The sequence below is a fragment of the Sphaeramia orbicularis genome, chromosome 13 (assembly GCF_902148855.1).
Source record: "Sphaeramia orbicularis chromosome 13, fSphaOr1.1, whole genome shotgun sequence".
NCBI lineage: Eukaryota > Metazoa > Chordata > Actinopteri > Kurtiformes > Apogonidae > Sphaeramia > Sphaeramia orbicularis.
The window spans coordinates 32,851,968-32,980,861 of record NC_043969.1 but is presented as its reverse complement, the minus strand read 5'-3'; the positions used below and the strand labels follow the sequence as shown (position 1 = coordinate 32,980,861).

Here is a 128,894-nt window from a genome sequence, read left to right as displayed (position 1 = left end):
TCATTTTTAACTACGTCTTCTCCTTAACTGTCCTTTCAGAAAACAAGAACTGAAAGTGATATTTTCTGATCAGTGCTGACATGTAGCTACAAATACATATGAATTCTTCAAGCATGACTGGCCTATTATAGTTCTCTGTTTTTGACATGACACATGATGCAGATCAGATGTACAAGGCATACTTTACACTGTCTAATTACAGCCTAGCCCAAGTTTTTATATTTGTAATTATAAGTTAATATATGTTTGGACAGCCTCATTCAGAACCATTCATAGCAATAGTTGACAACACAGGTCTCATTTATATTTTGTTTATTAAAGGATCTTCATCCTGTGTCCCAAATAAAACGGAAAGATAAAATAGGTCTGTCTTGCAGTTCCCTGTCTGACAATCACATCTGCAATACCTATGCAACATCATCACTATCTAGACAGTGCTGTAAATACAAAAACAGTACATTGATATATGAGCAGAAAACATTATATGGATGATACATTTTTGTTGTACTAGAGAATGTTGATAGTTTGTGCTTTAAAAAGGACCTGCTACTCAACAGAGTGCTCCATCTAAAAACAACATTATGTTATTTATAGTCTATAACTCCTGTTTCAGGACATCACTGAAGACTGCTGAGCCATGTTTTGTAGGCAATTTGTAACCAGTGTTATAAAAGTGTTCCAAAACCATGTTAAGAAACCAGGAAGTGAATGTGGAAGTTAATATAAACCTCATGAGATCAGCTATTGAAGGACAAAGCAGTCACGTTAACAAAAGTGCCTGTGTGACTTCTTTTTCTGAAAAAAAAAAAAAAAAAAAAAAATTGAGGCGTGTTCTCACTAGCTTCAGCTCAGGAGCACTGCGACTATACTCAATAAAACAATGTGGTAATTATCTTTTCTTTGAGATAATTACAGCTTTTAGTCCGACACATTCAGGAATCCAGCGTCGTGTGCAGCACTGTGTTATTATCATGCACTGTAGCTTGAACTGATAAACTTGCTCCTTCAGCAGTTTTAGGCGGACATCATATTTATTCACAGAAGATAAGCAAAAATGCTTGTATCAGTGTGGTTTCCCTGCGTTGAGCTACCTGTTTCCCTCTGCAGTGACGTCCTCACAGCTCTGAGTCCTCATCAGGGGACACGAAGCCTGCAGGGAGCCTCCATCTACTGCAAAATTTAACCCTCAGCTCAGCTTCACTGTGATTAAAGCATGACCCATGATGTGTCACCACACTATACCCCCTGCTTTTATACCCTTGGGTGGTTTATTTATATCCTCAAAGAACTATAAATCCCCAGGTGAAAGTGCTGCCCTTTTCACCAATCAATCTCTCCTCCAGGGGCACTTTGCATTGGAACAGTAAAGTCCGAGCAATAAGATGTATTTGTGCAATGATAAACGACATCCATTTTCCTTCCACAAAACGTTTAATGTGTTAATTATATTACCAATGTTGGTGAAATAGCCCCAGTTAGGCCTCTATTACACCAGTGGCACCACTTTTGCTGCTGCATAAATGCCCAAACCCCCTCAGCAGTACTAAATAGTTTGTGAGCATTTACAGCCCATGACCTTTGTAATTGTGGTTACCTCATTGAGGGTTTATGCTGCAAAAATACTTTTCTATAAGTGCTATTACATTTTCTTCCAGGCAGGAAAGGCAGCACTGGCACCACCTCCCCTGTGACCATTGGGTGCACATCCACACAGACCGTCTGGGACATTTGGTTTTACAGTCTGTGAAAACAGCCTTTGTTAAACACAACATTCCTCACTAGTCACATTGGTGAGCCAGTACTTGCACACCTCTAACCCTCACTCCCACCCCCACCCCTCTGCAACCACACTCACGGTTCCATCCCCTGCCAGGGCTGGACGATCTAGAGCAGAGAGAGGTCAGCTCACTGCTGACGCTACGTACTTGTGTTTGCAGCTCCACATAGGTGTTTCCCATAATGAGCTGTGTCTGGAATGACCCTCTGCAGTACACACTGACCTTTGTAAACCATACCTGCAGACATTTAAGACAGTGACCTGTTTGCAGATTCACACTCCTAAAGCACATACCATCTACAGTTTTCAGGTTTATCCATAGATTTGCTGGTTCTTATCATCTGCAGTCTAACTATGTCTGTTATTTATGTCTGCTTTAAAATACTGCAATGTCAGACTCACTGCAAGAAGCTCAAGCACAGAAACAAATTCACTGTCTGAGGAATCAAACAAATTCAATTTAATGCACTGTATATTATGAATGTACACAGGCCCAAACTCAATGACTCCAAGTAAATGGTACAATGGCTTTATATTGCCATCTGCTGGAATGATGGCTACAAACATTTAATAACCACAGTCACGGAAAAAATTATTTGACCATCAAAAGTCATCAAAAACAATAATTATGCAATCAAGTACTAACTCCTGTGTGCATCATGTGACTAAAACAGACAGAAAAGAAAACATGGAATGCCTAAAAGCACTGTTTTTGGCAGTACAATGCCATAGCTATTGAACTGAAGTGATTTTGGTTATTATTAAGAAAACCAGAAAGAAATATCCAGATATCAGCTCTGAAATTAAACTCTTATGAGCTATTTTTTGTTGTTATCATTATATTTGTCCAAACAAATGTACTTTTAGTTGTACCAGGCATTAAAATCAACAAGAAATTGAAGAAAACAAGGGTGGTCTAATAATTTTTTCCATGCCTGTACAATAGAATGACTGTGGTTTGCTGACAGAAAACCTACATCATGAATTGGAAAATGTCAATAATTTAAAAAAAAAAAAAAAAAAAGAAAAAAGATTGTAATACAACCTTTAAAGAAGCTGTGATTAACAAGAGAAGAACCTAAACAATGCTTATTTAATTTAATTTCATCAGCTGCAGATCATTTCATAAATGTGTAAAACAGTCTTGTTTTTAGAACAAAACTCCAATAAAACCTGACAGCAGACAGACTGCTTTGTTTTCTGTTGTGTGACAGTGTGGAAAGAGCTGTGTGTGTGTAGATGAGGTGACGACAGCGAGAGTTAAAAACAGCCTAAAAGCTTTGGAGGACAGATTCAGGCCATGGCTAATTTGCTGTGAAGGTAAAGCTGTTGAGTGAAAAAGAGAAATACAAATAAGAAGTGAAGCCACATTAATATGTTGTCAGTGGAATCATTATGAAAGAGACTGAAATTGGGTTAAAGGATATTCACATAACCTGCACTTCATTTTAGTACACAAACATGTTTCTTGTAGCTGATTGATCTTTCATCACACTAATTATCAGCCAGTTCTAGTGGCATTAGATGCATATATACAGTGTAAATGCTTGTTGACTTTGTTGACACTGGGTCTATACATGCATAATATTACTCCACTATTATTGTATTGTCATATTCACAGTTTGACAGGTGTCGTATAAACAGCATATTCCATTTGGATATTATGAATAAAGCCTTTTTTCTGAATGGAGGTTTTTCCAAATTAAACAAGGGATATCCAGATATAATTTCAAATGTATGAGGATTATTTGGACATGGCAATCACAAGATCAGAATAATTTGTAAAATTTATGGCGCAATGTGATAAATGGCATCTCTTTACAAAGATTCTGTCTAGTAGTAGTAGTAGTTTATTTGGTCGTTAATTACTTTAAACAAACAAAAACAACATATCCATTGTTCTATATACAATGTGACCAAAAGGGTTTAGGGTAAAGACTTATTTTGCCTAACCCTATTCACAATTAGAACAATGTTTCCACAAGAAAACAAACATGAAAAAAAAAAAAAAAATCAATGTAATCACTGCTTAATATACGACAGAAGAGAATACATATTTAATTTTTAATTCAGGTAAATCATGTCCTTATCTCAACTACCAATATTGATCCTAGTCTTTTAGACAAGTATTTTCTTTAGTCAATCCTCAGCTCTGTATTTTTGAACAATGGTAAATTTGTACATCTTTTTAAAAGTTTAAATTTTTAAAAGTTAAATTCACCCCTCTAACAGACATACATGTACTTTTTTATTTGTTCTTGCCTTACCATTCTAAAAAATATAGTAGAGATGGATGCTGGTCAGATGAAGAAACACATCAATTGTTAAACATTATGACAAAGGATATTAATAGGTTTATGGATATGAGCAAATATCAGAAAGCTGATGTTTTCTAGAGGGGCTTTAAGGAACAAAAAGAGACTGAGATCACACAGTGGAATGTCTGACAAAAGTAAACACTATTTTTAAAGGGGTAAACAAGAATATCGGTGCAATATTCATTTTCATCAGCCATGTAAATACTAAAATATTAGGAATTGTGTGCATGTAAATGTAGTCATTGTTATCGGGCCACTTTTAAAATAGACATCAGTTAACATCTGCAATTAAGCAAGAGAACAAATCTAACTTTCTATTCTTAAAGATGGTTCAATGTTTTGTAGTTTGATGCAGCATAAAACACATCCTTGCAACATAATACTGAAAAACTAACACTATTCATCTCAGCTATGTTTCTTTTTCTATAAGGCACTGACAATTTTGAGTCTGTATTCAGAGTTTTTCCTTTATTACAATAATTTTAAACAAAACATTACACACAGAATTAAGTGATGCTCCTCATGTCACAATATGAACATAATACAAACTAGAAGCACTCGGAGAGCGCAGACCTCCGCCAAGGCTGATCATTGGCCCCCCCCCGTGGGCCCCCCCACCCCTAATCACCACCAAAATTTAATTATTTCTTCCTTATCCCATTTCCAACAAACCCTGAAAATTTCATCAAAATCTGTCCATAACTTTTTGAGTTATGTTGCACACTAACGGACAAACAAACAAACAGACAGACAGACAGACAGACAGACAGACAAACAAACCCTGGCAAAAACATAACCTCCTTGGCGGAGGTAATAAATGTTACCCTTAACTGCCCAGACAGGGAACAGTGAATTACAGAGGCATTTGTTTTCCTTCCATCCTCTGATTTCATATCTCACCTTTTCACTTTATTTGAGCACATTTAAACACAATGTATTTGTACTCAAACATAACAAATTATAGAGTGAACAATGCTGCAAAGTCTACTTGAGATACTAAAAACTTGCTTATTGCTGATTTGGTTATAGTTATAAACCCCACATTACTTTCATAATGTATAAATTTCCTTTTAGTCCTCTCTTAAGTAAGCCTCAGGCACCTCTTCTTCATCGTTACTGTTCTCCAAAGAGGCAGTGTATTGTGCCATCCTTTCTACCTCCATTACTTTAGTATCAGCTAGCTGTTTATCAGCATCCGCCGCGAGTTTTCGAATCTCCTCCACCTGCGACTGGGCCACCTGAATGTTTGTTTTTGCCGTGATGCATGCCTGCTCAGCTCCTGGGAACACACACATGCACACATACATTTTGTCAAATTGTTAAGGAAAGTTCAAGGGTTTTCATAACACTGCCTTGAGTTCAGACATTAGGTGAGGCCATTAAACAGGTACTGCAGTCCATCATGAACAGTTTATTTCAAACAAAAGTCTCATGAGTGACAGTAAATGATCCGTACAGTGTCTAAAGTGTTAATACTGACAGACGCTGAATAGGACCTGACACAAAAGCTTTGAGACGATGATATAAACATTGATGCTTATTTCTCATAACAAAAGTCCTAAGAAAACCTGCCCGGACACTTCAACCTTCACAGTAATATAAGTCAGGCCCTCACTCCCACATTTTTATCAACATACCTGAAGTGTACGCCGCCTCAGCTGACATTTCACACAGGTTAACTGCACTGACCCAGGTTGACTCAAAACGTTCGCATTCTTCCCGTCTGTCATTAACCTGCAAGGACAAAGACAGAAAAACATAGAAGACTCAAACAGCTCTACAGCTTTGTGGTGCTGTTTACAGGTCTGATGTCATATTTACTGCGTGGTATTTAAAAACAAAGATTTAAAAAACTAATAAGTAGAGGATAGAGAGACTGACCTCAGCACGCTGGCCAATGATCACCTGCCAGACTGAATCCTCTTCTGCTGGAGTCAGTTTTCCCAGTGAAGCTAAATATCGTCTTTGTAGAGCAATGAGTGTGTGCACAGCCTGTTAATAAGAAACCGCAGAACACACAGTCGCATTAATTTAAAATACAGAGGCAGAAGAAGTAACAGATCTTTAATTCTAACCACATAAAACCAGAGCTCTCTGTATAACTATCACCAGAGTAATGCCTTGTGTTTTTTTTCTCATTTTTGTGCAGTAACCCTTTTAGGTAACATAACACATACAGACTCACAACAGTTCTGCTCTGGTTTGTTTATAGAGTCAATAAATGTGTTGGCATTACACTAAATCCCCTCAGATGAGAATAACACTTGAAACTGTTGTCCTGCCCCTTGAATGATTTCTACATAAACTGGTGTAGTTTTCTGCTGTTTCACCTTCTTCAGTATGGCTGAGTATAGACGGTACAGTATATTTTAGCAGTATAAGGAGTTACATTTACTAAAAAGGGATCATGGTTCACATGCATCCTGCAAGAGCTCAAAGCATAGTTGCAAAGTTTTTACATAGTGCATCATTAAAACATCCTTTATTTCCATCTGATGGAGCTTAATCACATGTTACTGGAGGCTCACGCTGCTGTTGCCACTGCAGACAGCTGCGCGAACCTCCCTGCAGCAGCAGCGCGAGCCTCCATTTCCCACAATGCACGCTGCGACAAAAAATTCCGAAGACGTCCGAGTTACCTCCCGGCTCTGAATGTAACATGGCATTTGTTTATGGTGGATGGCACTTCAAAATTGTTCACCGTAATGCAAGAGATTCAGGTGAGTAATCACAGAAAGACTTACAGATTCGTGATACTTAGGCTATGACTGAGGTTTTACAGATTTGATGAAAAATTGGTCATGAAAGTCTCCAGCACCTTTAACTCATCACTGTCATGCACTACATAATACAAAGTTCAATTTGCAATGAAAATTTGAAATCTAACAAAAATCTTCAAAACAACATCAAAAATGTACCTTTGAATACTCTGTGACGGCATCTATAAGGGCCAAGGTGGTCTGAGAGAGAAAAGTGCTTGAACTGTCTGTTACTAAAGCGGCTGCTCTTCTGATTAGGGAGTCATGAGAGAGGTTTTCAACCTGCAGGAGAAAGAAACAAACTTTAACAGTGAGTTTAACAGTGCCACCTCTGTAATTGTTGCATGAGGCTATTTCTGATAACAAACTGACCTGTTTAAAAGGGATGGCACACAGCGTACCGCCCACGGTTAAAGATGTGCACAGAATGTTTGTCCATTTTCCAAATCTCTGGACTGCAGGCCTCCAGCTGCTGAACAAGATATGGGTAGTACTCCTGTGAAAAAGAAACAAGACCTACTTAAATTCAGGGATATTGCATAGCTGGTTGCTTCTGGAGCACTGTCATGTGTGGACTTGTTTGTTTCATGGCTTTATAATGATTAGGTATTGGGCCCGGCCAAGCGAGTAACGGAGTGAGAAAGCAATGTGCAGAACTACTTATCATTCCATCTATTTTTAAAAATTAATTTACCAGCAACCGTAACAGCTCAAATTGTAGGTCTAAGCAAGTACTTTAACATGCCATTAAGGAATAATCACCAAATATTTAATAAAAACATGGATTTATCATCATTGACAAACTTATGGAGTGAGGAAAAATATACAGCAGTTACTCAAGGTTTGGAAAAAATGCCAAAAAGTGCTGTTTCTCGAGGAAAGTAAAAATATTTAAAATACCACACTTTTCTTAATATATGAGAGTACATTATGTCCAAAAATGAAACTGATATCATTTTTATTTCAGTTTTAAAAGACATTATTTCATGGTAATGGAGTGAGAATCCAAAAAGAGTGAGGTGTTTGTTCAGTGTGATGAACCATAATAATATTCAAAAGTTGTATTAAGATATTGATAAAATTATCAGTCTTTGGCGACACATGTTTCATTAATATATTAAATGCACATCTTTCTGCTGTTTTTTTTTTATTAATAAATAACATTCAAAACCATTAAAGTATTTGATTATTATGAAATATAAGGTTAGACACAGGCATACATTTTGAGCATATTTATTTACACATTGCTATTTACATTCTGAATTTATTTATAACTTTTACTATTCTTGATTTACACTGTATTTTCATATATTTTCTCATATATCCAGTTGTAATTCATGTACAAATTAGATAAACTTAGTTTTAGAAACTAGAGATATATGTCTTTCGTGCTGAGCAAACAAAAAATATTGTTTTCACTTTCGCTTGACGAGGCCCTATTAGGCACCGAAGCTACAGTATTAGAATACTAGATCGCACCTGAATCCAAAATATAAATGTATAATCTACAAACTACTCGTATTAGGTTTTGTGCTCTATTTTAGTTGTGAAAAACATTTATGTATACCGCGTACAAACATCTTTACTTAATCGAACACAAATAAATCATTGGTAACTTCCTGTTTGGTTCGTTAGCATTGTTATCACCAAACCATGACCGGTTTTCGCATCAGGAAGTCAAAAACAGGTTTCATTTTTAAATAAACAACCAGACTTAATCATACCGTTTATAATACACTATATAAGTGTCAGTGTAATATTATCATACTGTAAAAGAGTCTACCTGAAGAAACTGAGGTAGGATATCCCCCTCCTCAGCGCGGCCATGTTAGTCCACCACAATAATCTGTCCGTGTCCCTAAACAAGGGTTCCCCTCTGCTGCCATTGACCGTACACTGCTGCCCTCCTGTGGCGAAGATTAGAATAACCAGTTAACTTGGGCAGTGATAACCTGCGGGGTGGGTAATTCCACCTTAAATCACTGGATTTCAGAAAACATTCCTCACTGACCATCTCCCATTTGCTTCATAATTTTAGAAAAAAATATTATTATTTTTAAACACAATGTCAGCCTAATGTCTTTCTGGCTTTGAAAATGGGGTGTGACCATAAAAACAAGATGCTAAGTTTAACTTTTCAACTATTCACAATAGATGTATAAAATCTGAACTGAAGATATGTTTAACTTCTGTAAAAGAAGTTCAACAGTATTTATAGCTTGCTGAAAACTGTAACAAGCAATTTGGTTCAGTGTATCTCCACACTGAAGTGCCTCAGATGTTTACATTTTAATTTCAGGCATTAGTACTGTTGTGGGTTTTATCTATCTATCTATCTATCTATCTATCTATCTATCTATCTATCTATCTATCTATCTATCTATCTATCTATCTATCTATCTATCTATCTATCTATCTATCTATCTATCTATCTATCTATCTATCTATCTATCTATCTATCTATCTATCTATCTATCTATCTATCTATCTATCTATCTATCTATCTATCTATCTATCTATCTATCTATCTATCTATCTATCTATCTATCTATCTATCTATCTATCTATCTATCTATCTATCTATCTATCTATCTATCTATCTATTTATGGAATATTTCATATTGTCTGATTTGATTCTTTTGAAATAAAGAATTGAATTGTTTCACATTTGTATTTCAAAAGCATGTATGACAATGTTTATCAAGAAATTCATCACATTAATGACCAGTTCTGTATTAATATGCACACAAAATATTTAGTTGGTACCTTTCTTAAGTGTGATTTATTAGAACATTAATTCATTAATTAATTGCTACCCACTTGGACATATCTTGAAGACTATTAATGCCCGACTTACCTTAAATGTTAAGTAGTATAAAGTATTTATTTAATCATTTATTCAACCAGGAAGTTCCGTAAGAATAAATCTCTTTTTGAAAGAAGACCTGGCCAAGAAGGTACACCAGTCCACACAAAACTGAAAACTCAAACATGACATAAATGTGTAGAAACTTTAAAATTCCTTCCAATGTTGAAAAGCAAATACACTTTTCACACTTTTCAACTTGACAAGAAGTTCTGCTTTTATTGTTTCTTTGAATTGTAGGACTGCATATTTGATAAAAAAGCTTACCAGGATAAAGAAAAGATGAACATTCATACATAAAATATAAATATGAACTCCCTGATACAGATTTGTGAGGTATCTTCAGTACAATGTTTCTGTATTTTACATTTCCATCTGACAAAACAGCGCAGAATTGATACTCTAATAAATATAGTTTGGTCTTCTCTGCAAATATTACTTTTTTGAGAGATTCCTGTGAGCATAAAGTTATAATAAAATTGAGTCAAAGATGCTGAATATCATACTGTATGCTGCTGGCCTTTTACATGTGTGGCTTGATGTACATGCTTTATCAATGTGGTTTGACAAATTAATATCAATTTTTTGATATGAGAGTTTATCAAGTGTATTACAGGGAACACCAGATAAATAAGTAAAGCAGTGGACCCACCTTATTATTTATTTTAACAAGTGGCCAGCAGCAGTAACATGCACTGGAATTGGAGAGGCCTGATCTGTGTTTAATACGGGCTTTTTTTTTTTTGTTATTGTGGAAGTCTCCCCGTTAACTACTTAAATGTATTACATGTAATCTTGTAATCTAAAGAATAAAATGAACCGAGAACAAATCAATATAAGCATAAGAAAAGGGAATATTGGTTATTTGATAGATTTAATAGATGGTGTTCAAAGAAATCTGTCACTAATCTTTAGGAGGTCCTTTGTCTTAATCTGAAAGAGTCAAAGGTCAAATGTTTTTATCCACAACTGTATCGGATGATGCTTGTAGGCTGCATGGGAAGTGAGGAACAAAGGTTGTAATGTCGAATACTTTCTACACTGTTGCCCTTAAAGCTGAACTAAAATATTTTTGCCTGCTCTCATGAAATGTTTTATGACAATGTGATTTATTCTTGATGGATAAAGTGTGACTGGGACTCAGTATGTAATCATTACACCCCATTCATAGGTGATTACTGATGTGTATTTACAGGAATAAAAAAAAAGGAATGTGTCTGAAAAAATATATATTCCAACTTTATGGACAATTGTGTATATTATTAATTCACTATGTTTTATTTTACCTACATATGTCATAAATCAAATAAATACATCTGAAATGTTTTAATTCTCTTCAGAAATCTGGTAATATCCTTTCCTCACATTACAAACATTAACTGCTCATTGAGTTGACTGCGGCTCATTAACATCATTAAAAAATGTATGTAAAGTATTAAACACTATTAACCAGGGAGCATATTTCAATTTGGATGTTACATGTTTTGTTTCCCTTTCTGGTTTGTGGGTGTTTAGCCACATTCAGTAAGAACAAACATCAACAGAGCAGTGGCTAAATAATTAATGATCCCACTAATGATGACTTTTAATTAGTTTCACTGGACTTTGTCATCACACACAGGAATAGAAATAACTGGATAATTGCCACCATCATTAGGCTAAAGAAAACATCTGATGAAGGAAAACACAACAAAGTTTCAAAGTTTAGAAGTGGACTAAAGGTCATACAGTGGCAGCAAAAATAAAAACAATGACGTTTATTAAATACAACAGACTTTAGTTTTTCTTTTATATAATTGCCAATACACGGAAACTGTTTGATGCTGATATCATAAGCTCAAGTCAGTTGAGTTTAATTAACAGCATATAGCACCTATCATTACTGTATAATTCATGTTTATCTCCTGGCACTTCAAAACTTCATGTCAAGGTCTTTAAAATATCATACAGTACATTATACAAGAGGACACTGGACACAGAGGACAGAAAAATAAAGACAGTTTATGCAGTTCTTTCAGTCACTAGAACCTAAATTCAGTGATGGTGAAGTATTACTATAGAGATCTTGACATTTGACCTTTAGCCACTGAAATGTTATCATTGTAACCATTAGTCTAAGGCTACGTTCACACTGCAGGTAAATGTGGCCCAAATCTGATTTTTGTGCCCATATATGACCTGTATCCGATCTGTTAAAGACAGTTTAAACAGCACAAATCCGATTTTTTCAAGTTTGACCCAGGCCACTTTCATATGTGCATTTGTGCAATGCAACTTCAGTCTGAACAGCCAGATCGCATTTATCCAACCTTTACGTCATTTAAATGCGACAAATGTCACAATTCTGCATCCCAGGAGGAGGAGCGGCCAGAAAAATAGTCAGGACCTTTTTTGTACATATGGGTTATTTCAGGGTCACGTTCAATTCATACTCAAAACTGATAGAAGTTGCATTTAATATCTAATATGAACGAGCAAACAAAAAAATCGGATTTCACCAAAAAATCCGAATAGTGCATTTAGACCTGCTGTCTGAACGTAGCCTAAGTGAATATTTGAGTTTGAGTGAATCTCAAAAGGATTCATCCAAGGTGTTATTGACGTATTACATTCAAGTTCATGTTCAAGAAATCTTTATTATCCTTTATTATTATCCTTTATTACACTCCTTTTCAGGCTCATAATATACAAAAAATTTATTTTACTGTATATATGTATGGTATATGCATGGGTGCGAGTATGCATATGATAGATTATATTTACTTACATTACATTTATGTATGAGTGTAGATCTGTGTATGCAAGATAAGACTTCAGTGATCCCATAGTGGGGAAAATCAAGTGACATAGCAGTATTTACAGTAAAATGAGCTCGCAGAAGAGGAAAGATAGTAATAAAATATGTAGAATATAAAAATCTGAAATAGTAAAGAACAAATCTACATTCATACAGATATTTGCAAACCATATACAGATACTGACTGACTAATGAAGAAAATGTACAGTGAAAACAATGGCACATGACCCTAATTACAACTGAAATAGTGGAAATATTTGCTGAACTGTAGCTCACTGTCGAGATGTGTTATACGGTCTAATGGCTGTGGAGAGGAATGACCTGCAGTAGAATCAGAATCAGAATCAGCATTAGAATCAGAATCAGAATCATCTTTATTCATCAAGTACGTAAACATGTACAAGGAATTCTCAGTCAGTAGATGTTACTTTCCTATTTAAATACAACAAATAATGAAAATCTATGGAAAGTAAAATAATAACAAGTGGTGCCAGGCACAACAAACCCCACCCTTTGCATATATTGTAACTATTTTGGCATCGATCGAGCTGATGTCATCATGTCTATGCATGTGCTGATGTCAGCATATCAATTGCCTCTATATACGTGCCAAGTAAATTGAAATAAAATTGATGTTTTTAATTATATTTGAAATTTTGCCCATTATAAGTAAATGGGGGGGAAAAAAAGAAGATTTTAAAAATTCATAAAAAATTTGAAATTTGATCTACTTTCAAAAATGTAAGCACATCTATTCTGGGTCAGTGGCATATATGAACCAAATTTGGTATGAATTCAACCAGTAGTTTTGGTGCTAAAGTGTCAACAAACAAAGAAAAACTAAGAAACACAGAAATAAACCGAACCAAAAACAATACCCCTTGTCTCCCCTTCATGGGGTGAGGTAATAGAAAAAAAGAAACTCTATACATATATAAAGTCAATATACATAAAGGCAGTGGAGAGTGGTCTGAGAGGACAGAGACCTCTGCATCTGTTCCTTCCCTGTGTTCTCAGGATCTAAAACATCTACCCTGTGGGCAGGTTTTTGCTTAATCACAGGACTCCACAAGACTTCTGAAGCTGTGCTGTGGTATCTGGCACCCAGATGTTAGCAGCAGATGCTATGAGGCCTGCGGCACTGTTAGTCAAATACATCTCACAAATGTTCATTGGGACTGAAATAGGGTTGTCTGTCTGACCCAGTCATCTAATCATCACAATTTGGCCCTTGTCAAAGCCACTCACATCCTTATGCTTGCCTATATTGCTCCTTGTGACACATCTTCAAGAACTAAATGTTCACATTCTGCCTTATATATCCCACCTACTGAAATGTGCCATTGTAACAAGGTATTCAACATTATTACCACTTCATCTGTCAGGGGTCATAATGTTATGGATGTTTGATGATCCTTATAACAGACAGGATAAATGAACAACAACTGGGCAAAAAAACTCTTAAAAGTACTTAGTTGGAAAAACGTCCAAGACACATGAGACATAGGATTTTATGAATGAGCTTCTCCTTTTTCAGTGCAGACAGATCATTATAGATAAAATATGAGGCACAAAATATATACAAGATAAAGTCCTGCATGACAGTGCAATTAACTATTATATATACAAATATGAAGATAAAAAAGGATAAAAATTAAGAATATAAAAAATGTAGAAATGTACAGCACAGGATAGTTGAATATTTACAGAATAATTATAGTGTGCAGTGGGATTAATGCTGACAGATGAATATATATTACTTATGATTATTATTCCCAGAATGACTGTATTGTATTGGAATAATGAATATTGAAGTAGTGTACCCTAATGGATGGATGGATTAATGGATGGATGGATGGATGGATGGATCCACTGTCTGTAGTTACAGTCACGAAATGAGTATTGTCACATACTGGAGTGAAAACAGAAGATCTCCCAGACCTGCCCTCAGACCTCTGGCCCATCGGTCAAGTTTTAACACCAACATTTTTGTTCAGGTTACAACAGGCCAGTGTCATCGATTTGATGTTTTATAGAAATACCTAGTCCTTTCACAGGGAGTGCAGGCATCGAAATGTTGTATCAAGCCAAAAGGATATGCAGGATTACACACCCAGTCAGCTCTGATACTCAGATGAGCACTGAGCTGACATTTTCAAGTGTCTGGGAGGTCGAGACCCCCTTTAAGTATGGGAGGCATAATGTAGATATTGTGAGGCCTGGCCTGTCCATATAAATGAGCTAAACCAACCACTCAGGTTTTTAATAGGCTTGTGTAGGAAATGCACTGAATTATGTGAATTGGAAACTTGGCAGGATCAACACGTTCCATCCAAGATATAACTAAGGTCGTCCATCTCTCTAATATAAATCCAAGGTAATATATTAGAAAAGAGCGATGAAATTTAGGTGCTACTAAAACAAACTGATCAAGCATTTTTAGTTCAGTCTTAGATACTTACTTTTATAGGGGGCTAAATGAAAAAGACGGGTGAGGCAGTGATTCTTGAACGTAGATAACAGGTAAACACACAAAACTGACTTGAGCTGCAGAGTCTTACAGTAAAACAACAGATGGTCTGTATTCTGATTTGACTGGATGAGACTGAAAGTTCAACAATATCTAAAACTCATTATATTCTAGACCGGGTATCAAACTCATTTTTGTTCAGGGGCCACATACTGCCTAATATAATGTAAAGTGGGCTGGACCACTAAAACAATATAAATAATCAGATAAGACCTAATAAATAATGTCAACTCCAAAGTTTTCTCTATGTTTTGAGTGAAAAAAGTAAAACCCCATAATGAAAATGTTTACGTCTACGAACTGTACTTGAACATAACATTCATTCATTCATTTTCTGAACCCGCTTTATCCTCACTAGGGTCACGGGGGTCGCTTGGAGCCTATCCCAGCTACATAGGGGCGAAGGCGGGGTACACCCTGGACATGTTGCCAGTTCATTGCAGGGCTGACATATAGAGACAAACAATCACTCTCACATTCACACCTATGGGCAATTTAGATTAACCAATTAACCTATTAGTGCATGTCTTTGGATGGTGGGAGGAAGCCGGAGTACCCGGAGAGAACCCACGCAGACACAGGGAGAACATGCAAACTCCACACAGAAAGGTCCCACCCCCCGTCGACTGGTGTTGGAATCCAACCCAGGACCTTCTTGCTGTGAGGCATGAGTGCTAACCACTGCACCACTGTGTTGCCCTGAACATAACATAAAAAAAATATAAACAACCTGAAAATTCTAAAGAAAAATAAATGCAGTTTTAACAATGTTACGCCGTAGTTTATCATTTATGCATGTGCATCACAACTTACAGATCACAGCGGATCTACAAATACACAAAACATTTAGTAACAGGCAGATTATCGGTACAATTCCACATATTTCTCATAAGACATTTCAGGTTGTTCATACAGTCGCGGAAAAAAATATTAGACCATCAAAAGTCAGCAAAAACAATGGTTATGCAATTAAGTACTAATTCCTGTGTGTATCATGTGACTAAAATAGACAGAAAAGAAAACATGGAATGCCTAAAAGCACTGTTTTTGGCAGTACAATGCCATAGCTACTGACGTAAGAACTTAAGTGATTTTGGTTATTATCAAGAAAACCATGGAAGATGGCTGGATATCAGCTCTGAAATTAAACTCTTATGAGCTACTTTTGTTGTTATCATTATATTTGTCCAAACAAACGTACCTTTAGTTGTACCAGGTATTGAAATGAACAAGAAATTGAAGAAAACAAGGGGTGGTCTAATAAATTTTTCCACGACTGTATTCACATTTTTCGTAAAAGGCTAGTCTGTAAATGTAAACAATTTTTGTGTAATTTAACTTTTTTTACACTAAAAGAAAGAGGAAAAATTGGCTTTTTTCATTATTTATAGGTTATTATGATAGTATTTAACTGGTCTGACCTAAAACAATTTTAACATCCTTGATTGTTAATATCGTCAGTGTAATTTTTGCATTTCATCCCAGGGACCGTATCTGACCCTTTGGCGGGTCGGTTTGGCCCCCGGGCCACATGTTTGACACCTGTGCTCTTGACATTGGGTATGCCGTCCTTCAAATTAACTTCAATGGAGCTCATTTACTGGAGGAAGTCTGCTGTGGTAGGGGCGTCCATGTTTGATACGGATGACGACATTGTCACAGCTGAGACTATGCTTGATGTTTTTCTCCTTGTGTTTCACTCAGGCCAATAAAAAACCTCTGAAGGTTGTACAGAGCTCAGCAGAGCAGGAGAGCTATATTAAGATACTGTGTGGCACTGTGCAGAAAGGGCTGGGTAAAATACAGAATCTTATGCATTGTGACATATTCATGTGTGTAAAATATTAAATGTGTTTTGCTTGTTAAAGACAGTTCTTCCAGATGCAGCTCATACAAAGTTTCTGATTTTTATGTGTTTTATTTTATTATAAAATAATTTCCTGTAGCAAATTTCACCTCATTTTTACAGGCTAAATGATGTTTATCCTCTTTTTTTTCTTCTGAATAACATAAATTTTAGACCTGCCTGTATTTCTTTACATGATTGCACATTTTAAAATATGACTTATAACAATACACTTGTTACTGGTGGATCCAATCTATCAGGGATAGTTTACCGTATAACTATAGTTCAGGTTTTGGTGGTAATCTTTCTTTCTGTTAATTTTTTGCAGCTCACAACCATTTTTAAGAAGGATTTCTTTTACAGAACCATGCGCTACATCTTATTTGCTAATACATTAATAGCTGATTGTATGACCTTGTTGGTGTCAAATCTCTTGGTAATCCTACTCAATTTTCAGGTAACTATGCAAGTATGGTTGTGTCTTATGTTTTACTTTGAGTTATCTTTGCATAATTTTATCACGCCGGTGACTCTGACAGCCATGACTCTGGAGCGTTATGTGGCCATTTGCATGCCGCTGCGTCATGGTGAGTTGTGTTCCACTCGCAGAGCTCTGCACTCCATCCTCATCATTCATGCCCTTAGCTCTATTCCTTTTATTGTTATTATCTCTGCTCTGTTTTCATCTGTCACAGTAAGGTTTTCTATTGAATATGTTCTGTGTTCTGTGGAGGTAACCGCCTTTTATAACTGGCAGCGATATCTTAGGTCAGTTATCTGCCAGTTTTATTTTTTAATCATGTGCATCATAATTGTATTTTGTTATGTTAAAATAACGAAAGTGGCCAAAGCTGCATCAGGAGAAAGTAAAAAGTCAACTAGTAAAGGCCTCAGAACAGTGGTTCTTCATGCTTTCCAGCTGCTCCTCTGTCTCATCAATCTTTTGTGTCCATTGATAGAAAGTGCTCTTTATCAGATTGATTTCATGTTATTGCATCATGTCAGATACATTAACTTCATCATCTTTGGTCTTGCACCAAGATGTCTAAGTCCTCTCATTTATGGCCTCAGAGATGAAAAGTTTGTTCATGAGCTGAAATACAATGCTTTTTGTGGTTTGCACAGGAAGAGATCAGTGTTAAAACAGAAAATAATAGTGGGATAATTTTTAAAATTTGATTGCTTCAGTCCTTACTAAATGTGATGTTCTGGATATTTTTCAGATGGGCTTCATGTTTCAATAAAAAGCTATTTAAAGCCAATTACTTATGTCCTTTCAGTGTCTTGTACTTTCTTAAGGGCAAAAGTTCAGTGGGTGTACAGCTCAGTGGGTAATGCATTGGACTTTGAAGTGGAAGACCTGGGATCAAGTTCCACCATTGTGCATGTATGTAAAAAACACAGTTAGAGTCAATGGGTTTTGTAAATGCTGAACTAAGATGTCTTTCAGTCACTGAGAATGTAATTCTTTTTTATCCCACATGCTTTGTAAAACTCTTCTGGGAGATGCAGGCTGAATGTTAGCCATGGCTCAACAAAGACTAATGAAACAAATGAAGGTGGAAATCAATGAATGCTCTCATGGATAATTTGTTGGACATGGACTAGGGTATTTGCTTCTGATTGATTTAGTACTAATCAAGTGTAAAAGTAGAAACACATTACATATAGAGTCGCTTAAAATGAGTATTTGTAGAGTCAAGATCATTCTCTAGTGCTCAGGTTATTCACTTCACTCTTAGAATAGGAGGTGAAATATGAACCATTTCACACAAAATTAGATGTTTCTTTGCTGTCTTTACCACAAACTGCATCTTTCTTGGCTTGTGAAATGATCTTTTAAATAGACAAACTTTATATGTGTAAAAGGTGACATATCTCAAATGGGATATGTCTCTCACCACTGACAACTTCAGATTTTTTTCCAAGGTTACCACGAGGTTCATTGGAAGGGGTGGAACTCTGGCTAGGGATGGAAATCGAGAACCTGGGCCCATAATCCTAAAGATTCTGAGAATCCTCTCAGAGACCTCCTAACTTAACCTAAAAATCCCTAGCAAGGAATCTTAGCTTAGGAGTGATTCCAGAACACTCTCAGAGAACTCTGAGCAAGGAATGGACAGAAATTCCTATCTTAGTGAGGAGGTGTGGTCGACCCCATTGCTAGGTATGAGTCATCATTTCAAAAGCTGTGATTGGTTGATCCTAAAAGCTAGAAAAAAATATACTTTTGGTGATAATGGGCAAGGGATGGACCCTCAAATCGATAAATTTAATCATAGAATCTAATCTTATGAAGACTGTATAATTGTAAATAATATTTCACATAAAAGAAAATATCTGTTCAGTGAATAATAAGCTATACTTTAAAATTATCCTACAAAATGTGTGAAACAACTCATGCACAGTATTCAAATAGCGATAGTTATATTTATTTGCTCATATTACTTGGGACACTGTAAAAAAAATCTGTAATTAACCAAATTTTTACTGTTTATTTTACAGATTTTTCCTGTATTTTTAAGATACAGTAAAATATCTATGAAATGACAAAAATAGACTGTGATTTTACATGTCAAATGTAAAACAACACAAAAAAGACTGTGAATAACCGTAAAATTTCCATTTTTTAAAAGATTTTTTTTTCCACAGAAAAATACAGTTAAATTACATTTGCAAATGTATTGTAATTTCACAAATATTTATTTTCTATTCATGAGATTAAACTGTTAATTTAAAGCTTAATACTGTAAAAAAAAAATAAATAAAATGAGATAAAACGCCTCGGGGTCCCCCCGGAAGAGCTGGAGGAGGTATCTGGGGAGAGGGAAGTCTGGGCATTCCTGCTTAGACTGTTAGCCCGGCCCCGGATAAAGTGAAGGATAATGGATGGAGATAAAATTACTGATAATTAACCGTAAAAGAGGTATTTGTTCTGTAAATTTAACAAAACTTGTTTGTTAATTGACAAATATCTTGTGTAATTACGGGAGGTTTCACAACAAATATGTTGAATAAATGTATTTTTGTGAATGTATAACATCTATAAGCACTGATAACCTGTCCAAATACAGTTTTTATCAGTGGATTGTACAACTTAGTCTCCTTGAAAATTATATATATATATATATATATATATATATATATATATATATATATATATATATATATATATATATATATATACACACACACACACACACACACATATATATGTATATATATATATATATATATATATATAGGTAATTTGATTGTTTTAATACATGTAAATATTCTTTATTAAACATTAAAAGTAAAAAAATATGCAAAATCTCATGTAAAGTTGGGGCAAAAAACTGTATTTTAATTGTGGAAAATTACCGTATTTTTATGAGATGGTTATTTTCCGTTATTTAACAGTATTTTTTCGGCCCCCCTGCTGCCAGAATAATACAATTTTTTTTTTACGTTTTTTTTTTTTTACAGTCCAATCTGTAGCGTTTAATTAATTCACTGTCATCCAGTGTTTGGAGAATATCCCTCCTGCCTCTTCCGTCAGCCATTTTGTCCTCTACTTAGAGAACTCCTAAGCCCCTTAAAAGTCCTCTTCCCTGCTCTTAACAGATCTCACCTTAGGAGCTCTCTTAAGGGCTAGGATTCTTTAGGAATAGCTTTTATCTTTGCTAGGATCTACTCTTCATTTTTAGGGGAAATTCTAAGAAAACATCATGATTCTAAGACTTTTCTTAGAATTTGGCCACTAGGAGCAACTCTTTGCACCAAGAATCTTTAGGAATACGGGCCCTGTTCTTTTTGAGAACCAGTTCCCAGTAGCTTAATTCCTTGGAATTGTTTACCTGCCTGCTTAATGATTCTGCTTAATTACCTCCGCCAAGGAGGTTATGTTTTTGCCAGGGTTTGTTTGTCTGTCTGTTTGTCTGTCCGTTAGTGTGCAACATAACTCAAAAAGTTATGGACAGATTCTGATGAAATTTTCAGGGTTTGTTGGAAATGGGATAAGGAAGAAATTATTAACTTTTGGGGGTGATCGGGGGTGGGGGGGCCCACGGGGGGGCCCACTGATCAGCCTTGGCGGAGGTCTGCACTCTCCGAGTGCTTCTAGTTGATTCTGCCTTCGTTGCGCATGCAAGATGACGTCACACATACGCTGCATTGTTTTGGTTTAGAATGTAGCCAATGTGGCGTCAAGGCAGAAACACTCCAAAGTTTGACTATATTTCACCAGGGCCACTTGTAACACTTGCAAACCTTCCATTTCTTCAAAGGAGGGAAATACCTCCAATATGCTAAAACACTTGTCCACACAGCATGCAATTAATTTGCAGGAATGTCACCTGTTTGATATGTTACTTAGCGATGCTTGTGAATCTAGCAGCAGAACAAACACCAGGGCGTCATCCAGGCCTGGTTCCAGGGGGGGCAACAAAAATCCTGCCCCCTCAAATAAAAGTTTCTGAAGGTAGGGAAAAGAAAATGAGGTGCACAACAGCAGGAGATATAGAGGAATTAGTAAAGCATCTTAAGTTTCACTTTTACTTTGTGTGGTCATATGGTGTGCCCCTCCCCCCCGAACCGGGCCCGGTGTCATCTGCTATTATTTGTGGATACTGTATATGTCATTCTTTCTGTGCAGAGATGGAAATACAAAAGACAGTTAATGCAAACAACCCTGTTTATACTCTCTTATTTCCTCACCCAATGAGAATCAATAAGAGGATAAGGATAAGGAATCGGACTGACAAGCAAAATTGATTGTTGAATCGGAATCATTAAATTCTTATCAATTCCCATCCCTTACTCTGGCTCTCTAGACTACCAGCATTTGATTTTTTTTGCAATAGTTTGACCTTACCTTTTGACTTTCATGGGAAAGCAGGAGGGTTAACTTCCTGATCAGGAACAGATTGATCCAGTTGTTTCTGACAGTTTGTGCCAGTAAAAGGAGCTCACAATCACACTGTCCTTTGGAATGTTAACAGGAGGGCCCATGTCCCCACATGTGGATCTCCTGATCTTTAGTAGCTGGTCATGACTGTATTTCCATGGACATGAGGCTTTTTAGCATTTTTTTTTTTTTTTAAATACGAAGTGCTGACAAAAGTGCAAAAAACAGCAGAACAGGTACTTGGAAAAGGCTCATAGCTGCTGTATTAACTCAACCAGGTAACTGTAACAGATATTAAAGTAGTGAAGGCAGAGTGTTGGTCTAGCAGCACCAAATACATTAAACATATCAGACATCTTTAACATGCTCTAATATGACACTGTTGGTGAGCTACACAGAGACAGATTAGGGAGTCCCGTCTATCTATTGCCTCTGAAAGATCGTTGGAAAAAAAGTTTCTTGGTGAAACATCCCTGGTACTGATACATGATGTGACAATACAAGCAAAAATTAGTGCCCCATCAGTGAAACCTCAAGGACTGGAGGAGCCAAGTTTCTACAGTTTATTCCATGATTCACACAGTGACTCCTTCTCTGGGGGAGTGTGATGCAGTTTTAGGAAAGTGTGGTGATATAAAATAAAGTTTATATTACAGGTTTTAATAAAAAATAATGAAATAAAAATATTATGTTGTGCAGTCACAAAAAGAGTAAACTGCTGTGTTACTGGGTACAGCTGTTAACCATGGGCCTGCAATGATAATTTGTAGGCTAATACACTGTATTGTCAACTTAAATGTCCTGTAAAGACAATATTGAACCGAAGATGTGATGAAGTATATGACGTTGATTGTTTACAAGTTTGTGAAAAATGTTAGAAAAGTTAAAGTTGCTTTACACTAAGTCAAACTAATTAAAGAATCTAACACTGATACCTATCAAATTTACTACTTTTGTCTAATTGAGGGTAGTCTGCCACATGAGGGACATCCATGTTCGGAATGAATGATGACATGTGAGACTATGGTTGATGTAATTCTCCTAGTAGTTCACTCAGGCCAATAAAGTTGAACTGAAGTTTGCACAGAGCTCAGCAGAGCAGGAGTGCTGCACTGGGACTATGTGCCACCACAGAGAGGTTTTGGATGGCTTGATTTGGATCTTGTGCATTTTGCCATATGTGTAAAATACTAAATGTGTTTTTCCTGGTTTAAGACAGTTCCATATGCAACTGTTACACAAGATTTTGTCATTTTTATCCCTTATGAGTAATGATGATACACATTATTGTACTGTATTTCACATAACTTGATGCTTAATGATGTTTGATCTGTTTTTGTCTACTCAAGCCTTTGTTATTTAACATTTTAATATATGGCTTATAACTATTCAGACTTAGATGGTGGATTCTCAATACCAAGAGTTGATCATCGGATTACTATAATACAGGTTCTGGTTGTAATCTTTCTTTGCATAAATTTTTTGCAGCTCACAACTTTTTTTATGAAGGATTTCTTTTACAGAACCATGCACTACATCTTATTTGCTAATACATTATTAGCTGATTGCATGACATTAATCATAACAAATATTTTGCTAATCCTAAACACTTTTAGGGTTGCTATACAGATGTGGATGTGTCTCATTGTTTGTGCTATATCATCTTTGTACTTTTATATTACACTGGTGACTCTGACGGCCATGACTCTGGAGCGTTATGTGGCCATTTGCATGCCACTGCGTCATGCAGAGCTGTGTTCCACTCGCAGAGCTCTGTACTCCATCCTCATCATCTATGCCCTTAGCTCTATTCCTTTTATTGTTATTATCTCTGCTGTAATTGCATCTGCTACATTAAGATACGAAGAATACACTGTATGTACTGTGGAGGTGATCATCCATTACAACTGGCGTCTTAGGTTTGGTATAAGTCAGTTTTATTTTTTAATCATGTGCCTCATAATTGTATTTTCCTATGTTAAAATAATGAAAGTAGCCAAAGCTGCATCAGGAGAAAGTAAAACGTCAGTTACCAAAGGCCTCAGAACAGTGGTTCTTCATGCTTTCCAGCTCCTCCTCTGTCTCACCCAGCTTTGGTGTCCATTAATAGAAAATGCTGTCCTTCAGATTGATATTATGTTATTCATTTATATCAGGTACTTTGATTATATAGTATTTATTCTTGCACCAAGATGTCTAAGTCCTCTAATTTATGGCCTCAGAGATGAAAAGTTTGTCCGTGAGCTGAAATACTATGCTCTCTGTCGTTTGTACAGGAAAAATAATAATAGAAAATAATATCGGCATTAATTGTAAATGTGATTGTTTCAGTACTTTCAAACTTAATCAGTGGAGTGTTTTGGATGTTTTTCATGTGCCACATCAATAAAAACCTATTTAAATCTATTTACTAATGCCTTTCCATTGTTTTGCACTTGCTTAAAGACTGAAAACAGGACCCAAATTGAAGAACTGACATGAATAATATTGGGTGTGTGTTGACAGTAGTTTTCTGTATAAATCCTACTTTCTAGTCACATTTAAACTTTTCCACTGTGACGTTGCTGTACAGAGTTAATCTAAAAATAGTCAGAATGTTGTCTAAAAACTGCTATGGATTTATAGATACACAGTTAGGATACAAAACAAAGCACACCTTGGTTGAATATGCTTTCACATATCAGGACATAAATAAAATCATCTAATTCTTACCAGGTTCCGGGTGGAATCTGCTTTGTTGTTTTACACTCTGGCTTAGATTTAGATTGTAGAGCCTGGTAGGGATGAGATGATTTTCCTTATTATATCCTGGTACATAAAACCAGACTTCAAGGAAGGTTTACTTACAGCACTTAAAACATATTTATAAATTTCTATTGTGCATTCTATTTCTACACATAGACAAAATTGATCAAAGACAGAGTTGTTCAGGTGACGTTGGGCAACATAAGCATGAAACACAAATGTTTGGGCTTTTTGAATATTTCAGACATCTTTAACCCTTTCATGCATGAATTATGTGAACCTTAATCAAGATTTTTTTCCTGAGTGTTTTTATTCCTCTTCAGGCATGAAAAAAATACTGTGATTGAATTTTTTTATGAACCTATTTTTCATGGAATTGCAAAAATATCCATTCAGCTGGACACCATGAGTTAAATTTTTGAAGCAAAGAAACATGTATTTACTAATATTGTGTGAAAACTATGAAATACATTTTTTTAATGCTGCTAATCGGACGTTTTGTCACATTTTAACATACTCTAATATTAGGTTATTACTCACTTTATGGAGATAATATGCAAAACAAAAAACCCTTTTTGTTTAAAAAAAAAAAGTTAATTACAGTCTAATAACAATAACAAGGAATTGACTTACACTCAAACATGTTACTGCAGATCAGGTTTATCAAGAACAGCAAAGTTACAGCAATGGTATGTCCATTTTATTTGGTGATATGGAACTAAAACAATAAAATCCATGAATATACAGGGTGACCCAAAAAAACGGGAATTTTTGAAGTGCGTATTGGCAGACATGAGCAAGTGGCAGCACTGCGAGACAGTGACCTTGAGCAAGTAAACACACCCCCATTTTAGTAACCATGGATCAGTGGAACAGTATCCCAGCTGAGATGTTGCAGCGGTCAGTGAGGAATCTCAACAGCAAATTTCAAGTATGCATTCGTACAGGAGGACGCCATCTACAGGAAGTAATTTTTAAAAAATTAAAATTCCATCATTGTTTTTTAAATGGCATGTTTTAAGGTTTCAATTACTATGAATAAAATATTTTTCTTCCATCACTCTTGGTTTTATTGGATTGTTAAAAAGTTCCTGTTTTTTTGTGTCACCCTGTATAAGGTAACAGCTTTGAATAGCTGTCCACTGTAGTGACCACTATGCATGAAAGGGTTAAAATGCTTCACTATGACACAATTAGCATGTTAGCCTGAGCACATAAGCTGAGTAAGTAGTCCCAGGATACAGGCCTGTTCAGATGTCTAAAGAATGTGGACAACCGAGCCTCCAAAATAATTAATCCTCTAGGCCTAACTAGATAAGAATACACCACAGTGGTGGGCCGTCAGGGCCAGCAAGGCCTTCTCTGTTGGCCTAAACATCATCAGAAACACTGACCCACATTTACAACCTAAATTTGAATATCTGATCCATGAAATTGTATTAATTTATTCCCAATAAAATATTCTCTTCATTTCTTATCATTTCTCTTGGCTGCACTGCTGCCAGTACGTGTATGTGGATGTAATATATTTTGTCCAATCGGATTTCAGTGTCTTTGTGTTGCCAGGGTAAATCTAATCTGCCCTGGGCCTTCAAAATCAGTCCATGTAACTTAAACTGTATTGTATCGAGACTGTTTTTTAAACTATTAGATTTCAATTTTACCTCACAGGGCCAGCTAACTGGACCACAATGTCATCAGCATTTATCCTTCCTCTGACTGGATGGTAAGAGCAAAACTATTATTTGATATAGCTTTAACAATATACGTATTGATTCATGCCAATAAAGCTCATTTAATTGAATTGAATTGAACTATTAATACATTTGAGGTACAATTTTTTACGCCCACAATGGCTGATGGAGGAGAGGAAAATGATTTGGTCTCAGACATACTTAGAAATACATTTTCAAGGTGGACTTTTCCAGAAAAGCTGGACATCATGAGGAGAGGTCGCCCAACCCCTGACATTATAGCTAGCTGGTCGAGCAGACATTCTCTGCCCTCAAGAGAATAGAAAATTATGTCAGGAATACGACTGGACAGAGGAGGCTCTCAGCTTTGGCCTCCATGGACATACAAAAGAACTTACTGATGGAGCTGAAATGCACAGATCACCTCTATGACAGAGGCATTAACGTTTTCCTGTGCAAAGACAGGAGGATGAGCATCTTTGGTGAGTAGGATATGGTGCTTTTATTTAAATTTTTAGTGTTTTTGTAAAGTAATTAGCAGTGGTGGCTGGTGAAATTATGTTTTGGTGGGGCGCAGTGTCCAAGTCAGTTTTCAGCTGCACTCTAATCACATATTATCGCTAGGATACACCAAAGTACATGCACCACTAGTTTAAAAAAAAATTTAAATGAAAATAAAAATACACAGTATGTGTTTTCAGTCATGTGTATTTTATATACCTGTCTGTCCTTCAAACATACACATTTATCTATGACTCTATTGTTCAAGTCAGGCATGTCCCTGACAAATGTCTTTTCCACTAATAGTATGGACAATGCATCTAGACCAGGGGTGAAGGTAGTGTGGGTAGACTGCAGGGTGTTAAAGAAATTAAAAATCAGTGTAAGGCCTATAACAAATCAATGATATCACCCGTACTGATAAACAAACCTCTGTCACCCACACTTGTAGTCCATTGTGCTAACCACTGAGCTATTCAGCTGCTCAGTCACAGCTCAGTACTATTACTTATGGACCTTTTTGCCGTTTCCATTTCTGACGATGGTCTTGATTCTTTTCAGAATGTGACGTTTACTCCTGTGTGTGGTGCTTTGGCACAACTTTATGTGTCCCAAGGCTCTCCTGTCTCTTGTATTGAAAGGGGTTTACTGTGCACGCACCATTTAAAACACAACTCGGGCCGTTTCTCAATACCAAGAACGCAGAGTACGGTCTTGTGAACTCAGTGAGTACGGTCTTGGTAAGAACGGTCTCAGAGAACGTACTTCCTAAGAGGGCAAGTCCATCTGTAATTGCAAGTTTGTGAAAAATGTAAGGAAAATTTAGTCAAACCTAATTAAAGAATCTAACACTGATACCTATCAAATTTACACAGTTTGTCTAATTGAGGGTAGTCTGCCACATGAGGGACATCCATGTTCGGAATGAATGATGACACGTGAGACTATGGTTGATGTAATTCTTCTAGTGGTTCACTCAGGCTGATAAATAAGCGCTGAAGTTGGCACAGAGCTCAGCAGAGCAGGAGTGCTGCACTGGGTCTATGTGCCACCACAGAGAGGTTTTGGATGGCTCAGTTTGGATCTTATGCATTTTGCCATATGTGTAAAATACTAAATGTGTTTTTCCTGGTTTAAGACAGTTCCATATGCAACTGTTACACAAGATTTTGTCATTTCTATCCCTTATGAGTAATGATGATACACATTATTGTACTGTATTTCACATAACTTGATGCTTAATGATGTTTGATCTGTTTTTGTCTACTCAAGCCTTTGTTATTTAACATTTTAATATATGGCTTATAACTATTCAGACTTAGATGGTGGATTCTCAATACCAAGAGTTGATCATCGGATTACTATAATACAGGTTCTGGTTGTAATCTTTCTTTGCATAAATTTTTTGCAGCTCACAACTTTTTTTATGAAGGATTTCTTTTACAGAACCATGCGCTACATCTTATTTGCTAATACATTATTAGCTGATTGCATGACATTAATCATAACAAATATTTTGCTAATCCTAAACACTTTTAGGGTTGCTATACAGATGTGGATGTGTCTCATCGTTTGTGCTATATCATCTTTTTACTTTTATATTACACTGGTGACTCTGACGGCCATGACTCTGGAGCGTTATGTGGCCATTTGCATGCCACTGCGTCATGCAGAGCTGTGTTCCACTCGCAGAGCTCTGTACTCCATCCTCATCATCTATGCCCTTAGCTCTGTTCCTTTTATTGTTATTATCTCTGCTGTACTTGCATCTGCTACATCGAGGTACAAAGAATACACTGAATGTAATGTGGACATGATGATTCATTACAGCTGGCAGCGATATCTTAGGTTAGCTGTGAGTCAGTTTTATTTTTTAATCATGTGCCTCATAATTGTATTTTCCTATGTTAAAATAATGAAAGTGGCCAAAGCTGCATCAGGAGAAAGTAAAAAGTCAACTAGCAAAAGCCTCAGAACAGTGGTTCTTCATGCTTTCCAGCTCCTCCTCTGTCTCACCCAGCTTTGGTGTCCATTAATAGAAAATGCTGTCCTTCAGATTGATATTATGTTATTCGTTTATATCAGGTACTTTGATTATATAGTATTTGTTCTTGCACCAAGATGTCTAAGTCCTCTAATTTATGGCCTCAGAGATGAAAAGTTTGTCCATGAGCTGAAATACTATGCTCTCTGTGGTTTGTACAGGAAAAGATTAGTGCTACAATAGAAAATAATATTGGCATTACTTGTCAATGTGATTGTTTCAGTACTTTCAAACTTAATCAGTGGAGTGTTTTGGATGTTTTTCATGTGCCACATCAATAAAAACCTATTTAAATCTATTTACTAATGGCTTTCCGTTGTTTTGTACTTTCTTAAAGACTGAAAACAGGACCCAAATTGAAGAACTGACATGAATAATATTGGGTGTGCGCTGACAGTAGTTTTCTGTATAAATCCTATTTTCTAGTCACATATAAATTTTTCCACTGTGACGTTGCTGTACAGTGTTAATCTAAAAATAGTCCGAATGTTGTCTAAAAACTGCTATGGATTTATAGATACACAGTTAAGATACAAAACAAAGCACACCTTGGTTGAATATGCTTTCACATATCAGGACATAAATAAAATCATCTAATTCTTACCAGGTTCCGGGTGGAATCTGCTTTGTTGTTTTACTCTCTGGCTTAGATTTAGATTTTTGAACCTAGTAGGGATGAGATGATTTTCCTTATTATATCCTGGTACATAAAACCAGACTTCAATGAAGGTTTCCTTACAGCACTTAAAACATATTTATAAATTTCTATTGTACATTCTATTTCTACACATAGCCAAAAATGATCAAAGACAGAGTTGTTCAGGTGATGTTGGGCAACATAAGCATGAAACACCACAAATCTTTGGGCTTTTTGAACATTTCAGACATCTTTAAAATGCTTCACTATGACACAATTAGCATGTTAGCCTGAGCACATAAGCTGAGTAAGTTTTCCCAGGATACAGGCCTGTTCAGATGTCTAAAGAATGTGGACAACCAAGCCTCCAAAATAATTAATCCTCTAGGCCTAACTAGATAAGAATACATCACAGTGGTGGGCCGTCAGGGCTAGCAAGTCCTTCTCTGCTGGTCTAAACACCATCAGATCATTTTAGTGTTTTTGTAAAGTAATTAGCAGTGGTGGCTGGTGAAATTATGTTTTGGTGGGGCGCAGTGTCCAAGTCAGTTTTCAGCTGCACTCTAATCACATATCATCGCTAGGATACACCAAAGTACATGCACCACTAGTTTAAAAAATAATTTAAATGAAAATAAAAATACGCAGTATGTGTCTTCCGTCATGTATATTTTATATACCTGTCTGTCCTTCAAACATACACGTTTATCTATGACTCTATTGTTCAAGTCAGGCATGTCCCTGACAAATGTCTTTTCCACTAATAGTATGGACAATGCATTTAGACCAGGGGTGAAGGTAGTGTGGGTAGATTGCAGGGTGTTAAAGAAATTAAAAATCAGTGTAAAGAGTATAACAAATCAATGATATCACCACTAACGAGAAACAAACCCCTGTCACCCACACTTGTAGTCCATTGTGTTAACCACTGAGCTATTCAGCTGCTCAGTCACAGCTCAGTACTATTACTTATGGACCTTTTTGCCGTTTCCATTTCTGAGGATGGTCTTGATTCTTTTCGGAATGTGACGTTTACTCCGGTGTGTGGTGCTTTGGCACAATTTTATGCACCCCAAGGCTCTCCTGTCTCTTGTATTGAAAGGGGTCTACTGCGCACACACCATTTAAAACAAAACTCGGTCCGTTTCTCGATACCAAGAACGCAGAGTACGGTCTTGTGAACTCAGTGAGTACGGTCTTGGTAAGAACGGTCTCAGAGAACGTACTTCCTAAGAAGGCAAGTCTATCTGTAATTGGAACGGCTGAGTACTTGTGAACTTTCCTTCCTGTCTCTGCTGTATTTGTCATCTGCTCCCTAACGTATTTCTGTCAAATCACCACAATGTCACTCGATTTGATTTCAATACATTTGCACTAGTATTTACATGTCATTTATATATTTTGTGTATTTTTCAAAACTGTAATACATGTCATTGGTTCAGCCGGGCACAGCCAACCGTTCCCGGACGAGGCAGCGGGCTAACAACCGCCTGGCTCCTGCCCAAACCAGTGGTCTCATGGCCGGGCCGGCACCAAGGTTATTATAGTTTTGGATTTTTCATTATAGCTTAGTTTTATTTAACTTTGACTTTTTTTTCTCTAATTCAGTTAATTTTAATGTGGTTTTAGAGCAGGTTTGCTAGTTTTTATTAGTTTTAATGTTTTTTCTCTAAATGCTTAGTTTTAGTTTAGTTTTAGTATTAATTTTAGTTTTGTTGTATCTTTTATCTTTTTCACCGTCGAATTCAAATAAATCCCATACAGGACTCCGCTGATTTCTCCCACCTTTAGTCTCCATGTTTCCTGGTAGAGTTGGGAAGAAAAAAGACGACTCTAAACAACAAGTGACGAGAAGTGACGGACCATGAAGTACCGTATGGTGCCGCTAGCTAAAATTGCTGGGGTGAAATAAATCGCTTTCATATCAATCCGACATTGACAAAGACGAAAACGAAGGAAATTTTATCCATAACTTTTATCTGTTTTAGTTAGTTTTGTAAACACACAATACAGTTTCAGTTAGTTATCATTTTTTTCCTTTTAATTATAGTTTTTATTTATTTCAGTTAACGAAAATGTTTTTACAATTCTAGTTTTCATCATCTTGTTAGTTTTCATTAACGATAATAACCTTGGCTGGCACAAACTGCATCTTGGGAATTATTTCCTAGCCAAGTCTACTCGAGTCACCAACCAGTGCATCCTTGGTTTAAGCTAGCTGACAAAAACAACATCCGAGTATTCCATGTATTCTTGGTTTATGTGAACTTGCAGTTGGAACAGTACTGTGGCCGTGACTGATGTCGTTTCATGAGAATGTGAGAACTGAAGAACAGACAAGAATGCGTATTGAGAAACGGCCTGTATTATGTTAAACAGAGAGCACTGGGCGCAGATTTTTGCACCCCAAACAGGAAACAGGTGACTTGATTGCTCACTAAACGGTCGAAAACATTTTTAAAATTGAATGCAGGTTATACACGGTATTCATGGGTTGTATCATGTACAGCTCGTTTATTTAAATATTAATGTTTTTGTGAAATCATTTTAGGTGATTCTTATCTTCTTTTTTATGTGAGACTGGTGGAGCGGCACCCTAGCATCTTCTATTGACGAGACTCCACTGGTTACTAAATAAATATTGAATCTCTACTACTCTAGATGATGTAAATGGCACAGTTGTGGTTGTAGTGTCAACGTTTGGCGTTGTCCTAACTGAGTTTCTTGCTTTAGTTATAATGTTAGTCACCCTCAGTACAGCAAATGTCTCCCTCTATCTGTAATGCCACACCTTATTCTTTTTTTTGTGTAGTATTTATGTTTCTATAATTGTGACATCATAGTGGTGGTATTACGAGGTGGATTAAGTCGAGTAAGTCCTCACTGAAGGCCCAGGTACCAAATGCACAGTCCAACCTTGCTAAGACCTTAACCCTTTCATGCATAGTGGTCACTACAGTGGACAGCTATTCTACAGCTGTTCTCTTGTATATTCATGGGTTTTGTTATTTTAGTTCCACATCAGCCAACAGAGTGGACGCCTACGCCTCATCCTATACACTGTAACTCATACCATTAGTGTAACTTTGCTGTTCTTGATAAACCTGATCTGCAGTAACACGTTTCAATGTAAATCAACTGTTACTTGTTAGGGGAAAAAAAGTTTTTTGTTTTTTTTTGCATATTATCTCCATGAAAAGAGTAATAATTCGCATTAGAATATGTTAAAATGTGAGATTAAAATGTGAGATGTCAGATTTTATTTCATTGTTTAATATCAATTTCTGATATTGGGTTTTAAACACTTTTACTTCAAAAATTAAATGCATGGACATTTTTGTAACTCCATGAAAAAAAAAACCCAACAACTTGATCACATTGTTTTTTTCATGCCTATGGAGGAATAAAAACCTTCAAGAGAAAAATCTTAACTAAGGTTCTCATAATTAATGCATGAAAGGGTTAAGGTAAAATAAAGTTTACATGGCAGGTTTTGATAAAAATCCCAGTTGAGAAAAACTGTTCAGGGCTTTTTCTTCCATGATGACCTGCTCTTAGATAGCATGAGGATCTCTCTCAGTTGCTTTCTTGAACTTTGATTATGGTTCATTCTCTTATGCATAAACGTGTTCACATATCCACACAAATCACAGATGAACTGCCTTACACGTACAGATACAGAGCTTCATTATTTTGTGTCATCTCCACACCATCCTCTGTACACAGTCTTATAACAGCACATTTGTTTTAAAAGTATTATGTTGTGCAGTCGAAAAAGGAATAAACTGCTGTGTTGCTGGGTACAGCTCTTAAACATTAGCCTGCAATGAAACTTTATCATACAACACACTGTTCTGTCAAATCAAACATCCTGTCAATCAAAGACAAGATTGAATTTATGATGTGATGAAGTCAAGCCCGGATTAACCATATGGGCAACTGGGCAATTGCCCAGGGGCCCGCGACCTCTGAAGGGCCCTGGGTAGCTCAGGCATAACGAAAATATCTGGTTATGTTTTGCTTATAAATGAAACTATCCGCTGCCCGGAGCCATTGCACTGCACAGAAACCCTGCTCCTGCTGTCTGTGACTGTGAGCTGAGACCCTCTCCTCATTGGTCAGTCCAAAAAGCGAATCAGCTGTGACGCAAATCAACGTGCATGCACTGAGCGGGATGTGAGACGTCTGGAACTACGCGACATACGCGACGTACGCGAATCAAAACATTGGAAACATGGAGAAGCAGCTAAGTGGGAGCGCCAAACGAAAATTAAAAAAGGAGAGGGACATTAAAAAAGCTGAAAATTTAAAGAATGTAGTGTAGTGGTTTAATTTTAGATTATACTGATGCTAATGTGTTTTGTTTTCATATCATCATATGCAAGTGAGTGGCCTTGACAAGAGGCTATAGTGGTGCACTTGTAGTTCTACGAGCATTTACACATTTGTACATCAAAATGCATTTGATGATAGTTAGATATTGAAGTATGGGGTATATTTACATATATTCCTGGAACTTATTCTGTATTTTGCCAGATTATAGGGATCCTGGGGTTGTGATGATGGGGCCCTTGAATATTGTTGCCCAGGGTACAATGAAGTGTTAATCTGGCCCTGGATGAAGTATATCATGTTGATTATTTGCAAGTTTATGAAAAATGTAAGGAAAATTTAGTCAAACCTAATTAAAGAATCTAACACTGATACCTGTCACATTTACTACTAAGTCTAATTGAGGGTAGTCTACCACATGAGGGACATCCACGTTTGGAATGGATGATGACATGTGAGACTATGGTTGATGTAATTCTCCTAGTGTTTCACTCAGGCCGATAAATAAGCGCTGAAGTTTGCACAGAGCTCAGCAGAGCTGGAGTGGTGCACTGGGACTATGTGCCACCATGCAGAGAGGTTTTGGATGGCTCAGTTTGGATCTTATGCATTTTGCCATATGTATAAAATACTAAATGTGTGTTTGTGTCATTTTTATCCCTTATGAGCAATTATGATACACATTATTGTACTGTATTTCACATAATTTTATGCTTAATGATGTTTGATCTGTTTTTGTCTACTCAAGTCTTTGATTATTTAACATTTTAATATATGGCTTATAACTATTCAGACTTAGATGGTGAATCCTCAATACTAAAAGGTGATTATCGGATTACTATAATACAGGTTCTGGTTGTAATCTTTCTTTGCATAAATTTTTTGCAGCTCACAACTTTTTTTATGAAGGATTTCTTTTACAGAACCATGCGCTACATCTTATTTGCTAATACATTATTAGCTGATTGCATGACATTAATCATAACAAATATTTTGCTAATCCTAAACACTTTTAGGGTTGCTATACAGATGTGGGTGTGTCTCATTATTTATGCTATATCATCTTTGTACTTTTATATTACACTGGTGACTCTGACGGCCATGACTCTGGAGCGTTATGTGGCCATTTGCATGCCACTGCGTCATGCAGAGCTGTGTTCCACTCGCAGAGCTCTGTACTCCATCCTCATCATCTATGCCCTTAGCTCTGTTCCTTTTATTGTTATGATCTCTGCTCTACTTGCATCTGCTACGTTAAGGTACAAAGAATACACTGTATGTAACGTGGACATGATGATTCATTACAACTGGCAGCGATATCTTAGGTTAGCTGTGAGTCAGTTTTATTTTTTAATCATGTGCTTCATAATTGTATTTTCCTATGTTAAAATAATGAAAGTGGCCAAAGCTGCATCAGGAGAAAGTAAAAAGTCAACTAGCAAAAGCCTCAGAACAGTGGTTCTTCATGCTTTCCAGCTCCTCCTCTGTCTCACCCAGCTTTGGTGTCCATTAATAGAAAATGCTGTCCTTCAGATTGATATTATGTTATTCATTTATATCAGGTACTTTGATTATATAGTATTTGTTCTTGCACCAAGATGTCTAAGTCCTCTAATTTATGGCCTCAGAGATGAAAAGTTTGTCCGTGAGCTGAAATACTATGCTCTCTGTCGTTTGTACAGGAAAACATAAGTGCTACAAAAAAAAAATATTGGTGTTAATTGTAAATGTGATTGTTTCAGTACTTTCAAACTTAATCAATGCAGTGTTTTGGATGTTTTTCATGTGCCACATCAATAAAAACCTACTTAAATGTATTTACTAATATCTTTCCACTGTTTTGTACTTTCTTAAAGACTGAAAAGAGGACCCAAATGGAGAAGCTGACATGAATAATATTGTGTGTGTGTGCGTTGACAGTAGTTTTCTGATGTGTAAACCCTACTTTCTATTCACATGTAAACTTTTCCACTGTGAAGTTGCGGTACAGTGTCAATCTAAGAATAATTTCAGGTGTCATCAGAGAGAGCAAACTGTGTTGGAAACCCCATATTGAGTATATTAAAAGTAAAGTGTCAAAATCTATAGGCATACTGTGTAAAACAAGGGACTTACTAAACAAAAACAGCCTATACATGATATATTGTTCTTTGGTTATGCCCTACTTAGCATATTGTGCAGAAATATGGGGAAATGCAAGAAAAACTAGTATAGATATATTAGTAAAATTACGAAAAAGGAGCTAATAGAATAATTAATAAAGTAGGATATTTTGAAGCAACTCATAATTTATTTACTCAACTTAATACCTTAAAATTGCAGAACATTATATATATTAAAATATTAGAGATGATTTATAAAGTAAAAAATAATAGTGTTCCAAATACCATTCAAGAGTTTTTTTTTAAATTAAGAGAGAGTAACTATAATTTAAGAGGTCTTTATATTTTTAATGTATGAAAGTGAGGACAAATGTGAAATCCAGATGTATTTCGGTTGTGGGTGTGAAATTATGGAATGGACTTGATGATGAATTCACGTTATTCACTTCTCTGACAAAGTTGAAAAAAATGTCTTAAGTATAAGATCATTCAGAAATATTAAGTGGAGATGGTAGATCATTTTTTATTGTTACTGATTCTTTTGTTCTAATGAGAATGCTTGGTGATGTACATGTTTAATTTAACGTAAGCAGTGTGTCAGGTGAGAAGGATAGGCAAAAAATAAGCTTCTGCTTCTGGCCTATTCCTTTTTTTTTTGTTTTTTGTGTTTATTGTGGTTGTACTGTATGTGGTGATTACTGTACAAACCAAAAATAAGCCATTCATTCATTCATTCATAGTCAGAATGTTGTCAGAAAACGGATATATGCCGCTATCAATTTATAGATGATAGATAAAATACACATTGGTTGAATTCTATGCTTTTTGCATATCAGGACAATAATAAAATCATCTAGTTGTTACCTGGTTTCAGGTGGAATCAGCTGTATTGATTTACAGTCTGGTTCAGATTTAGAAAACCTGTTAATTACAAGATAATTTTTCTTATTATGTCCTGGTACATAAAACCAGAGTTTAAAGGTTTACTTACATCATTTACAACATGTTCATACATGTGGACTCTACATTCAGAACAAAAATTCAGCAAAAGCAGAGAGTAGTTCAGGTGATGTCAGGCAACATAAGCATGAAACACATATCTTTTTTTTTTCATTTCAGACATCTTTATAATGCTTTACTATGGCACAGCTGGTATGTTAGCCACAGCCACCGTCTAAAGAATGTGAACAGTCAAACCTCCTAAATAATAAATCCTCTAAGCCTAACCAGAGAGGAATACATCCAGAAGGTGTTCAGATCATGCATTAGAGCTGTTCTCATGTGACAGAGTTTTCCAGGACAGATGTTAACACCTGGTCGGAACAGCACCATAATGACATGATTCTGAATGAAACCAAATATGGTGGTGTGCAGCAGTGCAGTGGCTTCTCAGTTACTGTTAATAAGCGCATTTACTGACTCAGGATAGTGTTGTGGGATAGAAACCAGATGAAATTTACAACTAACTTTTCCCACAGTATCAGTTATTTATTTTATAATTTTAGGTTTTTGGATTGGCTTTTATTATTATTATTGTTATTATTATTATTATTGTTATTATTATTATTATTATTATTATTATTATTATTATTGTTACACATACAGAAATGACGGCCAACTCATTCTGCGCGCAGCATATTTATTTCGTTTGCAAGGGCTGCAAAGTTCTGCTGCAAGTTCTGCTCACATAATGCAATATTATTATTATTTTTGTGTTGTAAATTTTGGCCCTGGGAAACAATATTATGATCTTTTGTGTTTTTAATATGTTGAATAATACAAGAACCAGTGGTGGCTCTATCCTGGAAAAAAGCAAACCATCAAAAGGTGTTTAACTTGAACTAACTCTCAACTGACCCTAGCATGTGGCACTAGCACTAGCATGGCACTTGCATGTGACACTTAGGATGCTAATATGAGCTGACTCAACAGTCGTGACTTTGTTTTTGTTGCAGAGCTTTTGTTGCATGGTCTATATGGTGTAGATTAGGGATGTCAAACATATGGGTCGCAAACCAAAACCGGCCTGCCATAGGGTCCAATCTGGCAAGGAATTTGTCAAATGCAAAAATCAAGATATTAACAATCAATGGTGTCAAAATCATTTTAGTTCAGATTCCACATACAGCTCAATTTGGTCTCAAGTGAGTCGGACCAGTAAAATCATACTAACCTATAAATAATGACAACTCCAGATTTTTCCCTTTGTTTAAGGCAAGGTAAGGCAAGGTAGGTTTATTTATATAAGACATTTCATGTACAAGACAATTCAAAGTGCTTTACATACAACATTTAAAGCATTACAGCAGGGAAGCAATAAAAAGTATAGGCATGAAATAAAAAAAAACAAACAAAAAAAATCCCGATAAATAGATAAAACAGATAAAAACTTCAAGCTTGAAAGAAACAGTGCAGATCTGAACTGATGAATACAAACTATTCAAACGCAGCTGAGAAGAGCTTAATATAAAGACGTAAAATTACATGAAAATGAAAATGAATGAAAATTTTTCCATTTACAAACTATCCTTTCACAAAAAAATGTGAAAAGCCTGAACAAATATGAACAACCCGAAATGTCTTGAGAAAAGTGCAAAAGAATACTCTGCTTGTTACTAAATGTTTTGTGTATTTGTATTTGTAGATCCACTGTAACCTGTTAGTTGTAATGCACAAAATGAGGCCTAATATTGTTCAAACTGTATTTATTTTTCTTCAGAAATTTCAGGTTGTTCATGTTATTCCCATTTTTATTAAGGGTAGTTTGTAGATATGGATATTTTCATAATGTAATTTTACTTTTTTCATACTAAAAGACAGACAAAACCTTGGGGTTGACATTATTTATGTGATATTATGTTATTGTTTTACTGGTCTGGCCTGCTTGGGATCATATTTGGTTGTATGTGGCCCCTAAACTAAAATGAGTTTGACACCCCTGGTTTTGATGGTGCACACAGACTCAGTGTACTGACATCTAAGACATAGAAATTAATTCTTGGACATTTGTATTTAAATGCTCGGATCACTCCACCTGCTTATTTATCACATACCAGTTCTGTTGGGTCTTTTAATAAACTCTTACAAACTTGTATTATTTCAGGTCTATAGTTTGAGAAATACAAAACTTTCACCCTTCATGTGACTATCTGTGTACTTGTGTGTGTTTTAGGCACTGTGTGTGGATATATTTCATCAGTCTTTGCTCATAATACAAATTTAGAGATAGTGGTTTTAATAAATAATGACCCACGTAATCATCAACCTTTGTGAGTTTCAGAGGGGTTCATTACTCTTAGAGGAATGGAAATAATTGGCTTGTTATCATCATCTTTGTGTTTGGTGTCTAAGTCCATAAGGAACTCCTGAGCCAAGGCTGCAAAGTGCCAACATTACTGCAATATTCCCATGATGCCTTTGTGTTGTCAACTGGTTAATGATTGCAGAGCCAAAGCAATGTCAACACCTCTAAACTGAATGCCTGAGCTACTGTGTCATGTTCAGAGAAAAGCAAGAACAAATGTTATACCTTGTCACCATAACTGATAAAAATAATTATAATGAGGAAACAAAATAATCCAAATAATAACAATAACAAATGATAAGCTCTCTACTTTCTGTATGTAGTGAATATACAGTAAATGAACAATTAAGTGCTACTGTGAAGTGCCAGTCAGATATGCTGGTAGACTGAACTGAAATGTCCAATTCTTTAAGAACTCTAACTTTTCATGAATATTTTTTTTTTAATTAAATAAATCCTTTAAAACAGCATCATGAATGATAAAGCATCTGTTATGATGTTATGATGCCATGTTTTTGTTTTTTTTTGTTGTTTTTTTCTTTTTAATAAATTTAAGGCATGTTCTTTGGAGTAAGAACTTAAATTATATTTCAGGATGTAAGCTGCGACTAGAATTACAAGATGTCTAGAATTACAAAAATATATAGATCTAAAATGACCAAGAATCAAGCTACAGTTGTAATACAGTTTTTAAGAGATTCGTCTCAAGCTGATCCTGAAATAGGATTTGCAAGTGTGAGTTTAACCTTTGACCTCTTGGACAGACATTTTTTCCATGATTTTCTCTTTTACATATGTGTGTGAACGTTTGTCATTTTAGTGTAGGAATTGTTATTACTGATGGGTTAACTGGTTAATCTAACTTGCTCACTGAATGTGAGAGTGATTGATTGTTCATCTCCATATGTCGTCCCTGTGATGAACTGGCCACTCGTCCAGGGTGTACCCCACTTTTGTCCATAGGTAGCTGGGATAGGCTCCAACACCCCCCGTGACCCTAGTGAGGATAAAGCAGGTTCAGAAGATGAATGAATGAATGAATGAGGACATTATATCACAAACACTCCTGAAATGAGATAAGTATTGAGATGTCTTTAGGTAACTGAAAGGCATGTTTTGTTTTCTTCCATTCAGTGAGTGTATTTTTCATCAGATCATTCACATGTGTTTCTATATTATAACAATGTCTGAGAAGGGCAGGGTCCCCAGGAGTACAGTGAACATATTTTGTTCAACATCCAACCACCATGTGTGTGAAAGGCCCTGTATGCAAACTACTAGAGGTTTTAATTGGGCAAGCCAAAAGTAGAAGTAATTTAATTAATCCATTATGTATTTGATAAAGGCTTTATTGATTAAAACTAATATATTGAACCTCCATTGTTTAACTTGTGGTTTTTGACCTAGATCCCAAGTTAATGTAACAGGTGCATAATCAGGTATATGTAGTAACTGACTGGATCTCAATATCCAGCATCCTGTGCAGCTCAACTTTAGAGGTGAAAAACCTATCTATTCCAGAGTTGGATGAATGTCTGTGGGAATAGAAAGAGTCATCTGTAGTTCCAGGGAACCTGCTCTTTTAGATGTCAATCAGTTCATGTTCAGATGTTAAGTGTTTCTGTGCTTTGCTAGTTTCAGAGATGGGGGTTTTGGGTATTTTCCATCAGAATCTTTGTGTACTTTGGTTGGAAAGAAATGTAATTGTTTGTGTATTAGGATTGCCATACCTCTCCTTCTACCTGAGGAATGAGATAAGTAGAAAACCCTCTCAGCCCACCATTTTAAACCCTGTCAGCCCATGATTATTTATTTATTTATTTATTTATTTATTTATTTATTTATTTTCATGCTCAGCATCAGACAAGTGAGTCTCCTGTAGGTATATGATTTGGCAGTAGAATTTTCTTAATTGGACAAGGATTTTTTTTTTTCATTTTACTGGGATATGAACATACCTTACCATTATAGCTTATAACTTTAAGGGCATTCATGTTTCAAATCAGCACCAGAGCTGGGATGGCCTGTTTTTTGTAAAGGTGGGTGGGGATGAAGGAGGCAGAGAACCATCAGCGGAGGGGGTGATGTACAAATTGCGTGGGCACATGCAGGTGCATGTGTGTGGACAAGAGAGCGTGAGTGACAGAACAGAAATGCAAAAAATGGTAAAAATGGAGAATATGTTTGTAGAGAGGAATGGTATGGGTTCTGCAATATATGCATGGGGAGTCTCTAAACTAGGTGAAGAACAACAAAAAAGAACACAAAACTTTTTCACTATTGTAGGATCCCTGGGGAACGATGGTATCAACAAATAAAGCAAAGCAACACGTCCAATGAGATGTAAACCTGATCAATAGAAATCTGTGGGGTGTACATTGTCCTGTGTGAGGCCACAAGGCATGTAACTGTGTGAGCAGAGGTAGCAAGAACATGAGTCCAAAACATAAAACATCAGAAGATGCCAATCTGGTTGCTGGTGTAATGCCACGTTTCCACTACGTGGTATCGGTTCGACTTGACTCCACTCGACTCCACTCGGCCTTTTTGCTCTTCCATTCTGAAAAAGGATCTGGAATCTGGTACTAGTTTTTTGGTATCACCTTCACTGAGGTTTCAGGACTGGGGACCAGATACTAAAACATGACGTATAAACACTGCAGACCACTGATTGGTCAGGGAGTCGTCTCTGTGACCCGCTGTTTTACAAAAAACAGATGTGGTAGTTTACAGTAAATATATCAGCAGGTTAATTCACATGATGACAGCCCACAAAACTACACCATGGTTTGTCGAGGAGGTTCAGACGTAAAAATTCAGTATGAGCTTGACGAGACAATACGTAACAAGCGAGTTTATCAGCAACTCTCTGAGGAGACAACACGAAAATAATGTGCTGCATCGCTATGACGTCCAGGTACTGTAAAGTTGGTAGTATCCTGTAATGGAAAGGGTCTCCAGGAATAGGACCTGGTACCCGAGTCAAATCGAGCTGAGCCGAGTTGAGCCAGTTCCACATAGTGGAAACGCGTCATAAGTGAACCGGTTCCCAGCTCTCCTCTGTGTGATTTGGCGGTGATGGCCCTCGGTTTGCCACCAGGATTCATCTGTGTCTGGCTGCGGTGGGAACACTCCACTGTAATGTCCTTATCCATCTGAAAAACTTCTGTGAAAAGTTTGGATATCCATGTCTCTATCACATCAGACCATGTGGACACACCGGCCCCAATAGCCTTCACGTAAGTATTCATGCTAATCATGTTAGTGATATCAGTTTTCACACTCTTTATTTCGGCTCTCAAAAATTCAAAGTCTTCCACCAGGGCTCAGTTTAGTTATTCTGATAATTATGGGGAGGTTTTTTCTCAAAGAGGCAAGAATTTCAGCTTTAAGCAGCTCTGTGTCCATGTTATTCGTGATGATAGGTGAACTTAGCTTTTTGGAGCTCTTGTCCATGGTGGTAGTGACCCTGACCTTTAATGAGCCGTCATACCCGTATATTCGTGAGTTTGATGTTTTTCAACATTATTTGGTGTGCTGCTGAGATTTCTAAAAGACATATGCAAAATTTGAGGAAAAAGCACTGTGTAAAAATTAAATTTTATAGAAAGTTGCAAGAGTTCTGTGGATATACATCCTACTCCATTTACGCTCACTGAAATGAAATGAATTTTTAATAAAAAACATTAACTTAATAGATTCCTGTGAAGAGAGAGTTCTCTAAATAATGGTGACAAATATGTGTTGATCTGCAAATAATGTGTTACAAATTGTTAAAAGTCAAGGTTAAGTCACTTTAGTATGTTACCCATCCTATTACACACAGCACCAATTAGCATTAGCACGAGGCACTTCAGAAGCAGTGAGCGCCTATTGAAAGTGCTGTAGGGACCAACTCCTGATCTTCATCCTTACCTTGGTGACGGGCACCAAAAGGAGAACTAACCCTTTGCTAAGCCCCTCTCTAAAACATCTTGTTTTATCTTAAAGTGTTGTCAGTAATTAATCTGTATTTATCAACTAGCAGAATTATACTTCCATTTTTTTCCACTAAAATAATAATTTAACGAAATATTAGCAAACCCTAACCCTACAGTGTGCCATTAGTGCTGGCGTTTCTGAGAGCAGTTTTTCCAGCGTATTGTCTCCACGACGACAACTAGTAACGCACGTAAAATCCTCATTTAAATAGGGCAGTCTCGAAGACTTTGCACCTGTTGTCATTTACACAGGCAGTCTTAGTAAATCACCCGCAAACCGTGGTTCAACCCCACACACAAAGTTCTAGATTGCACACACAAATTAGTGCATGCAAATTAGGATCTTAGTAGATCCGGCCCTAGGAGCAGTGAGCTGCCATTGAAGATACTCAGAGACCAATTCTGTGAAAGGCTAAGTACAAAGGCTGAACCCAAAAGCAAGACCACAAGTAAATAAGGTTTAGTGTTTTTATTAAACACTTTCACAGAGAACAAGGTACAACACAGAGATAATATAATTTCTGTGGAGCCTCTGGTTCCGGAGATAAACATCTGGGCTGCGGGTGGATACGGCAGACGACCAGCTTGGCCGAGCCGGGAAAACCCCAACGGAAACCCCACTAGGGACAGACAGAGGGTGGTCAAAAAACAAGCCAGGTCATACACGGAAAGACAGTTTAACAAGAAACGGTACATGGGGGACAGGCTGACTCACGGTAGTAATACAGGCGAAGGTCGAAGCACAGGTGATCGTCGGAGGCTGAGGTATTAAAGGGAGAAGGCAGATACAGAGTCGGGAAAACGAACCAGGTCGGGAACAGGCAGGCAGGATAGGAACAGGCTGAATCTGTGGTTGAGGGACGAAAACAGGTCAAACACGGCAGACAAACGAACAGGATCCAAGAAATGCTGGTTAGTGAACACAAACGAGTTGTAGAGCACAAACTGGCAAAGGAACAGGGGAAAACACAGGGTTTAAATACACAAGAGGGCGGGAAGACAATGAGACACAGGTGGAGATAATCAGGGAGGAGTCAGGTAATCAGGTGAAAGGTAAACACAAAAGGAAGTAAAGACACCAGACAAGACACATGAGGGAAAAACTACAAAATAAAACAGGAAGTGACACACAAGACAGACAAAACATACAAGAGTCCAGTACTGATATGACAAATTCCTGATCTTCATCAGCACTATGGTCAAGGTCCACATTTGTAATCAACTGCAGACCTAGATCTTGCATAAAACACACTTATAGGTGGATTAACCGGGAGATGTAGGTACAGCAGAGTGTTTATTGCCATTGTTGGGATATAAAAACCATTCCCTTGTTTCTCTATGCAGCTAAATAAATTGTCACAGATAGAATAAAATAAAATAAAATTAAATTAAAGTTAACAAAACTTTCTGTCAACACACAGTCCTACACACAGATATAACTTCATACAATTCATTGGAGAGTGAACATTCAAAATAGGTCCAATAACCATCACAACACAAAAAAACAGTTGTTGCCAGGAAGTGGTAATGACAACACAGAGGTGTGTAAGGTTGTTTGTGTTATTATCCTCAGATGTCCTCATCATATATTTACAGTTTTCACACACACCCCTCTCTCAGAAAGCTGCACAGAGCTCTCTGACACAGCAAGGAGTGTTTAGTGAATGACTGAACTTCAACAGACAACTTTTGAGAAAAGCTTTCATGTGGGATTTTCTTTTTCTGTAGGTAGAAGAAATCATATGAAAGACAATAACTCATTGGTTGGTTGTCAGTTCCTGATACGGCAGATTACTTATGATTCAATGATTGTGCAGGTATTGGTGTTTGTCTGTATTTGTATTAACTTGTTGCTCATCGTAACCTTTTTTAAAAAGGACTGCTTTCACACAACTGCACGCTATATCTTGTTTGCTCTTACACTTCTGACTGACAGTTTTCTGTTATTAATATCCGATGTTCTGCTTATTATTAACTATTATAGAATTACAATGCAAATGTGGTTATGCATCATTATCACTATTTTTGCACTTTTTTACTTTTTCATTACACCAGTGACTCTGACAGCAATGACACTGGAGCGTTATGTTGCCATTTGCATGCCCCTGCATCATGGAGTGCTGTGCTCCACTCGCAGAACTATGCACTGTATCCTTATCATCCACATCATCAGCTCTTTTCCCTGTATTGTTATTCTCTCTCCCTTTTTTGCATCCATTCCTGATAGTTTCTTCAGAAAATGTGCTTTTTGCTCTGTGGAGACTTTCATGTTACAAAGATGGCACGAGCATCTTAGATCAGGCATAAGTCAGTTTTACTTTTTAATCATGTGTATTGTCATTGTATTCTGCTATGTTAAAATAATGAAAGTGGCCAAAGCTGCATCAGGAGAGAATAAAAAGTCAACTGGTAAAGGCCTCAGAACAGTGGTTCTTCATGCTTTCCAGTTGCTCCTCTGTCTCATCCAGCTGTGGTGTCCTATTATAGAAAATGCTGTCCTTCACATTGATGGCAGACTATTCCAGAAACTCAGATATGTTAACTACATAATCTTTAGTCTTTTTCCAAGATGTCTGAGTCCTTTAGTTTATGGACTCAGAGATGAAACATTTTTTCATGCATTGAAAAGTGTCTTTGGCTTTTATTATCATAAAAATACTAAACAACAAATCAAAATAATTATTTTGCAAAGAAAACGCAGTCATTTGATGCAGTAATTTTAAACATTAAAAGTTATGAAAGTAATCAATGCATTTATTTTAAACACATTTCTCTGGAGAAAAAAAGTCTAAATAATGTTGACAAATATGAGGTGATCATTTTTTATTTTGATGATTATTTGCAAGTGTGGATCAGGTTACATTTGTGATTTTAACAGCTGATCGTATCAAATCTATAAATGCTGTTCTATAAATATATATTAGTGTTGCTCTATAAATGTTTTTGCTAATGTTCCTCACTGTGATCTACTTAAAGTCATGTATTCCCTTCAAAAATCAAAATGTGGGACATTTTCTCAATATGTGGGAGATGATGATGATGATAATTATGATGATGATGATAATGATGATGATGATAGGGGACACTGAGTCCTCCAAGCAATACCTGAAGGTCAGTTTTACCCCTGTAATGTTTGTCAGTATCATGTAAAACAATAAAAATAAATAAAATATGAAATAATGTGCCTTCTGGTTTGAGCTCCTCTCTGCTCTCTAGATTGTTTAGAACAACAGACATGAAGACAGGGAGCAGCTATTGCAAAGTTTGGGCCTTTTGTGGGAGATGAGGTTTTTCTGTTCTGTCTTCTGTTTAAAACAACAGAAGTATCACCAATCAAGATGTACACATTGAAACAAAACACATTCATTTAGGCAAACACACACACACACACACACGCACACACACACACACACACACACACACATATATATATATATATATATATATATATATATATATATTTTTTTTTTTTTTTTTTTTTTGAACAGTGAAACAAAACAATGATTCATATAGTTGAAGTAAGTTTGTTATACAGTTAGTTATATATTATATAAATACATTTACATTTACAAACTACAAGTGTTCCCACAGTAATTTGCCGAGGCCTGTTGACATTAATTTATTGAATACATAACAGGATTTAATAATGATCATTAAAACGTATGAACTAAAGGTCAGACATCATAGGGGGAATATGAAGAAGATACTGCTTTGTTTTCAGACACATTCCTCTTTTTATTTGACTTCTACACTAAAAACAGTAACCAAAAAATGAGGGTATTTATTTTACACAGAAAAAAAAAAAAATTTGATGTAGTAATTTTAATCCATACTGTTGAGGATTTAAAGCGACAGAAAAAATTGCATCTACTGCCATCAATATTGTAAATGAAACTTTGACTGATTGAAGTATTTATTCCGAAAATAAATGTAAAAAATAAAAAAAGATAAATAAATAAACGAACAAAACATTCAAACATAAGACAAAAGACAAAATACATTTTTGAAAAGGAGTGAGAAAAATGATAACTTATAAACTCCCACCCCTTCTCCTTAAATAATTAATAACAATAATGAGCTTTGTAGTCTAAACATATCTATACTCTAATGCCCAGGTCTGCCCCAGGGTCTCCTCCTGGTTGGACATGTCTGAAACACCTCACCAGCGACCACCTCATTATCCTGATGAGATGCCCAAACCACCTCGACTTGCACCCTCTATAATGTGGCAGAGTAGTGACTTTACTCTGAGTTCTTCCGAATGACTAAACTCCAAATCCTATTTCTAAGGGAGTGCCCATCCAACCTGAGGAGGAAACTCATCTGTCAAACTGAAATTTTGCGCTACAGTTGAGGCAGTAGCCAATGCCCAAAAAATATGGTACCTTTTTTTTTTTTACAAATTTAACTTGACACACATTTAAGACTGAATATTTGAAATTATGTCCAGTTACTTTCATTACAGGAATGGTAATGACCTCACTGTCCTGTGTAAAGTTGCACTTGGTATTATCCTGGGATGTTCTCATCTCTTATTTAAACTTGTCACACTCACCACTCTTTCCGCACGAGCTCTCCAATGCAGCAAGGACTGTTTGATAAATGACTGAACTTTAAACAGCACTCAGCTGCTGAGAAAAGCTTCTCTCTTTCCATAGATACTTTGATAAAATACAAAAGGTATAATATGGAAGGTAATAGTACATTGTTTAGTGGTCAGTCCTTGACACGACAAATTAAATACAGAGCAGTTATTGTGCAGATGTTGGTGACAGTGTTTATTTGTATTAATGTGTTGCTCATCATAACCTTTTTTAAAAAGGATTGCTTTCGCACAACTGCACGTTATATCCTATTTGCTCTCATACTTCTGGCTGATAGCTTTCTGTTATTAATGTCTGATGTCTTGTTCATGCTTTCTTATTATGTAATTACAATACATGTATGGTTATGCAGCATTATCACTACTGTTATACTTTTGTACAATTTCATTACACCAGTGACTCTGACAGCTATGACTCTGGAGCGCTACGTAGCCATTTGTATGCCTCTGCATCATGGAGAGCTGTGCTCCACTCGCAGAACAATGCATTGTGTCCTCATCATCCACAGCATCAGTTCTATTCCCTGTGTTGTTGTTATGTTTACCTTTTTTGCATCCGTCTTTGATAGTTTTCACAAAAAACACAGATTGTGTTCTGTGGAGATATTCATTCTCCACACATGGCAGAGTCATCTTAGGTCAGCTATATGTCAGTTTTATTTCTTAATAATGTGCATCATCATTGTATTCTGTTATATTAAAATAATGAAAGTGGCCAAAGCTGCATCAGGAGAGGATAAAAAGTCAACCCACAAAGGTCTGAGAACAGTGGTTCTTCATGCTTTCCAGCTGCTCCTCTGTCTCATCCAGCTGTGGTGTCCATTCATAGAAGCTGCTGTCTTTCAGATTGATTTTACATTATTTGTAAATGTCAGGTATTTTACCTACATAATATTTAGTCTTGCTCCTAGATGTCTAAGTCATCTGGTTTATGGCCTCAGAGATGAAGCATTTTTTCATGCACTGAAAAATGTGTTTAGCTTTTGTATTAAAAACATCAACCGACAAACGAGGGTAGTTATTTTACACAGAAAAATTACTATTTGAAGTATTAATGTTAATCTTCACACTTAAAGATTTAAAGGCAGGCTAGAAATTACACTTACTACCATCAAAATTGTAAATGAAAATGGTAGTCGATCTTTAACTGTTTCCTTTGTTAATAAGAACTTTAATGTTTGCCATGTCATGCTGTGATTGACAGGTGTGTGCGACAGTTCACAGTGAGTGAAGTTTATCTTTTTTTCTTTTCTTTTTACGATCAGCAAGCATAACCCCCCCAAAAAAACAAACAAACAAACGAAACAAAACAAAACATGATACTAACAATAATTCACTTCTGACCCTCTATCAGTGTGAGCTGGTGCATTATAGGCCCTGTTCTCTGCCTGTATTTTCTATTTTCCTCTTATTTTGCTGTTTGCAAAACATCCATGGGGAAGTGAGTTTGTATGTCCAGCCAGTAACAGCATAACACAGTGTGCACGAGCAGAACAGTGTAAAAAAGGCACTTTTCAAAAATAGATATTGCCTCTAGAACATTGCCACAGAGATTTGAAAAGGTATGAGGGTGTTTAATTGTGATTTCTCATACAACTGCTGTGACAGAATCAGGAAATCACATTTTATTTTGCTATTTCATGGCTATTTGCCTCATTGTCAGCAGTCACTCTGGTAATTCCAGTGTATATGCAAGAAGGCAATGCACAAGTTCAGTTCAATTTCTAAGTAACCAAGCCAGGCCAAAATTTTTAAATATAGTCAGTACTCAGTTTTAAAGTATTTTAATCAAAATATTTAATTTTGAATACATTCCTTTGAGAAAAAAATGTAAATGATGACAAGTGTATCTTGATATTTAAAATAAAAAGATTTATCAAGGTGTGACACATTGTGAGTCTGTTGTTTGCAAATTATTTGACAAATGTGGATCAGAATACATTTGTTTTGAGAGTTATAGTGTCAAGTCTAAAAGAGGTAGATTCTTACTGTTGTCACGTGACAGCCATCAAGGCCTTCAGTACAGTGCTCCTGCATTGGTTATTGTCTGACGTAACATGTCTGAGTTCTTCCATGACAAGGGTAGTGTCTGGTTATAATATCAGGATATGATAGTGGTCTTTTGCCCCTGGGCATGATAATGCATACACAGAGGGTGATGATTTAAAAATTAAATAAATAAATATATTTATGTAGGACTTTCTTTTCAGTGTCGCACTTTGAGAATATTATTATGATAATTATGCTTATTATTATCAATAATAATAATAATAATAATAATGAATTGCATTTATAAAGCCCTTTTTATTCAATCTCAAAGCACCAGACCCTTCTGCTTCCCCCTGGAGGTGGTGGACCTACAGGACAACAGGCCTATGCCTCCAGTTTGGTCTGGCCCAGCCAGACCCCATTGGCAAAGGCCTGGCCACCAGGCGCTCGCCCACGGGCCCCAACCCCAGGCCTGGCTCCAGGGCAGAGCCCTGGTCACCTTCCAGACCTGGTAGACATTTCCTTGTTTTTTCTTGTCATGAAAGGTCTTCTGTACTGTTCTTCATGTGGCCCTTCACCTAGAACCAATCTGCCATGGGAGACCCTACCAAGAGCAAACTAGCTCCTAGGGTCATTTGGGCTCTCAAACTCCTCAACCACAGTAAGGTGACAGTTCAAGGAGGAGCCTAATAATGAGGAGGATAATAATGACGTCTGGTTTTAATCCTTTATGAATAGCTGGTGAATCAAACTCTTCTTTGAGCCATTAGACTAGAACTTGGCAATATTTCACCATCAATCAGGTTTTGCTAGTATTGGTGATTGCTGATACATTCAGCTCATAGATCAAGGTCATCAGCAAACTCTAGGGGAGTTACAGTGGCAAGAAAAAGTATGTGAACCCTTTAAGGTGAGGGATCTGCTCTGCATTAATGCTAAGTTCACACTGCAGGTCAAAGTTGCCCAAATCTGTCTTTTTGCCCATATGTTTATGTTTATGCATTTGGCAGACGCTTTGACCCATATATATATATATATATATATATATATATATATATATATATATATGTGTGTGTGTGTGTGTGTGTGTGTGTATATATATATATATATATATATATATATATATATATATGTGTGTGTGTGTGTGTGTGTGTGTGTATATATATATATATATATATATATATATATATATATATATATATATATGTATGTGTGTGTGTGTGACCCATATCTGACATTTTATCATTTTAAACAGCACATATCAGACTTTTTCAAATCAGACCAAGGCCACTTTCATATGTGGGCCTAAATCAGTCACATATCTGATGCTTTGCAATGTGACTTCAGTCTGAAGGGTCATGCTACAGTTCATCCAACTTTTACATCACTGAAATGAGACAGATGTCACAATTCTGTACTGGAGTAGGTGGGATGCGGCAAGATCCACATTTTCTTCTGTAAATGTGTGCTGCATGTAACATCACGTCTTCTTCTTTGCATGTGGGTCACTTCAGGACCATAGATTCACATGAGTCTGATGGCAGTCGCATTTGATTCATAATGTTAACAACCACAAGTAAAAATGGATTTCAAGCAGCTCTGTGAGTGTTTAATAGTTGTGCTCAATATAAATAATGACATATTACAATATTAGGTTTAGCACATTCTGTTTATCTATACTGGTGACATACATGCAGATCAGATCACATTTTATGACCAATTCATGCAGAAAACCAGGACATTTCAAAGGGTTCACATACTTTTAGCCACTGTTTTGTCTTTATTGCTGCTTGGATCAAACCATCTACCTATGACAAGACCCTCAGTGGTGATGATGTCAACTGTCTTAGGACATTACATAACCTTTTACTACACCAGTTGTTGTCTGAAACTTCTCATTGGACCTTCTAGACTCTGCACAAAGTAGAATGGGTTTTTATTTGGGGTGGGCAAGTTAACACATTATTACAGTGTTAACGCATTTATTAAATAACACCGACATTTTTTTTTAATCTCACGTTAATGGCGTTTTATTCTAACTCCTATTCTTCTGCCTCTGCATGTGTGCGTGTAGCGATTAGCTCGGCAGATAGACAACAGGTTTCCCAAGAAAAGCCAGACGCCCAAAACTTCTTTCCAAATCTTTTACTGTAGACTCACTGTAAAACTGCAACATACATACAAAATATGTCTCAGTTATGTTCATTGCCTTAGTACATTTACATGGCATTATACATTTAATTGAATGGGAAAAAGACCGCTAGCTCGATGCTAACTTAAATGGGAAAATCCATAGACACGCTAACGGTTAGCATTTACAGATTTATTGAAGATTTACAACGTCTTTTTATCCAGCAACAAAGGTTCACATCAGAGATATTTTATACTATTCATTCTTACAACAACTGAACATAAAATACTCACAGGCAAACGTTTTTCGGGCCATACAAACAGAGTGAGAGAAACGTGTCTCTTAGTTCCTTGTTATGGCTGAAATGGCTACGGGAACACCACAAGGACAAAACATACGTTAGCGCAACTTATTCCGACCACTAGAGGGCCCCCTTTGCTTGTTTTGAACAACTGACCATCACATATTATTGGGCTTATTAGTATTAGTACTTATTAGTGGGCTTAAGACTCCTGTCAGTCACTCACAGTCGGAAATAAACTGTTGGGGGCATGAACATGGAGAAAAGTACTGGTCTTTTACATGGACATTTTCATTTTAAATGTCTTCAGATGGTGGGGTTGAGAAGGACAAAGTTGTTTGAAAGCACTGCAATGTGGAATTTTTTTTTTTTTTTTTTTTTTTTTTCATCACCGGAGTACTTCGAGTCTGAAATATTACTTAAAGGCAATACACGCTGTACATGTCCCCCCCCCTCCCATAACTATGCGATTAATCGTGATTAATCACAGAAATCTACACGATTAATTGCGATTAAAAAATTTTAATCACTGCCCAGCACTAGTTTTTATACTGTGGCACACCATTACTGAGTACGATGTTCACATCACTTTATGGTTCTTGGTATTGAATGGTTTTGAAAAATTGACAAACATAATTGATGCTCTTTTCTTTGAAACTTTCAACACAGTTATACAACAGGTAGCAAGAATCTGTGGCAATGTTGATTTTTATTAGAAATTTTTTTTTTTTTTTTTTAAAGGATTGGAAAAATACATGGTATCACACAGCTGAGCAGGGTTAAAGGTTCATTCATTCATTCATTCATTCATTCATTCATTCATTTATTCTGTCATTCATTTTCTGAACTCGCTTTATCCTCACTAGGATCACAGGGATTGCTTGGAGCCTATCCCAGCTACTTATGGGTGAAGGCGTGGTTAAAGGTTGACTTGCTTTTTCAGTCTCTGCATTTTACCTATCCTAATAAACACACAGTCTGTAGCGTTAGCGTTAACATTCAAAATTAGCATTTTCATATAGTATACTTTAGGAGCAGTTGGCTGCCATTGAAGATACTCAGAGACCAATTCCTGATTTACATCAGCACCATCATCAAGGTCATCATCAACTGCAGACCTAGATCTTGCAGTTAATATACTTAAAGGTGGATTAGCTAGGAGATGTAGGTACAGCAGAGTGTTTATTGTTGTTGTTCTGACAATTAAACTATTCCCTGCCCAAATTTGTTTCTCTACACAGCTAAATAAACCGATGCAGATACAATAAAATAAAATTAAATAAATAAATATATGGGTGACACGGTGGTGCAGTGGTTAGCTCTCGTGCCTCACAGCAAGAAGGTCCTGGGTTTGATTCCAACACCAATCGACGGGGGGTGGGACCTTTCTGTGTGGAGTTTACATGTTCTCTCCGTGTCTGCGTGGGTTCTCTCCGGGTACTCCGGCTTCCTCCCACCATCCAAAGACATGCACTAATAGGTTAATTGGTTAATCTAAATTGCCCATAGGTGTGAATGTGAGAGTGATTGTCTCTATAAGTCAGCCCTGCGATGAACTGGCGACTTGTCCAGGGTGTACCCCTCCTTCGCCCCTATGTAGCTGGGATAGGCTTCAAGCGACCCCCATGACCCTAGTGAGGATAAAGCGAGTTCAGAAAATGAATGAATGAATGAATGAATGAAATATATAGTTAACAAAACTTTTTGTCAGCACACAGTCCTACGCACAGATTTAACATCATACAATTCATTGGAGACTGAACATTCAAAATAGGTCCAATAACCATCACTACACATGAAAAACAGCTGTTGCCAGGAAGTGGTAATGACAATACAGAGGTGCGTAAGGTTGTTTGTGTTATTATCCTCAGATGTCCTCATCATATATTTACAGTTTTCACACACACCCCTCTCTCAGAAAGTTGCACAGAGCTCTCTGACACAGCAAGGAGTGTTTAGTGAATGACTGAACTTCAACAGACAACTTTTGAGAAAAGCTTTCATGTGGGATTTTCTTTTTCTGTAGGTAGAAGAAATCATATGGAAGACAATAACTCATTGGTTGGTTGTCAGTTCCTGATACGGCAGATTACTTATGATTCAATGATTGTGCAGGTATTGGTGTTTGTCTTTATTTGTATTAACTTGTTGCTCATCGTAACCTTTTTTAAAAAGGACTGCTTTCACACAACTGCACGTTATATCTTGTTTGCTCTTACACTTCTGGCTGACAGTTTTCTGTTATTAATATCCGATGCTCTGCTCATTATGATCTATTATAGAATTGCAATGCAAATGTGGTTATGCATCATTATCACTATATTTACACTTTTTTACTTTTTCGTTACACCAGTGACTCTGACAGCCATGACACTGGAGCGTTATGTTGCCAATTGCATGCCCCTGCATCACGGAGCGCTGTGCTCCACTCGCAGAACTATGCACTGTATCCTCCTCATCCACATCATCAGCTCTTTTCCCTGTATTGTTATTCTCTCTCCCTTTTTTGCATCCATTCCTGACAGTTTCTTCAGAAAATGTGGTTTTTGCTCTGTGGAGACTTTCATGTTACAAAGATGGCACGAGCATCTTAGGTCAGCTATAAGTCAGTTTTACTTTTTAATCATGTGTATTGTCATTGTATTCTGCTATGTTAAAATAATGAAAGTGGCCAAAGCTGCATCAGGAGAGAATAAAAAGTCAACTGGTAAAGGCGTCAGAACAGTGGTTCTTCATGCTTTCCAGATACTCCTCTGTCTCATCCAGCTGTGGTTTCCTATTATAGAAAAGGCTGTCCTTCACATTGATGGCAGACTATTCCAACAACTCAGATATGTTAACTACATAATCTTTAGTCTTTTTCCAAGATGTCTGAGTCCTTTAGTTTATGGACTCAGAGATGAAACATTTCTTCATGCATTGAAAAGTGTCTTTGGCTATTATTATCATAAAAATACTAAACAACAAATCAAAATAATTATTTTGCACAGAAAACGCAGTCATTTGATGCAGTAATTTTAAACATTAGAAGTTATCAACTGTGTTACCAACTGTGATCTACTTAAAGTCATGTATTCCCTTCAAAAATCAAAATGTGGGACATTTTCTCAATACGTAGGAGATGATGATGATGATGATGATGATGATGATGATAGGGGACACTGAGTCCTCCAAGCAATACCTGAAGGTCAGTTTTACCCCTGTAATGTTTGTTGGTATCATGTAAAACAATAAAAATAATTAATATATGAAATAATGTGCCTTCTGGTTTGAGCTCCTCTCTACTCTCTAGATTGTTTAGAACAACAGACTTGAAGACAGGGAGCAGCTATTGCAAAGTTTGGGCCTTTTGTGGGAGATGAGGTTTTTCTGTTCTGTCTTCAGTTTAAAACAACAGAAGTATCACCAATCAAGATGTACACATTGAAACGAAACACATTTATTTACTCAAACATCAGTTCATTTTATTTGTAGTTATTTGAACAGTGAAACAAAACAACAATTCACATAATAGTTAAAGTAAGTTTGTTATACAGTTAGTTATATATTATATAAATACATTTACATTTACAAACTACAACAGTGTTCCCACATTAATTTCCAGAGGCTCATTGACAATAATTAATCAAATAAATAATAGCATTTAAAAATGATTACTGCTGGCACCTTTTTGTGTTTTTAAATATAAACATATGACAAAAACTGATCCTAACAGCTGTGGATGACTACACATCATTCTACTCTCAGAGATGTTTCAACATGTGTGTATTTTCTTAGTCTTCACGGAGATAGGCTTCATGCACTTCGTGTTCCTCACTATCTCCCAGGAAGGCTGTGTATTCTGCCATCCTTTGGATTTCCTCTACTTTAGTCTCTGCCAACTTCTTATCTGCATCTGCTGACAGTTTCCGTGCCTCCTCCACCTGTGACTGAGCCAGCTGAATGTTTGTCCTTATTGTGACAGATGCCTGTTCAGCTCCTGGAAACACAAATACAAAGACACATGTTGTCAAGTTGCTGAATTTTAAGTGTTTCCATAACCTAAAGTTCAGGCGTAACTTTGGAGAATCTGAAGACGATACAGCTGCCTGTTAAACCTATTGTAAACATTATTTAAACATAACCTTTACTAACCTATCATCATACATCTGTAGCACATTGTTGCCCATAAAGCTGGAATAATTTAGTTTTCAGACACATTCCTCTTTTTCTTCGCATGTATACATATCAATAATTAATATTGACCAGACACAATAATTACATATTGAGTCCCAATTGCACTCTATCTATAAAATCACATTGTCACAATAATTTCATGTGAAGAGGTAAAAATATTTTATTTCAACTTTATGGACAACGGTGCAACTAGGGGCTATATTAGGGCTCAGACAATCCACTTGAATCCTAAGTAATAACACATGTCAGATTCAGTTCATCATATTACTTATCACATATTCAGTCACACATTTTACACACCTGAAATATAAGCTGTCTCTGCTGCCATTTTGGACAAGTTGATGGCATTGATCCAGGTCGACTCATAACTTTTACATTCTGCGAGTCTGTCAGCAGCCTGTAAGGATAAAGAAATCATAAATGTATGTCTGTGACAAGTGCAGTATCAGCACAAGAACAGTTAAGATAACGTGTGTTCAGTTCAGCTGACCTCTGCACGTTGGCCGTTGATCAACTGACAGAAGAAATCCTCCTCTGCTGAAGTCAGTTTTCCCAGTGATGCTAAAAACCGCCGTTGAAGAGTAATGCGCCTGTGAACAGCCTGTGAAACAGAGGACAGTCAGTTAAATATGCAAAGGGATGCATTTAATTCATTAAATTTATTTCAGTATTATCATCACATTATTGAAACATAATCAGGGATATCTCTGATAAAATATTTAAACTAAATTAGCAAGTTGCGCTATCAATGCTTACAAATCAGGAGTAAAAGTTAAACTTTTTCTTCAATTTATTACAGGTAACCATGAAAAAATTGCATGACTTTGATAAAGACCTTTATTAATCTCATACAGTAGGTTTAACCCTCAAAAGTCTAGATCAAACATATCTATCGGTGTAAAATAGCTGTGGACATTCAGAGGCCCCATAATAGATATGTTTGACTGTTTGCATTAGTTTAACTGATGATATAGTTCTTTTCGAACATGTGTACATGGTCAGTTAATTAATATAAATAAATCTCTTGAAAATTACCTACAACAATATTAAAATGACAGATCTTAACTTGTTCAATGAAGATTACATGTAGAGAAACATAATCCTGAAGCTAAAAACAGTGACTTTAGTTTCCTTAAAATTATCCATTTTCAGACTAAAAGAGTTAAATCTGGGCTTTAAAAGAACCAGATGAAAGACAACTGATGCAGACTGATAGAAAACAGAATAAATACAGGAAAGGCAGAGGTTTGATATACTGCTCTGGGCTTGTGAGAGTTATTTAAAATGTTTGAAGAAGTACCTGTACCTACCTTTGAATAATCTGTAAGGGCATCGATGAGGGCCGATGTCGCCTGGGAAAGGAAAGTACTTGAACTGTCTGTGACCATTGAGGCTGCTCTTTTAATTATGGAGTCTTGAGAGAGGTTTCCCCCCAGCTAAAAACAGAAAAATACAGAGATTAAAGTCCTGGTCTCACAGTTTAGTACATTGGACTGGTATACATGTATGAGCCTGACCCACCTGTGCAAAAGGCACAGTGTAAAACCCACGGTCGGCACTTGGAGAAGCATTGCTCATGTGCATGGCTTCTGCCCATTCCACCATCTTCTGGACTTCGGGCTGTGCGTTGCTGAGTATGCTGGTCTCAGAACTGCTGTGAAAAAAATATTACAACGGGAGATTAAAACATTTCTACGCTGGTGAACTTACTTGTTGTTTGAATAAACCTAGTGAAGATAAAGTATGCGTTCCTCTAAAACTAGAAAACTTTACATTTAAGTCTAACCCACAGGGCAAAATTGGACACTGTATTTAGACTAAGGCAATATGTTATTGCAAAACTTAATGTCAAGGCCACATGCATTTTAAAGATATTGAATACTTTTGTCCTACAATGCAGTGTAGTGAAAATGGATGATCATGCAATGACTTAATTAAACTGTACCAAAAACACACCTGATTTAAAAGTGACAGGTAAGAATGAATGCAGTGTAATTTAACGTTATGCCTGATTTTCCATGGATGTTAGAGCTTACCTTAGAAAACGGATGCAGGCAGCTTCCTTCCTGATTATACTCTTGTTGGTTGGTCTTTGCAGGCCTCCAACAGCACGGCTGGCACAAACTGAGCAACGAATCGCTTGCATTTTGAAAATAAATAAGTTACACTCAAAATTAATTCCTGAACAAAACTCAAACTAATCTGCTGTTTTACTGTTGAGTTTGAGAACTGCTTGAAGCCTTGCAGTGTACTCCTCTGTTCTGAACTTCCATGCGCTACGGTATTTATAAGGCCCCAGCACCATTGTGTTGCGTAAAATGTATTGATCTGTTGACTCTGCTGGCACATGTGCGTATTTGACCTTATTTGAGGAGGAACAACGAGTCAGATATTACGTGCAGGCTGCATTTTTATCACTTTGTCTATTGTGCATATGGGCATGTATGTGTAAGAGATAAAAACAGTTCTGGAAAGCTTTATGATGATTTCAGCAGACCTGACCCTGAGGGAATGAATGCTCACAACATTTTCAAGAATAAACATGATAGACAACCAAAACACAGAACACACTGAAAGTCTGAGCCATGATGCACCATTTAGACAGCACAGGCATGTAATGACTTGCCCATATTGTTAGCTTTGAAAAGCAGCTGTTGGGTGGTGTTTTCATTGTATGTGTGGCGCTGCTTTCCTATCAACTTTACTTTAGGGTTTTGACACTGGGAGATTTATTTCAGTGACTGACAGATATGAAATGAGGAAAGCATAATTACTCCTTCACATGTCAATTTTGAAACTACATGTGAGGGTTTGGCAAACAGAGTTTTGCAAAGCCTAATGATCAGGTTCAAGAATCTAGTGATAATTTCCTTTCGCATCAGCATGTCACTCATCACACGTTATTTACATTTACACTTCTGTCTGATAGAGTCATGCTGTCAGTAACTGATATGACGTGAACACTGAGACATATTCACTCTTGACATTTTGGTTGTACATTCTGCTCTATTTTATATGATATCCATCCATCCATTTTCTGAACCACTTAGTCCTTGTGAAGGTTGCCAGAGTTACCAACAGGTGAGGGTGGGGTGAACCCAGTTCATCACAGAGTGGACATTTACAGACAAACAACTCTCACATCCAATTTAGTTTGATCAATTAATCTGTTATGGTACATTTGTTTGGATGGTTGAAGGAATCCGATGTACCCAGAGACAACCCAAACAGACACGGGGAGAACACACACTCCACACAATGTGTTAACCAGTGCACCACCCTTATGTCCTGTTTCATTTTGTATATTTACTTTATTGTTACACCAGTTTCGCTGACAGCCAGTACTGTTCTAAAGTACTAGGTGGCATTTTTCATGACCCTGTGTTGCAGGGTTCACTGATCATTCATCTCTATTCCTTGTGTTTTCCCTGTATTCTCTCAACTTTCTTTGCACCATCCGCCCTTTAGCATCTACAAGAAGTCATCATATGTCACCTGCAAGTCAGCTTGACCTCTTGATAACGCGTATTAAAATAAATAAAATAAAAATAAATATATGCTGTATCGTGGGACCTTTCTGTGTAGAGTTTGTATGTTCTCCCCATGTCTGCGTAGGTTCTGTTTGGATACTCCAGCTTCCTCCCACCATCCAAAGACATACACTAATAGGTTAATCTAAATTGCCCATAGGTGTGAATGTGAAAGTGATTTTTTGTCTCTATATGTTCAGCCCTGCGATGAACTGGTGGCATTTCCAGGATATACCCCGGCTTCGTCCATAAGTAGCTGAAATAGGCTCCAGCGACCCCCGTGACCCTAGTGAGGATAAAGCAGGTTCAGAAAATGAATGAATGAATGAATATGCTGTATTGCTGAAATAATGAAAATGACCAAAACTCCAAAACTGCATTAAGATCATAAGTCAACTTCCAAAGGCCTCGGATCAGTGTTTTTTCATGTTTTCCAGCTGCTTTTGTGACTCATCCACCTGTGGTTTCCATTCATTGAAACTGCTGTCCTTCAGATTGATTGAATGTTTTTTGTTCATGTCAGGTACTTTGACTATGTATCCCTTAGACCACTTGCTCCAGGAGGTCTAAGTCCTGTAATTTATGGCCACAAGCATGAAAAGAATTCTATTGTTCTCAAAAAATATGTCCTCATTAGTTCATAAAAATGAAAACATGGGATCATCTTTTTTTTTTTTTTTTTTTTTTTTTTTTAATATTAATGTGACTGTGATTACATCTCTATTACAAAAGAATACCCATCTACTAAATCAAAATCTGATTAAAGTGGAAATGTCCTTGAATTTTATTGGGGCACAACAAAGATTTACATGTTAAAGTTATTAAATATCTGATTTCTCTATGTCCAATATGTTTAGCACTCATATACATTACAAACCATCTCTTGTAGCTTTTAGAAATATACCTTATTTTGTACTAATGAAAGCTTGGGTTTTAATTCATGCCATAATTTTGACAATAAGATTCATAATCAGCATTTATTTAAAACACTATTACTAGCCTGTTAAAAGGCTTTTACCAAAAAAAAAAAAAAATGGTGCAGATTGGAACCACCTACAACTAACGACTGGCTACAAATTGTGAATGGAATATTTGAGATGGAGATTCTGACCCATAGATTGAGGACTAAAGAAGAGCAGTGTAATGATAAATGGGAGAAATGGACAATGTTCATTTCAACATCACATTACTGAAACCAATTGTTAGTCACAAAGGGTTTTTATGGTCAGTGTATCCCAAATGTCCCTTATGTTTATATTGAACAAAATCCAAAACAACAATAAAAACAGAGTAACAAAAAAAAAAAAAAAAAAAAAAAAGATTCATAATCTGCAGTGTTATTTGCGTTGGTGGGAGCCACTGTGAACCAGCAGAAGTTTGTTTGGACAGTGTTTGGTTCAATCCCCTGCAGCCCTGTTTGTTGACAGAGAGCTTGCGTAAAGAACTGACGAGCCCCTAAGCTGCACCATACAGAGTCAACTTGTTTGTCAAACATCTGAAAACTGGAGATTGTGCAATTAGACCCCAGAGCTTTATGTTAATAATCAGCTAGTCTGTTAATTACTAAGCAGGGGATGTAAAGCCAGCTCTGGAGATATCATACAGTTCCTGGCTGGAGTGCTGTTCAAGCAAGACTTTTAACTAATAAACATATCTATTTGGATTACAGACATACTGATGATTGTCTTATAAAATACTTTGACCCTATGGTGGCTGATTTCCAAAATGTGTGACAGAATAGAAAAAATAAATAAAAAAGACGAAGTAGTTTTAAAAGTATGAGTTCACCTGTTTTTTCATCAGATCACTGTTTTTCAAATCTTTTGTTTGGCGTTCAGTAACATTTGACTCCGTGCTCAGTTTCCACACAAGTCCATTTAACCTAACTTAACCTTTGTTCTAACATGAGTCCCTGAATCTTACATGCACAGTAATAAAAGCCAATTTCATTTAGAGCTCCTTAACCTGTAGTGTTAAACGACATTTAAATTCAAGTTTAACATCGTCCCTTAAGCAAAACAAACAGTCACACATTACTACTGATACATTTAAGGTTAACATTAAAATGAATGTAATGATAGTAAGTTACAAGCTTTCCATGGATTATCAGTTCGCTGACATAAAAAAAAAAGATTAAGTTGGAAATATTAGATAAATATAATAATGGTCAGCGTCTCTTCTGGGATCCTACCACACTCTCAGTCCTGTATTGACTGGACTCACTGACACTAGACGTGCACTTCATATCAATGACAGTGACATCTACAGGTCACAAACAGACATCCACCAGACTTTGCTTTTTCAGACTGGAGCTGAAAGCAAAAAGGAGAAAGATGTTTTGGCATGCACTCAAAAAGTTTTGAGAGACTGCCAAAATATTTTGCTCAACACTTCACAAACTGCTTTGTACTGGATACAACTGAAATACGTGACCCCACTCTACAAACTGTCCACTCAGCAGAATCATCTCAGTGCCAACGATCAATACAACACTTCACTTTTCACTATAGCTGAAAAAGATTCAGCGATGGCACTAAATCAGCAAAAAACACACATAATAGGGCATCAGTCCGTCCAGATCTCTCCGTCAAACTGTCACCACTTAAATGACATTAACTTTAGTAGAATTTAAAGTGTTTTATATCTACATAGGGTTCGATATCAGACTGAATACCTTAATAGTTCTGACCAAGTTGCTTAGATACTGTTAGGACAATCTTATATGCAATCTTTTATATTATTCTTATATATAATCCTAATATCATTCTTTCATATCACATTGCACTACTTTTATATCATGATGTCCTACCAAATGTGTTCTCTACGTCTGATCTCTGCAGAGTATAAGATAAACTTTTCCACTGTGATAAAGAGACAATACGAAAACATATCCAGTAGGACATCATGATTTAAAAATAGTGCAACATGATACAAAAAAATGATATAAGGATTACATATAAGAATCATACATATAAGATTGTCATAACAACTGTCTAGTATCAAAAAATGTCTTGCCATCTGATATTAAATTTTGATGATTATGATAGAAATTATATCAGTTCATACAAACATGCTGAATTTCCCAATCAATCTGTCAATCTGTATCTGCATCTTTGCAACAAACAAAATCAGCTTTTATTCTTTATAATACTGATGTTATGTTGATGAAACATTTAATTTATGTTGTAAAACTTCTTTTAATGAATAAAAAAATCTAAATCAGCGGAAAAATAAATCAATAGATTTGTGGTATAATTCACACTGCAATTTTTTAATACTAAAATGGAAAATTGGTTCTATAATAACTGTATTGATAATGATATTGATATTCCCTACATGTAAGGTTTCCAACATCAAGTCTAGTATGAACAGTTTCCACGTTGTTGTTGTTTGTTGTTCATTATGTGCGATGAAAAAAGATGGGAAATGTTGTAAGTAGAACAAAAATTGTTATTAAAGATGATTTATGATGTATATTCTGCACTCTATATTATTATTTGCATTAATTAAGAATCATTTATTACCAGCTCACTTAATAATAACTGAGTGATTTACAAATAATGCTATATTTTTGCATGTACACACCAGCAGACGTAACATTGCTACATAGCTTAGCATGACAATTACATTTTATTCAATATTTTGCATTATGTTTTGGAGCTGTCCATCCCATTGTCATCCTCACATCCTCATGAATGTGAAAATTCTGGATAATCTCAAGGGAATGTCTTCAAAATCATCTTCATTCTTTTGGACTTGAAGCTGAGCTTATATTATGGTTTCCAACTAATTGCCTCTTTTACCTGTGCTTATAATTTAGTATTTCAATACACATCCATATTTAACAATGTCAACCTTGAACCATTAAATTATTGACAGAAAATTCCAGTTCTTTGAAACTGGAGCCTTTATTGGTCCTTCTGAACACCCCCCCCCCCCCCATTTTTTTTTTTTTTTTTTTTTTTTTGCAAATATCAATTTTCATGTCTGATTTTCAATTTTGTATCATATTAAATGCACCAAGTCTCAATGCTCAAATATTATTATTTTTGAACAAACAAAAACATAATATAACACAAACATGCCAAACAAATTGGTAATTCCTTTTCAAAATTGGCAAAGTTCCGCCTCCTGACAATCTTGTAGTGTCACTGGAAGGCCTCTGGTGAACGAATTCCTCCCCCCTGGTGGATTATCTGTGTATCGCATGTATCTATTTGTATCCATCAGGTTTTTCAAGGAAATAAAATATCACACGGATCATGTAGAGGGCTTCAAAACTCATGTATCAAATGTGATACGTTCGGTGTTATAGGGTTAATATTTTAAAACGTTCTTGGCCAAAATTAGGTTTGTTGGTTTAGGAAAGTTCTAATGACCACACATATTAGAGTCTCTGTATTAAGCTCCAATCTGGATATACGTTTAGTATGTACATCAGTAAAAACAAAAGTTTCGGGGGCAAAAAAAAAAACAGCTTCTAAAGTGGTAGTATCTGATGTGGCCTCCGTTTGCTCTTAACATGTTTTTTCACCCTTTTGTTCAGACAATATGCGATCTGTATGTATGAATTGTATGTATTGTGATGGTGTTTTATACCAGGTTTCATCCAACACACGTCAGATGTTTCAAACTATTTCTACCGCTTATCATGGGGTCAGGGGTCACATTAAATAGTGTCTTTAACCTTTACCATCCATTTAGTTCATTTTTTTTGTGTCTTTTAAGGCTGTACACATATTTCCTGTATTTTCTTGTTTCAAGTGAAAAAAATGAGAACGAGAAATAAATATGTATGGTCATTTCAACCCTGCAAAAACCAAAGGTGTTCCAAGACCTTTTCACTAGACTGTACATCAAAAGTAACAAAGAACAAAGTTGGTTATGTTGCATTAATGTGTAAAATTCAACATAAGTGTAATTTCAACATTTTGTCTGTTTTAAAACCCAACAATGTATGAGGTCATTATCTCATATCCCAACTGAAATCTGTTTTAATGCTTTATGACAACAGCCTTAATTTCATGAACCTCTGGAGGATTGAGACCCAGGCAAACACACTATAAAGAGAACAGACACTTCAGGCAGATGAAACATCCTTCCACAGATCCTGTTTATTGAGGACACCTTATATGAGAAGAAGAATAGAGATGTAAAGCTCAGTCTTGTGACTGATGCAGACATTCTTAGACATTCATAAATGCTCTTTTATTGAATGTGTAATGTGGGTTTAGTCAGGTGAAGGCAGGCAAATAATACACATTTATAAATTTTTTTGTGAAGTTGTTTTTTTTTCTCATGTATTAGGCATTTAAATGTGATATGTCAGCATATTTGTTGAGTTTCTGATGCTTTTTTAATTCTGACATTAAGCTGACTGTGATTTTAAAGAATGTGTCATAATATATTTATAGTTTAAGTCACTTTTCTCTCATTTGTTTCTTCTGGTCCACAGATGAAACATGCAGAATCTGACTGACTTTCAAGCCAATGCTACATCCCATAATACCCTGTCTATGATAATTAAGGTGTGTGTGGTGATCCCCTTCTGCTGCCTCTTCCTCTGTTGTATTGTTGTCATGTTGCACATCTTTGCCTCTCACAGGCAGTTTCTGGAGACCTCACGTTACATCCTGTTTGCCTGCATGCTGATCAACGACACCCTTCAGGTCTTGTCCTCTCTGCTGCTCTTCCACCTTGTTGTTGGTCAGGTGAAACTTGCCTTTATCTGCTGTGTTCCACTTCTGTTTATATCCACTGCCACTTTCCAGAACACACCTTTAATCCTGGCCACAATGTCACTGGAGCGCTACATTGCGATCATCTATCCCCTGCAGCGCCCGGCTGCCTGGCGCTCAGACCGTATTTGGATCATTATTCTGTCCCTGTGGCTCATCAGCTGCATCTTCCCCTTTATTGACTTCAGTATTGGGAAGCATGATCCTTCAGTGAATGTCCTGTTCACCCCTGTGATTTGCAAAACTGCACTTGTCAACTCATCTCCGATCCAGCAGCTGTTTAAGGCTGCTGTAAGTGTGCTCTTCTTCGTAGTGGTAGCTGTCATCATCCTCTTCACTTATGTGAGAATCCTGCTGGAAACCAGGAAACTGAGACAGGACCGGGTTTCTGTCACCAAAGCCTTGCACACTGTGCTGCTGCATGGCTTTCAGCTTTTGCTGTGTGTGTTGGCCTTCACGCACCCCATCACTGAAACTCTCATAGCGCTCCAGAGCTGGAGCCCACAAGACCTTTCCTTTTTTAATTATTTCTGTTTTATGCTGGTTCCACGCTTTCTTAGCCCACTCATTTATGGCTTCCGAGATCAGAGTCTCAGAGGTTACATTAAAAAAAGATTCCTCTGCTGTTCAAAGACGGTAGACCCTTGTGTCAGAGGCAAACAGCAACACGTGTCTGCTTTTTGACTAATTTAGGCTGTATTCACACTGTACAAATATGAATAGATGCATTTGCAATGTTTAATGTCTGTTTTCACACCATAAATAAGATAAAGGTTTGTGATTCTACAATGACTTGCAGGTTTGAAAGCAGAGAACAAGCAATACAAATATATCACTTGGAATCAGCCTCCAGTACCCTCTAACACTTTATTGATGTGATCATGACCCTTTCTTGTGGATACATTTGCACTACTATTGGGTCTGATACTGTTAAACATAAGCCAGGCTCTGTCCTTAAATTTGTGCCAGCTTTGACAAAGATTACTCAATTGTGTGAGTGAACCAAAGATATATTTATGGTCTGATGTTCAGCCTCATTCTCATTCAGAGCAGAAGCAGAGGTTATTACATTTCTGGCCCAATGTAATATAATTTTATACATATTATGTAGCAAAGTATAAGCCCAACCATAAAAGATACAGATGTTCTCTTTGACATTTGGAAGTAAATTATATTTTGTTGTCAGACACATTGTTGGATATGACTGATGTTTGTCAAAGTGTGCTTTGAGTAACAAAATTTATAATACGAGTGACAAAATGCATACCTGAATAATAATCAAAGTAATCCCGAAAAGTACTGGCATATAAAAATTAAAGATTTTAAGATTCTCTGGATTCTTTCTTTGCCACCATATTTCAAGTATGATTTTAATGAATATCATTTCCCTAATTTTTCAACATAGTGTTCTTATAAAACAGTGGTTGTATGGTGTTGGCTATTTTAATCTTACGATTTTCTTATATTATTTTAACGCATCATGTTCCCAATGGCCCTAGTACAGAAGTCTGCAGCCTTTACTGAAACAGCCATAAAAAGAGATATGTCTGTACTGCAAAAAAAATTCAAGTCCTTTAAATGCAGGTATCACATTATGCATGATATTTGATACTTCTTTTAGTTCATAAAATTCATTCAGCAGTTTTTTGGTGCATATGTAGGCTGCACATTTTAGACTTGTAGACAGCTGTAGGCCTAAGACAATAAGGCCAACATTCCAAGTGACTTAAACATGCTGTGATAGTTCTGATAGTACATTCATTTACAGCTTTGGGAATACTCAATAGTTCTCAATCTAATATATAATTTGTAATACTGTAGTGGTTCCCCAGTGGTTCACCTTATATGACACTTCTAATGTAGGCTGAGGCTTTATCGCAGCCGCCCAGTTTGATTCCATTCCAAGGCCATTTGCTTCATGTCATTCTACCATTCTCTCCTCCCCCTTATTTCCTCACTCTCTCTACTCTATCAATCAAATTAGGGTACAAAAAAAAAGCCCCAAAGGTACAATTTTAAAAAATAACTTTTGATCCAATCCAGTCCAGCTTTATTTGTAAAGCACTTTAAAACAACTGCAGTGGACCAAAGTGCTGTACAGAAGAATAATTAAAACCTAAATAAAAGAATAAAATACAGGATAGATTAAAAGACATAGAACTGTACAAAAAAGAAAACAGTGGTCTACAGAAGAACAAATAAATCCCAAGTAAAAGAATAAAATACAAGAATAGATAAAAAAAAACAACATAAAAAGCCATACAATTAAAAACAAACAAACAAAAGAACAATGATGTAAATTACCTTTTTTTTTTATTTGTTTTTTTTGCACTATTAATTGTTTCTATCTGATTTATAACAACAGATTTGCTTAATAAGCGACATTGGATTTTTGTTGTAGTAATTCTAAATGCATAATTTTCTACTTTGAAATTAGCAAAGTGTCATAGATTTATCATTTCATGAGACTTTTGCTAAAATTTGGACTCACGTTTACATGCAAAAACCTGAATACCTTTAGAAGTATCATGTATGGCAAACGTTGACCTGTCTGTGTCAGGTCAAATAATTACTGACCTCCCTCCAACACACACTCACTGCACTAATGAACTCCATTAGTGACAGGATGTTACATTCGAAGTGTGTGAAGGAGAGGTATCGCAGGTCTTTCCTTCGTGCAGCTGTCAGGCTCCACAACAGAAACTGCTTCAGATAATTCTGTGCAATAAACAGTGCAATAAACCATATCCCTATCCAACCTGCAGCATGATCAGAATGTGCACAGCTGTAAATAGTGCATATAGCTTTTTTTGATTTGTTTTTATTTTTGATTTTGAAATTTCTTTTGCTCTTGTGTGCTTTTGTGCTTTGCTGCTCTAAATGTGGAATTTCCCCTTATGGGACTAATAAAGGCATTTCTTCTCCTATTTCCAAAGCTGTCCTGTCCCTGGTTGTAGTATAAGGTATTTGCCAGCAGGTGTCACTGTAAATTCGAACATATCACATTCATTACTTAAGTAATGATTTATAATACTGCGCCCCGATTAAAAAAACAAGCCAAACAAAAATAAAAGTCATGCCATTTGATTACTTGGACAGATTATTATCATGCAAAAACATGAATCACATTTCCAAAGCAGAAACATCCTGACAACACCCTTCACTAACTGGCCCTGTTACACTTAATTTAATATTCTTTTATTTGTTCCTGCTGTTATAGAGCAGATGAGGCTTTGGCTGGACCTAACAGCCATCTCAGGGAAACCAAATGGCCGGACTGTGAAAGTTGATCCCACGGCAGAGGAGTCCCGCACGGAGCGGAGGCGCGTTGGATTCACAGGGAGAACCCGGCGCAAACCCACAGGCGCGTCACTTCGGTCCAGGACAGGCACAGAGGTCCAGCCACGAGAGGAAAAACACTCAGAAACCTTAAATACTGCAACAGGCACAGAGTAAGGCGCTGGAGATGAAGCATCTTCCATGTGTTTTCTTTAGTTTGGTTCTAGTGGCGTGGGGCGCAGTCCCCGGATCTGTGGGTGAAATGTATACGTCGCTGCAGAACGTGAAGCAGGCCATCAGTGTGGAGCGAAAACTGATCGATTACTTAAGAACTTATATTGACCATGAGTTAGAGAGACTGGCGGACATCAAGCGGTGAGTTGTGTGTATTATTATTTTTCCATAAGCTTTTATTGATGCTTAGAGACAGCGCTGCACTTCAGGCCTGGGAAGAATTAAAGAAAAAAGACGCACCAAATGACAGCAGTGCTTTAAAATAGACTTAGACATTATTCTAAGTTAAGAGTAAGGAGATGATATCATCCAGTGACACATCCTGGACCACCTCCACAGACGGTGAATAACATCATGCATCATGATGGCACCACATGTGGAGGGTCCACTTAAAAGTATTCACATTTTGTCATTCATAAAGAAAAAACATGGATTTTAATAAAACTAAAATAGATGTATCTGTGGTGTTCTCCAAGTGCTGCTCTGGTTTATATCTCCAATTATATGTCCAACTCAGGGGAGAACACACTGTCAGTGCTGTTTGAGAATTTATATTCCCTTCAGGATCAATAAATTGTGAAATAAAATAAAATTTTGCCGCAGAATTTATGCTAAACTATCTTTCTTTAGTAGGTCTGCATCTTATTGGTATCTGGAGGATGAAAGGCATGAGTCAACCACTTGAAAACATTTTTACCACTTTATAGACATGATTCATATTATCAGTACTTTGTGGGAATGAGTAGTCAAAAGCTGTGACCATTCAACCCATAAAAGACCCAGTGCCACTTATATGGCAGTTCCCAAATGAATTTTTCTCTATATTACACCTTTCTTAAGTGATTTATCACCATTTATTGTATTATTATCCTCTTTATTTTAAGTTTTTTCAGCGTAAATCATGAATTTTCCTATATTTAATTCAGTTATCATGTAGATGGTCATGTAAACTCAGAGTAAATTCAATGATTATTACATCTAAACAGAAAAAACTGAGGAAAAAATGACTTTTTCAGCAAAAATATCATCAACTGAACATAAAAATAAGTGTGTCCATCCACTGTCATTGATCCAACTCCATGGGTTTTACTGATGAATCAATGTTGTAGAAGATAACAGTGTTTCCGCTGTAACTATGGACCCCCTGAACGTCTAAATGGGTCATACCTGATGACCATGAAAAGATGACAAACTGCATTTTACAACAATTATTTGCATGTTTTTGATAATATTATTGGATCTAATTAGTGGATTAGTGGAATATTTTAGATCAGTAGATGTTTTGGTTGATGGTGGGTCTTTGCCACTGGTGACCAAAATCATCTACTGATCTAAAATGTTCAATAACTTCTGACCCACTAATTGTATGAGTCCAAGTAAATAATTGTTGTAAAATGCAGTTTGTCATCTTTTCATGGTCATCAGATATGACCCATTTAGACGTTGAGAAGCTCCGTAGTGAACGTGGAAACACCGTCATCTTCTACAACATTGATTCCCCAGTAAAACCCATAGAGTTTGACAAATGACAGTGAATGGGCACACTTGGTTTATGTTCAGTTAATGAGATCTTTGCTGATAAAGTCACTTTAATTCTTAATTTCTGACATAATAAATTTCAACTGTAATCTGAGTTTTTATGAACATCTACAAGATCATTAAATTAAACATGGGAAAATACCTGCTTTTCACTTAAAAATGCAAAATTCAGAGGATAATTTTACAATAAATAATGATAAAAAATTTAAGAAAGGTTAAATAGAGATGAAAATTCTTTTTTTTTTTTTTAAATTGCCACAGAAGTGGTACTGAGTCTTTATTGGTTAATCATGCTTTTTTGGAGGTTGGTGGAAGGACGGAGAAGTAAATTAATGCATCACACTGATTGATCCGCAATCAGTTTATTTGTAGAGGCTATTGATATTTGAGAGCATAGTACCACTCACCACAGCTACTGTTCTTTCCTGCAGTTTTTATGCCAAAGTGTCCGACCTGCACACTGAGGTTTACAAAAGCCAGGAGACTGCAATGGCAAACCCGCTGGTTGCATTCACCCTCATCAAGCGTCTCCATTCAGAATGGCTGAATGTAGTTTACAGCGACGAGGCTCTTGAAAACACACAAGGTTAGCTCATTGCCTCTTTTACAGACACATCTGGAGGTGATAAGTAACTCCCCCCCACTTCTCTGCTGTCACCACCCAACCCCCTAGTTCACCTTTTGACCTCCTCTTGTCCAGCTCTCAGGTCCAGTTACGAGAAGGAAGAGGCTGGTTTGCCCAAACTGGAAGACCTCCAGGGGGCTGCCAAAGGGCTGATGAGGCTCCAGGATGTGTATGCCCTCCAAGTGGCGAGCCTTGTAAGGGGTCATTTCCGGAGCGTCACTAACGGACAGGCTACAGATATCTATATGCCCGATGTATCCGTCCCACTGTCTGGTGATGACTGCTTTCTTGTTGGAAAGGTACACCATTCATTTTATTTTTATGCTTTTTATGTTTTTCTGTCTCAGTAACTCCTTGAAAGACCTACAACTAGTTGTGTGACCACTTCCAAACACATATTTTTAATACATTTAACCCTCTCTAAGCCATTTATCACCATTTATTATAATATCATCCTCTGCATTTTGCATTTTTCAGTGAAAATCATGCAAGTTCCAGTTTTTTTTACTCATTATGTAAATATTCATAAATAAATTCAAAAGTTGTTTCATCAATACTGAGAAAACTGAATAAAAAGTGACCGTTTCAACAAAATATATCATTAACTGAACATAAAAGCAAGAATCAACAACCACTGCCATTTTTCAAACCACAGGGGTTTTATTGGTGAATCAATGGTGCAGAACATGATGGTGTTTCCGCATTCACTGTGGAGTTTCTGAATGTCCAAACAGGACACATCTGATGCTGCTGAAAAGCTGGAGAAACAGTTTGCATGCATTAGCTGAATTTTTTTAATGTAAGGATAGGATTAGTGCATCAAAATGTATTAAACACTTCAGATCAGTAGATGTTTATGATGTTTAGGTCTTTGAGGGTTATGAGTAGTGGCTCCATGTTGAAGTGTAGGAATAAAATGAAGAGATATTTGAAGGTTATAGCTGTGAAAATTTCCCTCACCGATTAGCATCCCATTCCAACAGTCTGCAACATAGCTTTATTCCAAACCTGTCAGTTGCATAGGGTGGGAATCCAGACGCTCTGCCTGGAAAAAGTTCTTCCCATGCCGTGTCTGGGAATCCATTTCATGTGAAGATGAAAATACATTCTACAAGTATGAAAGAGAGAAAAAAATCTCTTCCCCACAATAAATTCCGCTGTTTATGTACAGCGGTGATGTGTAAGGGCAGGGCATGTGTGGGAGAGACATCCTCTAGTATGGAAAAGACATTATCTCACGAAAAGTGTGTGGAGCAGAGAAGTGCTTTCCTTTACTTGAAAGGAGGCTGAGATTATTTGAGGCAATTTGTAAACAGTGGCACTTTGTTTTAGGGTTCACGGAAAACACTGTCAGCATGTGCATGTATGTGGCTGTTAGACACTTCATAACCAGCAGGGTTTGTTAACAGAAGCTTGTTCCTTGTCTGGTACTTGAAGTGGAATTTTAAAGCTCTCTAACCATGCATTTTCTTATAATGAAGGTTTGTACGCTGTTATTTTAATTTTAATCCTAAAAAAAGAAAACCTGGTCTGGTCTCAAGTTTTGCGCACCGGAGTCTGTGTTGGTGTGCTGTCTGAGTCCAAGATTGTGGATTGGATTGGACTGGAATGGTTTGGACTGGGTTATATAGTCCCAGAGAGGCAGTATAATTTACAAACAGTAGTCAACACAACCAATGCACATCATAAAGTAAAAGTCACATGAACACTCATTTGATGTCAGTTGATGCGGTCATAATAAAAGTCTATTTATGGATGCTCAAAGAGGCATACAGACATTTCTCAGGTAGTATTATTATTATCTATATTATAAAAGCCAAGCGGTCTTTGTTTGCGTGCATGTGTGTGTGTCTCTAGCATTATACAAAATTCAGAAAGAGCTGACTGCTGCAGTTTGGCACACTAATATATTTTTAGTCAAGGAAGACAGTAGCGAAAACGACAAGTTGATAGGACCAATATTTTGGGAGATAATTTTGTAATTCAGTAGCTTTACAATCACGTTGCTATGCCCAGAATGCTTTGGCGGTGACTGCTGGACAAATGCGGTAAAACTTGCACGGATACACAACAGCATAAAAACTACCACATCTAGCACCTGTCTCCATGAGTCAACGCACTAGTTATTTTTATTCTTTATTTGTATTCTTGCTGTGAGCTGAATGCCATAAGAGCTAAGACAAACATGGACAATCAGAAGAGTCACAAAAAGGTATAAAGGTATATATTTTTGCAGGGCACTAAGCCGTTGTTTCAATTATTTCATGACTCCAGTTGACTACTGAATTTAATGATTGAAGCCGCTCTTACCTTTCTCCAGGAGGGTGTTATAATCACTACAATACTACATCATCAATACACATTAAGAGTCCTTCAGATGTTGCCAGTTTCAGGTTATTTCCACTAAGTATAGTATTGATCATCTTTGATTTTCTTCTCCTTCTATGCCTCCCTCTTTAAGAAAGTGGTCATTATTCTCCATGAAGAGGGTTCTGAGGCTCCACTAGGATGGCCTTTACCCTCTGAGAGACCTGTTTTGAATAAAATGATTGAAAAAAGAAGCATAGAATATTTTCTGAACAACAACATCTGAAAGTCTCTTATTTAGCCTCTCTTTTTTTGGAAATTGAGTCACATATTAAAAGCCATCTTGCTCACTTGGCGTTCAAGCATGTATTTCTACTGACATTCTGTCTGCACAGCTATCACACGTCAAAGATTAAATGACAGAAGACTTGTGGTGAAAGACAAAGAGTTATTCATAATAAGAGTCATTCCACTACTTGATAATGTTGTTGACAACTGGACCCTGACCCAGCTCATGGTCTTGCAATTGAGTGTAATCTACAAAGACACTCAATCAGTACTGCCCTGTGTCTCCACTCACCACATCTTAAATCAAGCTATTGTAAAATAATAAAGAGTTTTTTTAACCACGTCAAGGCATCATAGCAAACTATTGTTACTATTTAGCCTGGGGTCCAGATGTATTTGCCTGAGAGCCAATTCTTCCTTTGCTCTGGCAGCTCAGCATGGCTCTGCTCCTATTCAGACTGATTTCCACTTGGTGTTGATGGGGCCGAGCCAATCACAACTATTTATCTGCTATGGGATGTGCCTAATGTGGTTTGATATGATGATAGGGTCCTTCACTTCAAGTAGTGGATTGGGTTTTGTCTTTTTAGGAAGCTAACCAGTCCAGTCTACCAGGTGCAGCTCCTGAATGCACCATCAGCAGCTTCACACTGTGTCAGTTCGCAGTAGATCCAGTTGTGATTGGGCTTTATTTATTATATACAGCGATGGTATCTTTAAATGTTCAAAAATATGTTCCTATAATTTCATGGCATTAAAATGAATAAAACCTCCTGAAACTTGGGCCAGTGGAGTAAATCTTTGGACTGAAAAGCCAAGTCTCGTTGGATTGCTAACATTCTCAGTTTGCTACCACCATTTAAAATAAACAATTGCACTTAAAGTCAATTCTCACTTAACTGTTACCTCAGAGTTACTCAGCGCAGGCTACCTACTATTGACATACCCTTTGTTACATCCGGCTTCCAACTTAAGAGGACCAAGCTTTGAACAGTATTTTTTCCTCAAGGTAAGGTTTACCTTCAGAGTTTAGCAAAAGACTAACAAAATATTTGCTTGGGGAACCACTCAAGTGATGGTCGACTATTGAAATTACAGATAAAATGAATTTGAAATGATAGAAAGAAGTAATTCAAGCAGGTGAAAACAGACAAGAAAAGAAAACAGAAAGTAACTTTATGTAATGTAGTTTAACCTCCTGAGACCCAGGAAATGTTCAAATTTCAGCACCAGTCCACCTTTTCTCTTCTCTATGGAATTTTTGTGATGTTGCTCCAGTAATTGAAAAATAGATCAATTTAACTTGTCACAGGTTGCCTATGATCAAGAGGACTACTACCACTCAGTGCAGTGGCTGGAGGAGTCGGTTCGTCTCTTCAGAGGATCAGGAGGAGAGTGGAGCCCTGAGAATGAAGGGACTTTAAAGGATGCACTGGATCACCTGGCTTTCTCTCATTTTAAAGTGGGTGCAAAAACACTTAGATACTTATGAAACAACTTACGTATGAATCACACTGACTTACATTCCTCTTACCGTTTCAGACAGGAAATGTCTCCTATGCATTAAGTCTGTCTCAAGAGTTACTGCATCATGGTAAGTTTTCCGTCTGATTTAATCATTTCTGCAACGTAACAGTCCCTGCAGACGCTTCTTTAAATGTCTCTTTGCATGTGTTTTACTTCTCAGATCCAGTGAATGGAAGAGTTTTGCAGAATGTTGAGAAATATGAGAAGCTGCTCATGGAGAGACCACACATATCAAATAGAGGTGGTGGGTTGAGGAGACCTGCATCTAAATACTTAAGAACTAGGAACACTTATGAGAGACTGTGTCAGACCCAAGGCTCACAGGTACTTATCACCCTGAAAACACAGTTCATTGGAATATCTGAGTCTCACTTTTCTTAATTGTATTACAAATCAGTTGCATGATGGTAATCTGCATTTAAAACAGTACATCCACATATACATCACATGTTAATAAGTGATTTTTATATGTTTGTGTAAGTGAAACCCTTCTTTTCTGACTATGGATCCATTTGCTGTTTCATCGCCAATTGTATTTTGTAGTCACGTTTTGGTGTAAAAGCAACAAAATATGACACACCACAAAGTGTCAGTTAACACACCCAAGTATTTTGCCACATTTTTGAGTCACATTTCATGTTCAGTTCAGGAAATAAGCTCATAATTACATTTTTATGTATACCTAACATGAAGTTGGTTTTATTTTTACTTTATTGGGGGGGGGGGGCAATACCACAGTGACAGATGGTTTGGGATTCAACAAGAAAAGCATTTTTTTGTTTTGATCTTTTTAATGGACATCAGTTGCCTGTTTCTCCTAACAGCCAGTACATTTTGAAAACCCCAGACTATTCTGCGACTATTTCACCAGCGGCAGTCCAGGTCTTCTCCTGGGCCCAGTAAAACGGGAAGTGCTGAGCCTGCAGCCATATGTGGTCCTGTACCACGACTTCATCACTGACGCAGAAGCAGAAGACATCAAGATGCTCGCCCAGCCAGGAGTAAGTGCCAGCAGCGAGCATTTTTCACATCATTTGAGGCGAAAAACACCTAGGCTGGCTCCAAAATGCCTTATTTGTATTTTTCTCTTGCAAGTGGTCTCAGAAATACATCGCTCCACATTAAATTGTTTCATTTTATAAGGAAAAGTAACTGATTTTTGTGAATGTACCGTGAGGTTCTGTAGCTGCTGGGGGCTAAGCCAACTCTGTACCTTTTCCCTCTGGAAAGATCCTGGAAAGACCCTATGGAGCAAGAGTTGGTCTGCTTCCAAACATTTAGCAAGGCTTAAAGGAATGAGGGATACATTACTATGAAAACTTGGCTTTGCTCCCCAAACTGTCCAGTTTACTCTACTGGTACACCATGAGTCCACTTTCATCAAACTTCAGTATCTATTTGAAAGCAATGTCTTATTTAGAGAGCTTTATCCTTAGCTGATACAGTATGCTGACTCAGTTCATTTGGGGAAAATTTGGTGGCCGAATTCAGTTGGTACCCTATAGTTTGTGTCAAGATTTGGCATTGTTGAGCGGGTTTTCCATCCCACGCTCTGATGGAAACCCCTGTACTTATTTAATCATTATGTCAGCTTGTGGGCTGATTGAAAACAGGCCCAGTGAACAGTAATAGTTTGGAGCAGTGAGCAACATTCAAGCATGGTTTACACTTTGTTCTTTCCAGAGCATGATATATAAGAATCAGGTAAGAAAAAAGGAAGGTTTATTGTTCTGGTAGCCATTAACAAATCAGACATTAGGTTTTCTTGAAAGTGATACATTAAAAATATTTCTTTGAAGTTTTTAATCCCTTCAAATTGAGTAAAGCTACCTCTTTTATAGCATATAGGTGCCCTAGCATCACTATGTTTATCTGCAAAAGAGACATATGCTTTCTTCGCGGGACATAGCACCAGTTTATATATTGTTGAAAACTGGAAAACTTGTATGAAATTAGCAGCAGGCAGCATGACTCAGGCAGAATAAATCAGGACTCAGTTGTAAGAACTGATTTAATCCCAAACATCTGGTCTTTTCCTGACTTCTAGCTGCTTTTTAGAAACTGAGGAGTAACACAAGATTAAATTTGAAACTGTTACCTGTGGGAAATTAGTGTTTCAACATTCTTGTGTCATCAGCAAATTTGCAGTTTTTGCAGCCTTTGTCTTGGTTAATTGTTGAGAACTGTCCTTCATCCATCCACACGTTACTCCTTCCCCTCATTCACTGGGAGATTAGAGGGATAGTGTAAATGACTCTCAACTCCCATTATTTGATTTCATATTCTTTATTTTGCCTCTCAAATGTAACTTCTGGAATGGCATCAGAACATATTTTCATGCTGTTCCTCTGTTTCTTTTAGAGAACTGTCAGGGCTGGACATTAAAGCTTGCATGCTGCGATGATCACAAACATAAATACTGTTTTCTGTCTTTCCTGACAAGTTAAGAAGATCTGTGGTTGCAGCTGGAGAAAAACAAGCAACAGCAGATTATCGCATCAGCAAGAGGTACAGTATAGTAGACTGCTTGCTTGTGGCCTGCTGTTTATTATCAGTAATTTGACTCATTCAACTTCAGTTACATCCATTTAAATCAGATCATCTGGTCGTATTTTCAGTGCATGGGTGAAGGACTCTGCTCACTCTGTTGTTGGGAAGCTGGACCAGAGGATCTCCTTGCTCACAGGTTTGAACGTGACGCATCCATATGGCGAGTACCTTCAGGTGGTGAATTATGGGATTGGTGGCCACTACGAACCTCACTTTGACCATGCTACAGTAAGATTATCAATATTATTGATACTGTTGTAGGTTTTGGATTTTGTTAGAATCACTTTTCTAATCTCATTTTTTATTTTTCGTGCAACCAGTCTCCTTCAAGCCCTGTGTTCAAGCTGAAAACTGGGAATCGAGTGGCAACCTTTATGATATATGTGAGTCAGTTTTTACTCTTATCATCTTACGACTTTACATGAACCAGGTTCCTATTGGATGTTTCAGAAGTTAAATTAGAAACATAGTCTTTCACACTTGGCATCAATTCTGCAGAACGTTGGAACAACCTAGTGTAAGAATTCACAGTAATCCTGCCTTACCTCTTAAATTGCTCTTTTATAGTGCTTCTGTCATGCAATAGAGTTAAGTCAATTGCCTGTGACCTCTGTTATTATAAGTATTCCTTATTTGATATTTCTTGCCTTCTCATTTGTCCAGGTTTGATGTCTGGTTACTATCATTTGCTAGTCTCTAAAATGAAAGAGTCTAGATTGTTAACAATGTTGATTAAAAGTAAACACTGAATACAAGTGGGTAGTGAGGTAAGAGGTAATAGCATTTAGTAAGGCTTTGAAAACAGTGAAACAGTGCTGCAGAGGGAATTGCTTTTCATAACTTCAGCATATAAACACAAGACACAACTCTGAAGGAATGTCATTTTCCACAGCTCAGCTCTGTCGAGGCAGGTGGGTCCACAGCCTTCATCTATGCCAACTTCAGTGTTCCTGTAGTGGAGGTAAACACACTGTTACTGACTGTGATGATACTTCATGTCATTTTCACCTCAAGCTGGAATGTTTTCACTTCGCTCTGCTCGTTGCTCACATTTTGTGATGCAGCTGTCAAAATGCTAAATGTCAGATCATAAAATCAACTGTCAGGAGATTTCTCTCTACAATACTGCTATTGTATAGCTGAATCTCGGTGATGGTGGACGGTACTTTGGGCTGATAAATGAACTTCTGTGGAAGGTTTGACATACCATCTCTGGAGTTTAACCGTGCACCTTTAATGAGATGAAGAACTGAACTTCATGAACCAGTAGGGCCAGCAATTAAAATATGTGAATACGACCAATCAAAAATGATTATTTGTTGTGGTTTTTGTATCACAGAAAGCTGCAATATTTTGGTGGAACCTGCATAGAAATGGTCAAGGAGATATGGACACTCTGCATGCTGGTTGCCCAGTGCTTATTGGAGACAAATGGGGTAAGACTATAGATAACTTCTTGAATCGACTATAACTGTACCCTTTTCCTTTTAACCTTTGCCTTTTTTGCAACATTTTCATGTTCTGCAGCAGTTATCCACTGCTCAGTAATACTGTTATACAGGAGGTCATATACAAGTTCATGTTCATGCCACATCTGTGCTGCATTATACTTTTAGAGATGTAACAGAGAGCAGTTCAAACACTGAATGCTCATCTTGGAAGCTAGACATCTGCTGCTGGTTGGCGCAGCCTATCTAACTCCAACACTTAAACGTGTGTCTGGAAACAAAACTCACAGGGTATTAATCTTCATGAGGCAGCTGCAAAAGTATTTGCTGTCTGCATTATTTCACTCAGCCATATTAGCTGTAGTGAAAATTTATGATTGGTCATTTTCACTCATATTTATTTGAATGTTTTAAAGACTGAAAATCATTTAGTTATACCATTATACTAAAATTTGCTATTTTTGTTCCAGTGGCAAACAAATGGATTCATGAGTATGGTCAAGAGTTCCAACATCGCTGCAGCCTGAATCCTGAAGAGTAAGAGGGGCAGTGCAATAGCTGGGCCCTTTGGAGTACAAGAGCCAGCCTTTACAATTGTGAGTCACACTTGCAGGCAGAGAGAAGAGCCAGAGAGTGAGCGCACAAGCAGGGGAGAGGGAAAGCTGTTTAAGGGGAAGCCTGCATCTGTGATTGGAGCCTCGGGCCCCAGGGAGCCTGCAGCACGCAGCACAGTGGACACTGCTGCAATGGACATGGATAAAATAAGGCTGGACTGGGCTTTTGGAGGGTGGAGCTGAAGACTAGTGAGGCAGTTGGCAATCAGCCCCCAGAGGCCAGGTTCTCTCTAACTGCTACTGGCCAGTTCCTGCAGATGGAGAGAGGCCTCTGCCTTCACACACTGTGCTGATTTCAGTTCACTGTGCAAGGCTGTTTGCCTCTTACCTACAGTTTGCTAAGAAACTCACAGCCCTTTTTCTACACTGGGCCCACTCGTAGGCCTGTCATTATAAATGCTCCAGACAGCTGAAGTTTGCACACACTCAGAACTTTATTTCAAAGTCTGTTCATGGTTTACAAAGATGCAGAAAATGTCTCATTAAATCACAGTGACTTCTATAGAAACAAATGCACAACATCCACATTCTTCACTGAACGCACGCTGATTGGAAAAATATGGGTTTGAATAGTTGATGCAATAAAAACGTAATAATTCCACCTGAAAACAATCACACAGAATGCTCTAAATTGTTGTATTGGTTGATAAAGAATATTTTTATAACTTAAAGTTCTTAAAAGATTTTAGTTGAATCTAAAATCTTCTCTTTCTGTGTGGTTTTGTATCTTTCAAAGTTGTTTGTTGGGTGCTTTTGTCTAAGACCACAGGACTGCAGATCAGACCGGTGCTGTGACTCAGAGGATTTGACTGTGGCTTTTTGTTCCCAGCTGACTAAATAATGTGGTCATCATTGTCTGTAGGAGACTGTTTCAATTTGGGTTGACTGACTGTCTAATGGAACAGATGAACCATATCTCTTTGTGAGCGTCAGGGGTTGGCTGCCATTAATCACTAATAGGGATCCTGTCTGCTCCAGACTTTGTGTCTGAACCAACACAGCAAGCACTCTCTGCATACCAGTCAAAGATCTCAGATATCTGCACCTAAATAGGTCATACTCACTCTTCATCATCTGTATCTCAATGCTCTGGGGCTTCCAGCAGCTTGAGTGACAGATTTCAATGAGGGGAGAAAGAAACAAGACCCTGTAAATGCACAGTAAGATGAGTTTTCCCTTCCAGCATATTCTATAAACAACATCTTCCACTGACACAAAAAAATATACGAAGGGGCTATATACCAGCTTCACATTCCAGGGTATATGATAAACAGCAGGAAGAGAGTTGATGAATTGGAGGATCATCTTTTAGGAAGACTGTTTTTAGTCATACTGCACATATTGAAACTAAAGTACATTCATCATTAAAACAGTTACAGATAAAATAAGATCAAAACCCACTAGTGATACAAACACATCTTAAACATGTATATTTCATGTCATTTCCTGAATCTAGATCTAATATTAATGTTTAGACCAATATATTTCCATCTAATTTTTTAACATAACATTTCAGGCAACCAAATAGTCTGAATAATCCTTTCACAGGTCCATCATAAAACCTGAAACCTAACTTTTCCCAGAAGTTAAAAGGCTTCATTTTGCACTTTTCCTGTGACCATTCACTGTTACCATGATAACCACAACAAACATGCTTCTGGGCATGTGTTGCCATACATTTCAGATTTCACCCTGCCATGCCCAAATAGTAGCCAAAGCATACATAACAAGACCAGACATCTGTTCTCAGCACATATTTCTGCACATACTTTTTAACATTTAAGTTAATAAGAACATATGGCAATGAGTGAGTAAAACTGACAGACAGACTGACCAGTTAATACATGCTGTTGACTGAAAATGAACAGCACTCACAGTAATGCCACAAGCCACTAGCTCAGGTCAGTGCCTCCCTCTGGTGGTGACAAAAAGTATGTCTGCGTGGAATCAGTGAAATGATTTGTTTTTCACTGAGTTTGTGGTGGGAAATCACAGGAATTATTCAACTCTTTTCAAATCCACTTATCTTTAAAACCATATTGTCCCTAAAATGGGCAAAAATAGACCCCATATAATACTCACAAGACTTTATTATATAATATTTTATTAGTTTCTTTTTAGGAAGAAGCTGAGTTTTCTTCTGCATTGTGGGAACTTAATTATTGAAGCGACATTTTTTTTAGGTTCAGATTATGATGATTTTTAAACATGCGTGCTTCAGCAGCAACACTCAAGACGCTGCATGCTGTTTATCACACTGCTTTATGATTATTACTGGTGATAAATACAGTACCCACCTCTCTCTCTCTCTCTCTCTCTCTCTCTCTCTCTCTCTCTCTCTCTCTCTCTCTCTCTCTCTCTCTCTCTCTAAAAGCGTGATGAATATTGGATTTTATTTATTTATAAATCACTTATTGGTCTTTTCCCTCCATGCATCACAGTTTTACTATCTTTTAATATGGACAATAAAGACTCAAATGATTTTCTTATGTCACAAGTGCCACCTGTTTTTACTTACCTTAAAAATATACTTTTACACATTGTGAACCTTCAAGATGGAACAACATACGAAGCATTAATTGCACATAATTGCTAAAGTCATATTCTTGGCCTGCATCTGCATAAAACATATTATTTCACAATTTGGCCAAAAATATGACTTAGACAGTTATGCAATGAGGCTGCATCATTTTATTTATTTATTTATTTATTTTTAATTTAGATTTTTTGAAATCGATTTTTGTTGTTTACAAATATCTGTACCTCTCTTGGGAAAAAAAAGCTGACGTTTGAATGGGAAACTCAATTTCCCATGATGCCACTACAAACTGTAGCGGCAATGGAGGCGGGACAAAAGTTATCGGTGAGACTTTTGTTGCTTGGTAGCACTTTTGCGCGCTACGTTTGTGTGGATTTGTGTGCGTGACTGCGTACACAACCTAAACAACCCTGTTAAACGGATTACTAGTTTTCTGAGATGTGAGACAGTCATGTCTACAAACGGTTTGGTCACAGCTTTGGCCGTTCACCAGTCACCACATTCACTGAGCTGAGAAATGAAGAGCAGAAAACAGAGGACGGTCAAAACTGGAAGCAGCAAAAGGAAAGGTAAACTGTAGTTAGCTTAGCCTGCTAGCATGACAGCTAAGTTGTGTAGCTGTTAACGTCAGCTGTCATTAGCCTGGTGTATAGGATAACTACAAGGCTAATGTAGCGTATTCTTTGTTGGGTTAATGTGTTTCGCTTTTTATTCGATTATTTTAATCGATTTTTGATGGTGTTTCTACCCTAATATAACTAGCTAGCTGAAGTTATCCCCTGTTACTAAACACTAATCTGTGCTTACGTTTACACTGTTTTGGTTATTTACTGCAAACATACAGAAACAACACCAAAAAATATGTTACAGAATAACACAGAGCAATGTTGTTTAAGCAGCATAACTGTTAGAGTACATGCAGTAATCAAAGTTTAATACTGGACACTGCAGTAGAAGTCATGATGAATGAAATTATTGCAATGTTTAAACATGTTATTTAATCTCCCAGCCCTATCACAATATTTCCTTTCCTGTGATCAAATATATCTTTCCAGCAGCCCCCAGTGATGTTTCTCCATCAACCAGCCTCCCTCCTCTTGTAGAGGGCCAACTGAGATGCTTCCTGCGTGTGACAGTAAGCCGGGTGTTATGGACAGTTCACAAACCTCCTTCAGCCACCTTTGTCAGACTGCGCTGGTGGGGGGAGTCATCCAACGGGACACACTTCTTTCCAAGAGATGGATCGCAGACATCACAGAAAACCATCAAGACCACAGCACGATTCCCTATCCGCTGTGGTCCAAAGCAGTTCACCTCATATCTTACAGGTAACAAAGAAATCTTTCATGTGGTTTAGTAAACATATAAAATTGTCCACTAATGTATTATGTATAAACAGATATGGGGTCTTTGGTGCTGGAAATTCTCACAAAACCGGACCATTTGCCAATTGCACGGGCTCAGGTTGCTGGCATCCCCCGTCTCTCTCTGTCACACCCAATAAGTGGATTTTACACCCTTGTATCACCAACATCTGAGAAACTGGGGGAGTTACAGGTAAGTGCATACAGGAGTTCACTTTGACTTGTGAGCTTCAGTTGCTGAATGGCACTTCTGCACTGATGTTTGCTTTGTTTTGGAAGGAAGCCTAGCCTGTCAGATACAGTAGGGCTGTAGGAAGACTCGTATATAGAGATTATTGTGGAAAGTATTGGCATTGCAAATTGAGTTTACTTGCTTGGTTTTCCCCTGAAAAATGCACATAATACTAATCATGTTGAAATGTGTATTTTTTCTAATTTAAATACACAAATTTACACTAGTATCCAAACATTTTTTGTTTAGTTTTGGGTTTTTCAAAAGTAGCAACTTCTTTCTTTTTTTCTTGGTCACTGAATCCAAAATATCACCATATACACACAAGATCTTTAAATTGCAGCTGTTTATGATTATACTATTGTACAGCCTGACACTGTAATTCAACTGTGCAGCTCTAAGCTACAGTAAGAATTCTTCCATGTATTTTATGGCTAATGCCAATTTGTGAACCTGTATATGATGAGAAAATTATTAACAGATAGAGATTAGAGACATTGTATGCTCGTGCATTTAGCGTTTAGGAAATCTGAAAATGGTATGCTAATTGCCACCATTTTCTCAGATTGTACAGTATAAGCCTACACTGTAGCTTTTTCTCTAATCATACAAATGCAGGTCTCCCTGTATTTGGAGCCTCTGGCCGAAGCCTATGACAGCAGCAGCTCAGGCCCCACCACAGACCTCAGGGTTGAAGGACAACTCGCCTCATTAACTGTGCCATCACAGCCCAAATCAGTCTCAGCTGGAAGTGGAAGAGAGTCAGCGGGGAGCAGTGGTGGAAACACGCCAAGGTTTGAAGTTGTTCTTTAATGGGAGTTTTTACTCGGATATCTGTGTGGATATTCAGTATTGAGTTTATTTAGGGGCTGAATGACTTTACTGTAAATATTTCGCTTCATACATTTTAGAGGGAAAGATCACTTATATTTCCAAAATAAGGATAATGAAGAGTTTCTTGAGAACCAGATGCCGGGTACAAATAGATCTCAGAATGGTCAAACAGCAGTGAATCTTCTAAATGAGGAGCCTGGTCATGGACAAGCAACTAATGACCTTATCTCAGGTATAGATGCATTATGACTTAACATAAATACAAAGGCATGGCATTAATGCTTCCTAAAATATTTGAAACATTTTTTTCCTCTCATCTCAGTCATTTTGGAGCGTGGTAACAAACTCAGAAATGCTATGGTAAAATCAGCTGTGAAATGTGACATGAATTCTGGCCCGACTCTGAAAGACACTCCTCTGCCCCTACCAAAGGACAACGTTCTACCACCTACCAAGTTAGTTTTTTATTTATTTATTTTTTAAGAAACACATTTAAGAACTGAAAAAAAAAATCACACATTTACATAACTGCATAGTTCATGGTGTCTTTTACATCAATTCTGCATCAGCAGGCCCTTATCTTCACACTCTGGTAGGTTTCTTGAAAATATCCTGCATGCTGATTCAAGCCGCAAACCTTCTGATGATGTGGCTGTTGTCTCGGACTGTGGCTTTGACAGCTCTGTGGACATGGACAACAGAGCAGTGGATCTGCTCCTTGGCAGGTATTTTATCATTTATTTATTTATTATTCATTCTTATTTATTATTTATTTTACCATTATAATTTATACATGCAAGTTTTATCAAGTTGTTTCATCTATTTGTTTTTTGTTTTTTTTGGCAGCATAAATTCATCCCCTTTACCTGCTTGGGATGGAGAGGTCTTATTTCCTGAACCTCTGTCTGGCCATAGCAGTGTGTGTGGCGATAGTGAGCTCAATGACCCACAATATGATCAGAGCTTGCTGGAGAATTTGTTCTACAAAACTCCTGTAAGTGTATAATTTATACTATGATTTTTCAAAGCCTCATATTTATTAGTTGTTTTATTGGTGAAATAGTGTACTTATTTTCATACAGAGGACTTACTGACTATTGTCATCTTTCAGATGTCAGATACCAGAACAGATGACACAGAGTTGAAGGTACAGGAGACAGAGCCTTCAAGAAAAAGTCACCAAAAAAAACAAATCTTAGGAGCTGGGAAACCTCTGACACAACCTGGACCCAAGATCAGTGAAGAGTAAGGACCTTTGCATTACTTTTTAGTAGATAATAATCAGTAAAAAGCTCCTCAGAAGCCCAGATAGCAGGCGGGGAGTGTCTAATCCAAAATCTACCTTTAAAAGTAACCATTGTGAAACAAAGCAGAATAAGTAACAATATATACCATGTCATACAGTATGAGAATTATTTACAGTATTTGATGTACTGTCACTGTGTTCAGTCTGGTATTAGATGGCGTTTTTCCTCCCGGTCTGACTGCAAATCAACTGAATATGCTGGGTTTGATCCAACTGGCTAGAGTGTCTATCGACTCCCTGACTTTACCTTCAGGAAGCAGAAGTACCACACCCAGAAAGGCTTCTGATAAAGGGAAGCCTCCTCAACCATTAACCAGCAAGAAATGGTAAAGAAATTACTTTACATCATTATGTAAATAACTAATTTCTTCACAGTCCTAAGTAAGTTTTATCTTTCCTCTTTCACCAGCACATATTTCATTGAGTATGTGTTTCCACGAGCTTCCATGTCCCATCAGCGTGATCGCAGTAAGGCAGCCGGTGAAGAAGTGACCAGAGCTGTTTCCAGTAAAACCACAGTAGACAGTAAGATCTGCTAGAATTTGCTTTAATTGAAGTGACCAGTATAGAGACTAAAATAACAGTGTTTCTTATAGATCTTATTTACTGGTTTTCTAGCTGCTCCTAACACTGTACACTCTTCTGTGATCTTAAGGTGTGAAGTTCCAACAGCACTCTGAGTTTCCTGTCCACTTAAGTAAAAAAACAGTTAAACAGTGGTGGGAAAGTGAGCTCATTTTCAAGATTTATTCGCGAAAAAATGACCAAAAGAAGGTAAGTGGACCAAATGAACGTTAGACCTAAAAGTTATTGTGTGTCAAGGTAAATTGCTATACTACTAAGGTATTGTATTGAAAGCTTTTACTGTACCGTTAACATAATGTTAGTGCCACATGAATAAATATTTGTGCTCTAGTTAAAAAGTTGAGAAGTTGACATTGAGAGTACATAAATTAAATTACGTCTTAATGTATCCGATAATGTGAAATAATCAATGTAGAAACATTATGAAAAGAAACTAAATTGTTTATCAATATGTATTTGAAATGATATTTTGGTGGTTTTGTGACACTTTCTTCTGTTGCAGCCAGTTTTTATTGGCAAGGCAGTTCACCCACTGCGCTGTCTGCTGCAGAGCAAGCAGCTAACTCAGTCTGTTGTGTTGCCGGTGAATGTGGAAGGTAGCAGTGAAACAAAGGAGATCGGACCTCTGAAGGTAAAGTACTCTTTTATACCCATAGATTAATGGTTGAAAGCTTGTTATTTGTTATCAAAAAGAGTGATATCCTTCTTTTTCAGGTGACGCTAGAACTTGTTGCAACAAATAAAACCTCTGAAAAAAGCAAAAGCAGGTTGTCTTTGGTAGACGCATCACCTTCACATACACAGAAACAGCCCAGCTCCAGTATTGATGTTACTGTGGCAGAGTTACCTGTTACGTCTCCTGAGGGTCCTAGGCTAAATGTTTGGAGTCCTCTGAAGGTCTCAGAAGAGCTGTCCTCTCAACCCAGCCTCCACACATTTCCTCATAAATCTTGGCAGCAGGTGGAGGAGGACCCTGAGGTTTTGCTGCATGCATTACTCATGGTGCCAGATGGAAGGAACTTTCAAGGTGGGCCTATGCAAGCTCCAAATGTGTACTTGAATTGCAAGCTCTTTTGGTGTGATGAGACAGCAAGATCTGCTGTCAGCTGGGGTCAGGCAAACCCTTCTTTTAACTTTGTACAGGTATGCCCAATAGAGCAAATCTCCTAACATAATAATTTATTGTACCATGTATTAATGGCTAAATTCTACTCCGTTATGTGTCCTTTTTGTCATAGGTGACCCCTGTGGCCCTAACAACAAAACTACTACAGCGGTTGAAGAACAATGTTATGGTGATTGAGGTGTGGCAGAAGATGGGAACCTTGGGGGAGGATCAGCTCATTGGTCTTGTCAAATTACCTCTACACCAGTTCTACATGTCTTTTAGGTAAGTTGTGCCAAACAGGAAGTGATTCTGTCCAGAATTTATATTTTCTTAAGTAGGGATGGTAGTAATATGACCAAAGCAACTATAATGTTTGCTTTCAGAGCAGACCAAATGTTTAGAAAATGTGTTCTGTGAGAGAATTCTCCACACTTTTACATATGGATAAAATATATCTGTCATAGTGATATATATTAACCTTCGTGTTTTCTTTTTATCCCCTCCAGAGATCAGAAGATTGCCCACCTTCTCCTGCAAGCACAGTACCCTGTTTTAGGGGTGGACTGCTACATGCCAGTCATTGACGTGTTCTCGGGCAGCTGTAACGGAAACCTCAGGGTGATTTTGGCAATGGGCCATTCAGAGCAGATAGTTGCCTTACAGCGAGCGAGAGATGAAGAAAGTGACTCCTTGCCTCATCCAGTGAGACCATTTCACCTGCTTGATCACCAGCCACATTCACAAACAAAGGTAAGTGTTAACACCAGATGTATGAGTAAATAAGGAGATGAATAAGTGTTTTTCTGTTAAGTGAATGTTGATCGAGAAATCTCAACATATAATGTCTCCATATTCTGATAATAATATCATCATTTAAACAAAAAATCTATAGAATAACTGAGTACAGACTCAGTATCACGCATATGTATATGTGTGTGAAAATTTCTTATCTGTTAATTTGAAATCTAAATACATATGAAATGTAAGATATTCAAATCTAAATAAATACACACATACAAGGTGACTTTCTTTTTTACCTTCTCTTTTAGGTGAGCACAGCACAACAGGAACGAATGAGAGAGCATCTGTTTGTAATCAGAGTGGAGAAGGTCAGTGGGCTGACACCACTGCAGTCCACAGTGTGGGGTGAGGCTGACTGTTACATCCAGTACAGTTTCCCCTATCAGGAAGGTGACCTCACTGCAAAAATGGAACAAGACCTTATAGAGAGCAGTAAGTCCACTTTAGTGTTGTAAAATGTTCAGTGTGAAAAGAAAAAATATCTTCATTGTGCATCTCTCTGACTTGTATCTCTTCTACAACAGCTGTCGATCTGAAGCCATTTCGTACAATTACCACTCTGTGTGTCCCTGACCCAGTGTTTGGCCACACTGAGACACATGTATTATTGGCCCCTGAAGGAGTGCCTGTCCAGAGGCTGCTTCTCAGCTCTTTTTCAAGTCAGCGCCTCAGCGGTGGTGGTAGTGTCCAGTTTGAAGTGTGGTGCAGGTTTGTGGTAACTTTACAAAATAACAGTGTTATACTTCCAGTGGGTCAAGGCCTATAGAAAGTTTTGTTTTGACAGGCTCTATATGTGAATGCCATGAGATAACTTTTGTTATGATTTGGTGCTATATAAATAAAATTTGATTGATTGATATTTGTTATGCTCAGCTGTATTTGACAGAAATGGACATTTCAAGCAAAAACCAATACTTATCAACATTGCATGTGGTCTACCAGTGAGCCTATTTATGGGTCAGATACACTGCACGTTCTCATGTGCATCTCAAAAGAGATGCACAGCCTCTTAGATTTTTCCTGGGAGGCTTGATGGGTCCTGTTCAGGAGTGCGAAAGGAAGGAAAAACTGTCTCGTAAAACAAGATAACAGCTGCATGACAGTTGTTTTCATAGTTTAATAATTATTCAAATAATGCAAAATTATGACCCATCCTTAGCTGAAATATATAGCTTTAATTTCCTGGCACAGAAAGAGTACAAGGGATGGGACACTTTGCTTTAGAGCTAGTTGTTGGCTACAATTGAAACGGGTTGAAAATTGTAGTCAACAACTAGTACCAACTATTAATTTAAAAGATAAAAATTGAATATTTACTGGTGATGCATGTATGGTTTACATGTCTCAACAGATATTACTATCCAAATGTGCGAGATCAGCTTGTGGCTAAAGGTGTACTTCCATTGTCCAAATTGTGCGCCATGGTCACCATGCAAAGACAGCATCCAAATGAAGCTCAAACATTCTCACTGCCACTGGTTCCCCGGACCGACAGTCCCACAGGACATCAGCCTCAGCCCTCAGGTACATACAAGCACAGAGGAGACTGTACTATACTATATAGAAAACTTATAGCATCTGTAAGTAAATAGTCTGTGTTGTGTTTTAGGTCTGCTTGATGTAAGCATTTGTTACAAACACAGGCCTGTGAGATCTGATGGACAGATGGGGAGAGGTGCTGCGTCTCGAGTTGTAACCCTTGTGATTAAAATTCACAGAGCATCTGGTTTGCAGGCTGCAGCAAGGTACACCACTTCCACTATCTTAAAGACAACAACAACTCTAATGTTTGAGTGGAATTCAAAAATTAATGTGAAGCTTTTAGTAGATACGCCAAAAGGTACTTTGGTATTATTCTTACATGAAGATTATTGATTTGAATCAGTGAGACTGCATATAAAAGTACAAATTGAAAGCAATTGAACAGAACTAAGGGGTTATTTTCAATAGCATTGCAATATTATTTTTCTTATAATCTCATATTGTAACAAAACAAAGCTAGATATTATTTAAATACCATTAAATGGACTCTGGCCTAACAAATTAAATGTCCTGTTACTCTTTTGCCTCTCTGGTACAGGGTCTTGTCAGAGCAAAATCAAAAGTTTGCCTACTATGCTGAGGTGGGAGTAAACAGCTTTGTCACAATTCAACTGTCCTTCTTGCCTGAGAATGAGAAGAGATGTACCCGTGTAGCAGCGAGGACCTTCAGTCCAGAGTTTGACCATCACACGGAATTGTGCTGCGATCTGTTGGTTCAGAGGAGCACTGGGGAGACCTCTAGCCTGGCTGAGCAGCTGGAGCAGGCCTCTGCTATCTTCACTGTCTGGAATAAAGAGAGTCGGAAAGGTTCAGAGATTTTAAAAATTGCGAAGTTTGGTATCCTCTCAGAAAGGAGCATTGTTTTTACCTCCATCATCAACAGTTGCCTCTAAAATATTTATTTATTAATATTTATTTTGTGCTGTTTGTTGCAGCAATGGATACTTCCAGACCCAAAGATGTGCCTTTAGGTACAGCGAAAATCCCACTGACTGATCTCATCCATAAAAGTACAGGTATGCTGAACTCGTATATCAAGTTGCATCAACAATCAATTCTCATCAGACAAAACTGGGTTTAAAATAAGTACATCCAGGTTTCAAATTTAGCAAAACCCTATTATTATAAAGGAATGTCTTTTACATAAATATAAGTTTTGGTTTTTTTTAATATAAACTAAAATTTATTCAATGCGGAGTTGCTTGCTCAAAAACAGTCCTGCAATTACCACTTATCACCACTAAGGGCCACTAAAGAGACCAAGATAAATATTAAAAAAATAATTCTTGGTGTCCTGTCAAGACCTAAGTATACAAGAATAAATAATAAAACTCAGTTGTACTGTATTCCATAGCAAATACATAGTTTTTTATATAGTTTTAGTCATTCACAGTTAAATTGATTATTTGATGATTACATATTCTTTTTTCCTATAAATCAAGGTATTGCTGGCTGGTTTGGAGTGTATTCACCACAACAAGCAAGTTCTTCTCAGGATCACCAAATCTTGGTTGGAGGTCTTGAGATATCAGTCAACTTTGCCCACCACTCAGACAGAGAAAGGGTCATTAAAGCAGCCCAAGGACTGGGCTGGGAAAGGCAAGAAAATGAGGACACCTGGGATGAAAGTGTGAGGGAAATGTCTCTGACTATTTCAATGCCAAGGGTGTGGTTACCTTTGCACTGCCTGCTTCTTGCAGGCCAAAGTGAACTTCAGCGCTCAACCTACTGCTACTTCAGGTACAGGTTCTATGACCAGGAGGCTTTCTGCTCTCAGATGAAACACCCTTCTGTTGAGGAAGGACAAGACAACGGCCCCGCCACAGTGAGTTTTGAAGGAAGTCGAACTGTGGAACTGAGGAGCACTCAGCCTTTGCTGTGGTACCTTCGTGAGGAAAGGCTGGAGGTTCAGGTGTGGGTTACGTTTAAGAAAGAGAAAACCCAAAGGCCTTCGGACACAGACCGCCTTGTGGGCTCAGCATTCCTTGATCTGTCCTCTCTTGGAAAGATATCCAAGAAGAAGCTGACACTGAGTGGTAAATATTATTATATACCTTAGGCTACTTACCTTAGATTTACTGTGTATACAATATATTTCTTTTTAATATATTTATTTTTAAGTGATTGTATGTTGGAATATTTATTTAGTTAGTTAATAAGTCAGTTTTAGTTTTTGACTATTTAGTGTAATTGAATTAATTTTTTTTATATTGTATTTTATATTATATCTTTTTTTTTTTTTTTATATATATTGCTTGATCCACAGCAGAAATCAGTAGTTAGTAGTCAGTGTTAGCCCAAAAGCAAACTCTAAAAAGTTAAAGATGAAAACTGATCTCACCTACAGTTCTGTATCATTGCTTTTATTTAATTTTTGTTCATTATAATTTTTTTGCTCAGTTAACGAAAATTATTTATCCACTTGTAGTTTCAGTTTTACTCTTCTTATTAATTACAGCAGCAACAGATGGAGTAACAGATTTGTGGTTTCATAGGGGTGTATCCACTGTTCAGACGCTCAGCTGCAGATCTGCAGGGTGCTGCCCTCAGAGTGCACATCACCCTCTCAGTGGGTTCTGTCATAAGGGAGGCATCTGCTGTAGCCGACGTCCAGGTAGACTCCGACAGCCAGGGGGCGCTGTTATCTGAAGAGGTAGAGACTGATGATCGAGCCTCCTTGCCCACTTCACCCAAACGATCTTGGACACAAAGAAAACATCAGAAAAAATCCTCCAGAACCACCATAGACTTTACATCTTCACCTCACATAGACTTCAGCATGGATGAGTCCTTCCCTGTGACTGTCATAGTGGACAGTGCTATGCACCTAAATCTGAAAGGTGAACATGCTATGTGCTTTACTTTTTTTTGTTTTTTTTTTTGTTTTGTTTTGTTTTGTTCAGAGATTCTGCAGGTCCACTCTAAAATCTAATAATCTACATTTTTAGATTTAAATATATTATTTACGATTTTGATTTGTCCGAAAAGTCTGAAGTTACATCTGCTTAAGTTTCACTATTAAATATGTTTCGGTGGAAAAATTTATATTGATTAGAAGAAAAAAAATGCACAGTGAAACAAGCAGCAACAAATACTGCCGCACAGTTTGTAGTAATAGTTGTGGTAATAGCAGCACAGAGTTTTTATTTGAGCACTCACAGCTAGTGTCAGTGCATTGTTTGGGCCAGTGTGGCTTTTCTTCTAGGGAAAATAACCTGTACAAGTAGAATTGTTTCTGTTAATGTTCCTGTCATCTAACACGGGTATTTGCAAGGTCAACAAGATGTGTCTCCAAACAGACTTGTCAGATTGCATCCACAAGAAGTAGTGACTTTAGCTTGTAACCTGCAGAAATCATGTTAATGTTAGCTTACAGTTAAAAATTGTTCTTTGTATCTTTCTTTGACAGGATGTCCTCTTACAGACCGCAGTGAAGGGGCGCCATGCTGTTGTGTTTCATATGTCACTGTGGACTCTGCTGAACCAGTGTCCACAGATGTCATTGCTAACTGTGACTGCCCTGTGTGGGACCATCAACATGAGTGCAGGTCAAGTCATATCAAAGACATGAACTAAAACATCTAGATCACTAAAAAAAACTTAGGCCTGATGTTTGTTTGTTTTTTTTCAAACTTTTAGGCTCTCAAAGGAACTTCTGACTGATCCGCAGCAGTCTCTGGTGTTCAAAGTCTGGCACAAAGGAGGTAAAGGAGGCTTAAAGGTTTCAATGATCTGTGTCACATGAATCTGTGAATTACATAAAGTCATTATTTATGTTGTTCTGCTCCCATAGAAATTGAGAGGGTGATTGGATTTGCTGCAGTAGACCTGTCTCCGTTGCTCTGTGGGTTTCAGTCAGTATGTGGCTGGTACAACATCACAGATTTTAGCGGACAGTGTCATGGCCAGCTCAAAGTGTCAGTCACACCCTTGAAGGGCATCCACGACCTCCGGGGACAAAGAAAATCTGTGTGTGAAGAATCTGCCAAAACCTCATCGGTAAGAGCAGTGTTTTCATACATAATAGATGAGGAAAACAAATATGCATTCATGTATTCCTCATGTGTGTGGTTTGTGTTTGTATTTCTTGTGTTGTGTCTTTTACAGGCTTCCTTCCAGGCCTTTCCTCTCAGCTACCAAACCACAGCCACATACAGCAGCTTCCCATCTCACATCAGCCGTTATCCTGAACAGAAGATCTCATCACCCAACCACACAGATGAGCTGTTCTCTGAAAGGTTTTTAAAGTGTTAACATGTTAGATGTTATATAAAACAAATCTCCACAGTCTACAGGTGAATTTATTGGTCATTGGTGTCTGTCTAGATCCTGTGAGAGTGATCGTCATTTCGAGCACATGGACAAAGTTCGTCGTTATCATCAGACTCTGCAGGAACAAACTGCAGTTGGAGAGATCACTCCATCCAGCTCCATCCTGATGTCAACACTTAGGTACTGGTCCTCAGAATAACAGATTTAAATTTTTCACTACTGTTTTGTACGTTTAAAAAAAAAAAAAAAAAACATTAAACCTTTGATGTGGGTGCCATCTTTTTTTTTTTTTTTTTTTTTTTTTTTTTTTTTTTAGGAAAAAACTAAGTGAGCTTGACAACATTCAGAGATACTTCAACCGAAAGCTCTCAACTCCCACATTTCCATCTGTGAGTGATGAAGACTTTCACGCCAAGCAAGAGGAACAGAGGAACATTGAGACAGACACAAGTCAGCTACTTCTCAAGTCCAAGCAATTAGTTGGAGAAGTGAACACTATAATTAGTGGTGAGCATCTCCTCTTCTTCTCTAAAGGAGATTCGCTTCATGTTTGATTAGAGTCTGGATACTGTACATTAATCACTGGATGCTCCTCCAATTAGGTGTAACTAATCTTCATAATTTGAACCGCAAAACAGATCGTAGTGATCTTCCAGTTGTTTCTAAAAAAATCACGTATGAGTTGTATTCTGACACGAATGACAAGACTGTAATCCGTTCCAAAAATTTATTAAAACAAAAAAGGCTTATTTACATCATGTCAGATGGTGGAAAAAACTATATACTCTTAAGCTCCGTAAGCTCTCTTTTTCTTACAGCAAAGAGGTCAAAAGACACACATATGCAGTGATGGTGCATTAAATTGCAACAAAGAAAATCAGAAATTTGCAACTTAAAAAAAATAAATTTATAAACATTAATTCTTATTAGCCATCATGCTTTGGCTCTTACACATATAATACATTCATTTTAAACCTTATTCTAGTAATTTGACCATTTAAATATATTACAATCACATAGACTTTCTTCCGGTCTACCCTACCTTGGCAGTTCACCCAGAGTTCATTGGGTTCTGTGTTGAGCCTGCACGCTTCATCCATAAAAGGGCTTCTTTAATCCTCTGAGGAAGGAGATGTGATTTTGAAATGTCAACTAATGTCTCTGCTTCAGTGCTGACACTCTGAAAGTACTCTGGCTATTTATATCAGGTTATGCATTAATTTTGTTATGTCCATTGCTGTTCAGCTTGCACCAGGAAAACTGAACAATTACCTGTCTTTTTGAAACCAAAAAAAAAAGGAAAAAAACTAGAAGGGAATGAGGGAGGAAGGAAAAGGTTGAACTGGGGACATTCCAGTTACAGTAAAGGGCTTATATTCAAATCACCTTTACCAGTTGGTCTTAAAGTTGCCCTGAATAACATTTTGATTTCATGTTTTTTAAACATGAACTTGTATGTACATTGTGAAAATCCACACTATAATTTTTAAAACAGAATGATTAAATTCAGACAACAAAAGCAGGGTTACTACAATCTTGTTCATAACAGTATTGCTGAAGTTGTTCCTTTTTTTCAACAGGATTACAAGAAAAATGTCTGGAGACAATTCCCTCCAACCCTCAGAGCATCCTGACTTCTGTTGATGATGACAGCCCTCACACTGTCCTTGAGAGGATCCCAACTCCACACAGGACTCCACACTCTCCCCAACATGTTCTGTCTCCTCCACTGTCACCACAACCAAACATATTTGAAGACCGTGTAAACTCTGAGGCTGACAAAGAAAAAGATGGGCCAAACTTCACAACTGCTCTGTCAGAGGATGAAAACGAAGGAGGAGCAGATGGAGAAGATGGATCAGTGTACAGAGGGAATGAGGAACCTGCTCCTGATGATGAAGAGGAGGAGGAAAATGAAGATTATGAAGAGGTTGTGGTAAAGCCCAGGCATTTAAATGAGCTGACGTCTTTAACAGATAGAACCAGTCCTTGGACCAGCATCTTGTCAGACCCTGATCTGGTTTCTTTGGAAAACCTGGACGAACCAGAAGAGCCAGACCTGAACCAAGGTGAGGAAGACAAACATCAGCAGACAGTAAATCTTGACATTCAGGGGTCTAGTGGAAAATGCACATGTAGAGAACACAGCGAAGAGGAAGGTGGACGCCATCAAACTGTATCAGGAAGTGACGCCTCAGACACAGAGAGTGATGAAACAGAGGAAGAAACAGAGCTCAGCAGCGCCACCAAGGGGTTAGGTGATACGTGTTTATCACCCACACAGGAGCCCCCCAGTGAAAGCCATGATGTTTCATCTTCCCTGCACAGTGAAGACTCACAGCTTCAACTGTATCCTTAAACCATTGTTACATTGTCTGGCCATAACCTCACTATATTTACCACTATCACTATAAGTCCGCTCAAATCTCTCTTGTTCAGTCATCACTGCCTTGTAGATACAACATTATTTTCTTTAACATTCTACCTTCTAGCTCCGTTCTTGGGGAAGTCCCAAATTTCTTCCTTCCATCTCACCAACTGGAGGCGTCAATGAGAGCGATACGTTTGGCACCTTCTTTCTCTCAGTCGTCTAGTGACCTGGTAAGAATTTGTCACCAACTCCCACTTTGGCTTTCACACTCCTCACTGTCTCCACTGCCTCACTGTTAAGTCTCAATGGGCACTTGAATATCTCATTAATAATATAACGTTTGAGCTTTAGTGTTACTCTGTTATAAGAAATTGTATCATTGTTGTACATGGTGTGTGGAGGCCATTCACCGACAGTGCATACCTAATTCTGTTCAGTGTAAATGAACTCTAATACACCATTAGCAGGTTGAGGTCTGCATATTTACCATTATATAATGTATTTGTGCAGCTGTTAGAAGCAACACATATTTTTAGTTACTGAAGCGCTGGAGGACTGGTTTAAACAATTTGAGAGCCAGAAGAATCATTTGTCTTCTGTTCCACCTGTCACCTTTAGCACACTCCTCAGGCATACTGCAGTGATGTAACCAAAGGTCTGCTGGGTTTTATTGCAGGAGGAAAATGCTCCCCTTTTGCTTTGACCGTTAACACCATTCTTGACACAGGGGTGTTGGCATTGACACAGGGCTGCACTGGTTACCCGTTAAAACAAGAATCGATTTCAAAATTCTGCTCCTGGTTTACAAAGCACTACATGGCCTTGCACCTCAGTACATCACAGATATGCTCATCACTTACACCCCAGGAAGAGCACTTCAGTCAACAGGCAGTGGCAACATACTCGTCCCTCACACCAGATCCAAGAAGGGGGAGGCAGCTTTTAGTGTGTATGCCCCACAAAAATGGAACACCCTGCCTGATACTGTTAGACATGCCACATAAGTAAACATTTTTAAAAACAGATTAAAAACGTATCTTTTTTTTCAACAGTGTTGAGTTGTGTGTGTGCGTGTGTGAATGTGTGGGTATGTGCACATATGCAAGTTTAACAGGGTTTATGCGGATCATTAAAAAGCATTAAAGGTCATTAAATAGATTTTGTGAAAATTAAGGCTTAAATGGCATTAAAAAGCATTAAATATGATGTCCAGAGGCATAAAAAAATGAAATACACTTGATTAAAAAAAAAGCATTGTTATTCACAATTTATTTTGATGATATTTAAATGGAAGTATAGCGTGATGATTGACAGGTGGAACTCTTTAATTGGCTATTGTTTATGGCCGATGCACTAAGTCACAACACCGGATGTTTGGAATGCAACGTGCTGTGAGTGTGCTCATGCCATGACGAAAGAGGAGGGAATATTAGCAAATGTCGGAAAAATGGAAGTTTCAGCAGAAGTGGTTGGAGGAGGAACTATTCAGGAGCTGGTTAAAGCCTGTCGACGATAAACTGTCCTAAAACTAAATATAAAACTGTATCTGCAGTTGGACATGAGCATTAAATTTGTTTAAAGTGGCATTAAAAGGGCATTAAAAGCATTAAATTAGATTTGCTGATACCTGCAGAAACCCTGTTTAAGTGTGTGCACATATGAATGTTTACTTGCACTAGCATTCTCTTTTTATGGTTGTTTTTATACTGTAGCTGTATTATATACCTGTTATGAAGCACATTGAGTCTGACTTGTGCATGAAATGTGCTTTATAAATTAAGTTGAATTTATAACTAAAAATTGTTACAGGGTAAAACAAGACTTTAATGAAGGCTTCTGTTTTTGTGAATGGTAATGGATGATTTGATTTTTAAATGTCACAGTGAATGAAACTTCATAAGGCAGCTGTCAACAGGTTGATTTTGGTCAGAGTTAAAATGCTTTGAGGTAACAGTGCGTGGCTTAGCAGCTTGTTGCCTCATGCAGTTTCACACACTGGTGGACTGTACTTGGTGAGTTGGTTGTACTGAATATTATGTATTTCAAAGTGCAATACTATATTATTAAAATATAGTATCTGTGAACTATTTGCCAGTATATTCCATGTCTGTAACAACACAGTGATATTTGTTAAAACAGATATCTTTCCCACAGTATCCCTTGTTCCAATGACTGTATTTGTGGGTAACTGTCAGTCAGATGTTGACATGCCTTGCCTGTGTAACACCAGTGTTCAAGTATCCAGTTTCAGGCAGCGTTTAGAAGCAACAGATTTAAGTGCTGGAATCAGGAAGTACTTTGTAAAGTGCTCAAATCCAGCCTGTCTGATCTATGGGTTGTACTGTACATACTACAGAGTGACACGTGGACCAACTGTTGAACAGACTTTGGTGATTATTCTCATTTATATCCATTAACCTGTACATAAACCAAATAAGGGCTTGCTCTTTAAGTGGTGACTCATTTGTTACCACACCTCCAACAATTGTGTTCTTACTTGACTAATTACTTGAATTATGGTTGTAAACACAGTTGGAGTTTTTTGTTGTTGTTTTTTTAAACAAGATATACAAGTACTACTTGTATTTGCTGAAACTCAGTTACATGCCCAGGCTCTTACACTAGCTGTGTTTTTGTTTTGATCCTTGCAGGGACAGAGCCATCCAGGTCAAAGCATTCTGACCACTAGAGGCCCTCGACAGCGCCCCAACATGTCGCCATCATCCATGAAGAAAGAGACTGAGAGAATAGCAAAAATATTTTCAGCTCATTGTAATGAGGGTCCTTAACAGTCAGGTGTTTTAGTTTACTTAACTTTTGTGACTTATTCCTATGGTTTACAAGTTTTAGATCAAGAAAAGATCATGTAAATTAAGTGTAACATTTTGTATTTTTTATAAATAAATATTTACTGTGTTTTTTCAATGCGAAGTGTCATTTGTTATAAGTGATTGTAGCTTTTTCTTTGATGAGTTGGACTTATTTAAACATGGTCCAGTGTGTACTGAAATGCATGTCCTTATTGTTTGTTTTAACATGGGCCTGCTAGGGCGCACAGTTGTGTTTGGAAGGTCAAATACCTTTAATTTATTTTAAAAATACATAAAACTGACATCTGATGGAAAGATATTTATGATATTATGCACTTATGCATGTCAGCGTTAATAAAATACAAAGGTATTTACAGAATTTCTCGTTTTATTGATAGAAGTTTTCAAATAAATAAGTAAATGCACACATACACATAAATAATAAATCCAGACCCCTTCATCACTTTCAGATGTTTGATGTGGTATTTTATATGTTTCAGTAGTAGTGTTGGTATCAGCTCAGACTGGATAAAGCTCCCATAGATTCACCATAGACCTAGAACACATAGAAGTACAATGAAAGCGGCATTAGATCCACGGGTGTATCCACCAGGTATTCATCGGACGTTGGTATAACCTCAGGATGTTGTGTAAAAGTATTCTGAAGAGGCGTTGACATTCCTCAACCGTGGAACAACTTATTCACGTGTAGTGCGTCTGCTTTTCACGCAGGGCGGTGCAGTTTTTTATAGAAGAGTCAACAACTGCGCACAGGCTGCACATCGCAGCTCCAGTCGGTCATTGCCGCTTATATCCGGGCAGGTGTTTGCGCCCCTCGGTTATTCCAAGACTTTTTTTGTTTTATTTTAATAAGTGTTTCTTTCTTCTGAGAGTGAAATACAGTGGAATGATAATCTGGAGCTTCTTTGTCCACAATGGCGCAACAAGAGGACTTGATTTTCCACAGACTAAGTTTTCATTACCTGAAAGTTGACGTTGGTTGGTGACAGAGACATGAAGTTTTGCGTGGATTCACCACATTTCCAGCCGCTCCTTAAATGCGCACAAGAGAATGGCTGCTTTCTTCCTCGTCTTATAGTTCTGTTTAGATTTTTAGATTTTTTTTTTTTTGATGCTTTGTTGAATCACTGATCATGGCTGGTGGAAAGACGGTTGATTTTACCCCCTCTATTCCTGTCAAACTCCTCTCTGCTGGAACAGCTGGATGTGTGGCCGACCTGGTGACTTTTCCACTGGACACAGCTAAAGTCAGACTGCAGGTGAGAGTCATCAGCTGTGATTTAGATCACTGCATTGTTTTGTTGAAAGAATGGGACCACACAGATAGTCATAACTTTCACAGTCATTATAAACCTATAAAAGTTTTACTCCTGCTATGTCTCCTGCTATGTAACAAACCACTGAAATGCTTTATTAGGAAGTTTGTTTTCACCACCTTCTGTTTTGCATTCATTCACTTTAGATTCAAGGTGAAGCCATGTCTGCACTAAAAGGCCAGAAGGCACAATACAGAGGAGTGTTCGGCACCATCTTCACCATGTGGAAGACTGAGGGGCCCAGGAGTCTGTACAGTGGTCTGGTTGCAGGTCTACACAGACAGATGACCTTCGCCTCAGTCCGCATCGGCCTGTATGACACCATGAAGCAGTTCTACACCAGGGGATCAGATAGTATGTGCCATGAAGAAGTCAAGCAGTAGAGAAGACAGCTGAGATTAACATACAAAGATGTTAAATTACTGTTACAGACTTGTGTAATTTTTTGGAATATTCATCTGTTTTACTTTACATCTTCTCCCTGACATTCCATTTCCAGTGTGAGTGCCTGACACAAACCCCCAAAATGCACTAAATATTATCAAAATAAGATTAGCTCAATATAACGCAGTGGAAAAATCAAAATCTAACCACCAAGCACAAAATGAAAGTTCATTCCTCAAAATCCAAACTCATCTTTCCAAAAAAAAAAAAAAAAAAAAAATCCCTCCAGGTTGTAGAGCAAAGGGTAGATTCCTCTTAAAGAAAAACACGTCACACTAGAGTTGTATTGACCTATGCACATCTTTGAAAGGTGTAATTATCTTACAGTAAAGAGGACAGGCTGCAGATGAAGTATTACCAACACAATCTACCAGACAGTGTTTACAGATATAGCAACAAGTTAAACTGGTTTACAACATTCAAGTTCTGGTTGAAGGCGCGTAGTTTAATTTAGAGCTTCTGTCACAGATGTAATCATAGGCAAGTACAGGCTGAACTGCTTCAGGTTGAATGAATGAATTGTTCTCTTTCAGTTGCATACATGAACAAAACAAAGATTATTTCAACAGATTTTTTTCTCACAATCAGCAACTGAAAAAGGGAATAAGTTGAAGCCAAAAGTTTATTTGAACTTATCCTATTTCCTTGAATTACCTAAAATACCAACAATACAAAAGAAATAATCATTCATTTATAAGTACAAATTAGATATTAGATATGTTATGTTACATTTAAATCAGTTTATATTCTTTGACATTTGAATGCTTATTGTAAACTACACAATATGAAACGATCTCTATATTTATGCCACAGTTTGACTCCAGAAATAGAAACACGTCTATATTTTACTTTGATTCTGTCTTTACATGTCTCAAAGACAATCAACCCTCTCTTCATTAAAAAAACAACAACATTTGGATACGAACAAGAAGGTTTTTGCTCTTAACTCTAACTAAAAGCATTTCCATTGTTTTTAATTGTACAGTACTGTGAAAAGTCCAAGGCCGACATTAGGTTTGTTGGTTCACACATGCATTTTTCAGTCTCTGTATTAAGATAGAAACAGGATATATATGAAGTATGAACAGCAGAAAAAACAGAAGTTTCACTGGAAAAAACAGCTGCTTTAAATTAAAGTGGTTCTATTTAGTGTGGCCTCCTTTTGCACTTAACATGTCTATAGCTCTTTTCAGACAATTTGAGATTTATTCCATTAATTTTCGGTTGTTTTATACTAGGTTTTTTTCAACACATGGCAGATGTTTATAATTATTTGTGCTGCTTCTTGTTATGGGGACAAGGGTCACACTAAATAGTGACTTTAACCTTTATTAGCCTTCATTTAGTTCAGTTTTTTTATGTCTTTTAAGGCTGTGCACATATTTCCTGTATTTTTTTATTGTATATGATGAAAAGAGAATAAGAAATAAGTATGTATTCTCATTTCAACCCTGCAGAAATAACAAAGCTAAACTTTTGCACAGTACTGTTCAATATCTAGAAATTTCAGGTTACAGGATCCTATAAAAGTCTCGGTCTGTTGTTGTTTTTAGTAACGTGTGTATTTCCATCATCCACAAGTCAAAATGTCATCTCTAAGTGTTGTGTTTTCATGTGTGAGGGACCAAACGTTAAATGTTGCTGACATTTGCTTGTGTTACAGATGTTGGGATTGGGAGTCGGCTGCTGGCGGGCTGCACTACGGGTGCCATGGCGGTGGCCTTCGCTCAACCCACTGATGTGGTCAAAGTGAGGTTCCAGGCTCAGAGCCGCCGGCCAGAGAGTGCAGCAGTCAAGAGATACAACAGCACGCTGGAGGCCTATAAGGTCATTGCCAGGGATGAGGGCATTAAAGGCCTCTGGAAAGGTAGATTATAAAGTCAAAATGTGATAACCATGTTTATTTGGACTTCTATGGAGTCTAAGGCCGAATCCCAATTCAACCCTTGGCCCTCCCCCTTACCCCTACCCTTCCATTTTGCACATTCACATGAAGGGGTAGGGATGGATGGATGGATGGATGGATGGATGGATGGATGGATGGATGGATGGATAGATAGATAGATAGATAGATAGATAGATAGATAGATAGATAGATAGATAGATAGATAGATAGATAGATAGATAGATAGATAGATAGATAGATAGATAGATAGATAGATAGATTCATAGATAGATAGATAGATAGATAGATAGATAGATAGATAGATAGATAGATACTTTATTAATCTTGAGGGAAACTGAGATTTTTCAGGACCACACCACAAACTAAGGGGAATGAGAAATCTCCCATAATTCTGTTTGAATCATCAGCAAGGTGGAGGTAAACACAGCAAAAAAGTGCAGCAGTGTGATGAAAAAAACACACAAATGTACATATTTTCTTCATAGATAACTTAATGGACCATTTGATAGAATAGAATAGAATAGAATGTCTTTATTGTCATTGTTCATGTACAACAAAATTTCAAAGAGCACTCGGAGAGCACAGACCTCCGCCAAGACAGATCAGTCCCCCCCCCGATCACCACCAAAATGTAATGATTTGTTCCTTGTGCCAGTATCAACATTTCCTGAACATTTCATGAAAATCCATCCATAACTTTTGAGTTATCTTGCTAACAGACAAACAGACAGACAAACAGACAAACCCTGATGAAAACATAACCACCGCCATTTCACATGGCGGAGGTAAAAAGTGCAACCATACTAGGTGCCCTAAAAAGTATAAATGATGTATATAAAAGAATATAGAAACTAAAATATAAAAGAATAACCTTGACGGCATAAATATGTAAAAGAAAAAAAAAAAAAAAAGCAGCATAAAAAGGTGTCACTAGAAATATACAAGACACATAAAACATGGTCATATACCCTGGACGACATTCAGCATGGATTGTTTAATGCTGTTTTAATGTGTTATAGACTGCATTTCTGCGGTTTGCGGTTGATAGCCGTAAACCAGGGGTCTCAAACTCAGATCCTCGAGGGCCGGTATCCTGCGTGTTTTAGTTGTTTCCCTCCTCCAGCACACCTGACGGTCGTTATCAGGCTTCTGCAGAGCTTGATAATAGGCTTATCATTTGAATCAGGTGTGTTGGAAGAGGGATACATCCAAAACATGCAGGATACCGGCCCTCGAGGATCTGAGTTTGAGACCCCTGCCGTAAACAGACTTTTTCAGCTGCTGACAGCACGGTGACTTCTTTCAGAAACAAAGTTGTCACATCTGTTTATAGTGGCGTCATGACTGCTGATGATGTAACAGGTATCGGAGGGTTGTCTCATTTCATAGGGGAATGTTTCAACCCCCTACCCCTTGCAACTCTGTTTCAAGGGGTAAGTGGTAGGGCCAAGGGGTGAATTGGGACTGGGCCTAAGATTGAGATAAATTCAAATGATAAAAAGGACTAAATGTTGACCTGCCTTTTTAGGTTGTTTTCCCAACATAGCTCGCAACTCTATTGTCAACTGCTCTGAGCTGGTAACCTATGACATCATCAAAGAGCTCATCCTGAAGCACAGACTCATGACAGGTAAACACATACGGGGTGGGGAAGCAAAATTTACAGTATTTTGAGGCAGGGATTGAAAGACAGTGTATGACCAATTAGTTTATTGAAAGTCATGAGAATTTATTTGCCACAAGAAAATGTACATAATAGAAAATGTTTTTATTCTATGTGTCCTCCTTCTTTCTCAATAACTGCCTTCACACGCTTCCTGAAACTTGCGCAAGTGTTCCTCAAATATTCGGGTGACAACTTCTCCCATTCTTCTTTAATAGTATCTTCCAGACTTTCTCGTAATTGTTTTGCTCATAGTCATTCTCGTCTTTACATTATAAACAGTCTTTATGGACACTCCAACTATTTTTGAAATCTCCTTTGGTGTGACGAGTGCATTCAGCAAATCACACACTCTTTGACGTTTGCTTTCCTGATTACTCATATGGGCAAAAGTTTCTGAAAAGGTATGGATAATAGTGTTAGGTATGATTATGACATCAATATATGTTTGGTTTCAAAACAATTGACGTAGTGCCTGCTGAGAAAAAACAACTAAATGTTCATTGTAAATTTTGCTTCCCCACCCTATAGAACACATTCGAAGCATGTCACTTGTCTGCTGCTCAGTCCTGTCAGTGTGGTCCTGTCTCTGGTCACTGATGTAATTATTCTCTGCTCTACAGACAACATGCCCTGTCACTTCACTGCAGCCTTTGCAGCAGGGTTTTGCACCACCATAGTAGCTTCACCTGTGGATGTGGTAAAAACACGCTACATGAACTCAACTCCGGGGCAGTACAGCGGTGCCATTAACTGTGCCCTCACCATGCTGATTGAAGAAGGACCCACATCTTTCTATAAGGGGTTTGTACGGCAAGATGTGAGAGTTTCTAACACAGACTATAGTGAGGCAAGATGTAAAGTGGCATTTTGTTTCTCCTCCTTCTTATGTTCTGTAGATTTATGCCCTCATTCCTTCGTCTCGGATCCTGGAACATAGTGATGTTTGTGAGCTACGAGCAGATAAAGAGAGCTGTGATAAGATTTCAACAATACCGGGATTCTCCACTCTGATTTGTCACCAACCACCGGTACAAACAGCAAGGATCTGGGTAGTTTGCGTCAAGCCAATCATAAGCCATCATGTATTATCTTTTAAAAGAAGGTGTTACGATGGTTGCTGCTGGTCGGGACTTGTTCCTCCTCAGGGATAAAAGAGCACATATCTCTTTTTAAAGAGGTAGCGCTCCGTAAACAAAGTGCAAATACATTTTCTAAAATATTTTATTGAAGTAACTTGGTGTGGATAGGGTTTGTTTTGACACGTTCATTCTTTTTTAATAGTGGTGGTTGGGTATTTGTAGCTCAAATGTCTGGTTTCAAGTGTTGCTGGGAATAAGGCTGTGAATTAGATTTATGTTCATTGTCTTTTTTTTATCATTTAATAGTTTGTCAGTTATACAGTGAACTTTCAGAAAAGCTCAAGAAGCTTTAATTTATCGCATGTTCTTTCAGGCAACAGCTTAACAACGTAAAGTGTCTGATTCATTATTGCAAACAAGGAAAAAAAAGAAGACTTAGAACTATTTTTTTTAGTTACCTCCATGTGAATTTTCCCATCAGTTAATCTTTCCTAAGTGATGTAACACCATTTTATCATAATGTTTTCCTCTGCATTTAGCATTTTTCCGTGAACATCAGGTATTTCATAACAAAGATGTTCATAACAAAGGAATGGAGGAAACTGAAGCAGCAAAATTTACCAATAACTGAACATAAAAACAAGCGTCTACAACCACTATCATTTGTCAAACTACATGGGCTTTACTGATGAATCAATCTTGCAGAAGATGACGGTGTTTCCACATTCACTACAGCGCCTCTGAATTCCCAAATAGGTCATATCTGATGATGCTGAAAAGCTGAGAAAGTGCATTTTACCTGTCAATTATTTCAATATATAGATAGTATTTGTGCTTTCAAAGTGATTACATACTTTAGATTAGGCGATGCTTTTGTCCTTCATGAATAAAATCAAGCAGATATTTTCATATTTATACATGGTTGTAATGATAAATCATCTAATATCCTGTAAAAATCACAATGAATCTTGTGCATTCTACATCAAACACAAAACTTTTTTTTTTACTCAAAATTTGTTCCTACAAGTGACTGTATGTGTGATTGCTGGTAATAAGGACATAAACACTCTACCTGACTGCAACCATGTCCTGAACAATTAATGCAAACTGTGAAAGCAAAGTTTGTAATTTATATGATTTAATAAATATACGATGACGCACTCTATTCTACATCAGTCAGTCTTGAAATTAAATATGGGACTCAATCCCAGATCATATGTTAAAGGGTCTTGAATAGTGTCTTCCATGTATGTTTGTTTTTTGTCTTTTTTGTGAAGCTGCAGAGTTGAAACAAATCATCATTGTTGAGGAATAATTCAAAGCTATTTAATAAATGCTATTGCAATTTTTTAAAAACTATTTTTTCTTATTTTGGAACAGCAGTTTATATTACAGACCAAAATATGTATATTATCAAGAGCAGTTTTGGACCCACTGCCATGCACATATTTTATACATTTCAATAACTATATACATATTTACAGAGAAAACGTGTGCAAAAACAAAAAAAGGGGGTTAAATAATAAGGTAAAGTCAAAGTTACAGTTCAGGCTTCCACAAAATCTGGTTGTAAAGGATATTAATACTTGAATGCTGTAAAAAAATTTAATGCAGAATCATTCATTTAAAACACTGGAACCACATTGAGAAGGCTCAATAATAATCCAAAAATAAAATGCTGTAAACCAATAAACTTCTCTCCTTGTTTTAGATTAAGGTGAGTTTAAAAGGACAATTTGAAAAAGATCAACCAGCTTTGACCCACATTCGCAGTCAGTAAACCCCTCCATCAGCACCTGCTCTACTACCACCAGATGCCGTTACAGACGCTCTAATCCCCGTTACTCCTAACTATTCTATCTGCACTGGTGCCCATAAAGTCAGAATAATGTTTTCAGATATATTCCTCTAAATTTATTACTATTTATACACATCAGTAATCACCTTTGACCGAGTACAATGATTACGTACTGAGTCCCAGTTCATTTTCATTCATTCATTTATTTGTTATGAGAAGAAGAAAAAATCCAACATCTTTTGTGTACAAGGAACTAATGGCAAAGTAAATACATTAATAAACAAAGGTGATCAATACAAAATAGCAACTGCCAAGTACACTACCAAAAATAAAATAAATTCAATATGTACTGCTCAACTGTCCCGGTTACACTTTATCAAGAATAAATCACATTGTCACAATAATTTCATGAGAACAGATCCAAATATTTTAATCCAATTTAATGGGCAACTGTGTATATTAAATAAAAAAGACCTGAACTGATGATTAAGAGTATGTTAAAACATTTCTTGTGTGAGAAAACGCTGATGCAAGAGAAACTTAAAGATGTCATATAATTTGTACTTTATATCAAGAGGTAGATCTATCAGTATAATTCTAATTCAGGAGACATTAACATCCAAAAACTGTATTTTGGAACTCAAAAAAGCCTCCATGTAAAAATAACCTGGACCAGGAAAGAGACATTGAGGTTAAAGCGACAATAAACACAAAACAAGCAGCTGACAGACAAGAAAATTGCCCAATTTGAGTCTTGTGGGACAAAAGAGGCTGCTGACATAGCTGTAACTGAAGTCTGTGGTGTAACAAAAGCCTTTTAACATGCTTCACCTTGCTAATCATCTCCTGTAGTGCCAGGAAGGTTTCTCCATGGTTCACCTGGTATGGCGAGCTGCACGCTGCCATATGGCACTCTGGGTAACCCTGTGAGTGCACCAGGCATGTTCAGGGTTAATAAAATATAAAGACATTTAATTAGTGATGTGGTAAAATGCAGATGTGACAGGAGAAACCTCATGATAGACTTATGGTTTGTTATTAGTGAGGACTCAGGTAGCTTTGAATAAATGGAGGTCAGTCCGTGGTCCTTTTCTGACCTTGGCAGGAGTCTCTGCAGGCAGAGGAGCGTAGATATCGAATGACGGTTAGCAGTTCAAGTTCACTCTGACAACTACTGAACCAAGTGTGTGCTGTTCACTGTATTTATACCTTCAGACAACACAACGATTAAACACTTTCTAACTGACAATGTGTTTTCTCAGCTCAAGGTGTGTGTAAAGCAATGTTGGAAGAAGTCGAACAATCATTTTCTTTAGTAACGGTGCTAATAACACAGAGAAAAAAATGTCTACTACAAGTAGAAGATCTGCATTTAAAATCTTATTAAGATATAGGTACATAACATCAGCAACTGAAGAGTCAAAGTGGTCATTGTTCAGTAAAAGACCCATAACACACTACATTTATGTTATCTGTTTGTTTTAGTGTGAATAAATAAATAAATAAATACATAAGACTTACTGCCGTTATATGTAATGTTGTATTTATTACTTAAGGTTGAGCTCACTTTAACTACATTATGTGAGTGAAAGTATAGGGACAGATATTCCATTGCTAAAACGGGGCTGGGCTACAAAGCAATAATAACAAATGTCATTTTTAAAAATTTATTTATTTAATCAGGAAAGACTCCTTGACATTAAAAATCTGTTTTACAGAGGGCTTTCTATAAACAGCAGCGTAATTTACCAGATGTTACAGAGTAGAACAGACGTCACACAAAAATACAAGGGAAGTATGAAATTATGAATGCAAAGAAGTGGTTTAAATATTCTAATAAATTAGGCAGAAAAAAAACACAGCCAGATGGTGTTTACAGTGTCATCTACGGTTACAAATGCCTCAGTTTGTTTTTACTTTACTCAGCATGGAACTTTTCATAACACTTGCTCCGTATGTTCCACCTCTATGTTTCTTGCATATTTGTGATGTTCTGACATTTACATAAATAATCATTTTAAACCACAATTGTCTGGTTTCATCAAATCTCTGAGGAATAAAAAAAATCTATTTAAAAAAAAATATGAATTTGATGTTGACTGTGATAATTATTAACAAACGGCAAACATTAGCATGATAATATTTTGAATAAACAAAAATGAGAAGTCCTGCAAGCTGTAGGTTGTGATGTTTCCCAGTATTTTTATCCATATAGTGCTTTTTAATCTTCAATGCATCATGTTTTATTAGACCACCATATGTCTCTGGCATTGAAATATGTAAAAAGTTGACATTTTATAAGCTAAGAATAACAAGCCTGTTTTAAGCTTTGTGATGACAGAGTTTTTAAAGAGTTTATTTAGTTTCATTTTGTTTTCACTGCTGTCAGACAAACCTAGTGCAGTAAAAAGCACACATTTTACAATGAAATGGAGCTGAACATACATATAAAGACACATGAAACGGACATTTTCAAACAAATATACTCTTGACCTTTGTTCATACAGTACTTCAGTAAAGGTTTCCTTCTACCATCATCTAAAACAGAGCTTTCTCTTATCGCGGCCCCTGTTCATGCCTCCTGTGCTGACCCTTCAGTGGCTGAAGACGTACAGGTCTTACTGGCCATTTCACACCCTGTCCATGCAGTCCTGGATGTAGCGACACGCTGTTCAAGCAAAACGATAAATCCTGCAGACAGTGGTCAGTGCCGACGTGTGCACCAAAAGGCAGCAGGATCGGAGGATAGATCAGAGGAGGAGATGTGAGGGGATGACAGCAGGTGGGCCAGAGAACAGCTGGGACTCTGCTGGGGTTATGGATCTGCTGTGGAAAGCCCACAGAGAGATACTGAGCACTGGGGTGAATCACATCAGGTCTCTGACTTTGTTTCCTGTCGGTCACTTCCTGGAGTTTTTTCAACAGGACTAAAGTGATGTGGTGGCTTTTACGCAAACTGAGAAATGAATCCAAGAAATATGCGGGGGGTACTTTCCCCTCCTCAAACCTCTGAAACAGCAGCTGTTGGGAGTGAAACATTTTATTTATTTCTTTTAGACTGAACAACAACATCAGATTTTAAAAACACTGGCTTTCTAAAGTGTCAGTCACATGTGTAGAAACCGCTTTGGCTAATGAATGTGTGGATGATTTTTAAAAATCTTTTGGATAGTTTGGATGTTTCATACCTTATTTAACTCATATAGACCCAAACAGCCACCGGCAACAAAAGCATTTACTGATCTAAACTGTTTAATACCTGTTGATCCACTCAATACATTCAATACATGTAAATAACTGAGGTAAAATGCAGTTTCTCAGCTTTAAATCATAATCAGATATGACCCATTTGGACTATCAGAGGCTTCATAGTTACTGTGGAAACACTGTCATCTTCTATAACATTGATTCACCAGTAAAACCCATGGAGTTGGATCAATGACAGTGGATGCACACACTTGTTTTTACATTCAGTTATTGATATCTTTACTGAAAAAGTCACTTTTTCTTCAGTTTTTTTTCTTTCTCTGATATAATAACCTTTGAAGTATAATAACCTTCTAAGTTTCCACAAACATCTGCATGATCAGTGAATTAAATATAGGAAAATACATGATTTAAATTGAAAAAGGCAAAAATAAAGAGGATGATATAATCATAAATGGTGATAAATCAATTAAAAAAAGGTTAAATATAGAGAAATATTAATTAGGGAACAGTCACAAAAGTAGCACTGGGTCTTTATGGGTTAAAAGAAGCCTTTTATGTATTTTATGATGATTCTGATGAGGCTGTAACATGGTAGTATACTTCAACAAATTTGCCCTAAACTACATGTGCTGCTGGATTTCTTGACCTGCTCTAAGTTTTATTTCCTCTCAAGTAACACCTAAATTTTCTAATGTATAATATATAAATAATATGTCATATTTATACAATTAATACCTCAAAGGCCACGTGACAGATGATTTCAGGTTACAATGTCATGTTTATCCATAAAGACCCAAATATTCACCATCGACCAAAATCGTATACTTACATAAAATGTTTAATAACTTCTGAGCCACTAAACTTATTCTTAAGTGTAAATAATTGGTGTAAAATACAGTTATCCATCTTTTCATGTACATCAGATATGACCCATTTGGTTGTTCAGAGGCTGTAGTTACCGTAGAAACACCGTCATCTTCTACAACACTGATTCCCTTGGAAACCCTTGGAGTTGGATCAATGACAGTGGATGGAGACACTCAGTTAATGATAAATTTGACTGAAAAAGACACTTTTTATTCAGTTTTCTCTGTGATACCTTAACCCTCAACTTTCATCTGAGTTTTATTGAACATCGACATGATCAGTGAATTAAATATAGAAAAATATCTGATTTATACTGAAAAACTGTATATACAGAAGAAAATATTACAACAAATGGTGATAAATCACTTAAGGTAGGTTAAATATAGAGGAAAAAATAATTTGCAAACTACCACAAAAGTAGCGCTGGGTCTTTATGGGTTAAATACATTAAAAAAAATAATAACCCCAAATCTCAAAATGCACTTTACTGGTACATGTAATAAACTCACCATCTCACCATTTGGATAAATTACATGCACAGGGGACTTGGTTATGAGTTTATATATACAGTAAGTTGTTTGCACAAAAAGCATCAAGAAGACAAGCCCTTACCTCACACTCCTCCTCAGCATCATTTATCTTCTTCATCAGACAATGCTGAACATAATGAGCACTGTTTTTCTCAGCTAAAAAACAAACAAATAAATCTCACTTTCAGCGTTTTAACCAAAGTTGCAGCAAGACTTACACAGCAATTAAATGCATAGTTTCATAACTCACCAAGTCGCTCCTGTTTGGCCTGGATGATGTTTTTAAGTTTCTCCAATTCCTTATACTTTACTGCAAGGAGGAACTTTGCATCTCTGAATTTAGGCCTCTGGGAAAGGGAGGATTTGGCCAGTTTTTGATTTGAGAGCAGCATCTTCTCTGTAGCTTTCTTCAACTCCTGGAACTGGGAATGGGTGGATAATTAACCTCCAGTGCATGGGAAGTAGAATAAATATTCTAGAGTGAATATGCTGACCTCAATTAGAGTAAGAATCTGAACATCAGCCTTAAATAATCAGAAATCAGCAGCTCACTTTGTCACTACACCTGACTGTATGATTCATCTTCTCTTCATCCTCCAGTAGTTCCCTCAGCTCTCTGGTTCTCAAAACACTGAACTGAACAGAAAGAGTCATAATTCCTCTCCAGCTTCGTCAAACTCCGGTACCTGACTGTTACCTGTCTCCTCCTGCATGCTGGTGCGGCTAGGGCTGTCTATGTTGCGTTCAATGACAGTCGGAAAACACGGACCGCAGCACGAACCTTTACAACATTTCCAACTTTTTGAGCACCATTACAGAACTGCAATGGACTCGGTAATATCAGATGTTATTAATAGTATGAGCATCTTAAATAAACTCCTGTTTGTTTATGTTTATCGCTATAGCTGAACAAAAGAGGCGACACGTGTATTTGAGTGCTATATATTCCAACGTCCATTGAAATGCTCATACAGGTTTACTCACCTCTCTGCAGTTAATAATAATAGTAGGTTGTGGATGATATGCATTACTGAGACAAAAGTATCTGAATACAGATGTTTTATTGTTAACTTCAAAATAATAATTATATCAAATGTTAAAATTATGTATTGGGATAAATGTCATTGCAATAAATATTTTATTTTTGAGTTAAGGGTTAATTTTGTTAGTACTGTCCTCTAAACCTCTGAAAAACTGGATAGGAGTTCAGGAGATTTGGAGTTTAATTAATTTTACCCAATGTTTTAATTTAGTTTTATTTAATTTTATTTTGTTTAACTTAATTTCTTTATTTCATTATTTGCATTTGTCATGGTCAGATCACATTGCAGCTGTATGGTTTCTTCATCTGTCACTTAGAAGGAAAACAAATCAGGCTTTAAACTTAATTCACAACAACAAAAACTTATGGATGACTGACATTAACATTTTTAATCATGATGATATTCCAAATCAACATGAATAGGAAGTCCTGCAAAATGTACATGTGATGTGTTCTTACATTTTTTATTTATTATTATTAATTATTTATTTTATTTCATTTTATATAGTATTGTACAATTGTTCATCTAATTATTTATTTTCTTATGCTCTTTCTTGAGTCTGTGTAAATCTCATTATTTTGAAGGTGTGTAATTTACAGCTGTTACTCCTAAATGCCCCGTTGATGCCCTGTTGAATATGTTTTCTCTCTCCAGTCTGATGTCCTGTCCTGTCCTGTCCTGTTTGTTCTCTGCTGACCAGGGAGGAGCCTGTCCACTCTGCCCACTATGAATAACTCTGCCTCAGCTATATGCGGCTCCAGTTAATCCTTAAGACGAGGCTGCTCAGGTCTTCCCTGCTCCTCAGTGAAAGTCCTGCTCTGAGACACAAAGGAGTTTGTACCCTGAGAGCATCAGGACAACATGCAGATTAACTCTGACCCTCAACACCGGACACCTTCACTGTGTAAGTAAATAACCTCATATTTTCACATTTCACTTAACACAAGGTAGATTTTATTGTGATGCTGTTCATATAACTACAACATTAAGGCCTTTTTGAGTTAAATGACTTAAATTAATTGAGGTGTTTATCATTTTCAAGACAACATCTCTATCATTTCTCTCCTCATTTATCAAAAAACAAACTGTATTTTGTACTCTTACTATGACAGAGTTTACAATGTGTGTATGCAATGTGTGCTTAAATCTTTCTACCTTGTTACATAAGAAGCTTTTCAGGTAACAGTACTGTATTTTTGGCAACAGTGAGTCTCCTCTGGAGGAGTTGAATGTTGCCCACAGCGTTAAAGTTTGTGTCCTCTTATTAGAAGAAGAAGTTTCTGGTGCCAGTGACCTGTTAAACATACAACTCAACGTAGATTTCACTTGGATTAAAACATAGTTTAAACTCTCCCTTTCTGCTTATTGGCATTAAAATGAGACTATTAAGAAAATTACAGTATTATTTGTGGTTTTCATATCTGGGTTTGCTTGTCATTTAATGCTGAACAGAACAATTTACGCTCAGGTTTATTTTCCATTCAGCGGGAAGTGTTCAACCTCAGATGAATGCATGTTAATCACACAAATGCAACAACAAAAACAGTGTTGTGCGTGCGATTCCATGGGATTGTAAAATCTGTGCGAAAGTTGTACCTGTTAAAAGGCCTCAGCATGATGTGTTTTGTGTGTTTTTTGTTGCATATGGATTTGGCAGGATATTATGAAGAATTGCGAGTAATAGTGAGTAGGCAAAGATATTCAAGAATATTTAATAGATAGATACTATGTGGCCATTGTAACTAACTCAGAGGACAAACTGAAACTAGAAGCAAACATGGAAACTTTGCTGCTTGAAAAGGGGTTATTGTTCAGAAAGTATGTCTTAAAAGTTACCTTTCATAAGCATAATCAGATCAGCTGTTGTCAACCTCTCCTTCACCTTTCATCTACTATGATTTATCATCTCTAAACCCCTCCATCTTTCAGTGCAGTGATGTCAATCCTCTGGTGTTTTCACCAAACTGGTGATGATAAGGACACTGAGCCGTGAGTGACCAGGTACAAACCACTATGAGCGCTGACACTGCCTGCAGGGCGGAGCTGGACTCAGAGCACCACAGTGAGCTGGCCGACCAGGTGGCGGCCATGAACGTGGCCGCCAACCGGATGACCCCGCCCAATGGATACAGGACACACAGACCCCGTCTCTCTGACAGGAAGCTGTCACTGCAGGAGAGAGGAAGCCGCATAGCCCGGCAACCAACCATTGAGACCAAACGGGTGTCCATCACAGATGCTGATGTGAGGATGTGATTGATTGATTTATGTTTTATTAATTTTGAACATGCAAAGAAACAAAATAAAACAAAACAAAGCAAAATAAGACAATAACAAAATAACATTTAAATGAACAGAATCTATCTTCAAGTACGTGCAAGTCTGAATTTTGCATGGTCAAAAAGGAGTAGGAGGAAGTATAAACTTAATTTAAGTTTGACATGGTTTATTTTGTTGTTCATAAGATGTTTAACTGTTTCTCCTCCTTGTTTCTGTAGGACTGTGTTCAACTCAACCAATACAAGCTGAAGCATGAAATTGGAAAGGTAGAAGATGTGTAATATTTATTAATAAAAAGAAAAACGAGACTGGATTTTGCATGAGCTGTTGTATTCTTTTATACCACAGGGTTCCTATGGAGTGGTGAGAATAGCTTATAATGAAGACTCTGAGCAGTACTATGTAAGTAGAATGGTACATTCAAGGTCATCTGTGCATGAAACTCTGTTGTCACTAACCTTCTCTGCATTTCACTTGCACAGGCAATGAAAGTTGTATCAAAGAAGAAACTGATGAGACAATGTGGATTTTTGCGTGAGTGAAGTTGTCACATGTAAAATCTGATATCATCATTGGATATTTTTTCTGCTCATTCTTTTCATCTTTTTTTTGTCCTGGTGGTGACTCAGACATGTGTGTGATTTCAGGCCGGCTACCAAATCAAGGAGCAAACTCACAGCAAGATCCGTTCTCTAAAGCCGTGCTGCCTCTGGAGAAAGTGTACAAAGAGATCGCCATCCTGAAGAAACTGGACCATCATAATGTTGTCAAATTAGTGGAGGTAAATGTGATAACTCACCTAATGTACACAGTCTTCAGCCCAGTGAACATGCTCCACAATGGTATTCAGAAGACGCCTGATTACAGTGGACTTTTAGATCATTATGTTCTATTTTAAAGGTTTTGTTTGGAACAGGAAGTTACTGGTGGCAACATTTAAAGGTAGACCTGCAGGAAAATGTAAAACAAAACTACAGTGAACTGAAAGTGACAAGAAAAGAGACAGATGTACATCCTGTAATTTTAGTAAATAAAGTAAATAAATCACTGTTATGAGCAAAAGCTTTTATATTGCCCCAATGGAATTTTGTTTTTCATGAATGTATTTGTGTAAAGTGGAAAAATATGTGACAGCTATGATAACATGTCTTGCAGGTGCTTGATGATCCTGATGAAGATGGACTTCATATGGGTAGGGGACGTTTTGTTTTTACTGACGGAATATAAAGGTCAAGTGTCTAAGATTAAGAGGGATTTAAGAGGAGTGACTCATTTTAATTAGTGAACAGTCACATGGAACAGAGAAATTTTTGTTTGTATGTTACCTCAGAATGAGCCACATGTACTTATGGAGTGGGTCAAAAGTCAAGTCAGGCTTGTTCTGCTGCCATGATTCTTCTCCTTTGTACATTTTGTATTGAGTGGCGTCCAGTGTTACGGAACTTTACCCTGATGGATATTTCACTATTTTAAGTGAGCTAATGTTCCCTTAACTAAAATGTCTTGACTGGGCAAGACAAATACCCACTCTGTCTGGTTGCAATCTGCAATATCAGTGCAAATCTCACTAAATATGACACACTTGAACCTTTAAGTTCTTGAGTTATACTTCGCCGTACTTAAGTCTTAATTATTTATCCTCAAGCCTTCGAATTGGTGACAAAAGGGTAGGTTTTCTTCTTTCTTTTTTTTTTTTTTCCAATTATTTATTCTGTCAGATTCTTTTGAGGCTATAGTTTGAGTATTTGATGAGCTCCTTAGGTTATTGAAAGTGTGATATTCCTTATTTAATTGTTCTGTTGCTCAGGCCGGTGATGGAAGTGCCTACAGACAACCCTTTCACAGAGGACCAGGCTCGGTTTTACTTCAGAGATGTCGTCCTTGGAATAGAATATTGTAAGTTCACAAATGAGTTGCAAATTCCTCACATTACATTCACATCTGCTCACAAACTTAATTACAGCCCATTACAACTAATTATAGTTATTAGTATGCTTATATTTTTAGCTGATCAGTGTATTAACATTATTTTCTCACCTCTGTCTGCAGTACACTATCACAAGATCATCCACAGAGACATTAAACCCTCCAACCTGCTTTTGGGAGACGATGGTCACATCAAGATCGCTGACTTTGGTGTGAGCAACGAGTTTGAGGGGACGGACGCCCTCCTGTCGAGCACAGCTGGGACCCCGGCCTTCATGGCACCTGAGATGATGACTGAGCACGAGCAGAGCTTCAGCGGGAAGGTGAGACAAAATCTCTCCTGTGTGACAACTCTTACTCATTGGTTTGTCTCGCTAATGACTCAGAGAGTGTTTAATTGCAAGACATTATCAAGAAATTGCATCCAACCGCCTACTGTGAGCTTTTCAGTAATGACCCACTCCTGATAATTACTGTGTTTGTTTACCAGGCATTAGACGTGTGGGCGATGGGAGTCACACTTTACTGTTTTGTCTTTGGAAAGGTAAGCAAGTTCACAACAGAAGTTGAAATAAAAAGCTAATCAAACCTGTTATTTAATTATGTAATGATTTCCTTTTCCCCCTCCAGTGCCCTTTTTATGATGAATTCATTGTGTCCCTGCACAATAAGATCAAGAACAAACCTGTGGAGTTCCAAGACATGTAAGCAAACAACAGAAACATTTAGATATTATAAAAGTGTTCAAGTGTTTAGCTTGGTTTTAACATTTTCCACCTGACCAGGATGTGATCAAACCACAGTATATTTAATGAGTCGTATAGATGTTCAAGTTTAAAGGCATGTAACAACAGGGGTATATGCATTAGGTATACGAGGGCCGTTCAATAAGTTCATGGCCTCACCCAGAACAGAACAACACAGACTGATAATTTATATTTTATTTTTCAACATAATCTCCATTTACAGCAATGCACTTGGTCCATCGATGTTCAAGCATCACTATCCCATCACGAAAGAATGTAACATCCTGTATTATAACAACCTGTATTTCTGGGTGAGGCCATGAACTTATTGAACAGCCCTCGTATACCTCTTGGACAACATATATAAGTATTTTAATGTTTTCAGGTTTTTATTTCATAGTAAAAAAAAATTAAACAATTGAAATTAATGCTTCTTCAGGAGACCTTTCTTAACAACAAACATGTGAATCATTGATGCTTTATTATATTTTTTGATTTTTTTTATATTATACTTTATATTTTATGATTTTTTTTTTTTAATTTTATGACAAATAATGCATCTTGACTGCATTACTTTTTGTTATTGTTGGTGTTTATCACACATATATGGCCTAAAGAGAATTGTTTTTGAGTCATATTTCTCAAGTGTGTCTAGACAGACGAAACTGATGATTGTGAACTTTATGTAACAGATAAATCAAGATGATTTTTTTGGGTCATATTTACCGTCACAATTTGTACATGTGTGATAGCAGAAGTATGTTTAAAACAATGTCTTTTTGTACAAAGATTGGCTTTATATTTTGCTTACAACAGCCATAAATAAAATTTTTACATGTTAATATAAACAGTAGATTCATATTACCTGAAAAACCCATTGCTTATGATTGTGTCTTTTTTTTTTTTTTTTAGGCCATTGATAAGTGAAGAATTAAAGGACCTCATTCAAAGGATGTTGGACAAAAACCCTGAAACTAGAATCACCATCCCTGCAATTAAGGTGACAGAGAGAAAGACAAGTGACAACATTGTCATTTAAGTTGCAGATTGACACTAATGCTCACTCAGTATGCAGAAGTATCGCCTTTTCATGGAAAAGATGTTTGGTGGCGTTACAGCTCCATCCGTGGGTGACGGAGAATGGGTCAAATCCACTTCCTTTGGAGGAGGAGCACTGCACAGCATTGGAGGTCACTGAGGAGGAGGTGAAAAACAGCATCAAACTCATCCCCAGCCTTTCCACTGTGGTGAGTCGGACAGAGATATATGAGAAATTTAAGATTAAGTGTCCAAGAAGGTGTGCATACATTCAAGCTTTTGTGCAGTAAAAGCTCCTCCAGCTTTTCACTCCTTTTTTCTGTTGTATTACAAATATTGTTTCTTTATCTCAAAATTATTTTGCTTCAGTATCTCAAAATTTTACCTGAAATTGTTTTGGTGGATCAAACTGGAAGTTTACAGGCGTGAATGTTATACAGAGGGCTGATACTATTGCCATAAAAATGTATGCTATATATAGTATAAATACTATTGCCTAACACTAATACTATATACTACTACTACCACAGCTACTACTACTACTACTACTACTACTACTACTACTACTAATAATAATAATAATAATTCTGCCATAATAAGTACTATAAAAGTATATGATATTATGAGTTGAATCAGTGAATTACACACAAGAGATTCATTTAATTATAACATATGAATAAACTTCCTGGAATTAATCTTGCTGCTTTTATACTTGTACTGTATTGCAAAGCAAAATGATGGGAAATTCCAAAAATTAGCTAATATTTTGCATTTCTTTTCTCATTTTATTGTATCTCTGTCTTATGTCCACTGCAGATTCTGGTAAAGTCCATGCTGAGGAAGCGGTCTTTCAGTAATCCCTTTGAGTGTCAGACCAGACGGGCAGAGAGGTCCATGTCTGCCCCTGGAGGTCTTCTTACGTAAGTAGCCTACTCTGCAAATCCTGCTCCTGCTCTGCCAAACTGCTAGCTCTGCGATTAGGCCTCCAACAAAACAAAGCAGCGAGCAGATGCCGGGATAAAAATAGACTGAGTCAGTCACACATATGTTTTTGTCGATGTCTCTCTTCTACTAAATTTGGAGATGTAAAAAAATGATCTTTAAATAAGCAATGAGATGATCAGTGAGTCTCTGGATATTGACTGAAGCTCTTGGAGTGTATTTGTTTTGCTTGGGAGGTCAAATTAACTGGCTGCCCAGGCAGATAAAAGCATTTGTCCTCCCCTGATAAGCTAAATGGAAGCTCCTATGGTAGCAGTAATGGCTTTGCTGCTTTTGTTTTCCATTAACAAGCTGGTTCTGTCTGCGGGAGGCCACTGGCACAGCTAATTACACCTCCATGTGAAGAGATGTGGATGGAGCTGTAGCTACATCCTCCTCCACACTCGCCCAGTTGCCACCAGCACACGGCACTGCAGACTCCCACACAAGCAAATCTGTGGAGAGAGTACGGATCAAGCTGTCTGTACATATGACTAATGTTATATTCATACAGTAAAATCTTGGACAACAGAAGGTGTGAGTTGGCCCTGAGGGATGCTGTAATCTAGCCTGCAAAAGAAGATCAAAAAGTTTCCATTTGATCTTCTTGGAGGGATGATGTTTTGTGGCTACTGTGTTTCAGTGTGGGAAATTGTAAAATAATCATAGATTTTTAACCTAAACTCGGAATTAAGAAAAATGATTAAGTCTCTTTTTAATAGGATAAGAGTTTATCGCAACTTTCTGCATTTTAAGTAGAGCATTTTGTTTCCTAGAATCCCTTTATTGGATTGGCTGTTTGCTCAAGGGAGAGCCATTTACATTATTGGCTCTGTCCTGTTTGTCCTGTCCTGCGTCCCATGTTAAAAGGAAGCAGCCATGAGAGAAAAGGTCATTTTTTCAGCAAAATGACCTCTTGCAGTAAAGTCTGTTAGTATAAGTCAACATGAAATAGCATTTCAACATCAAATTTTATGAGAATTATTTTGCAAGTGTTTTCGTGGATTTTATCTCTTCTTCGTTACATCACTTAACTGTAATATTGGACACATTTGTACTGTGTTCTCAAGCAAAAACACTTAAACTAATCAGTGTGTTAACAAGATGTGACACTGGAGGAAGAATGTTGTGTTATTGTTGAAAAAAAAACAACAACTCACATTGATTGTGCTACTATCGCCTCTTACATCACATCTCCTTCTTGCAGAGGTTCTTGGGGCTTATTGGGGTCTTCACCTCTGCTTCATCCTTCCTTGAGGTAAATATTTCAGGAGCCTTTAGGTTTGGCTTGTACGTTTAATAACAACACAGCTCATCAGTTGTTTGTGCAGCCTTAAGAGGATTTAAGACGGTCAAGTTAACACACAGTTCCCCACAATGAGCTGTACTTAAAATAAATAGACACACACTGTTGTTGAGTGCTTTGTGTTGGCTTCCCCGTCTCTCTTGTCTCTTCTTGGGGTTGATATGTTCAAAACGTGATGAGCTGTGCAGTTGAGGACGTGTACTCAATGACATTTTTAGTCTAGTGTTACCTTCCCTGCAAACCTCCTCCTCCTCCTCCTCCTCCTCATCTGCGGTCTCACTTAGCACCTTCAACCACATGATCGAGCTCTTGTCACCCACAGGAAAATCAGCAACGATGGGAGCAGAGAAGGAGAGTTAGAGGACTTGTATGAAGATGATACATTTACAGAATGAGCAGATTAATCTGTCCAAGAAAATATTTTACAAAGACAAAGGGCAAGCAACATTTGTTTTCTACTTTCTTTATACCTCTGTCTGTCTTTTTTTTTTTTTTATTTAGCTTTTGCTTTTGCTTTTGCTTTTGCTTCCAGCTTGCTTATATGTGCTCTTGTGTATTTAATATTGATGAATAATAGAAATGAATTATTGTATTTTATTAATCAAATGATAACAATTCAGATCAGATTGACTGTTTTGTGCATCTTTAAATTACAAATGTTTACTGTTGGAATGTTGTGAAAAATGTAAATATGCGTTAAAAGAAGATATTTTTACATTTTTCTTTAGATGCTGGGGACAATAAAAGTTCTGATTTTGATCCTTGAGTCTGAGTGATTGCAGAAAAAATGTGTTGTTGTTTAAAGGTCACTCCTTGTACCACAAAGGTTTTTTTTTTGTTAGACCAGAAACAGTAGAGGGCAGCATTATGAAATATGTGAATATTCCCTCTTTCTGTCATTTAGCCATGTTTCCTCTTAAACTTAAAATATTTTTTTACAAATTATAATAAATACATACATTTTTACAATTGATTTCTGCAGTAGTAAATAATCAAACCAAACTACACACCCTGAAACACTGGAAATATGTCCTGAATTCTGTTAACTAACTGGTTTCAAAGCACTGTGTTCCCTGGACCAGTAGAGGACAGCAGTGTCCTGTATTTAATCCACATTATGGGCTTAGTGCTCCAGTCATTCTTAAAACAACACCCTGTCCTGCTAAAGTGCAATAAAGCTACACCTTTCAGCTAAAACACAGAGAAAAATAATCCTATTTAGAGATGAGTAATATTGTAAAATAAAATATGTTGTCGCTATTGAGAGATAATTTTAATCTTCATGGCCACTGTTGCATATGAACATCAAATTCCATGACATAATGTAGCTTTTTTCCCCCAAAATTAAAAAAATATATATTTTATTTTCTACACTATTTTTTACACTTTCTATTGCAAATGAACAAATTGGTCAGTACAACAGGAACTTATAAACACTAAGACATGAATTCTGATTAGATTTGTATTTTGTGACATAAAACAGTGGGTTCGTGGAAAACTTCAATAAATATTGACAGTGTCAGTAGAGATTCAAACATTTTCATTTTCATCACTGTTATCTCTGACAGTGGTGTTTTTGAAGTCACTGTTGGATATATTATTCAATGCCTACTGTATCTCAGTACTGCTTCCTTCTCTCCTTTGATAGTGCTGTAAAAATAGATTGTTATGCACTGACGATAAGGAGGAAGGATGATGCTGCAAAATGTAGCGTGCTGCTGCCAGTCACCATCACACCACTGCCATCCTCATCAGCACAAGTTGGAGCTTCATTAGTCTGAGCTTTGAATTATCTATGTAGACATTACTGAGGTAAACCTTCAAAAACAAGACAGCATGCTGTGGAGTGGGCCTGATGGTTTCTCTGGAGGTTTAGGTGGAACCATGTATGATGGTCTGAGGTCGAGGAAACAGAGTAATAGCAACACACAAGATGTTCCATTTATTTCTACCTGAATCTAAATCATCTTCAGGTTTTTTTTTTTTTTAGATTTGCTGAGTAGAGATGAGGAGATGCAGAAATATCTGAAGGTAAATGATGCTTGAGCAGAAAAAGGAAAAAAAAAAAAAGTTCCTACAGTGCAGCTAAAAGAAAAAATCTAGATTTTTATCATGACAACACTGGATGATGGATGACGTCAAATTAAATTAGTTTATAAAAGAGTTGTAATAAACTGGAAAAAAAAAAAAAAAAAAAAATCCATAAACCTCTAAATATTCTAAACCAAAGTGAAAAGAGAATGTACAGAGATGTTTATGTAATAACTGGATGTTGCAGTTTTCAGGTCCATGATATACTGATGATTAAAAGCATCGAACGGGATATGTAATAAACACTGGCTGCTCTAATGTCAGTATGTTATTATAAAATGTTACAGATAATATAGTTTTTCACTTCTTTTGAGAGAATATTAGAGAATATTGATCCTGCTTTGTCTGCTATGACATCAGATATGAAGACTGGAGATCACGTTAGATTTAGCTGCACTAGCATATGAATTGAAGGAATAAATACTGAAAAATAAACAGTACAAAATAAAATGATTTCCTGCAAGTAACTATGCAGTGTTACATTATGCCAACTTTCAAAATGCTAACGCAAACTCATGCTGAGGTCTATAAAAATCCAGGGTAACAGCATGTATAACAATTAAAATAATAATATGCGGTATCTTTTTTTTTCTCATTTTCAATCAATGGTATCATACAGCTTTGGAAATGATTTTTAGACCACCTGTGATTTTAGAAATTCAGAAACAGCCCTTCGACACACCCTTGATATCCTGTTCTGTGAACGTTAAATGGATTGTTTACAACATCAGATGTTAATTTATGTCACTTGTTTTTGAAAAAAAAATCAGTGTTCATTGCCATCAATTTATACTTTTTGTTATTTATTTGCAAAAAAAAGACTTTTCATTTGCTAGATTTTTGCTTAGATTTGGGCACTTCAAGTCATGACAAATGTTGACTTTTCACTAGTTTGTGTTACTGGTCTAATAAATATTTACAAAGCTGTATGTGGTAGCTTTCAACATATTAGAAAGAAAACTCAACTTAATATTCATCAGAGAGGGTAATATTTAACCATTATTGTCTGTTCAGTTGGAGCCTTATGCAAGCTGTGTTTGCCTTTTATCATCCTGTATCCTCAAGTAGCCTATAGCCTGTGCAGCCAGAGAGAAAATTGTTTAGATAATGAAACACATAATACATTTGTGTTTTCAAACAGCTGTCGTGTACATATGCCAAAATAGGATATAAGCTACTGGTCTCTGAGATCGTATAAGAGACCATTTGTATTCCTGCAGTCAGCCCATTTTTCTGTCGTTGCAGTTATGTGAAGACCAAAGAGGAGTGTTTCTGAGGAAAGATTTCTGTGGAAACTGTTGCCATGCAACAGCACAATACTGCGCTCATACAGAGTAGTAACTTCACTGTATGACTGCTCTTTTTCCTGAGCTTGTTGGCTGAGTAGTAATGCTGCCCTATTCAAATCTGCACTGGTGTATTCGATTGTATTTTTCTCTTGGTATTGCATTTCTAAATACAGTGGAAGTAATTTATTTTTGGGCTGTAACTGTGGCGTCATTGTTTCATCGATAGGCAGGGGAAAGTTTGCTTCAGCATCTGGTCCCACATCCAGACTCAGATTCAGTTTCCACATCCAGAGCCAGATGTAGTTCAGCCTCAAATATTTCATCAAACACTGACCCTTGGCTCTTACCGTTAACCCTCTTCCTATCTCAACAGTTATCCTTTTCCCCCTTTAGCTTTATCCACCTACGCCTCACTAACCTCTCTATCTATGTGCCCACGTTATGTACGACAAGTGACCCCAGTGACCTGCTGTCAGCTGACATGTACATACCTCCAGGCATCAAAATGGAGTAAGGTCTTTCTTTTTTTCTCTCTTCTGTACACTGTTGGGAATCCCCTGTGCTCACATACATAATGAGTCACTAGCTCAGACGTCAGGTAGACTCAAACTCACTGAAAGATTTAATTTGTTAACCCGTGTGGCACCCTTGGAGCACAAACAAACAAAAAAATGGCAACACAAACATGTCTTAGATATATAACTACAAATGCAGCATACAATGCAAATATACTTGGTGTTGCTTGGTATGTATCATTACAAATCCATATTAATCCAAATGAATCCAAAAGTTTTCATAGTGCCTTTTAATGATTACTAGTTAAGTATCACACTGTGATCCTCCCTAGCGTGGGAGTCTACAAATAGATAATACATTTGTTGTGCAACTTCACACCATTGCCTGCTAGACAAGTGATGTCATTTAGCATCCAGTCTTTCTCCTCTCACTCCAGTTTTTTTCCTTATGTGGGAAAGTATGGTGACATTTCTGACAGGCATGACTCTGAACAAACACCAGAGAGACACATGTCAGTTTTTACATACAGATGGTGATAAATATAAGCATTTCACCATGTGTGGCCTCACCCTTCTGTCTAACAGGTGACCTCCTGACTTGTGCATGACTGTGGAGGTTCTTCCAACTGTTCAACTGTCCATGAAGTCTTTTACTCAGCATTAGTGAGTCTAAATGTTGGAGCAACACAAAGACCCACCCAATGAGCCATTACAAGAACTATACAAATTAATACTTTCTACTCCAGCACTACTTTAGATTACAAAGACATTTTACTTAAGGGTGAGAAATGCAGTCCCAAAGCATTTGTAAGACTTCATATATGTATCTTAAAATAGAGGATTAATAAAGACAATCATCTTCCTGAATCCTTTGGACAGAGATGTTTGCTCTTGTTATACTGATGATGTTATTTTGTCACAGACTTAAAAAAAAAAAAAAAAAAAGAACAGAGGAGTGACGTAACTGTGAAACAGGAGGGGGAACTTAATTTTAGACTCACCTTTTAAAAACTTCACAAATCCTCTGCTCTTCTGAAAAGTCACCTCCTGTATCATTTAGAAAAATCAGTTTGATTACCACAAATGGAAAGCAGCAAATTAGTTAAGGATTTAAATTTAAAAAAAAAGACAGATGGTGAACATTTTGGAGATGAAGCACTCCTAAAAGTCATGTGATGACACTTTCCCGCTGCCTATCAGATTCTATGTATACTGGGATGTTTTGGGACAAGAGCTCCCTAAAATAGTCTCTTAAAACCTTCAGCTGAACGTTGTGGTGCTTTTTGATAAATAATACAAAGTCTAAATGTTATCTTCAATTATTCATCTCGCAGCAGTCATGCATAACAGCTGTCTTTGTGCCCGAAAGAGCGCTCTTTGTCTTATCATAACTTAATGATAAAAGGAAAGACTATAATGTGGCCGAATGAAACAGCCAGACATCAGACCTGATTATATTCATCATATGTGTGATTTCTTGCCATGTCCTGTATTTGCTCAGCTGAAGGTAAAAATGATGAATCAGACTTCCATAACTGAAGACATGAACTCTCACCATCTATACAGAGACACAGTCTCTATAGTGGAGAGCCTGTCACATTGATGTCTCTGGTCTATTCACTGTCTACTCACAGGCTGCAGGGAGGCCTATTTATAGATCTGTCTCTGTTCTCTACTTCTACATTGGTCCCCTCATTCTCTCCATCTCTCTTTCCTCTCTCCTCCTCCCCCCTCTAATGGATTGATATTTCTGGAGCTGTGCAACTATTATCTTCTTTGCATCTTTGAGGTGCAGATCACATAGTGTCACATCATAAACTTTTCACAAATCTGACTTGTCTTCCTGTTTGATAGGTGGCATGGTGGACAGAAATACAATCCTATCTAGTGTTAGTGCTGAGGAATAGTGATGAATCAAGTCTTAATCCAATTGTATGGTTCTTAAACCTTACCTGTCGCTAAATGTCATGTTTCACCTCCAGACCTCTCAGCTCACAAACCAATTGATCTCTCTCCATTTTCATTTGGAACCAGACAAAACATTTTTTTTTTTTCTTTTTTCTGGGATTGTCTTAAGTTTTAATTAGTCGTGAGCCAAGGCTAACACTTGTTCCTCAGAGGATTAACACTATCTATGAGACATAGTGATGGATGATGAATGGCTCAGTGATGACTAAAACTGGCCTGATCCAAACAGGGTTAAACACTTCTCAGTGCAGAAATTTGTCGACACAAAGGAATGCTGCATTCAGTGTGGATTTAACAAAGGAAATCAATATAGGCAGCAATAAAGCTCTGAGATTGGGATGACCTTTTGAAAAAAAAAAAATCACTAAGCTCAAGTGTCCGGAAACCAAAGGAGTGAATTATCTTAATAAAATAATTCATGGGATGGTAAGAATTTTGGAGATTACCATAAATAAATGTATAGGTGAGAAAAGGCTTTTTAACCCCTTGTTTGGCTTGTTTGTTTTGTCTTTTAACACAGACAAAGTCCTACCTTTTGTAAAATAAAAATAAATAATAAAGTATCTCCATCTTATATACTGTATATATATAATATTTTTTGAGCTCAATATCTTTGGGTTCTGAACCAAACAATATATTTAAGGATTACATCTTGGGCCTTGGTAAACATTTTTCTGACAATTTTTCAAATCAAACCATTAATCAATTAATAGTTAATATTGTAAAATAGGTTAATCAACAAAGGAAATAATTGTTGTCTGCAGCTCTTATTGAATCTATAAATATGTTTACATCCTTAAGTTGTATTCACTGTCCAGAACACGTCATTTCCAATCTATTACAATCGTTATTATCATTATATAAAACTTTAATATTACAAGTGGTGCTATAAAGGTGGGACTTCACAGTGTGTCATTTTAAAAAGCTTTTACCTGTAAAGATTGGTATTTCCTTATTTTTTTTCATGTGTGATTACACTTTCAATGTATGTTATTTCCTTTTTTCTGTGTTTCTTCTGTTGTTTTATCTTTGCTGTTGTTTAATCTTTTAATAGTCTATGATTTGCTGTTTTTACATTTTGTGGTATTTTGGTATATTCCTGGTATTTTAC

General features: G+C 37.1%; 15 protein-coding genes across 24 annotated transcripts; 12 read left to right on the top strand and 3 right to left on the bottom strand.

The window, feature by feature from the left end:
• Positions 1-4,793: 4,793 nt before the first annotated feature.
• LOC115431996 (diablo homolog, mitochondrial) lies at positions 4,794-8,733 on the bottom strand. Its single transcript, XM_030152756.1, has 6 exons — positions 8,638-8,733; positions 7,227-7,350; positions 7,014-7,136; positions 5,977-6,087; positions 5,733-5,829; positions 4,794-5,374 (listed from the first exon to the last, which is right to left on the bottom strand). The coding sequence occupies exons 1-6, from the start codon at positions 8,679-8,681 to the stop codon at positions 5,166-5,168; spliced, it is 708 nt and encodes a 235-aa protein (XP_030008616.1). The 5' UTR covers positions 8,682-8,733; the 3' UTR covers positions 4,794-5,165.
• An 8,374-nt stretch (positions 8,734-17,107) lies between these two features.
• LOC115431142 (odorant receptor 131-2-like) lies at positions 17,108-18,058 on the top strand. The gene has a single exon (XM_030151380.1). The coding sequence runs from the start codon at positions 17,108-17,110 to the stop codon at positions 18,056-18,058; it is 951 nt and encodes a 316-aa protein (XP_030007240.1).
• A 5,097-nt stretch (positions 18,059-23,155) lies between these two features.
• LOC115431140 (odorant receptor 131-2-like) lies at positions 23,156-24,079 on the top strand. The gene has a single exon (XM_030151379.1). The coding sequence runs from the start codon at positions 23,156-23,158 to the stop codon at positions 24,077-24,079; it is 924 nt and encodes a 307-aa protein (XP_030007239.1).
• A 3,939-nt stretch (positions 24,080-28,018) lies between these two features.
• On the top strand, positions 28,019-28,948 carry LOC115431139 (odorant receptor 131-2-like). Its single transcript, XM_030151378.1, has one exon. It carries the CDS (start codon positions 28,019-28,021, stop codon positions 28,946-28,948), a length of 930 nt encoding a protein of 309 aa, XP_030007238.1.
• Positions 28,949-34,508: 5,560 nt separating this feature from the next.
• LOC115431138 (odorant receptor 131-2-like) lies at positions 34,509-35,426 on the top strand. Its single transcript, XM_030151377.1, has one exon. The coding sequence runs from the start codon at positions 34,509-34,511 to the stop codon at positions 35,424-35,426; it is 918 nt and encodes a 305-aa protein (XP_030007237.1).
• A 9,436-nt stretch (positions 35,427-44,862) lies between these two features.
• Positions 44,863-47,385, top strand: LOC115431137 (odorant receptor 131-2-like). Its single transcript, XM_030151376.1, has 2 exons — positions 44,863-45,750; positions 47,236-47,385. The coding sequence occupies exons 1-2, from the start codon at positions 44,863-44,865 to the stop codon at positions 47,383-47,385; spliced, it is 1,038 nt and encodes a 345-aa protein (XP_030007236.1).
• A 422-nt stretch (positions 47,386-47,807) lies between these two features.
• On the top strand, positions 47,808-48,770 carry LOC115431136 (odorant receptor 131-2-like). Its single transcript, XM_030151375.1, has one exon. The coding sequence runs from the start codon at positions 47,808-47,810 to the stop codon at positions 48,768-48,770; it is 963 nt and encodes a 320-aa protein (XP_030007235.1).
• Positions 48,771-54,184: 5,414 nt separating this feature from the next.
• On the top strand, positions 54,185-55,309 carry LOC115431135 (odorant receptor 131-2-like). Its single transcript, XM_030151374.1, has 2 exons — positions 54,185-55,070; positions 55,263-55,309. The coding sequence occupies exons 1-2, from the start codon at positions 54,185-54,187 to the stop codon at positions 55,307-55,309; spliced, it is 933 nt and encodes a 310-aa protein (XP_030007234.1).
• A 608-nt stretch (positions 55,310-55,917) lies between these two features.
• Positions 55,918-58,512, bottom strand: diabloa (diablo, IAP-binding mitochondrial protein a). Its single transcript, XM_030152748.1, has 6 exons — positions 58,357-58,512; positions 57,842-57,974; positions 57,631-57,756; positions 56,811-56,921; positions 56,621-56,717; positions 55,918-56,123 (listed from the first exon to the last, which is right to left on the bottom strand). Exons 1-6 carry the CDS (start codon positions 58,464-58,466, stop codon positions 55,918-55,920), a joined length of 783 nt encoding a protein of 260 aa, XP_030008608.1. The 5' UTR covers positions 58,467-58,512.
• A 6,800-nt stretch (positions 58,513-65,312) lies between these two features.
• On the top strand, positions 65,313-69,044 carry or95a1 (odorant receptor, family 95, subfamily A, member 1). The gene is made up of 2 exons (XM_030151373.1): positions 65,313-66,243; positions 68,809-69,044. The coding sequence occupies exons 1-2, from the start codon at positions 65,313-65,315 to the stop codon at positions 69,042-69,044; spliced, it is 1,167 nt and encodes a 388-aa protein (XP_030007233.1).
• p4ha3 (prolyl 4-hydroxylase, alpha polypeptide III) lies at positions 68,929-80,742 on the top strand. Its single transcript, XM_030152732.1, has 13 exons — positions 68,929-69,242; positions 71,072-71,226; positions 71,341-71,564; positions 75,173-75,322; positions 75,403-75,454; positions 75,548-75,711; positions 76,212-76,388; positions 77,831-77,895; positions 78,006-78,165; positions 78,258-78,320; positions 78,830-78,898; positions 79,277-79,373; positions 79,856-80,742. Exons 1-13 carry the CDS (start codon positions 69,055-69,057, stop codon positions 79,924-79,926), a joined length of 1,635 nt encoding a protein of 544 aa, XP_030008592.1. The 5' UTR covers positions 68,929-69,054; the 3' UTR covers positions 79,927-80,742.
• Positions 80,743-82,873: 2,131 nt separating this feature from the next.
• Positions 82,874-99,878, top strand: c2cd3 (C2 domain containing 3 centriole elongation regulator). 6 transcript variants are annotated; one of them, XM_030152718.1, is made up of 33 exons: positions 82,874-83,107; positions 83,594-83,866; positions 83,938-84,095; positions 84,753-84,928; positions 85,046-85,200; positions 85,291-85,423; positions 85,538-85,693; positions 85,815-85,962; positions 86,080-86,213; positions 86,418-86,600; positions 86,684-86,799; positions 86,930-87,048; positions 87,362-87,490; positions 87,574-88,002; positions 88,098-88,249; positions 88,474-88,717; positions 89,017-89,200; positions 89,293-89,476; positions 90,120-90,292; positions 90,378-90,513; positions 90,849-91,117; positions 91,246-91,326; positions 91,753-92,346; positions 92,806-93,150; positions 93,720-93,858; positions 93,950-94,014; positions 94,104-94,309; positions 94,430-94,447; positions 94,731-94,762; positions 94,899-95,089; positions 96,163-96,931; positions 97,075-97,183; positions 99,605-99,878. In XM_030152718.1, the coding sequence occupies exons 1-33, from the start codon at positions 83,056-83,058 to the stop codon at positions 99,740-99,742; spliced, it is 6,390 nt and encodes a 2,129-aa protein (XP_030008578.1). In that variant the 5' UTR covers positions 82,874-83,055; the 3' UTR covers positions 99,743-99,878. The 6 variants fall into 6 exon arrangements, with proteins under 6 accessions (XP_030008578.1, XP_030008577.1, XP_030008576.1 ...); XM_030152717.1 differs by having other exon boundaries at positions 82,875-83,107; positions 94,418-94,548; positions 94,643-94,762; XM_030152716.1 differs by having other exon boundaries at positions 82,876-83,107; positions 83,597-83,866; positions 85,541-85,693; positions 94,418-94,548; positions 94,637-94,762.
• A 643-nt stretch (positions 99,879-100,521) lies between these two features.
• Positions 100,522-106,613, top strand: LOC115431987 (mitochondrial uncoupling protein 2-like). Its single transcript, XM_030152742.1, has 6 exons — positions 100,522-101,043; positions 101,247-101,454; positions 103,208-103,411; positions 104,979-105,080; positions 105,737-105,917; positions 106,013-106,613. The coding sequence occupies exons 1-6, from the start codon at positions 100,918-100,920 to the stop codon at positions 106,125-106,127; spliced, it is 936 nt and encodes a 311-aa protein (XP_030008602.1). The 5' UTR covers positions 100,522-100,917; the 3' UTR covers positions 106,128-106,613.
• Positions 106,614-109,526: 2,913 nt separating this feature from the next.
• Positions 109,527-113,571, bottom strand: LOC115431988 (vacuolar protein sorting-associated protein 37D-like). Of its 3 annotated transcripts, none has more exons than XM_030152743.1 (4): positions 113,153-113,571; positions 112,851-113,022; positions 112,683-112,756; positions 109,527-111,014 (listed from the first exon to the last, which is right to left on the bottom strand). In XM_030152743.1, the coding sequence occupies exons 1-4, from the start codon at positions 113,252-113,254 to the stop codon at positions 110,550-110,552; spliced, it is 813 nt and encodes a 270-aa protein (XP_030008603.1). In that variant the 5' UTR covers positions 113,255-113,571; the 3' UTR covers positions 109,527-110,549. The 3 variants fall into 3 exon arrangements, with proteins under 3 accessions (XP_030008603.1, XP_030008605.1, XP_030008604.1); XM_030152745.1 differs by having other exon boundaries at positions 109,527-110,819; XM_030152744.1 differs by having other exon boundaries at positions 113,166-113,571.
• An 826-nt stretch (positions 113,572-114,397) lies between these two features.
• camkk1b (calcium/calmodulin-dependent protein kinase kinase 1, alpha b) lies at positions 114,398-122,686 on the top strand. 3 transcript variants are annotated; one of them, XM_030152733.1, is made up of 17 exons: positions 114,399-114,547; positions 115,573-115,887; positions 116,142-116,189; positions 116,272-116,325; positions 116,406-116,457; positions 116,571-116,704; positions 117,079-117,115; positions 117,569-117,590; positions 117,731-117,819; positions 117,973-118,172; positions 118,340-118,393; positions 118,480-118,553; positions 119,508-119,595; positions 119,714-119,842; positions 120,450-120,553; positions 121,822-121,872; positions 122,243-122,539. In XM_030152733.1, the coding sequence occupies exons 2-17, from the start codon at positions 115,657-115,659 to the stop codon at positions 122,313-122,315; spliced, it is 1,440 nt and encodes a 479-aa protein (XP_030008593.1). In that variant the 5' UTR covers positions 114,399-114,547; positions 115,573-115,656; the 3' UTR covers positions 122,316-122,539. The 3 variants fall into 3 exon arrangements, with proteins under 3 accessions (XP_030008594.1, XP_030008593.1, XP_030008595.1); XM_030152734.1 differs by lacking the exon at positions 121,822-121,872 and having other exon boundaries at positions 114,398-114,547; positions 122,243-122,546; XM_030152735.1 differs by lacking the exons at positions 121,822-121,872; positions 122,243-122,539 and adding an exon at positions 122,649-122,686.
• Positions 122,687-128,894: the final 6,208 nt, after the last annotated feature.

Coding starts and splice junctions, on each gene's coding strand:
- LOC115431996 (XM_030152756.1), bottom strand. CDS start 8,681: ATGGCCGCGCTGAGGAGGGGGATATCCTACCTCAGTTTCTTCAG. Junction 7,351..8,637: donor TCCTACCTCAGTTTCTTCAG/GTAGACTCTTTT, acceptor TCTTTTTCACAG/GAGTACTACCCATATCTTGT. Junction 5,375..5,732: donor TGAGGCGGCGTACACTTCAG/GTATGTTGATAA, acceptor GTGTGTTCCCAG/GAGCTGAGCAGGCATGCATC.
- LOC115431142 (XM_030151380.1), top strand. CDS start 17,108: ATGACTTATAACAATACACTTGTTACTGGTGGATCCAATCTATCAGGG.
- LOC115431140 (XM_030151379.1), top strand. CDS start 23,156: ATGGCTTATAACTATTCAGACTTAGATGGTGGATTCTCAATACCAAGA.
- LOC115431139 (XM_030151378.1), top strand. CDS start 28,019: ATGGCTTATAACTATTCAGACTTAGATGGTGGATTCTCAATACCAAGA.
- LOC115431138 (XM_030151377.1), top strand. CDS start 34,509: ATGGCTTATAACTATTCAGACTTAGATGGTGAATCCTCAATACTAAAA.
- LOC115431137 (XM_030151376.1), top strand. CDS start 44,863: ATGAAAGACAATAACTCATTGGTTGGTTGTCAGTTCCTGATACGGCAG. Junction 45,751..47,235: donor TTTTTCATGCATTGAAAAGT/GTCTTTGGCTTT, acceptor TCTAATGCCCAG/GTCTGCCCCAGGGTCTCCTC.
- LOC115431136 (XM_030151375.1), top strand. CDS start 47,808: ATGGAAGGTAATAGTACATTGTTTAGTGGTCAGTCCTTGACACGACAA.
- LOC115431135 (XM_030151374.1), top strand. CDS start 54,185: ATGGAAGACAATAACTCATTGGTTGGTTGTCAGTTCCTGATACGGCAG. Junction 55,071..55,262: donor ATTTCTTCATGCATTGAAAA/GTGTCTTTGGCT, acceptor CTCAATACGTAG/GAGATGATGATGATGATGAT.
- diabloa (XM_030152748.1), bottom strand. CDS start 58,466: ATGCAAGCGATTCGTTGCTCAGTTTGTGCCAGCCGTGCTGTTGGAGGC. Junction 57,757..57,841: donor ACACTGTGCCTTTTGCACAG/GTGGGTCAGGCT, acceptor TTCTGTTTTTAG/CTGGGGGGAAACCTCTCTCA. Junction 56,718..56,810: donor TCAACGGCCAACGTGCAGAG/GTCAGCTGAACT, acceptor TTATCCTTACAG/GCTGCTGACAGACTCGCAGA.
- or95a1 (XM_030151373.1), top strand. CDS start 65,313: ATGCAGAATCTGACTGACTTTCAAGCCAATGCTACATCCCATAATACC. Junction 66,244..68,808: donor GGTAGACCCTTGTGTCAGAG/GCAAACAGCAAC, acceptor CTGCTGTTATAG/AGCAGATGAGGCTTTGGCTG.
- p4ha3 (XM_030152732.1), top strand. CDS start 69,055: ATGAAGCATCTTCCATGTGTTTTCTTTAGTTTGGTTCTAGTGGCGTGG. Junction 71,565..75,172: donor ACTGCTTTCTTGTTGGAAAG/GTACACCATTCA, acceptor AACTTGTCACAG/GTTGCCTATGATCAAGAGGA. Junction 78,166..78,257: donor CTCACTTTGACCATGCTACA/GTAAGATTATCA, acceptor TCGTGCAACCAG/TCTCCTTCAAGCCCTGTGTT.
- c2cd3 (XM_030152713.1), top strand. CDS start 83,056: ATGAAGAGCAGAAAACAGAGGACGGTCAAAACTGGAAGCAGCAAAAGG. Junction 86,601..86,683: donor CCATTAACCAGCAAGAAATG/GTAAAGAAATTA, acceptor CTCTTTCACCAG/CACATATTTCATTGAGTATG. Junction 87,491..87,573: donor AGGAGATCGGACCTCTGAAG/GTAAAGTACTCT, acceptor CTTCTTTTTCAG/GTGACGCTAGAACTTGTTGC.
- LOC115431987 (XM_030152742.1), top strand. CDS start 100,918: ATGGCTGGTGGAAAGACGGTTGATTTTACCCCCTCTATTCCTGTCAAA. Junction 101,044..101,246: donor CAGCTAAAGTCAGACTGCAG/GTGAGAGTCATC, acceptor CATTCACTTTAG/ATTCAAGGTGAAGCCATGTC. Junction 105,918..106,012: donor CCCACATCTTTCTATAAGGG/GTTTGTACGGCA, acceptor TATGTTCTGTAG/ATTTATGCCCTCATTCCTTC.
- LOC115431988 (XM_030152743.1), bottom strand. CDS start 113,254: ATGACTCTTTCTGTTCAGTTCAGTGTTTTGAGAACCAGAGAGCTGAGG. Junction 113,023..113,152: donor CAGTCAGGTGTAGTGACAAA/GTGAGCTGCTGA, acceptor ACCCATTCCCAG/TTCCAGGAGTTGAAGAAAGC. Junction 111,015..112,682: donor ATGCTGAGGAGGAGTGTGAG/GTAAGGGCTTGT, acceptor CACTCCCAACAG/CTGCTGTTTCAGAGGTTTGA.
- camkk1b (XM_030152733.1), top strand. CDS start 115,657: ATGAGCGCTGACACTGCCTGCAGGGCGGAGCTGGACTCAGAGCACCAC. Junction 117,820..117,972: donor CGTCCTTGGAATAGAATATT/GTAAGTTCACAA, acceptor CTCTGTCTGCAG/TACACTATCACAAGATCATC. Junction 120,554..121,821: donor GCCCCTGGAGGTCTTCTTAC/GTAAGTAGCCTA, acceptor TCCTTCTTGCAG/AGGTTCTTGGGGCTTATTGG.